Source organism: Galendromus occidentalis, unplaced genomic scaffold (genome assembly GCF_000255335.2).
Source record: "Galendromus occidentalis unplaced genomic scaffold, Mocc_1.1 scf7180000075388, whole genome shotgun sequence".
NCBI lineage: Eukaryota > Metazoa > Arthropoda > Arachnida > Mesostigmata > Phytoseiidae > Galendromus > Galendromus occidentalis.
This window is the reverse complement of record NW_003803378.1, coordinates 227,630-343,039: the sequence shown is the minus strand read 5'-3', so window position 1 is coordinate 343,039 and position 115,410 is coordinate 227,630. Positions and strand designations below refer to the sequence as shown.

General features: G+C 51.2%; 10 protein-coding genes and 1 pseudogene across 10 annotated transcripts; 8 read left to right on the top strand and 3 right to left on the bottom strand.

Moving 5' to 3' along the window:
* Nucleotides 1-7,883: 7,883 nt before the first annotated feature.
* Nucleotides 7,884-12,943, bottom strand: LOC100897276 (ribosome biogenesis protein BMS1 homolog). The gene is given in 13 exon segments (XM_029111711.1): nt 7,884-8,279; nt 8,406-9,281; nt 9,388-9,499; nt 9,598-9,842; nt 9,956-10,128; nt 10,250-10,291; nt 10,294-10,365; nt 10,471-10,639; nt 10,863-11,191; nt 11,316-11,555; nt 11,641-11,950; nt 12,061-12,400; nt 12,819-12,943. Coding segments are annotated over 12 exon segments (3,297 nt in total). The 5' UTR covers nt 12,394-12,400; nt 12,819-12,943.
* Nucleotides 12,944-13,189: 246 nt separating this feature from the next.
* Rpn9 (regulatory particle non-ATPase 9) lies at nt 13,190-14,919 on the top strand. The gene is made up of 4 exons (XM_003736961.1): nt 13,190-13,412; nt 13,631-13,807; nt 13,915-14,563; nt 14,670-14,919. The coding sequence occupies exons 1-4, from the start codon at nt 13,269-13,271 to the stop codon at nt 14,837-14,839; spliced, it is 1,140 nt and encodes a 379-aa protein (XP_003737009.1). The 5' UTR covers nt 13,190-13,268; the 3' UTR covers nt 14,840-14,919.
* Nucleotides 14,920-16,326: 1,407 nt separating this feature from the next.
* Nucleotides 16,327-17,112, top strand: LOC100897133 (elongation of very long chain fatty acids protein 5-like). The gene has a single exon (XM_003736999.1). The coding sequence runs from the start codon at nt 16,327-16,329 to the stop codon at nt 17,110-17,112; it is 786 nt and encodes a 261-aa protein (XP_003737047.1).
* Nucleotides 17,113-18,205: 1,093 nt separating this feature from the next.
* Nucleotides 18,206-19,021, top strand: LOC100909241 (elongation of very long chain fatty acids protein 2-like). Its single transcript, XM_003736998.1, has one exon. The coding sequence runs from the start codon at nt 18,206-18,208 to the stop codon at nt 19,019-19,021; it is 816 nt and encodes a 271-aa protein (XP_003737046.1).
* A 3,453-nt stretch (nt 19,022-22,474) lies between these two features.
* LOC100909098 (elongation of very long chain fatty acids protein 1) lies at nt 22,475-23,513 on the top strand. The gene has a single exon (XM_003736997.2). It carries the CDS (start codon nt 22,475-22,477, stop codon nt 23,276-23,278), a length of 804 nt encoding a protein of 267 aa, XP_003737045.1. The 3' UTR covers nt 23,279-23,513.
* Nucleotides 23,514-26,796: 3,283 nt separating this feature from the next.
* On the top strand, nt 26,797-27,743 carry LOC100903437 (elongation of very long chain fatty acids protein 5). The gene has a single exon (XM_003736960.3). The coding sequence runs from the start codon at nt 26,846-26,848 to the stop codon at nt 27,626-27,628; it is 783 nt and encodes a 260-aa protein (XP_003737008.1). The 5' UTR covers nt 26,797-26,845; the 3' UTR covers nt 27,629-27,743.
* Nucleotides 27,744-29,311: 1,568 nt separating this feature from the next.
* Nucleotides 29,312-30,648, top strand: AIMP3 (aaRS-interacting multifunctional protein 3). Its single transcript, XM_003736959.1, has 5 exons — nt 29,312-29,428; nt 29,715-29,814; nt 29,913-30,115; nt 30,222-30,281; nt 30,370-30,648. The coding sequence occupies exons 2-5, from the start codon at nt 29,715-29,717 to the stop codon at nt 30,430-30,432; spliced, it is 426 nt and encodes a 141-aa protein (XP_003737007.1). The 5' UTR covers nt 29,312-29,428; the 3' UTR covers nt 30,433-30,648.
* Nucleotides 30,649-34,323: 3,675 nt separating this feature from the next.
* Nucleotides 34,324-35,465, bottom strand: LOC100908951 (zinc finger protein 135-like). The gene has a single exon (XM_003736996.2). The coding sequence runs from the start codon at nt 35,416-35,418 to the stop codon at nt 34,522-34,524; it is 897 nt and encodes a 298-aa protein (XP_003737044.2). The 5' UTR covers nt 35,419-35,465; the 3' UTR covers nt 34,324-34,521.
* Nucleotides 35,466-45,923: 10,458 nt separating this feature from the next.
* Nucleotides 45,924-51,539, bottom strand: LOC108863759 (glucose-6-phosphate 1-dehydrogenase-like; annotated as a pseudogene).
* Nucleotides 47,545-48,979, top strand: LOC100903148 (cytochrome b5). The gene is made up of 3 exons (XM_003736958.2): nt 47,545-47,843; nt 48,334-48,486; nt 48,807-48,979. The coding sequence occupies exons 1-3, from the start codon at nt 47,724-47,726 to the stop codon at nt 48,936-48,938; spliced, it is 405 nt and encodes a 134-aa protein (XP_003737006.1). The 5' UTR covers nt 47,545-47,723; the 3' UTR covers nt 48,939-48,979.
* A 6,306-nt stretch (nt 51,540-57,845) lies between the features above and the next one.
* Nucleotides 57,846-110,861, top strand: Lgr3 (Leucine-rich repeat-containing G protein-coupled receptor 3). Its single transcript, XM_029111074.1, has 21 exons — nt 57,846-57,917; nt 82,509-82,515; nt 82,598-82,747; nt 86,085-86,182; nt 86,839-86,978; nt 88,532-88,603; nt 89,583-89,651; nt 89,798-89,872; nt 90,104-90,175; nt 90,520-90,585; nt 90,850-90,921; nt 95,173-95,244; nt 96,443-96,514; nt 97,457-97,528; nt 98,184-98,255; nt 98,809-99,038; nt 103,618-103,807; nt 105,384-105,609; nt 108,739-108,940; nt 110,106-110,279; nt 110,770-110,861. Exons 1-21 carry the CDS (start codon nt 57,846-57,848, stop codon nt 110,859-110,861), a joined length of 2,295 nt encoding a protein of 764 aa, XP_028966907.1.
* The last annotated feature ends 4,549 nt before the right edge of the window (nt 110,862-115,410 follow it).

The following is a 115,410-nucleotide window of genomic DNA, read 5'->3' as shown; positions in this document are numbered from 1 at the left end:
CGTACCCTTGGGAGGCGAAGCCCCGCAATAAGCTGTTCGAGCGCGCAGAGAATACCGATTGGACTGTAGCTCGACGGAGAGAATGAGATCCCTCATCGAAAGTAAACGTTCCGAAGAGAGCGATTCAATCTGTCGTCGGTCCGTTTTATTTTGGTTCTCCACCTGGCCATCGAGACCGGGTTCCGCATTCGCGGTACAGAAGCGTCGTTCTGGAATCTCTCCAGATGGAAATTGACCTGGGAAGTCTTTGCCCTTCCCGACCCCGGATAGTGCAACAGCCTGCGGCTGACGTTGCGGCCTTGCCGCGGCAAATCAAGTACCTTTCACGTCTTTCCCGCGTACCGCGCCTCACGCAGTGTGAGGCTGTCTTCATATTACGAAAGATCCAGGAGATCCGAAATACGCCGTGCTTTTCCTCTCATCGGGGGCCGTCAAGCCGAGAAGGAACTGCTTCGCTGGCTCGATGTTCGGTCTCCGATACCGAGCTGAAGTCTCATCATGGAGATGAATCCACAGCGGTCACCGATGGCTACACCTCTCTGCTTAGTCAGATTCGGCGATTCGAACACTTTCATGCGACATTGAAAATCGAGAGACGATGTATGCTTTCTGGTCTGACGCATTTTTCTCCATTGCATTCTGTGGACTTGCACAAACCCTGAGGTGTGATGTCGTGCGAGGTTGGGTTATGATACAAACTTCGACGACTGAATGTGCGTGAATAAAAGTACCGAATTGTAATCGAGAACTTCGAAGGTATTTCGCGAGGGGACTTTCACATTTACTTATGCACCATAGGCGCCAATGCGATAAAATCTGAGGATCCGTGTTCTCGCCGCCGAACTCCGATTGGAGAAGGACGACCCCTCTCCCAGGAGACTCTGTGAGTTCCCATCAAACGTTCATTTCGATTTCAGAGCTGGATTCACTGTTTATCAATCTCATCATTCATTGATTGATCTAGTCCCCCCCCCCACGTCGTCTCCTGCTCACAGCCTATCGACCTATCGAGCGGCGTCGGGACATGGCGGTCGCCAACACGCCAGGAACAAAAGACTACCGGTCCCTTAATGTGGTCACCGTCCAGATGGCCCAAGTTTCAGAATTCAGCGCAGGTAGAGCCCCTATCGACGGAAAGCTCAACCATTTCAGAGCCTCGCTGGCCTTAGAGTCGAGTTCAGAAACCTCTATCAATTCACTCTATCCGAGTCCAATATTCAGGAACGTCGGTGATATTGAATCGTTAGAGGCCCAAATACGAGACGGTGATTTCATCGAATTCATCGTGCAGTGTTGCTCTATCTGTGAAGCGTTCCTCGTCTTCAGGCCTCATTATCCCGCTTATCTCAAGGCGAACCTCGAAGCGACGTGGATTTTCGATAGGGCGCGGAACCTCGAAGACATAGCCGTCCTGCGGCATCGTCTGAAATTCAAGCGGAGATCTCCTCAGCTCGAGAGGGAAGTTGAAGCTTACACCATGGATGCCGTGATCCGGTGCACGATCGATTTCGAGCCGCACTGGCTGCAGGTCCTTATGTTCCTAAGAACGGCCGGCTTATTGATAACACAGCAGAGTCTGGTTCATCTGGACACGTGCTTCAATCCTCGACGGGACGAGATTCCGAAGGCGGCTCTCGGTCTAATTTTGAGCTGCGTCGCTGAACACACGGCGCAGGGATTCTGGGGATTCTCGCATCCGTCTTGTCGATCGATGATTCTGAAACTCGTGTCTCTCGGAGCGTCCCTCATGATCACGAGAGACGACCACCCCGAACTGTGCAGAAGGATCAAGGAGCGCTTGGACCTTGCACAGAAGCCCTGGTGGCTCGAAGTTGATGTTTCGAGGGACGGTCGCAAGCCGACGACTCTCTGTAGGTTGATGGAGGTCGATTGGTGTGTCCGGGACATCGAAGAGCTGCAGTCGTTCATCTGCTGCAGCCAAGACCTGAGCGGTGAGCTTTCGAGAAGGTTCGATACGAAGTGCCCGACTTTGCGGTGTCTAACGTCGCAGAAACTCCCGGCTCCCCAACTGAATTTTCTGCCTCCGGCTATCCGGCACATCGCGGCGAGGCACATTCCTGCTGATACAGAGAAAAAATTGTTGCATCCAAAAGGGTTCGTGCTCTGACTCCCCACTTCTCCGTGGAATAAATTTTCACGTGTTCTATGGGATCGGTCTGTCTTCGATTATTAGGAAGCCAACCTAACAACGGATTCGTCTGATTACTAGATCTTGACATCGCGACTTCTTATTCAAAATAATTTACTACGCTCCTTTAGGCGCCCAAGCGTTTGAAGGCGACTCCTTGCGCTTGGAGCTGCTCGAATTATTCGGTTCCGTGACGGCGAAGGGTTCTCGTCTTGCCGGGGCACTCGGTTGATCCGAATGCTCTGGATCGAGATCCATAGATCGTTCTACTCCGCAAGGTTCCTGATGGAGTCCTCGCATCTCATCACTAAGCAACTGCGCTCGAATAATTCCCATCGGCTATACGAGCCCAAACAGCCCATTCGGGATACACGGCATGGGATATTTCGATACTTATTATTTCACGTCTCTGAGGCTGCTGGAAATCGAGGTCGAATGTGCCTCATGGGCTGTCCGAGGGGAAACCGGTTATCAACTTTTTGCGACGCAGCCGATGCCCGCCCCGAATTTCCGAGAATTTCCTCGGGCGCTCATAACTCCTCGGATATGAGTCGACCCCTGCAGGAGGCCGATCACCGAGACCTTGCCCGTATCTATAAGCTGGACCTTCCGACGCCGATGCTGTAACAAGCCTGAGAGCGCAAAGGCAGGGCGAATCTGGAGTCACTCTACCTTTCGAAAAAAGCTTGACAGTTGCGAAGTTCCAACACGCAGTCCGCTCCATCTGCGGATCTGCGGGGTAGGCAGAGCTCTCCTCCGGATCGGGGACGAGGAATCGGACGAAAACTTCCCGATAAGGTGTGGGCATGTTATCGGTCGTAAGTCATATGAACGAAGTCCATTAGATTTTCTCCGATTCGGATAATCTAATTTCTGAAGTGGAGATCGGCTCATTATTCGATGAGAAAGGTTCCAAATTTCACCGAAAAGAACCCCGCCCCGCCAGAAAGCCTTGGACCTTGAGTGATATCGCAACCCCGGTACATCCGCACATCCGCGTTGACGTCCGACCTCGTTTCGCATGGTGGTGGGGAGCCATCTCTCTCTCTGCATCACTTGCTGCAGGAGTGCAGGTCGAGAACACATGCGACTTAAGAAGGCGGCATCCGAATATCCAGCTAGACTGGTTCGAATCTCGAGCTCACATCGTTTCGTGTCCGAGAACGCACATCGACACTCCCATCGTCAGCACAATGTTCGACTTTGAGACAATCGGGACCTATGCCTACAGCCATCTGGAAGTTCTCGGCTCCCAAATCGCACAGATCATGGAGTTGTGCGAGGGTCGAGCCCCGGTGAATGGCGTGCTCGAACATTTCAGGAAGTCGCTGCGCCTGATGCCGCAAACGTGCCCTTCGATCGTGCGGAGATATCCGGTGCCGATTTTCTGCGACGACAGGGAACTTGACGCGCTGGAGGCGCAAGTGCGAGACGGCGATTACGTTGAGTTCATCGTCCAATGTTGCTCAATCGCCGAGGCCTACTTGAGCTTGAAGAGCTCGTTCCCCGCCTACTTGACGGACTATGGCGGCGCATCGTGGGTCTTCCAGTACGCTCGAACACTCGGGGAAGTCGCCACTCTCCGACATCGCCTCAGCTTCAAGTCACGATCGCTGGCATTGAGCATAGTTCTGGAGAACTTCGCAATGAACGCCGTGATCCGGTGCACAAGATCCAGCGTGCCGAAATGGCAAGAAGTTCTCATGTTCTGCAGAGTGGCCGATTCCCACGAAATCCAGAGCACGCTCGTCAGACTGGGCCCCAGCGTCAAAGCGACCCAGAGCGAGATCCCAAGAGCCGCCCTCTGCCTTCTGCTCAGTAGTATCGCCGCGCATACCGACGGAGGCCACTTCGGATTCTCTTTTCCGGAGTTCCGGACGGTCATCCTGGAGCTCGTGTCCCTTGGAGGCTCGCTTTTGACCTCCAAAGACGATCATCCGATACTCTGCCGGATGCTGAAGGCGGAACTGGGGCTCGATGAAGCGCCGTGGTGGTTGACGGATCTGGAGAAGACGGATGGCTCGGAACCAACGGCTCTATCCAGGCTGATGGGAATCCGTTGGAACGCCAAGGAACGCGAGGAGCTCCGGCGCCATGTCTGCTGCAGCCTGGACGCGGGTGGCCAGAGGAAGAGGTCCCTCAATGCGGGCTGCGTCGGCTTGCAGTGTCTCGCTGCGCAGAAGCTGCGCACGTCGCAACGCGACCTTCTGCCGAAGACTCTCAAATTTAGAGCTTCGAAGCATTTCCCCCCATATGCAGGCAAGACCCACGGGATGCAGCCCCCAGGCGATGAATAGGTAGTTAGGTAGTTTGTTTGTTTGTTTGAAAAGCATCCATTTAGGAATAAATTGTTGAGAAGATTCATAGGTATTTTGATGGAATTTTTGGAAGATGTCGTGAAAATAAAAAAGTGATGATTCTGCCTAAATCATAGTCTCCAGCTGACACCGCCATTCGGGGTTCCCCCGTCTGGTTGATGTAGTTACGATGCCGCTGTACCGTCGCTCGTTCAGGAGGTGGCCAGGGTTCGATCCCTGCTGCCGGCAGAATATTCCTCACCGAGGCGCCGCTGGTCGGCCTTGATCTGCCCGGGCGCACATGCTCTCTGGATCCGCCCTAGGGAGAAATGTGAAAAACAGTGCCCGACTCGTAGGACGACGCTGCGCCGGCGCTAGCTTAGCGCTCATGGTTTGGATTTTGAGCGCTCTCATACCTCTTAATTATCTTTGAGCAAGACATGCGGCTCGGTACTCGCAAATCATTTTGGGGCGAGTTAGCTCACTGGGATCGTTTCGCAGAGAGCGCCCTGATCCGAACGAGCACAACGCCTTGATTTCTGCGCTGAGATCCTGATGATGCGACGGGTTGGGCTTGAGAATTCAGAGCACCGCTGACGATGGTGCTCACCAACAAACTTCGCGCCTTCAGAGGCACCGGTGGATCCGGTGAGTGGGAGGAAAGGGGGGTCACACGTAGCCCGCTGCCAGGATGCGAATGGACTCGGTCGTAGATCCTCGCCCCTTCGGAGCATCGACCATGGCATGCCAGTTTCCGAAAGAGCCGTGGTTCCGCTTCTTCTCAGGGTAGTGGTTCCACGTACGGCATTATGGTTCCATCGACTCGGGGGACTTCGCGGCGCATCGATCACCCTTGTTTCTCTGATGATCGAATCCGACGCCCCCGCTCGAGATATCCCGAATAGCAAAAAGGGGGCTTCCGGAGCGGTCTTCGACTCGCTCAAGATTTGGACTCTTACCCCCCATGTGAATCCTATTCCCTGCGGAGGATCATGAATACGCGTAGGTACAACCACCAATAGCCAAGCTTTGAGTAGTAGATGCGGGACGAGATTGCATCTACTAGGCATGAAGCTGACCGCTTGCTCAATATCCCGGAAAGTCTATTTGTATGCTCGAATGCCTCGACGTCACACTGATGGATAGAGTCGACTTCCTGCAGATTTTTTTTTCGCAGAAAAATGTATTGGTAGTAGCATTGATAGGTGACTTGAACTCCATGGGAACCTCGACGTGCGATTCGACCATCGAGCCGCCGGCCGATCTCGACGAGCTCCGGGTCGACCGGAAGCTCTCGGGTCGCGCCGCGAGCTGAAGTCTCTGAGGGACGCATTCTCTTCGGTTCTCTTCGACCTACTGACAACCGACATTTTTTCTGGGGGACTCGAATTTTCGAAACTGCCTCCTTGCGGCCTCTAGTGGCGTCGCATCGCAAATCGCGATAAGGCTTGAGCAGGCAGCTCCATTGTTCGCAAACGCGGTCGAATAGCACTTCCCTCGAGGGAAACGAAGAAATTCGCAACGAGGAGCCGGAGACATCGATATTCGAAGATGAAATGGAAAACATTTCCGGGATGATAAATAGATGCCATGAACTCGGGGAGAACGAATTCATGGAGCGAATGGATAGAAAGTTCGCTTGTATCGAGAATATCTCGTTATCGAAATCTGGCGAGCCAGGCGCAGCGTGTCTGTTCCTTGATGATGCAGCCGACGATTCGAGAGAGGGCACCCCTGCACCCCAAGGCTATTGAAGATCATGTTGGCTATCAATGGATGACGGAGTCAGGGTCGAGTATCTTGGATTCGGGTATCCGAGATTCGATATCGGTCGCGAGGATCGTGGCAGTGCCTACCACCACCCATCTCGGTCTTCGATTCGGCGTGCTTCCCCTCCCCCCATGTTTGAGAGATGACTTCTCGAGCGAAAACAGGACGAGAACCTCAGGCTGGTCCTCTCGTGTCACGTCATGGCGAGATCCGAATTTTCGGAAGAGTCCGAATACGGGACCTCAGGTGTCTTGCTCCAGCAACTCGAGCAGGTCTTCGAACCGAAGGCCGGACGTGTCCCCGAGCACGGTAGGATTGACTATTCGAGACTGTCACTACCGATCAGAGCACTGATATGCTCTTCGATCACGAAGCGGTCTCCGTTGCCGATTTCCACGGACGTGGGTCAGATCGAAGAGGTGGAGGCACAAATCTGATCAGGCGACTTCGAGGAGTCCATCATTCAGTCCTGCTCGATCACCGAAGCCTACCTGAACTCAGATGTCGCCTGCCCCTCTATATAGCGGGCGAAGGGCGCTCAACGTGGATTTTCAGCTTCGTTCGGACCGTGAGAGAAGTCGCGACCCCACTGCATCGCCTCGACTCCAAGTTCAAAACGAGTAAATGGGCAGCGGTCTTTTACGGCTTCACGATGGAAGCCTTGGTCAAATGCTCGTTACTTAGAGTGCCGAGTTGCAAAGTCTGCCATCTACTCAGCTATATTATTGAGCTAACGAAGAGAACACCAAACGAGTTCTCGAATTCTGTGAGTCGGGCGCTGCTTTTCAGGAGCGTCATTTTTGGAGCTTCGCTCGGAATTTCGGGAGCCGATCATCCCGAGTTTGCCGGGCACTGATGGCGGAACTGGGCATGGAAAAAGCGCCCTGTTGGCTGACGGAAGCAGTAACCAGCGGTCCCGCGCCCACGGTTCTCGCAAGGATAGCGATCCGGTGGAGCGCTGAGGACCGCTGAGAATTGCGGCGACACACTTGCTGCGCTCTCGATATGAACGGCTGGAGGGAGAGGGCGTTCCGATTCAAGAGCGTCACACTTTGCAGTGTCTGGCATCGCGACAAGTGCAAAACTCACAGCCGTGGCTGCCGCTGATTATTATCAGTACGAGACGGGGAGTCGACACCCAATCGTTCTTAGAGTCGGATCTCGGTCTTTCGCCGATCAGAGCACTGGTATGCTGTTAGAACGCGGAGCTGTATCGGCTGCCGATCTTCAACGATGTGGGTCAGTTAGAACAGCGACAGAAAGAGTCCCGGAAAAAAAGTTTTTTTTTCGTTATCCAGGCCGTGGAGAGACCGAAACGCTGTGGATGAGTTTGTCAATAATGCAGAGGGCGACTGTGCCCCGGTTTGTATTCTATACATGAATAATTCCTCTCAAGTCTATTGGGGCAGTCGCGATACGTTCCTTGACTCGATTTCATCCGGAGTACCGCATCCTCGTCGATCAGATGGGAAACGTCAGGCTTATTCGGAGCAACGGCGGTTACCGTGTCATCTTATCAGTTTTGACACCGGGATGAATGGGGAGCCTAGGGAAGCCCTCGATTCCCCCTGTTTTTGGTTCTTTCAACTGATCAGAAGAGTGTCGCGTGAGCACCGATTCTTCGCGCTGCTCGAAGAAATATTCAGATGTCGTTTCAACGCAACAGTTTATTCTAGCTTCCGTTTACCGCTAGTTCCCCTTTGCTGCATTTTCATGCGTTTAGCTTCGTTCTGTTGGAGTACTTTACATATGTGTCTTTTGACCTGTCTCTGCTTTACAAGTCGTTTGAGCTCTTGAGCTTCCATGGTCCGCTTATGCTGTCTCACCCTATCCTCCATCTCCTTCCGCAACTTCAGCTGCTTTTCCTGGTGGACAGTCTTTATCATGTTGAAAACTTTCCCGACTTGCTGTTCTTTCTCGTCCGGTATTATAGCGACTCTCTGGAGCGCGTTCCCGCCTTCCACCATCGTTTCCGTCTTCGGTTTCTCCTTGTAGGGAAGAGCGGCTTGGAGACTCTTCGGAACCCGCACAGGCTTATGGAAATATTCTCGCCGTTCAGCACCCTGAAAGGCGAAATGATATTCAATCGCGGGACCAATCAATCTCTCGCCGTATTCGTTGAATGGAGGATTCTATTTTGAGAACCTGAAAATTGAGGAATCACAAAAAAATCAATCAGATCGACTTACGGTGTAGAGCGAATCCTGATTCATCGGTGCTTTGAGGCCTCGTTCTGCTCGCAATTGACCGACGGTCTTCATTCCTTTCCACTGGTCCTTCTGATCAATTGGCAAGAGGAGTGTCGTCACATTGACGCAGAACTTCGGCACCGGTACGGTGTACCACGTTCTGAGGAACACTATGTCCGACTTAAGAATCTTATCCTCGAACGCAGCGCGGAACGCCCCCGCGGGAGTCTTGATCGGTTTCTTGATCTGCCCCCGGATCCCGGAGACCGTCCGCAGAGCTCCACCTTCGAACTTCGTAACTTCGAGGACACTGTTGAACATTCCCTCTATGAAAGCGGTTTTGTTTTTCACTTGCGTGGGCGTGCCGGTGAGTTTTAGTTTCTTCACTATCTGAGTCGTCTTATCGATCTCGATCACGACTCCAGCCGCGCATATTCTGAAATCTGATTTCTCCTGAACGGAACTCTGGATCGCGATGAAACCCGAATTCTGAGGAGTGATCGGTCCCCAGAACGCAGCATTACAGTGCATGTGCATCGGGGTATATTTGAGGAATCTCTGTCGCATATTGTGGTCGACCGTGAAGAATAACGGAGTCGTCTGGAATCTCCTCCAACCGAGCGACATGATCATCGGATCGGCGCTTTTCAGCAGTTTCTTAAACCATCGATGTTTCTTCATGCGGACCTGGACGTATCCCATCCGGTTCTCTGCGGTATTCAGACCTCCGAGTATCACAGGGTACGAGGCATCGAAATTCTGTATGAACTCGCAAGGCATTTTCCGGAGCTCCACACGGACATATAAGCCCGGTCTGAAGCCCTCGTAGAGCACTCGTCGTTCATCGTCCAAATCAGCGAACTCGCTTTTGTTGAGCTGGAAGCGAAGTTCCGTTCAGAAACCTGAATCGAACCAGGAGGCTCGGCAAAAAGCCGGAACTGGGATTCTTCGGACCCGAGAGACGAGGGATTATTCGACCCACCTGAGATTGCTGATTCATTTCCTCCTTCATCTCGTCGTATAATGTCTTCTCTTCGCCTTTTTCATCGTAGTCCTGATCGAACATCGCTTTCAAACGTTTTTTCTTCTCGATTCTATTGAAGATCGAGAACGAATAGAATTAATATCGATCTTTTGAACCTGGAGGGAGAATGCGGTTTTGAGCATTCGCGAGGATTAAGGGATGTTGAACCTTTTTTCTTCGATTTGTTTTATCCTCTCTTCTCGGGTGGTGGCTTTCTTCTGTGGTTTGTGCTCTTCTGCATCTTCTTGCTCTTTTCCGGCCTGCTCTTCTTCCTTCAGCTCTTTTTCGAGATCTTCAAAGTCCCCGAAAATTTCGTCATCGTTGTCTTCTTTGTTACGAGCCAGAAGCTGTTCTGCGTCTTCGTCCTTGCCCCACTTGCCGGTGACGAAACAATCTCGGATCGCCTCACACATCTGAAATGGAGGAAATCCCACGTTCGCTCTATTCTATCATTATGACATGAATCATGGACAGAATCACGGGATATTCTTCACAAGCGGAGCTCGCTCCGTAAGGCTGGACTAACCTCGTCGAAATCAAGCTCCTCGTTCGTGGCATGGAACCGCGTGTTCTCTGGGGCGTTCAGGTCTTTCTTCACTTGAGCCTTCCGTTCGGATTTCTTGGCTTTGATGAACAGCCCACCGAGAATCTCTTCGTTCTCATCGTGCTCCGCTTCTGGCTCGGCTTCGACCGCGTTGACTGCATATCAGCGTAATTATTATTCGTTCAAAAGCTCATGGAGCTTCTCGCCATGGCTGACATTGAATAAATCCCTCGAGAGTCATATACAGAAAGGTTTTCAGGGAAATCTCTCACTAACCATCGCCGTAGACGAGAAACTGCCAATTTCCGAGTTTTTTGTGCGCGCCGCGTAACCATCCGCAAGTCTCTTCATCATGGCATCTCTAGCGCTCAGAGGCCCTCCATCCTCGTCTTCTGGAAGTTGAGCAACAATCTTGGAAACTCGCACGCATCTTTTTTTGCATATTCCCCACGACTCACTCAGACATTATTGAGGAACTGATTCTGATCGAGACCCACCGGATTCGGAGTCGTCGTCCTCAGGTTCGGCCATCTCAATTTCTTCCGTCGGGATGACGGCTTTCCCATCGAGCAATTCGTCCTCGCTTTCTGAGCATTCATCCCCAGATTCATCATTGTCCTCATCCTCGTCTCCGTCTTCGCTGTCCACGTCATCGTCGTCATCGTCCTCCATATCGGGGATGGCGCGATCGAACGTGACCGCGGGTCTCCGCACTCGACTCGCCGTCAATCTGCGGAATGGAGCGTCGCTATACATTCCTGGGTCTCTCCGAAAAATTATTTTCTCGATCAGAAATCAAGCTGGAGGCTCAGGAGCTTCCCAGATGTACATATCTCTAGCCAACACCCACTGAGAACATTAGTTTTGTCCGATTGTCCCACTCTATCACTCACTCTTCGGTCTGATCCTCGTCGAACGGTCGAGTTCCGGAAAGCAGAGTAAAATCCGTTTTGTTGATTTTCTCGTCGAGAGGCACCTTGATCTGCAAGAGCCCTCCCAAAAGTTCGTCCTCTTCGCCAGCGTCTTCTCGCTGGTGTGAATGGCTCCCCTTGAGATCGATGTACACCGCGTCCTTGTCGAAGACAACGCCCCCAACCCCCGACATCGGCGCATAAATCAGTTTCTCTTTATCGTCCAATGATCGCTTCTTGAGTTTCTCAGGCAGAGGACAAGGGTCCGGCAAGAAAGAGACATCATGGGCTGTATAATCCCCACAACCTGAAAACAAGTCCAATTCCCTTCAGAAAGTCCCGTGAGCTCAGGTCTGGTCTGGGATTCGACTCAATTAGGGCACAGGACAAAGTGAGCCCAGTCACTCATCGTCTCTCATTTCTGAGCTCACCTGGTATATGGATCAAGTGGTTTTGTTTCAGATGAGCCCCCCGGCAATATCCATAGACGCACACCGTTCGATCGGTTTTCGGATTCTGCCGGACAAGCTCCTGATTCGTCACATCTTCGATGCGATCTACGAGCACGTACGGATGACTGGTTCTCCAGTCGAGTGGTCGGAATTTCATGGTGGAAATGAAGCGACCCAGGTTGTGCACCTCGTGCTTAAGGTAATCGCCACGAACCAAGCCTGAGGGGGGATTATGGAATCGAAATAAATATCGAATCTTTGCGATATTCTCGATTTCGAAGCGCCTACGGTTTCGACGACATACCTGAGAGGTAGAATACTTTTGCGCCCTGATAGATCTCGGTCCAGAACCTATGCTTCATTTGTTTCTTTGTGTTCCGCAGTGTTTTATGGTTTTTGAATTGGTCCAGATGCGTCAGGACTCCCATGATTCGCGGGAAACCGTGGTGTTGGCATATGTTGAGGAACTCGAAGGTTTCCATCTCGAATCCGTAAGATGCGTCGACTAGGAGAAGAACTAGGTCCGCAACCTTAGCCGTGTCTATCATCGAGTTTATATCGTTGTTGCATTCCATTAGCGTCAGACGCCGTTTCTTTCCAGACACGACGGTAACCTGAAAATCATGAGCTTTTGAGACCAGATGGGAGGAAAATGAATCCATGAATTTGATCTCATTCTTGCTTGAGTTGACGTGATTAGGAAAGAATGGGTTTCGACGCTCACGGGACCGTTGATGTTGTGGACGATCTGACGAGTGTAATTCCGTATGAGACCTTTCATCAAGGTGCTCTTGCCGACCTTAGGGGGTCCCATGATCGAAATGACGAACGGTGGAGGTTCGACCGGTGTTCTGTCGACCATGGGCACGTGATGACGTTTCTCTTGAAGATCTTTCTTCCGCCGGAACATTTTCTCCGCTTTGACGGCCGATTGGAAGGCGAAAGCCTTCGGGTTGCTCGACTTCCCATGTTTGCCTGTCTTGGCTTTTTTCTTTTCAGCTTTGCGACCGGATTGTCTCGCAACATGTTTCTTCTGTTGGGGTTCGCTGTCCGCCATGTCTCACCTTCAAAAAGCAACACATGGAATTATCGGCTTGCTGAATCACAACGTATTGACGATTCCGATTTCCCACGGGGGAACTACATGAGCGTTTTGATTGGGAGACAACGCGTGCGAGAGCTTTCACTATCGGCGTTTTAGACGTCCACCGGGAATATTGGGACAGAGATTGGAAACATTCGCGCTGAATACGGCCCGCACGTCCCGGAAATTCGAGTCTCTGTCAGAGTTGAAGAACAGGGAGCCACGGCTCAGATACGCGATTTAGGAGCTAGCCACCCTGGAAATAATCGCGGACGGGAAGCTTCCCTCCGTTTCTCCGGAGAGCCAGCACGTGTTCATCTTGTTTTGATCAGCGCGGAAAGAGGCTCCTCCGCCGGATCCGTCACAGTTTCCATACGCCACAAGGAAGTAAAGCTCACCTTCGGTGCGTTGCCGGCAGGGGCAGGAATATCTCGGAGCCCAAACACTATGCTTTCCACAGAACTTTACAGATCTACATTCGACACTGAAATTCGAACGAAAGTCCCGAACGAACACTCAGCGGGTCTTCATCATCTCCACAGTACACAGCGTGCTTCCGAGGCTTAAGCCTTGGACTTTTGTTATCTGGTTCAACGCTTCGAGCCTTTCGGAACTGATAGGTGCTACTGGTATGCCAAGCATCTCTCGGACTTGAGAAGAATTTCAAATGGAGTTCTGAGGCGGTGAACGACATTTCGTTTCTTATGAGAATCGAAGGACTAGCTTTATTTACACCGGAGTCGATTCCGCACCCTCCAAAGCGTCGGACCGGGTTAGTCTGTAGTGAGTCGGCGAAATAGACACATCAGAATCCGGGCTCGACACCAAGTCTCCGAAAGAAAGTGGAAATGTCAGAACAGGTGTGCAGTTATCTCACGAAGAAAAAAGGGAGCTGCACCCCCGAGCTCTCAGCGAAATGGGCTCTCTTAGAGGATCTCTATATCAAGAAGCTCTGGCATCAACTGACCGTCGAACTCCTGAGTTTTGTCAAAGTGAGTGGTCAATCATATCCAGCTCTCCGTCACGCCACCCAGCCTACTGTCACGAATAGGAGGTGGATCGAGCCTCGCGATCAGGAGACTTGCATAGGCTGTGGTCGAGTGTTTCAGTCGATCCTGCTCTGCTCAAGATCGCAGACGTCAGCTGCTGGACCGGCCGTTGGCCGTATTGACTTCGATGCTTCCCCATTAATCTCGATCGTTTTCTCCAGGAACCTAGTCTTCAAAGCGACGGTCAACTCATCGACCTGTACCAGAACTTCATCAGCGACTTTGAAAACAAGATGAATCTGCTTTCGCTCGTCGAAATTATCGCTCATGTCGTCGTGCAGATGACCGATCACGAGTACTGCATGTCGTGTCTGGAGAAAACGAGGGAAAAAGTCAAGGTGCGAATCCCTGCCCGGAACTCTCGGTTCTCTTCTCTGATTTCGGTTCTCTCCTCCTATTTCTCGATCGTACATTCGGCAATGTTTATCTCGTCTGATCCTTGTAGGGTAACCCAAAAGCGGTGATCCTCTGCAACATCCTCATGGGGCAGAAGCTGAGGGAGAAAAAAGACATGGACGGCGTGAAGAAGCTCATCGAAGAGACCGAACAGATGGTTGACTCTCTCGGGGCCGTAACCGAAGTTCATGCGCGGTTCTATCAGCTGACGTCAGAATTCTACAAAGTCTCGGCCGACTACGCGAACTATTATCTCCACGCCCTTCGCTACCTCGGATGCACCAATATCGAGCAGGTCCCGATTGAGGAGCGTCGAGAGAAATGTTTCACCTTGGCATTGGCTGCCCTTCTTGGGGACAACGTCTATAATTTCGGAGAACTCCTGAGCCACCCGATCGTCAGCAGTTTAGACGGCACCCCTCAGGCCTGGGTGATCGAGCTCCTCCGAGCCTTCAATCACGGTGATCTCAAGAAGTACGAGGAACTCAGGCCTCGGTGGACGGAACAGCAGGATCTGCAGGCGAACGAGCTCACCCTCAAACGTAAGATGTGTCTACTGTGCCTGATGGAGATGACGTTCAACAAAGCTACGAACCAGCGAGTTCTGTCGTTCCAAGAGGTGTCGGACAAAACCACGCTACCGATCGGTGAAGTCGAGGTATTGATGATGAAAGCTCTGTCCCTTGGACTCGTCAAAGGTATGTGTCACTTGCTCCCTTTTGACTTCCACGCGCTCGTCGGGGGGAATCCCTGCAAATTCTCCATGCAGAACCGTCTCATTCACTGATCTTTTACATTCCTCAGGCACCATCGACCAGGTCGATCAGAAGATCACCATGACCTGGGTCCAACCGAGAGTTCTCGACAAAGAGCAGATTTCTCAGATGAGAACACGTCTCGATACGTGGTGCCAAGACGTTTCGGATATGACACTCCTTCTGAGCCAGAAAGCCCATGACATTCTGACTGTGTGAAAACTGCGAGTCTTTTTCTTACATACGGAATGCTAACTGAAAACCAATAGCACATATGAATATATAAAGTCAGAAGGAATCACGTCAGAACCGAACATTCATTGGAATAATCATAACTAGAGCAATCGATCTCAGCGGAAAAAGTTCGAAATAAGTGGGGCGGAAGTCTCTCTCGAGCTTTTCATACCTAGGTTAGTAAACATCGATCGATTGGAAAATCATTGTGACGGGGAAATTCGGACGCGGCGGGCTCGGGAAAAACGAGTAAGATAGCTGGCTCACCCAAGGCTTCTCGATTTTCGGTCCGGTTTCTCTTCCCCGAAAGTTTTCGGTGAGTAGCGCCGTCCCCTCACATTTCCTACGAGTCGTCGGTGCGTAATACCCCGAAACGGCGAGTCGAGACCCCCGAAGCGAGGTTGGACTTCCATATAGGGGATCGATAAGATTCCGAGGTATCCTCCGTCGGGGAATCATGATTTTCCCGTGGGAAGAGGCCAGGGAAGCTCGCGGACCCGATTGCTCCCGAATGGTCTTTCAAGGGATATTGGAGCGTGCCAAGAGGAGCTTCAATTATCGCCCAGCAGAAAATGTGGAGAGAGATCCAAATTAGGAGCGGTCTGCTTTCATCGTTGCACAGTTCCGTCTCGGAATGACCAAGATTCTTTGACGTCATTTCTCGCATATCTGTTGAGGTGCGCGCCCGAAAAATCAACATCCCGATCGACAGGAACCTACGAATAGGCCGCGACGATTGGAATCGATGATCGAGACCCCTGCCGATTTCCTCCCGTCGGTCTCGATTAGATGCGGCAAAAAGATCAGGAACTCTGGATTTCCGTTCACATGGATTTTTCAGAATTCCCTCCATCAGGACTCGGGGAGAGCTTCCCATCTCCTCCTTGAGAGGACTGAAAAAACACTAAAACGGATAATTATACACGCTTTGTGGTGATCTTCCGAGTTCCAACAATTTCGGACCGGATTCGTGACACTGAGATATATACACATAGGAATAGGTCGACTAATCCGTGCGGAACGAAATCGACGCCAGGAAGACGGGAGAAACCATCTCCATTGGATAATTGAGGCAGCCCGACCATTGAAGCCATTTTCACGTTTTTCCTGTCAGCGACCCTAAATGATACAACCCGGAAAACCGTCTCGTTTTTGTTCCCGTGGTCAGCCGAGAAGAACAGACGACTTAGTCCCAATTTTCTTCCTCCTCGGTCATCCTATTCGACGACAATCTTCTTTCAACTTTCCCCATTCATCCCTGGGCGAATCAGTTTGTCCAAAGTCGTGGACTCTTGTGACTCTCATGAAGACTGTCTCCCCTCGGTCGGGCGCCGCGAAACTGCTCCTCACTCCTGAGTGGGTCTCAGCCGCCTGCCCTTCGAGAGGTTCTGGTATTTCAAACTGAGACGGTCGTCACAATACCTCGAATCTCTGTGGTATTCGGAGTTCCAGCTTCTCTCGATCCTCCGATCATGGATTTGATGTGGATGTTCCCTCGAGAAGAGCGGCTCGGGGGTGTGCTCTTCGATTATCCGTCGTCGATAGTCGCACTTGTGCTGCTCTATCTCTGGTTTGTTCTACTGGCCGGTCCTAGGTGGATGGCGAATCGTGAGCCCTTGCGTCTGAAGACCGCAACCCGCTGCTTTAATCTCTTCCAAGTGGTGGCCAACATCTGGTACTCCTACACCACAACATCCCTCGCCGTGCGGAACTACCACACCGGCCGTTTTTCCCTCGGATGTAACCCGCCCAGCATCGGATTGGCTCCCCTGGCCGACCCCTGGGACAACTTTCTTATTCTCATCATGTGCCATGTGTACTTCAGGGTTCGGATTCTGGATTTTCTCGACACAGTGTTCTTCGTCCTGTCGAAAAAACAATCGCACGTGTCGTTCCTTCACGTCTATCACCACGTGGTGGTGGTCGTGACAGCCTACGTGTACCTCCGATCTGGTTGGGCTCCTTGTATATACTATGCGTCGCTTTTGAACTCCATGGTCCACGTGGTGATGTACTCGTATTATTTCCTCTCGACTTTCCCCAGCATGAGACCGTACCTCTGGTGGAAGAAGTACCTCACGGTAGTGCAGATATCGCAGTTCGCGATCCTTTTGCTGCAAATTGTATATATCTCAATCTATAATTGTGGATACCCTCCGATAGTGTGCCAGTATAATATCGCGCAAGTCTGCATATTTTTGGTGCTCTTCACGAACTTTTACGCCAGAAGCTACGGTCGCCAGAAGAGGATCGACTGAGACAGCAGTTATTTACCGGGTTCTCAGAATTTTCTGTATCCTCGTCGCGTTCGCGTCGGCAACAATGGGGAATTAGGAAAAGAGTGAGGCTAAAAAGAAGCTTCACGTCATATGGTGTCAAAATCTATAGCGTCCATGAATGATTGTTCTCTTCCGTTAAGTTCGCCAATACTAGAAGGAAGACCAGCGCCGTTTCTCGTGTTTCTGTTCGAGACTAAATATTTCGGAAATAAATAAATGAATGGCTTGACGTCACAGATGAATCGACTCCGGCGAAACTCTCGCCCCGCAGGGGCTAGGAGTTGGGTCTCTAAACCAACCAGGCGTGGAATTTGAGGAAGGGACCTCATGATTAGCATGATCTCATTCATGCTTCTTGCGCAATATCCTTTCGAAATAGCGGAAAAGTGCTGTTTCCGGCGGAGGAGCTCGACATTGCCGTCCGGATCGCCTCTTGTTTCCAGTACTGCTGCGGGTCGAGGAGATATACTTCCGATGGAACCTGCAGCCATCAAAGGACAATTTATTGTCAAGAAGGCGATGATTTCTCCATGGGAGCACTCGATGTTCATCGATGCGATGGGCAGAGCTACGCATTGTGGGGGAGGATCCAACCGAGTTCATTCTCCCTTCTTAGTATCACACGGTAGTTTTTTTAATCGTCCAAGTCGGTGGAAGATTCTGTAGTCGCTGGCGAGCCATCGTTTTGAACAAGCGGAAGCTATACCGCTCCGGATGGAGCCGCGGAGGAAAAATAAAACCATTCTCTCAAGATTGGAATGACCCATTCGCCGATTCTCACATCCTGGACGCTGTGTCGTCGGCGTAGGAACGACATCAACATTACCAACAAATCGGCATCTCCGGGGCGACTTCAAGACGGGACTCTCTTTCACATTCTCGATCATACGTTCGTGGCATCGACAAGCATTAGCGGGCAGTCTCTCCTACCCTTTTCTTCTATAAGAGCTCCAATATTCTAGAAGATCGCATTTCCGAAGTGTCGATCGAACTTTCTCCTTGCATTGTGAAGTTCCCCAGGTCGAGGACACCGCGAGTTGACGAGGGGGATTGCTCGCTCCTCATCGGAACCATGGAGCTCATGGGGCTGTTCCCTCGGAGCGCGGAATTCTCTTCAGTGTTCTGGGACTATCCGTCCATTATCCTGAGTGTGATAATTCTCTATCTGTGGTTCGTTCTGAGTGCTGGACCGAAATGGATGGCGAACCGTCCACCCTATCAGCTCAGAACGGCCACACGCCTGTTCAATTTATTCCAAGTGATCGCTAACGTCTGGTTCTCGTACAACATGATCGGCCTGGTCGTCAGAAATCACCACTTGGGCTTATTCTCTTTGGGATGCAACCCTCCTCTTACCGACCGGCTCATTCTGGCCACCGAGAGCGACACGAACCTTGCTCATACGATTGGCATCGTGTACTTCAATGTGCGGGTGCTGGATTTTCTCGACACGGTGCTCTTCGTCCTGACCAAAAAAATGTCCCACGTTTCGTTCCTCCACGTATACCATCACGTAATCGTTGTGCTGACAGCCTACGTCTACCTGCGTTCGGGATGGATGCCTTCAATCTACTATTGTGTGCTCCTAAATTCCATGGTTCACATTGCGATGTACTCCTACTATTTCCTCTCGACCTTCCCGGCGATGAAACCCTATCTCTGGTGGAAACACTATCTGACAGGACTTCAGATGGCGCAATTCTCCGTACTTCTCCTCCAATTCTTGTGGAATATAGTCTATAACTGTGGCTACCCGATTCTCGTACCCCAGTTTGTCTTCTCCCAAGCGGCAATATTCTTAGTGCTTTTCGGGAGGTTCTATCGCCAGAAATACGTTGCGAAAAAGCGAAGTGAGAATGTAGAGTCGAGTTGCATGAAGGCTGATTGAGCGGTTTTTCTCATGACGTATTTTCCAAATCTCAGATGAGCAGTATACCCCGTGCGATGATGATGTACATGCTAGACAATATACATGGTAGTCGCTCGCGTATGAAAGCGGACGCCCCCCGGGGACAAAACGAGCGAGAAGGTTCGAAAAAAGCTTTCTGTATCGATAAACCTGAAGAATGCAGCGCAAGGCATTATCGAGCGAAGTCGAATCGGTCCGAGATGCTTTCCGAAGATCAAACAGTTCCTGGCTATTACACTGCACACTGGCTGGTGTCTTCAAGAAATATTTGTGCAAAAGAAATGAATAAATTGTTCCCGGATTTATGAGGTAATCATTGCTCGGAAGGGGATCGCAGTAACGATGAAAAAGAATGAATTCGTCGACCCCCTAGGAGCTCCGATCCCTCGAAAGAAATGTTCGGTACTGGAAGTACTCTTAGCGTGGAATGGCACGCTCGAGCGAGAGCCCCTCGGAGTGCAATCATCAAAGGCTGTTACATCGCGATGGTGGCTTGGCTGACTCGATGCATCATCAGGTTACACCCGATGTCCCATGGATGGCGGAAATCTTCACAGCGGCATCTGGTCACGATATCGAGCATCATGAAGTCTGTTCTTCCAAATTGCTCGTCTGCTCTCAGAAATCTCAGTTCCCTCTAACATCTACTGGAAAAAATCATGAATATCCAGGTCTTATTATCGGAACTCAGTCTCCGTCACAAAAGGTAAGCTCCGTTAGTGACTAATGTGGAGATCTCAATCCAATGGAGATCTCATCATCTAATCATCAATCCAGGGGGGCCTCGACCGTCTTCGGGGCTCTTTTCGACTTTCTACTCCTCTCCGGTTGTTTTCATTCTCTCGGTCACCCCCTCAGTCGGGTCCTGTCAGCTCTACCGTGGCCTCCTTCTCCCTTCCCCTGCATCCGATCCTTCTCCCCGTTTTGCTCTCCTTCGCCCCTTCCCCTTCACTTCTCCAGCATTCCACTCATCCCATCTCCCTGACCCTCGACTCTTCGTTCTTCCCGTTTTCCTTTCCCTTAACCGCGATAATACCTGGCGCAATCTCGATCAAGCCGAGCGTGTTCGCTAGGGAGAGCTCGTTGATGTTTCCATTCGGCTTGGTCAGATGTAAAATTCACGTCTCTCAACATAAACTCGAAACTAGCATTTCCTGGGCAGCCGCAAATATGCATGGCGAATGTGGCGCACCTGCCGGCACTGGTTAGCGCCGGCAGAAACTGCGAACCGACGTTCATTCATGAACTCATTTGCCGCCGACGTGCAAATCTCAATTCCCCAAAATTAGTAAAGAGTATTAGCCCTACTTTCTTCCAGGCCTTTTGAGAGGATGTCTCCAACCGATGCATATTGTTCGTGAGTCTTATCTCCGCAGGAGAATGGGAGCAGATTCATGGGAATTCAGAAACAGGGAAAGAATGCGCAAATTGAAATTTTTCCAAGTAGCGTTTCGGGACTCTCGTTAATTGGGGCTGGACCGAGCTTTGGACTGACCGTGGCGCCTCCATCTGACTGAGTGAGAGTCAATCTACGGATCTTCGCATCATATTCATCCTCCCGGAACATACCCAGGGATATGATTCTCCTCAATGCCTCATCTGCAGCTCATCACGATCGGAACTCGTTGATATTGTACATGAATAGAGGCTTTGATCGGTATGAGTCGCGGCTCTCCAGGAAACGATCGAGTCAATGAAGGAAAGAATGCTCGACCGGGCGGATAGCGTTTCTCTCAAGGCAGATTCTGCCATTGTGATCTCCGTCCCGTCACTGGGGGGGGAACTTTTTCCGGAACAACAATCGAGAACGATACGATTCCAATGCCGGCTTGTTCCCCCAATAAGAATAGCGAATCACGGCTATCACAGCTATTCCGATTTGGAATTGATGAAACTTTCGGAACGACGTGATCCTAATGTGAAGCTCACACCCCTCCAGTCGTGAGGAGCGGGATGCCCTGCCAGAGATTCCCGAGCATGTCTGAATATATGCTCAGGTGTCTCCGGTGGGGCTACGGAAGGATCCGAGAAGCGCTCCTGGACAGGATCTGAGGTATGACTGAGGAAGACACTTAGAAAGCTTGTCGGACATCTTACCGATGCGAAGCATCATCGGAGAGGTCGCCAAACCCTGGGCCATAATTTTCATCGATGAGAACAGCGTCCGGGAAATTGACGAGACAGTAGACGTCCCGAGCTTCGATCACGGAGACGATGTCAGCGAGATCAAGCAAAACGTTTTTCGCGGTATGAGACGTGAGTATTTCTCTGTGAGCTCGGTTTTGATATGTGCAGTGAAATTGAAGTTGGTTGTTCTACGATCAACGATGCAGCCCCTGCCGATCATCTCTTCCGTCCACGCCACCAACTTTCAGAGATCCGGCAAGCCGACTCAAGGTCCGATAGTATGAAATAGCGCCGTTCTTAACGAGGGTAGAAGAACATGACTGGGCGATGTGACAGCGGTGGGAAACGCTTTGAATTACGGTTCCGTTTCCGCTACTCCAATGCGTCAATGTACTAATCAATCCGAATTCAAATTAGGGCGCCAGGTAATACCGAGAACACCAAGTTCTGCGAGCAGGGCTGCTCTCGGGACTCACGATGCGAGCTCACCGTGGTGTGCACGTCCCAGAACTACGAGCTTCTGGGGGCGGTGAGACGCTAGGCGTCTGAACCACTGATTCTGGGATCGTGAAACCGATCACAACGCACAGGGAAAGTGAGCAGTGACCCGAACGAAGAGCTTTTTGGCAGGCAATGCAGTAGACTTCTGTAAGGAAGGAATCGAGGGAAGGACTACCGATAGCTCCCTCAAAATACTGGCGGAGCTCACGCGGCTCATCGCCCGCCAGAATTCGTGCATTCGGCTACCCTGTGCAGCCCCCACTAACGTCCACGGCGACCGGGTCCCAGATGCTGGGACAGGCCATTTTTGAATGTGTCCGAAACTTCTGCGATGTTAAGTATCCGAGGGTTCGCTCCATCAGTATCGGACCAGTTGGGGCCAGGAGATGTCCGTGACGCTCTGCAGTTTGCGAAGATGTGAGTGAGTTTTGCCACGGCTCCGGCACCTTCCCGTACGTCGTTCAAAACTTCTTTCCCGGGGTTTCGACCCTGATCCGGATGAGCGTTTATCGGAGTCTCGTCTCGTCCCTTCGTATGTGATTCCTCATTGTCAGAATAGCCCACGGCGGGATCCACGCCCACTCACTCCCCAGGACGATGCCGTGAGATGGATCCTCGACACAATTTTTTCCTCCTTCCTTTTTCCCCTACAATCTCTCCGCCCGCGCACGTCAGTTCACTCACGGATGCTCTTTCCGAAAATATTTATTAGACAAACTCTGATCAGCGAAGCTCATTCACCCAACGAAGCCGTCCGTTTCGTAGCCTCGGAGTCCCATAAGATCTCGAAATCGACTCCGAGCCATGGAGTCTTTGTTCTCACCTCCCCGCAGCGACCAATTCAAAGGTGTCCTGTGGGATAACCCATCCATCATTTTGAGCATTACTGCGCTGTATTTGTGGTTCGTTCTCAAGTTCGGTCCTCAATGGATGGAGAACCGTAAAGCTTACCGGCTGAAGCCCCTCACACGCTTGTTCAACGCGTGTCAAGTGCTCGCCAATGGATGGTTCACGTGCAACTTGACCATTATTGCTGTGAGGAACTTTCCCGAAGGTTACTTCTCTTTCGGATGCAATCCCCCAACAACTGTGAAACCCCCAGCGAGCAACGAGGAGGACATAAAGATGATCGGGAAACTCTTCACCCTCTACTTCTATGTGCGCACAGTCGATTATCTCGACACAGTGTTCTTTGTGCTGACGAAGAAACAGTCTCATGTGTCCTTCCTCCACGTTTATCATCATGTCATCGTCGTAGTTTCTTCGTACATCTACTTACGCTCAGGCTGGGTTCCTAGCATCTTCCATTTGTCGATTCTCAATGCGAGCATACACATCATCATGTATTCTTACTACTTCCTGTCAACTTTCCCGATTCTTCGGCCGTACCTCTGGTGGAAGAAGTACATGACCTGTATGCAGATACTGCAGTTCCTCTTCCTGACCATGCAGCTGTCCTGGGCTGCAATGCAAGACTGTGGGTACCCTCCGTTGGTGAATCAATATGTTGCGATGCAGACTACGATCTTTTTCGTGCTCTTCGCGAGATTCTATTTCAAAAACTATAAACCATCGAAGGGAGAAACCTGTGCTAGAATGACGGAATGATGCATTCGACGAAGATCCAAAACTTCCTCCGGTCCACGGAGCTGTCGATCTCGCGGTGGATGGTCTGCGGCATCCCAAGATCCTCGCAGAGACAAGCGTGATGTGTTCGTCCGGTAGACAGGAAATTTCGAAAAGTACGTGCATACATCGTATAATCGGGAATCGGGAGGGAAGTTTCCGAAGAGGTACCCAGTAGGTGACGGTTCACCATTCCCGGTAGAGCGGGGGCAAGACTGGGATCTAGCGTAGAAAAATTTAAATTAATGATCCGCGGAATCCTCCGCTATATACAATATTGACGAGTCGAGCCCTTGATGACGACAGAGTTCCGAAAGAAAATGACAATCGCTAAACTGAGCCCGAAATTCCGAGAAGACATTCTTCGAGCCAATCGGGGAAGCGGTTCTCGCGCAATGGAGATTACCTACTAGATGAAGTTCGCATCGCCCAAATATGTAGATAAGCCTCACCCACTGTAATAAATAATAAATAATAACTAAATGTCCAAATATCGGAGCTGGCCCGTTGATTACAAGACCATTAGAGAATAATATATAGGTAAAAAGATCCAGTGCCGATGGCGCAAGTCTTTGTTTGCCAAGGAATTACCGGTGCAACGAAGCTCGCGTCTCGCTAGAACCCGATAGGAAACATTTTGTTCGATTGTCTCAGAATGCGACCGATGATATCCCGAACTGCTGGGGGGAAAATTGTGATCTCGGAGCCGGATGGCAGGCTCGAATAGAATCGGTTCGGCGAGGGAAGTGTTCGATACGCCTAGATTGGCCCGATGCGCCATAGGATAGCAACATGATAGGTACTGTCTCGTACTCATCCGTTATGTGTCTGTCCATATCGGAACAGATCCGCGCCAAGCGATATTCGAATTTTCCAGATCGGGAGGCAAAATTAACATTCAGGGATCGTGTAGACAGAATTCTCTCGGGATCGACCACCATCCCGACTTCCCTGTGGTGAGTCGGGCAGTCCGGTACATTTTCCTCGATAATCACATTTCGCTCGCACCCTGTGCCAGACGTGACTCGTGACTCCCGGAGCCTGATAGCTTCGTATTCTATTTGTAGCCTTCTTTGCCCTGGAACTTTTCTCCGCAGGAGTCTGGGGAGACATGGGGAACGATCATGTCTAGGTCCATGCTCGATCCCTGGCGAAGTTCTGAGAGATTGGAGCAAGACTCCCGCTGGGAAAAACCGCCCCAATGAATTTTCTCACCCTCGACAATCATCCTCCACTCCCGACAGACTTCCCCGGAAACTGCCGATACCGATCTCAAAACCCAGCTTAGATATTATGAACCGAACGAACATAGAACTTTTTCACTCCATTCACTATCGGCCCGAGAAGGAACCGATGCTGCGTTTCGATAAATCGACAATCGGCTGTTACACCGTCGGGTATTTCCTCGTCCGAAGGAAAACATTCAGCCTCGCTAGAGGCTCCGCTAGACACTACTGGCGGGTCTCATCGTCGGATGATGCCGTGTCTTTTACGTTATGTTACCGACTCCTCATTTCGCATGTGATAGATCAGAGCTCGGAAAACAGCGCGCGCAGGATCCGCCGCCGACGCGGGGTCTCTCAAGCTCAAAGGTCTACGTGCGTCGAAGTCCCTATACTGCCTCCGAGCGCGCAATAAGTCAGCGACTGACCGGTACAGCACTTGAAACGACAACCTCTGCTGAGGACTGAGCTATCCGACGCAGATTTTTTTACGTCGTAGACGTCACATAGCTCTCAGCTTCAGCGAAAATCGTCACGGAGAGGGTAAGCAGTACGGAACGCAATCAGCCAACCAGAGACCGGCGAAGAGAGTGTCGCCTGGGAGAGAAGGAGCGCTGGCAGCACAGAGCAGCATAGAGCGCAGCTCCACAAAGCGCAGGCCGCGTAGGCTCTCGAACACATTAATCAGAGATGATTAGTAACACATTCGTCGCGGGCTCGGAACCGACTGCGAGAAGGACGATTCGAGAGAGGAGGTGACTGTTTTGGCTCAACAGTCAAGCCAAAGAGGAGATTGTTGTGCGGGGATACGAGGTGAGGGAAAGCCTACCCTGAAGGTACCTCGCGCCGAATTGCAATGACGGCAGATATCGGGGAGGCTTTTCCATGGTATGAAATCACGAAAAGCGATCCGACAGTTCTGCGCTTCGGGAGGCCATTGGGAATCTTGCTTGACTAGGCGACACCCGACAGAAGGATATGGTTTTGAACCATAGTTGTCATGCGTGTTCTGATCTGGTCGTCGTCCTCGCATATCAGAGGTGATTGACACCACCTGCAGGCACGCGGGAATACATTTCCAAAGCATGCTAAATTACTGAAGGAGATGTAAGAAGACTCATACATAGACGATGACATATTCACGGCAGACAGCGCCACGCTGAGCAATGAACAATCGAAGAATCAGGAGATTGTACCGCATGTGACCGAGCGCTTGTGATCTCAAGAGGAGAAAACACGACAGTCAAGCCAGAAGAGAGAAGGTGGTGGGCTAGTAGTGATACATGAGCTGATTTGCGGTCAGCTCTGTAAAAAGTCATATGATCTCTCATTGATCAGTAGCGTCACGGGTCGCACTTCAGTGGAACCCGATATAGAGTGTTTTCCATCCTAATATGGGCGGAAATATAACGATGTCACAGCGAGAGGAAGAAAAACTGGCGTCTTCGACGCAAACATAGATTTGGTCCCCGGCCGAACAGCCTTAAATTTCTTTCCTATCGTCGATATTCTCCCGGGAGTCCTTCCCCTCCTGATGGATCCCTCGCAGCGACGAAGAACGTAGGAATACGAGTGTGCGTGCTCTGCCTCGCGGAAGCGTTCCCGGGTGGATCACGAACCTCGGACGGCCTTCGCTTCCTCGCGAACTTCCGCCCGGTTCTACGATTCCACAGATTTCGAAGTCAATCTCTGCAGCTGCGGTCCACTGTAGCGCTACCCTCGACGATTCCCACGAGAGCCCCCGCCACAGGTCCTCCGACTATCCTGAGCTTAGCCCACAATCAACGTACGGGCTCTGTCAGCTGCGTATTGCCGGCACCGGAATGAAGCCGCGCATTGACGGAGTCGTAATCCGCGAGGCCGATAACTTGGCGATCGAGCCGCGTCTTGCAATACACATTTCCCTTGCGAGAAATCCGTGATATGATTCTGCTACATAGAACCATGAAAGGGAAATTAGTCGGAATCACTTCGTAGCAAATTAATCGCGCATGCTGGATTCCGTTGGAGACCAATGCTCGAGCCGAAAGAGCAATGCTTGATCCGGGTCCTAGCAGCCAACTCCTGGGCTCCAAGATCAGGAGCGAATCGGACGTGAGCCGTGGCGGAATGTAGACTTGAGTCACCGTGCATGCAGAGGCTTCACCCTCTTCAGGAATGACGTAAGGAATCCCATTGAGAGTTTCAGAAGAGAGAGAGGAAACTAAGTGACTTTTCCTGGAAGGTTTCTCTCAAGCTCGCTCGTGCTCGGCGACACTTTCTCTGTGCCACAATCCAGAAATCGGCTCGGTGAGGATTCTCGGACTCTCCGCGACCGTCGATTCTAATGGATATATTGTGGATGCTGCCGCGCGATGATCGATATGTAGGACTCGTCTGGGACAATCCTCATGTCATCCTCTGCATCCTGGTCGTGTACCTCTGGTTCGTCCTCAAAGCGGGTCCATCATGGATGTCGGACCGAAAACCGATGAACCTAAAACCCGTCGTGCGCGTTTTCAATCTGTCGCAAGTGATAGCGAACGTTTGGTTCTCGTACCGCGCCATAACCATCGCCTATCGCCACTACGACGAGGGTCATTTTTCCTTCGGATGCAATCCACCGACATCCAGAGATGATCTGAATAGTAAAGAAGACTCGGAAATGCTCGTTTTCTGTGGACTAGCTTACTTCTGGGTGCGAGTCCTCGACCTCCTGGATACAGTGTTCTTCGTTCTGGCGAAGAAACAGTCCCACGTCTCGTTCCTTCACGTGTACCATCACGTTGTCGTGGTGTTGACATTCTACATCTATTTGCGATCGGGATGGTCACCGAGCTTGTTCTACGTCGGGGTGCTCAACTCAATCATCCACATCGTCATGTACTCGTACTACTTTCTCTCAACGTTCCCCGGATTACGGTCGTACCTCTGGTGGAAGAGGTACCTGACAGCGATGCAGATCATGCAATTCTGCATCATCGCCTTGCAACTCTCATGGAACACGGTCTTCAATTGTGGATACCCGGCTGTCGTATGTCAGTACAATCTCATGCAAGCCCTCATCTTCCTTGGCCTCTTCACTAAATTTTATGTGGATAGCTATAAACATGGGAGAAAATCGCTTTAGAAACCGCCTGGATCTCGTATTGGAGCGGTAACCGAATAACTCGTTCGCCGAGCTATCGGAGACCGTCCTCGTAACGAACATGCTGGTCTTGAGAGTGAGTTCATAGCTCGGCTCATGAATGCCGCATGTTGGAGAATAAATCGAGAGCTCAAGGCTGATCATCTGCGTTTGTTCTCTCTAAAAGTGGCGTCATTGCTCTTCTTCCCCGGCTTGTCCTATAGAATAGGAGAGGACTTTCTCCTGGATCCGGCTCGCGCGGGAAATTTCTGAGTCGCATCGGGCTGCTGACGGAATAAGTGAACCGGAGATGATCGTGCTTTAGTTTGATGGTTGAAACGGAAAACAGGAAAAGAGACAATCTGATTGTGAGCAAAGTTTAGTCGAGTCGCAATGACGCTCGCCTCGCTGGCGGACGTCGGTCCCGTGCGGTTGGTCTCGATTGCGGTGTCAGCGGTTTCTGCCATCTGAATGCTTTTGAGCCATTTACCACAAATGAGATCAAGCGTCAAGCGTCATGAGAACAAAGGGCTCCGACGTGTACGGCGAAATCGGGGGACTGAAAGATGAAGCTGCTCAAAATCCGCGTGATAGGAGCCTTCGTGGTATCGGCGCCTGAGGCCCAATTCAATATCCCACGCTTCTCGGAGCAGAGCCTACAATTTCGCGAAGCACAACTTTGTCTAAACCAGCAATGCCCGCCACAATGCGAGCCGGCGACTTTGTCACAGTCGGTACAGAAATGGCGAGTCGTTCTGGTCAGCTGGTAAGCTGTATCACCGCGTAATCTGTTCTTCCCTAAGCGAGTTTGATCGTCAGGATTTCGACCTCTCATGCTCAGGCTTGTAATTTACAAACCAGGATCTCCTCGAGTCTTCAGGGATCAGTCTTGGCAATCAAACCCTCATGAAGGGCTTAGCGAGGCACTCTTGTTTCAGATGGGGCGCGAGCCATGGTCACCCCCCCCCCCTATAGAATAAAAGCGCAAGCGCTTCGTTTGTGAGCCGTTTTTCGGCTCTTTCTCCCCACCAGTTTCCGCGCTTATGTGCATCCGCGGCTGCGGAATCATGCCCCGGTGTGCAAGTTGATGTTTTCTCCCTCATCTTCCACCCCTCCGCCCAGTGATTGTCGAAAAACCCTCTTCTTGACCTCTGAACTCATATGGGACTTTGTGGTACCGAGGTACGCTGTCCTTCTATTGCGGTTCGAAAGGCACGGATTTGATTCTGTAGAGCGGATATCTTTCTATTCATGCGTGGTCGTTGATCGCGGCATCGAGGCTGGTGGTTGATAAAGCGGAAGGTGATCTTTTCATACCGGAGAGAATACTAACGAGGCTGCGCATTCTGTCAGTGCCTTGAGAAAAGCTTCCAGATATGAGTTGACTAGATGTTGTGCCTTTCGTCCGCGCGTCATCAGCCGCCTGCGGGGACGTTGTCCGAAGCTCGATGAGAGCCGTCGGCAGGGATCACGCTCATCATCGCCGGATCCTCAGGGTCAGACTCGAAGAACACACGAATAAATATAAATCAACGCTCCCGGAACTCGGTTCTCCTCACAATGAATAGGATCTCGAGATCCTTTCATCGAAGAGATAGTATTCGCTGAGGGTACTATGGAGGTCCCGCCGTTTGGTTTGCTAGTTCGTTGGACGTTGACATTCCGATAGCAGAAGTCTCGCTAGCGGCGACCGGCGACGAACGCAGGCCGCCGCCGCCGCACTACTCTTGTTCCAATCGCATGCCCGCGTTTTGCGCTTGCTGGGCACCCGATACTGGAAACTCGGAACTATCTGTCGGATAGGTGAGCAGTGAAGTTACGAACCAGGGAAGAAAGACCAATGTCTTCCGGTCTCATACGAGAGCCGCGAAGCACGTCGCCGCCGGAGCACGTGAGGCCGGGCCGTACTGCAGCGCGGCATGTGAGAACAGCTGATCGAGCATCCCATCTAGCGATCGAGCTTGTGTAAAGAGAAACAGTTCGGCCCATCGGCTGATCGGCAGTTCGCACCGCGGACACTCAGTTGATTGGCGTGTATCCCCTCACAATTCCCTAGAAATCATCCTAATCGACGGAAATTCCCTGTCAGATGACGCGGAGCCCGAAATCACGCGGCAAGAACGAACATCCGGGGAGTAAGAGCAACCCTGAGAATGGATCTCACAACGCCAGCAAGAAAGAGGATAAAAGTGAGTAAATCGGGAGCTATCTCTCCTCGTCGGAATGAATTTCCAAGAATTTTATCGGAGATCTCAATGAAAACATTGAGTGGCTTTGGAAATTGCAGGGGTAGAGGCTCTAGAAGAAGCAGAGCTCTGCCAGTGGTTGGAGTTCGCGGCGGATGTGGCGAATAGGAAAAATCTCACTGATGACCAGTTGATGATTTACCTTCGATTCCTCGATAATGCCCTGGCTACCCGAGCATTCGTCACAGGACCTCGATCGACGACCGCCGATACGACACTCTACGCTGCTCTCCGCGATGTTGTCGTGAGTTTCCCGCACACAGCCGTGAGATTGATCCGACTTTGCCTTGGGAAGCCGAGTTTCTGATTCCGAGCCCGGGATATTCGCTAAACACCTCCGTATTTTTCAGAGTAAATTGAGTTTCCCTGATAAGGAACGCGTTCCGCGTGTCGGTCGTTGGTTCAGTCACGTAAGTTCATCCTCTTCTGTCTAAACTTGCAGGCGCCCGCGGATCCGAGTCTCTTCTCCCCATCCTCAAGAAGTTTTCTCTTTTGCAGCTGCAAAGTCTGAAAGGCCCGAAAAGCGCTGGAGTGATATTCAGCCTTACCCCCCTGTACTGAGAGACATCCATTTTCAACGCGGTTCTCATTATACAACGATGGCGTCGAGATCGACCACATGGCAGCCCTGATATTTTCTCATCTCGACTCCAGGAGCCCCGCTCGAACGCTCGAGCAAGCCTGGGTTCGCTCGGATACTGTGATATGGAGGCGCGCCCAGGAAATCAAGGGAGAAGGTTCCGCCTAATATAAACGAGGAGTCCGCTTAAACATTCAGAATCCGAAACATATTCTCTTCGTTTCCTGAGCGGAAGTTCTGATCTCGAGTTTATCGGGGGATTCGCCGGCGTAGATCTGAAATCCGTAGAGACTCCGGAAAATTGCTCCGGGTATACAATACCGTGTCAGCGATCCAAGCTAGGAAGGAGGAAGCATGTCACGGTAGCATGTCATGCCGTGTGATATCGCGGCTTATGTCCTGTGTCAAACCATCAGGGAACAAAAAGATATCGACGAAAACTCGTACTTTGTCTGACACTCCATCCGGGGAGGAATTGCGCCGCGGTGTAAAGCGGTAAACCAGGTGAATCCCGTCATCCCTTTAGTCCGGACTCTCCGGACAGGGTCAGCTCGATGCCGGACGAGCTCGTTCATCCTCGACACTGAGAAGGGGCTCTCGACTGCTGCATCAGTTAAGAAAGACATTACATGATGAGAGATTCATCACAGAGAGCCTTATACAATCTTCATTAGGAATGGTCATTCCGCAATTTACAATCACTGATGCGACGTGGTCGACTTAGGAACATCGTGTATATGTAGCACGATGTGCATGCGAAAAATATCGCGAACAGAAATAGCCTGCAGCAGCGGAGCCTCCACCGAGGCTTCTCCTAGAAATGAAAGTCGAGTATAGTCCCCGATAGCTTCCGAGGTAGAGCGTAGAGGATGAACGACGAGAATATCTGGTTCAGTACCTTCATTTGGGTTTCGATCCGATGGGAGTCCGCATATCCTGCCGATGAATTGAACCCGGCTACCTCTTTTCCTCCTCTCTTCGACGTATCTAGGTTCCTGGGTGGTTGTCGGAGTGTCGATCCGGATGACTTCTTTCTGCTAGGAGTCCTCCTTCCCGGGCGACGTCTGGCCGCAAATTCTGACACAATCTCTTTCTTGGTCACGCCCGGCTGGAATTATTGATTATTATCATTGTCTTGTTCTTTAGAGTTCTTCAAGCTCGATCGATGCCCTCTTGGCAGGGTGATAGAGCCGAAAATCAGTTCCGCCATTCAATTCGATTCGTCAGAGCGCGAAATGCCGGCGAGCAAGTGACGCACCGGGCTGAGCCTTCCCGGAAATATCTTCAGACTTCAGCGTTCTTCCGAATGAGGGAATTTTCGCGCAGTAAAAATACTCACGCGAGGTCGTCTCAGGTAATGCTCAATCGCTGCAGGACAGTCTGCCAGAATGATTTGCTCCGGAACCCAGTTGGCTTGTCGAACACTGATGTTTTTCCACTGTACTAGATACTCGACTCCTCCTTTCCGCTGACGATGCGCGTGGATGATCTCGAGCTGGAATTTCGAGATCGATAACACGTGGAAGCTCTTCATTATCACGAAGGAATTCACGATAGCTGGAATATTATCGAGAGTGAACAACGAAAAACAATCACCACATAACGTTGATCCGGCTCCGCTGGGGAGAAGGGGCAATTAGGAACAGATGGCCAATTAGGAACAGACAAGGCCGAGACTACAAGAGGCTCGCTATGTATTGTGTATACGGAAGAGCCCACCTGTAGGAGCATTCCCGCGGCTGAGCATTTCCTAGATTTTCTCGCATACAATAACGGATGACGTAGAATCATGCGCATTCGAGCCAATCATAGCACAAACGCACTGGATTGGTCGGCCCAATGCTCTCCGGTTATCCAGCCGCCCACTCTCCCTAAGTCAACGTATGCGCGAGAACATTCGGTTTAGAAATCAAAACCACCCCTCGGCTGGAACGAGCAGACCAAAATATGAAGCTGTTGAGAGGGTTGGATTGCGGAAGACTCCTGAGGGGAATCTGCCGGGGGAAAATGATTATCGCTCCTCATTTTCTACAGTCGACACGTGGATTTCGGAGGAACGTCATCGCGTCCCGGGTTCCGGACAATGGACCGCTCCAGCTTCCCGCGGCAGTTTCGAAAGTTCACGAATTTCACAAAAGTGATTCACTTTAATTCACGAAACTCCCCGTCCCGCAATGCCTCGTCGAACCGATCTACTCAAGCTGTGCTCCTTGCATGGGTCGAGAATGTCGTTGTGAATGCTCTCCTCTCTTCTGTCCCACCATCAATCTTTCGTTTCCACCGATCCGATATCGTTGGCTTTTTTGCGCCCGCGCCCCTACCCGGCACCCCTTACATTGACTCTTTCTCCATGCCAACTCGCCGATTGAAGAATGACGTATTTACCGTCCGGGACCATCGAAGAGTCGGGTGAAATTCGAAACGTGCGCCTCACTCCCCTCGGTGTCCGTGTATGCTGCGTGCCAGACCCCCATCCCTTCTACCCGTAGATACGATAGAAGACAACGAGATACCGCAGGTGACGGAGGAGGAGTTCAGGTCGGCTGGACGCTGGACCTTATTATGGGCGGACTCAAAATTTCCAAGGATAGTTCGCGTCATGAGGCAATCGTCGCTAATCCTCGGCATCGGTCAAAGGATTCGGTGGGAGATGGCAGGATGCTCGGGAGGAGAAAAACAGGAGTCTGTCAGAAGTCAGAACCCCGCTGGAGGACCTCTCAAGGGCGTCGCGTCCAAGAGACTCCGGGAGAGGCTGAAGCTCTAAGTATAGACATTGAAGACATGGTCGAGCGAAGTGATCGATGCCAGCAGGCTCACTGAATGCCGGGGAAATTTGCTCTGGAGCTGCAGCCCAATAATGGAAAGTCATGGAGGTGGGTCCGGGAGGAGTCTGCCTTGACTCAAGAAGGCTTGTAGGTACTCCTTATTCGTAGAAGTCCTTTTCTGAGAGGCTAAGTTGCTGAGCACGATTCGAATCACGGCGGGTATTCCGGAAATTCGGTGGGGGAGGGAGTACATCGGCAGAGAAGATCATCACCCCTCCGAGAACGACACGGAGTGCTCCGAAGCGGCTCATCTGTGACTGGTTGTCAAGTGAACTACTGATTGATGAAAATCGAGTCTCGGGTGGACGAGTTCTCTCAGGAGGTTCCTTGAAGATCAGAGTCAACATGGAGAGAACCAATGAGAGGGATCCCGGAGAGGGCTGCAGGGAAGCCGATCCTGGCTGAATCGGACGGCCGTACGAGACTCTGACACGGAACGCAAACGAAAACTTGGAGAAAAAGCAGAATTCACTCGATTCCTCGATGGTCAAGAGTTTTCTGAGACTGTATATCGGTCTGGATTCAGCATGGCCAGAGGCAAAGAAAGAGCCGCTAGGAAGGGGAGCAGAGGGGTTCTTCTCTTCCTTCATTTTTTCCCCCGATTCTCCTGTGGTTATTCGAGGAGAGTCAGTTCGTGACGTGAGAGGTTCGCCTTGCGGATTGCTTGGAGTCCGGCTGTTCCACTGAATACCCGAATGGGGCTTTCGAAACGATAGCTCGATCTTTTTGCGGAGAGACTCATGCTGAAACCTGGTTGTACGATTTATGTTGAGTGAGAATTCCCCGATTATCCTTGTCCCCGATCCGAGTGCACCGTGTCTGAAGATGGTGGGGTCAAGCGGGCGCGGACCGGAGTTTTCCTGGCCCAACAGATCATCTGGTATCTACTTTTGTGTTATGACGTTGTGCCGGCTTGTCGGTTTTCGCAGCAGACTGCCGAGTCTCCCGCCTCCATACGTGCTTGCTCGACAATTCAGTAATGGAGACCGCTTCAACGAACATTTTTTCCGAAGCACCCTCCGCTAATTTAAGAGCGATCTTATTTTTTTTCGCTTTTATTTGGAATCGTTGCGGGTCCCGCGGCATTCACCCTGTGAACTCGTCACTGACACAGGAATTATAACAGAAAGAAAACTCTGATGTGTGGAAAAGGCAGCGTACTCCTCAATTAATTTTCGAAAGCTCTTATAGCCACATTATCTAATCGGTTCAGCTAGCGTGCGCCTCATGGGTCTTTTTCTCGGTTCATGCGTCGTTGTGCCTCTTCGCATGATTTTTGATTGAGCTCAAGTGCGAGAATCTTCTCCCGCACTCGTCACAAGCGTAGGGTTTCTCACCTGTGTGCACCCTGATGTGAGTAGTCAGAGCGCTCTTCTGTGAAAATTTCTTTCCACACTCGTCGCAAGCGTAGGGTTTCTCACCTGTGTGCACCCTTATGTGAGTAGTCAGAGCGGTCTTTTGTATAAATCTTTTTCCGCATTCCTCGCAAGCGTGGGGTTTTTTGCTCGTGTAAGTTCTCGTGTGAACCCGTGGAATACTGGACTTCAAAACTGTTCTGCCGCACTCCTCGCCTCCACTCCTGGGTTTCGTGCTGGTGCGCTTTCTTTCATTATTACTGAGAATCCTCGTCTCAGAGATCTCGTCTCTGACTCCCCCACAATTCTGAGATTCTGCGTCAGAGTGTTTTTTCGCATGAGCGACCAGAGCTCTTCTGCTGGCGAAACTCATATCGCATTCCTCGCACGCGTACGGTTTTTCAACGGTGTGTGATCTGGTGTGCTGAAGGAGCGAACTTCTCTGTCTGAATCCCTTTTGGCAATAGTCGCAAAAAAACGGTTTCTCGCCGGTGTGGCGCCTCACATGAGCATTGAGAGTGCCTTTTTGCGAGAATTTCGTGCCGCATTCCTCGCAAGCATACGGTTTCTCTCCAGTATGAGTACGCGAATGGACTGTGAGCGTAGATCTGTTTTTGAAGGCGGCAGAGCACTCCCAGCACGAGAAAGGCCTCTCTCCGGAGTGAATGCGACGATGTTTGATAAGGTACGATCTCGTGGTGAAAGAAGCAGCACAAACGGTACATTTGTGACTCCTCGCGTTGTGAATGCCTTTGTGAACCTTCATTTCTGTCGCAGTGACGAACATTTTCGAGCACTCCGGACACGAGAATCGTCTAACACCGTCGTGACGCTCCAGATGCACCCGAAGAGAATTCATGGTTGCCAAAATCTTGTCGCAGTAGGGACGCGGACAGTCGTAGGTTCCGGCGCCCATACCCATCGAAGTGTTCCTCAACGGTGAAAGCTCTCACAACAGATGGAGGGTAATTCTTCGGAATCTCGGGACGAGATCTCTATTATTATTTACTCCGGAAGACTTCTCTGGCCGCTTGGGCCACTCTCCCCGCACCGCCGAATTCAAATTTGAATCCTTCCTCCGTGGAGCGCGTCACTATGAATCCTGGAGACTGCCATTCAGAAAGCGCCGGCCAAGAGTCTACGGTGGATCCGCCATCATTCATTCAGACGAGATTCCACTCAGATAAGAGGAGACTTCGTGTCGCGAGTCAGGAGTCCGGACCTTGCTCCGATAGTCAGATGCGCTCCACGTCTAGGTGGAAAAATTCCGGTTTGATTGCCCGAAAATTGAACAATTCTGCCCCCTGTTTCTCCGGGGTAGCAGATTCTAGGAGAGCCCGGGTCGCGCAAGTCGCTGGACGGGGAGTCGCTGGGGAACCGAGACGCTGCATTTCCTTGCAGGAAGTCCCAACGGTGAGTTGCTTCCCCGGCTGCACTTCCGAATCCTCAGAAATGCATGAGAGACTCTCGCAGAGTCGTCCGTTCCTCAATTAAGCTCTGATCTCTCAAATGCCATCCGTCGGTTCCCGACCCTCCCCCTCTCAATCGCTATTGGTAGATTGGGAGAGCTCAGTGAGAAGTCATTGAAAGGTATCTCATGGGTCAGTGAGGGACAGGCGGAGCTTCAACGAACAGTCACTCATCGGTGCCACTGACGAGTACTGCTTGAGAGAGGCCCATGGCTCCTAGCGAACCGTTGACCCCCGACTTCCTCCATCTGCAGACGTCTGTTTCATCGGATTGAATACGTTCCCACGACGGGGATCGGAACACTGGACTAGATCCTATGTTCTGGAACAGCCCCAGCCACTCCACCATGAGACTATGATTGCTCTAGGTCTAGTCGAGCTCAAGGTGTCGTCACATCTCCATACTCACTGGCGGGTGAGCGGGTACATTGCTCTCGAGGCACTGTCCTGAGTACCGATTTGCCTCTAGATAATTTTTCTTTATCGAAGCGACGAGTACCCGGAAAGGATTCATGCCAGCTCACGGGAATCCGAGTAATTCTCATGGAGGAAGCTTCCATAATCCCAACGGAGGGAGGCGGTTGCTCGAGAACAGGCCTCCTCAGTTCCCAGTCGATAGTGATGCGTCTCACACGACACATCGATTTGACTCCTGGAGATCGGTCAGAAGAGATGGCACTGATTTCATAGTGAAGATATTTATTCTTGAGCGCAGAACGCGGAGAGGATTGATGCTCGTAATATTTACTGATCGAGTGGGTCCTCCCTATAGCGTATCATCTCGAGTCTCGCTTCTCTCTGCTTCGATTGGACTCTTGATTTGTTTAGCGTAATGCGTGAGAAGATAACATGAGGGGCTCACACGAAAAAGCGGGTTCGATTAAGGTGTGGTATGATTGGCAATCTGCCCCGCTCTTCGTTTGTAGTTGAAGGCGAAGGAATAATGAGCGTTAGGCGGCAGAATTTCGGCGTTGATGATCGATTGCACAATCCACTGCATAGACACCGGGGCAACGTTCTGGGCGCGGGCCAATCTCAGGAGCCTGTTCGGACACTCCGATGTCGTGACCATGAAGCGTATGGTAGCCTGCGATTTACCAACTTGTCCCGGCTCGGAATCCGTGCTTTCTGTAAGCGAAAGGCAATTCTCTCATTCCCTGCGCACAATCACCATGGGGTATTGAGGAGCTCACGTTCTCAGCCAGACGATTCTCATAGCATCTTGACGAGACGTATTCATTCTTATGTTGATATGTTGATTCATTCACCAACCAATAAGTTCGTCTTCGACTCACTTGAAGAACTACACCGATCAGGAAGCTCATTAACGACTTGCCCTCCGGCTGCCCTGATCACTTGTGACCAATCCTTAACGAACTTCTTATGCTTGGACACGACAGCAATCGTCGTGTTCTGGAAGATGAGTCTTGGAACCGCTGGCTGCTCGATCGGAAGCTGAAATGAGAACTTATTGTCCAGCTTACAACCTCGAGCCTCCCGGAGCTCGACCCAGCTCTGGAGCGATTTGTCGGATCCGATCATGAGGTTGTAATGAATTTCCAGGAAGACTCACGTACCTTCCTTAAGGAAGAGATCCCGGCAGGCCATTGGTATTTCCTGGTGTCCGGCATGCTCCCTGTGCGGAGGGCGTCGTAAACTATTTGATGGCTCAAACATCGGATACCGGCAGCGAGACATAGCATGTACTTCAGTGTCTTCATGTGACTTCGGCAAAGCAGGAAGGTGCCCTTGTTGAGACGTCTAGAGGAATGAGCTTCAACGAAAGATGTGTACACCGTGCCGCCATTACTTTCTATGAGATCCTGCAGGGTTTCCTTATCCAAATCAACCGAATCCGCTGCGGAGCCTGCTCCTGAAGCAGGGAGTGCTCCCGATGCTTTCCGGGAATCCGTCAGGAGAAAACCTATACCCGCGAACACGAGCTTGTCGATGCTTGGGCGAGACTCCGCTGTTCCAGCACCACACCCGAGCGCCCCAGCACTGCATCCGGATGTTGCTGCAGCGGAATCTGAAGCTGCATCATCGCGTCGAGATGATCCGACGATGGATTCAGATCCGCCGACGGCAGCCTCAGATACCGAAACATCGCATGCAAGTTTTCCAGCAAAAAGTTCGAGAGCTCCAGCATTGCGATCAGGCGTTCCTACGGACTTTTGGCTCGTCCCGACATCGCAAACGGCTGCCGACGCTGCGGACGCTCGGCCGATGGACTCCGGCGATATTACGATGGGATGCTCGGTCCCGGACGTCCCCGGGTCATTCGCTAGGGAGGCTTCGATCTTCGCAGGTAAGCTCGCGAAACTCGATTCAGTCTCGTGCGTCCCTCCGATGCGGAAGGCGCACGTTCGGCTGCCCGGGATGAGGGAACCTGCGGAGCGCGAGAGGAAGAAAATATCCCTCATCTATTCACGTATGAAACGAGGGGCATTTTCAAAAGCGAACGAACTCACGCACCTGTGACGTAGGGAAGCCTGTCCCAGACGGGAGCAGGTCCCGGGCGGAGCGAAGCTCCTGAGTAGCTCCCTCTCGAAGAATTCACGATTTCTTGAGTGAGAGCTATTTTATCTCTCATGACGTGAACATCTCCTTTACCGGGCAGCTCGACTACATAACCGGGCCCTCCAGCTACGGTGGCTCTGCAGATCGTAGGGGTCATGGAAACTCAGATGCGGAAAGCGGGCCGCGAGCGGGGCAACGCAGAAAGTAGGCTCCGGGAAAATAATTATTCAGGGTACCCCAGAGACGTTGGGGAATGGATACCTTTGTCTGTCGACACCATGCCCGAATGCGTTTCTCATCAAAAGATGAACCGTTTGCGCCGTCCCGAGCTCGCCTCCCGGAGGAAGCACAACATCCTTCTGATCGATCGGGTTGAGAGTACCATCCGGAAACTTCACTGCACATGATCCGTCGAGGCGGAGTTCGCTCATAGTCGCGAGGTGGTAAAGCCCATCGGCCCGCATGGCGAGGCAGGGCGAATCCACGACCAGAGAAGGATTGACCACGGAGTCTGCCGTCCCTGAACCAGTGAACCTAGAATCGAAGCACAGGGATCGAGTGATGTCCGTTGTCTGGGATTACGCTTTTCGTCTGGAGTTCGTCAGTTCTCGAATTGATCTGGGGGATAGGATGATCTTACGTATCGGCGCCAGCGATCATCATGGCGGTCGAGCTGGTGTCTGCTGACCCTAGGGTTCGGGCAGGTTCTCCTAGCTTGTGGAGATTCTCCATCGCTAGCCTGAAGGCTTCGTCCGCGGCACAGATTCTCTCACGGAGGATCTCCATACTCTGCTTGAGTGAATCGAAGCTCGCTGTGGTCTGCATGACCATTCGCTGCGTCCATAGCGGCAATCCCCACTGAAAAGAAACCCGCCGATTCGTCCGCGTCAATACGTGTGCACATACGAGCATGCTCCGAGCCAGTAAAACTAGGGGCCATGTGGAAGGCGTCCCAAGCGTAAGCCAATCGTTCGGCTTACCTTGAGTGTCGGCAACGAATCCGCAACTTTAACATCGGTCACCCCCGTCATCGCTCCGCATATTTCTGCCCGAGATTCTTGCGCTCTCGTTTGTTCTCCGGAACCTCCCGTCTGCACTCTGTACACTGCGTTAGACTGCTCGAGCATATTGATACCTCCTTCGTTCATGTCTGTCTTGATCGAGATGTCCACTTTCGGATTCTTCGGCGGGACTCCTCTTCCCGAGTTCTTCCGCTTGCGATTGCAGCTGTTGCTCGCGAGATTTTCATCCACGATTTTCGATTTTGTCACTCCCGGCTGAAATCGTCGGAAATTCAGACAGACCCATCGTTCCCGATCGGATGCGTGAATTTGTCCATACGGCGAACGCCTCATCGGATACGTGAATTTGCCGATGAATTTGCCCGCCCCCCTCCCGGGGACGATTCCGCAGCAAGAATGAACCCGGGATAGCGTGGGTCCCTGTCGCCCACTTAGAGTGATTTGGGGCGGCTCCGCGCAGAATTTTACCATTCGACGATCGATGCTCAATTGCAATGCCCGGGATGCTCATGAATTGCTTACGCGTGGATCCCTGAGGTACGTTTCGACGATTTCGGGACAATCCTCTTCAAGGGTCTCCGCGGACGTCCAAGTCGCCTCTCGTATGGAGTATCCTTTCCATTCCACCAAGTACTCTCTTCCGTGCCTCCTATCTCGATGCGCGTGTATCCTCTCGACCTTTGCAGGAATCTGGTTAATGCTCAATGGTCGCAGTCTGCTTAGCACTCTGGAAGTTGAGCCGTCCAACATTCAGCTCGGCCTTCTCGATTGCTGGAATGGAGGAGCACTCACCTCGTACTCTGGTTCGGTCGATACGTCTGTAATGTACCCTTGTCATTATCATTACGACTTGATAATGAAGCGTATGAATGAAATGAAATGGATAACGACGAGGGCTCGAGTTGCATTTATCAATGGTGTGGAGGAATAATGGTGGTCCGCCCGAAAGGGGGAAGGAATCACTCACTTGTAGAGGAATTGTTCGACATGTCGACCCGCAAGACCACAAGCGGGCCTTGACGGCGAAGTTCGGGCCGAGAAAATCTTTTGACCATTTGCTTCTCGAGAGCGGAGCGAGCTCCGGAAACAGGCAATGTCCTTTCGTCTTCCCCCAACTGTCGACTGCAGTCGAAACGAGAAAACCACTTCATCGTCTTCTCCGAGTCTGATCGTGGCGCTGGCGTCGGACGAGGCCGCGTCCGGACCGTTGGCGACACGATGAGCGCTTCGTGGAAAGGAAGTTGCGGAATGAGTTTGGATTTCTGAATCGAGTGCGAGCACTTCCACAGGATTCGAGTGTCACGTGACCGAGAAATATTTCGGAAGGAACGCTGGACGCTGTTGGATCCGGAGAGCGTGATCATCATGGTCATGCTCCAGAGCCTGCGCTGCTCTGCTCGTGCGAAATGAAAGGATGTTGAGTGCTGAGGCCCGGAAAAACGTTCGAGATCCTTCATTGATGCGATGAGCTATTCGCTATCGGCCTTGAACCAATTCGACGCACCGTGCACCGTCGATGCCGCAAGAATCCCCTCACTGAAATTTGATCGAAGAGTATCTCGAGATTTCGGAAGAACGGCGAGGCCTTCCCATTTGTCCAGGCCAATTGTCCGTAGCAAGCTGGCGAAGAACGTGCTCTACATGCCCCCAAAAGCATCGAGAGCTGAGAGGTCGACGATAATCGGGGAAGACATGAGGCTCCATTGAAGGAGGCTCCAAAAATTGTAACTTTGACGAGGTTGTCCGAATCGTTAGAGCGGAGCGTCGCGTCGGTATCGTTCGGAGCTTCTACGCTGTTCCATCAAATGTCTAGTCAGTCTCGTTTTCGGTCACCCACGAGGCCAGCTCGGTGGAATCGCGTTGGATACGAGATTTAAGAAGGAGTGACCGTAGTCGGAGTCCACTCCGAAGAGAGCTCTTTCTTTCACCGGCGAGTTTTGCCGCAGAATCGACAGGTGTTTCAAGGATCGTCATCTCAATATTCCTAAATGCATCGTGGGAACTCAGAAAATCGTAACATCGCAGACAGCTTGGCTTCTCGCGGACAGAGCTCTGAAGAAGATGATTCGGGTGGTTGAGACCCGGTCGGAACCCCAGTAGTCCATTCCTATGCTCACACTTATGGTTCCGTCGATTCAGAGGCTGCGGCGGAGGATAGCGGCTAGCTCGTACGAAATTCCAAACTGGAATCGGTAAAAGTTTTATTTCGCTGGTATTTTTCCGCGAATCCTCTGATTTCGCTGTTGCGGTCGGCGGTTTTCGGTCTACGTACATCCCGCGGACATGGGGTTGCCTGGATCAAAGCATCCGTTCATTACCTGGAGCCTCGACCTCCGATGCATTTTCACTGGCGCTGCTGGCAGCATACGAAGAAGTCGCGAATCATTAGTGAATTCGACCATCATGGATTCAGGTCAGAGTCATTCAGTCAGTCCTTTGTTTGGAGTCCCAGTATCGACCCGGTAAGTGGGATCCTAAGAGCCCGGCTCTGGGTCTCTACTCCAGCCCGGAGTGCCCGCCATTATTCGAAGGCTCCGGGAGCGATTTGAAGAGCGAGCAGGTATGCCGTCGCTACGATTCAGCATTCGTCATGTCGCACTGGTGCTATTTTTCGCCGCACCCTACGCAGTAGACGGGCTCGAAATCGCGAAGCTCGGCATACCGGGTGAGTATCTGAGGAAGTTTCTTTGGAAAGGGTACTCCGAATGCCGTCGAATTCTTTGCCGGGACCCGTAAATATCCTAATCATCCGATCCCTGGGAGGGATGGAGCTGTGACGAAGTTCTCATCCCCGGGTCATGGACTACAGGAATGTGAGCTCCGTCGTCTAAGTAAGAACAAGGCGCTTGCGGGGCTCGTTCGGCCTTCGCGCCTCTGGAAGCCGTTGAGCTACTGTCAGCCTTGCAGGGGAGGGCTCCCAGCAGAGCATCATTCTCCATTCAGCACGTGATCGACTGCTCTGGTGGGTCGATTTCATTCAAGGCCGAAGATAATTCGGGACGCGTCTTCCCGCCAAATTCGAAGAGAAGACGGGATATATGACAGTATAAACCAAGATACCGCTCTGTCGGATGACCCTTCAATACTCTTGGAGCGAATTCGGATCTCTAGGCCGGCTCGCTGAGATATAATTCATCCCGACGTGCAGAGACTCCAGTCGTCATAGTGAAACTTGCAGGATACACGACGACGAGCTCTTAAAATCTCAGATATATCCTACAAATGCAGTGGCGGAGACATATGTGATGCGGTGGACTACCTCCAAACATCGAAGTATCGTTTCGTTGCTGGAGCTTCCTACTTTCCGTATTTGAGGAAAAACAGGAATGCAGGGCGAAGGTGAGGCGGGAGAAGCATGGAGGGAATAGTTCCTCGAGCTCAGAAGGCCCGATGCTCCAGGACGTGGAATGAGTCACTGAAGGAGAAAACGTGGCGTGGTGAAAAGCCTCTGGGATATTCGCAAACATGAAACTTGACGAGCGCAGCTAACATAAGTCACTGACCATCAATCTGCGAGCGGCCTGATTTCCGCCTCGAGAATTTCCATAAATTATCGAGGTGATGCTCTCATCTGATCTCAAACATTGCTCCAGCGATTCCGGAGAGCCAAGCACGGTGTCTTTGCTCAATTTTCTTCCCGGTCCGACGCCTATTCCTCGGGACGCTGAATGGAAGGCTTGGGAGAAATCTGTTGAAAGCTGTTGAACAAGGAAAAGATGCTGCTGTCAACGTCTAGACTCTAGAGGGAAGGGACCGACTGACTTTGTTGGCTTACAGGCGACATCCACATCTGATATCAGCATCACTAGGTCTTGGTGTGAGAACTACGCCGGCAGAGAAGGTTCGGAAATACTATAAATGTATTCTTCCTCGATATTAAGCAGCTTGGAGGGAGATCCCCCCCCATCATCCGAGATATATCCCAGGAGATCTTCTCAGGCTCGTCGCGAGAGGGCCAGTCATCGCGACCGTCGACGCCAACGTTTGGCGAGATTACCGTGGAGGTATCATAAGGTGCGGATGCTTGGTGGGGCTCTGATTCAGGGAAGATTTCAGATCACTGGTAGCTTCACCGGGTTCAACCTCGGGATCATCGGTTATGTCGATTCCGGACGTATAATTTGCGGAAACTCCATGAGAAGCGACCCAATGTGTCTTGGAATAGTCGGATACATCCTCGTTCACCTCTCCCTCTGATATAACTGCGACGTGCGAAAGAAGAATCACGCAGTTGTCATCGTTGGCTACGACTTGACCAAAGAACCGCCCTTCTATATCGTCAAGAACCGTTGGGGAACTCGGTTCGGGGACGGAGGATACCTTTATGTAGCAATCGGAGCGAACGTTTTCGGTATAGCACAAAAAATCTCCAGAGTCAGTATCGATGAGCTTCAATCGATCGACCCCAATAAGATGAGCTTTGCGGAATGCAAAAAGCTGTCGTGTCTCCTTCATCGAATTCCTTGATATAAGGGGGCAGACAAGGGCAGAAGAGCCTCCACTGCGCTCCAATCCGGGGCGTCGCGTCGGCGCGGCAAATTGGAGCTCCATGTCTCGATTACCCAGGAATAAGGCAGGGGATAATTCACGGCATTTTTCCCGAAAATTCACGGCAATTTTCACCCCCATTGACTTCCTATGGAGGATCGCCTGAAAATACCGTGAAAATCCACGGCTCTTTGCGCGACCGCGCCAACTTCCCAGCCCTACCCATGGAGCATCTCGCTGGAACCAAGGGGTCAACGGATGCTCCCTTCAGAGAGCAGAAGACAAGACAAATCTGATGTTCGGGAGAAACTTGATCGAGTATCAAACATTTCGATGGAGGCGTGTTTAGCGCTCAACGGAATATGTGAGTGTATGCTGATGGGGTTGTTCCTCGATTGCAGCTGGCTGATGACGATGGGCGTTGGGTGACGATTTGACGATAGATTGGCATCAAACTGAGTAGCTACCTGCTACCTCTCACATCAGAGACTCCTCTCTTGCCCAGCTCTTGGCTCATGTAGTTATTCTTCGCTAGATTGGCGTCGCAGCAGAGCCGGATCTGCGCGCGAATCGGATGCGCGCTCCGGCCCGTCTTGCGCGCAAACTGGATCTGCGCTCTGATTAGGCCTGCGCGCGAAAATCGTCACGCAAGACTGGATGCGTCTTCTGCGGGAAGAGCTGATCTCACCTGCGATACTCGGCGTTCGCCGATTTCCAGGGCACGGATCACGAGCGCTCAGAGATACATATACGGTAAATATTCTAATTGAAGGGCAGTCATCCACAGACGGGCAGTCTCTAATAAACGGGCAGTCTCTCATAAACGGGCAGGTTTGGGAGGACCGAAGAAATAGACGGGCAGTCTCTAATACACGGGCAGTCTCCAATAAACGGGCACCTGTGGGGGCCGAAACTCAGGTGCCCAAGTCGCGGAAAAAGTGAAACTCCTCTCGAAGCTCGCGTATATGAAGATAGCATGGTTTAGGCATTTACTTGACGGTTTGAGTATTGTTATGGCTACATGAGCAACCCGGTTCTATTCTCTTGTCGGGGGACAGAAGATATAGACGGGCAGTCTCCAATAGACGGGCAGTCCCAAATGGACGGGCAGGTTCCGAAGGGGTCGAAAAATAGACGGGCGTGCCCGTCAATTAGGATATTCACGGTATGTCTTCTTCAATAGACCGAAATCATCAGGGGACTGCGTTCATCCAAGATACAGTAGTCTGCAGGGGACACTAGGCTTCTATGGGTCAGTAGTCTTTAATGGACGATAATTTTCAGGGGCCTGTAGCCATTCAAGAGATAGTAGTTTCCAGGGGACCGTGATCGTGAGGGGACAGCAGCCTTCAGGGGACCGTGGTCGTGAGGGGACAGCAGTCTTCAGGGGACCGCGGTCGTGAGGGGACAGCAGTCTTCAGGGGCCAATAGTCTTCCGGGACGCGTGATCTTCGGACTGTAGGCCTCTGGAGCAGTGGTTCCCAAACTTTTTACGGGGTTCCGTGGGGGTTCCGCAGGTAGACTTTGGGTTCCGCGCAATCCGCCACGGAAGCCCAAGGGTTCCGCGGAACCCAGTTTGGGAAACACTGCTCTGGGAACCAGTGCACCCTGAAGACTACTGTCCCCCGAAGACGACTATCTCCTCCTAGAGGACCTTTTGTTCCCTCCTCAAGGACTACTGTTCCCTCCCAGAGGACTGCAGTTCCCTCATCGAGAAGAACTGTCCCTTGGAGACTTCTGTACCCTCCTAGAGAACCACTGTCCCTTGGAGACTACTGTTCCCTCATCGAGAATCACTGTCCCTTGGAGACTATTATGCCGCATCGATCGAAGTATCCACCTCGACCTTGCGTGCCGATGTCTTCTTAGAATGTGATGATGACACTCGCGACATTGTCTCTGTCCTTAGTCCGACTAAAGATCGGCTTCGCGAATCGCAGTGTAATCAGATCTTGCACCATTCCCTTGCCGAGGTGATGGTTGATTCTTAAAATCGATCCTCTCCGAAAAGCCACGTGAGATGTTAGGACAATTCAGCTAAGGAACTCGGCTCCCCGCCTAATGGTTTCTCAATTATTATGCGAAGCCGCTTTTGCTCATACGGAATTCTTTGACCATTTTTTACACGGGCCGGAAAACCGTTAGTGGCAGTGCGAGGTAGAATAGCCAGTTTGCTACTGCGTTCCCTTCCGAGGCGGTCAGATGAGCGGGGAGACTTTCGAACACTGGAAGATCGTCGTGGCAACCAGCGATATAGCTGTTCGCAGAGAGGGATTCCACGAACCTCGTTTCGTCACTGTGATGCAACCGAACGTTTCCCGGGGCAGAGTGAAACTCCATGCGAGGTCGAATTTCTTCTTCCAATTGCGGCACTGTCAAGGACGAGCGAGCGTATCTGACGATTTGGTTCGGATTGGGGGAGATTATCTCGGAAAAGAATAGGGTTGAATAGACCTGCTTTTCCGCATGATTGCCTGGAGCTCCGGAAACGACGAATGAATGTACAGCGGAGGCTTTCTACTCTCAGAGGAATCTACACACATTGCTTCTCGGAATCGAGAAATCATTTGTGGTGACAGTGGGGCGCCCACTACAGCCTCGATTCCCGTCGGTTTTCCTGCTATTCCGTTTGCGGGCTATTTCTAATCCTCGAAATAATTATAATTATTGCGAACACTCGAAGTTGGTCACTAGGTTCAGGGTTCGACTTCGGTCAGATGCACTGACCACATCAATGGACCTTAATGACTAGATCAGAAACGGAGGGGCAGCGCTCACGAGCGAGTGCCGCAATCTTCTGTTTTCATCGAGGTCGTATGCAATGCTTATGAGTGTATTTACCTACTCGTCTGATAAAGTAATGAGATAATGATGAGCTCAAAAGCCGACAAGGCTCCTTGTGTTCTCAAAAACTAATGAATGAGCGACCTCCCGTCGACATATTATCACGGTGCGGGGTGCGATGAGCAAGCCCAGGTAATCGATGAGGGAGAGAGTCCACCATCTCGGAACGATGTCCGCCGATGGGGTTAGAGGCGTGCATCCTCAATCACTCATCGGCGATTACAGTGCGGAACCTGGTGTGGTCCTTTTGATCGGAAATGAACCCGAAAGAGCTGGTTGGGTTTGTTTGGGGTGCACTCAAAGCGACTCTGTCTAAATGATTGATTACAAGATGAATCATTGCCAGAAATGAGAAGGTCTCTGAGAAGATTCCAATACTTGATAGAGATTCCCCACAAAGGAAAATTCGAGATTCGTGAGTTGTGGAGCCGAAAGAGTTGATGGGAGCCGGGGCTAGACGGCGCTCGCCCGAACGGAGGGGTCGCCCTCCTTTCCCCCCATGCTTTCGGATTCTCAGTCCGAAGAAACAAGCTACCTGCTATGGCGTCTGATCTCTTCGAGTAGAATCATTGATCGCTGTGTGTCTTCAATAAGACCAGGACTGGAATATAGAGTAACAACTCTGCACGATTCCTTCGAGGTCACTTAGGATCCTCATCAGCGTCGTCCTTAGTTCCGAGGAGTGCTCTTGAGCTTTCGCGCGGCAGATCCCTCCGTGATTTTTTGTGTCTTCTCGCGGCCCACACGCAATGCACAACTCAAAAATGTCTACGTACTCACTCGAGGAAGTCGCCAAGCACAATAAGAGAAGTTCGTGTTGGCTCGTCATTCGTGAAGGAATATACGACGTAACGAATTTCATGAAAGAGGTGAGTGAGAGAAAACGTGCTCCCAGGTTCAAGGACGCTATGGAACCCCCCTTGTGTTGATCCCTGATTAGTTCCGATGATTGACCCCGGTAGCGTTGTGCGGATGACTGCGCGACCATTGAGAGCCCTACGAAAACGCGTAAGGGCTGTCGCACCTGAGCCGATACGGGGAGGCATTTACCCCATTCCGCAACTCTCCTACCACGGGGCTTTTCGACCGAGGGGACTTAGCAGAGTCGAATGCCTCTAGAGACTCGACTCTCAAACGGAGGCCTCCTTTGAGCGACAGAAGGTCAGGAACGAATCAGCGAATCCTACTCGATGGGATTCCAGTGAGCTCATACGCGCCGCTTCGGGTCGCGATCGAGCTCGATTGCTCATGTGTATCAGACGTAGGACTGGGAATACACTCTCAAGAGTATCAGCTGCTGGGTACGAGGAAAGACGATGGAGCATCATGACGAGGAAATGATCGGGAAAGTTTTTTCAGCATCCAGGAGGCGAAGAACTGATGTTCGAACAAGGCGGACGCGATAGCACCGAACTTTTTTACGCGATCGGTCACTCAACCGATGCAAGAATGCTTATGGCCAAACTCAAGATCGGCGAGCTGTGCGATGAGGATAAAGCGAAGATCAAGGGGGTAGGTTTCTTCCCGTGAAAATTCTCAATCATTCATTCGTCTTTTGTCGGAAGCAAACTCTATAACACGACTCCAGTCAGACCATGTTGCTTTCTGGAGAGGAGAACGCTTGAGCACACACGTCGAGCGCTCTCTGCGAGATGGTTCATCATTTTAGTCGTCTAAGGGGAACGAGAGTGGTCAGAAGCTCCACTACTTTCCCTGCGGACTCATATAATAATATTGAGGCACGACATTTTCTGTCACTTCGAAGATGAAAAAAAATTGGGCCCCCTGAAGATATTCTTTGCGTCCGTCAACGAGCCCTCTATTCTCCACAGACTGCCGGGAAATCCGACTCCCTCAACGCAACTCCATTTAAAGGCGGTGTGTCGGCGTGGATCTACCCGATTGCCATCGCGATTGGCGCGGCACTCCTCTACTTTTCACCCATGCCTCAAGGACCAAACTAGAGAGTTCATCCGTTTTTGTTGACAATAAATCAATATTTTTTCATACAGAGCTCGGTAGATCATAGTTCTTCATTTCACACCCGGAGAGCTCCCATAAGCTCGATGCCCCGCGTGGAGGGCCATCCTTCTCCGTTTCCGGAGAGGCGAGTCGATTCCAGTTGCAGTGCACGAATCTTCTTGATGTTGGAACGTCTCCACCCGGGCTTAGCTGACCTTTCCGACGAAAGGTTACTTCGTCCTCCACGTGGTCGGTACTTGTAGCTTCTTGCGGTCATATAATTCGGTCCTCTTGAGAGACGGCGACACCCAGATGTCAGCATCGGATCGAAACTTTCCGGGATTCTACTCCGGGTAAGGACTCGTTGCGAATTGCGACAAGCTTTTCCATGGAATCCCGAAACGACGCTGACTCCGGAAAATGATGACGAATCCCGGCTTCGCTCCTCTGAGTTCATTGAACTCATGAGGAGTGCCCGCCTGATTCAAAGCTAAGGCGAGAGCAGCCCGCGACATGGAATCTTGTGTACCTAATGCTCGAGAGACCCCCTCTCTTTATATCACGGGTACGGGGTCTGTAGAGCATGCTAGGGCGATCATTCGGAGAAAGTGACCACCATCTCGGGGCGACTTCCCCCGATGGGGGGGCACATCCTAGAGTCCTAGACTACTCTATGGCAGGACTATCGGAGCACGGGCGGTCGGGCCAAGCTGGCCCGCCGAGCTCTCGTCTTTCGCCCTTCAATCCGCATATCTGACGTCCAACAAACGCCTAGATTCTCGGTAGCTCGTCGGAGCGGAGACGACCCGACGCGACCCACCGTGAGAGGATGAAGAGAGGAGTCTTTAGTCTCGAGCTTTCCGGATTCGAATCGGCTTCACATGGGGCATGAGTAGATATTTTCGGATGGAGAAGGGAAGCACGACATGGCCCGCGGACGCTGTCCGCGTCCGAAAACCCCTTTTCCATCGCACACATGAGACTTTCGACTGAGAACTCTTCCCGAGACCAAAACTGCAACTTTACTTACTTAATTATATACGCCTCCGCCCTGTCCGACCTAGAGGAACTGCGATTCTTGATTCAGAAATCGAACGCCATTCGGCTCCCTTGTTGATATCGCTGTTCTCGCCCACCAAGTAACAAGAGAAACTTCTCGACGAGGCGTTCTCTCATTTAGAGGAGCGCACGCTCGTCTCACGCTTTGAACTTGCCCCACTCTGCGGACTCCTCCACAGCTGCTCAGAATTAACTGGGATTATTCTACCGATCGAGGACCGAGTATCCCGAGTCCGATCGGATGCAACGGAGGTGATGGAAACTTTCGCGCCAAAATGGGGCGGCAATCCTATGGCTCGCGCCTGTAGGCTAGTGGCTCGCATGAATTTGCTCCAAAGAATAATCACAATCGGTCAGCTGTTCGCTGTAACATGTTCCATGAGGCTCGACTCAGAGCATATCTTTGTGCATCCTCCACTTGACTCGCGATTCCCGTCTGAAGGAAAGTGGCTTTCGCATCTCGATCAATTGCTCCTCGGAGATGTTCACTGAAGAAAATCTGCGACGCGCATATCTATATTTGGGAGGACGGTTTCTAGCAGTTTCGGTCATTTCAACAAGTCGGAGACTGGAAAGCGCGCCTGCACAAATGCGTCTTGACTGGCGGAGTCGCGAAGCTGATCGGCATCCACAGCGAGCAGGGCCTTGGCGTCGATAAGGTTTCCTCTCATTCGATTGATCGTATTTCTACAGGTGAAGGCGATGCCGGGCGCATCCCGGAGTTCAGTTGACACTCGATATCTGAATGAATCGGCCTCGTCTCAAAGATCTACGTGGGCGGCACATAGACGTAGATCTACGTGGATGACTCAGCCTGTCCGTGCTCTTATTCTACTGGATCCTTGTCATTCCGGCCGAGCGGGACGGCTTTTTTTACCCGTGTGCTATGCCCTACGCCGGCCACTCGGAAAGATCCGTGACGCCTTGTTTTCATTGGATGAGATTTCTCTGGAGAAAAAGGTTAACCTGCATTTCTTGCCCGTCTCTTTCAGTCTCATTCACGGACTATTGGACGATTTTTCGGCGGCAGGTGGAAGAACTACTTCAGAGGACACATTCGTCATCGCTGTCTCCTCCACGGGAATTATCAATGCTCTCGAAGATAATCGAGAGCACGGTTCCTCTCGTCTCATGGGCTTTTCGTAGGAGCTCAAGAAAAATCCTGAAGGGCTTCCTGCCACGGACAAATCAGTCGGATCAGCTAACGCAGAGTCTTTCAGATTTCTCGGCAAGAGGGAATTTCTCTTGGCGTTTCTAGCATTAGCACAAGGAGCTCCAGGCTAGCTTATGTCACGGACGTAACCGTTAGATGCGTGAAAATTTCTTCAGGATACTGGTGCCTTATATCTCCTATATATACGATCTTCTCGTGATCGGTTCGGCATCTTCGTAATAATATCGAACTTCATTTACCGGAGTCTGGTGTAATTGTTAGAATGTTAGAACGTACACATTTTATCCTCGAATACTTGTTGCGTTTGCTGTGAGGCTCCAGTCGAACTGATGAGCGTTTTTTCAAGAGTATATAATATGATATTGTCCATCTCCGTAATATTCGGTATCTTCGTAATGCTTCACATGTAGCATCACATCTTTGTGTGCATTTAATTCTTGATTGGGGCGATTAAAATCGGAATGGTCGTGATGAAAGCGAGATTGAGAATGATGTCATCACGAATGTTAATTTGTCGGAGACGGAGGTGCGCTCTTGTTCGAAGTTGGATTTCTAAAGCGATGGAAAGTGTGCCTCATCCCTTCTGCGGTGCCGGGACAAGCGGGGCTGTGTCGTTGATGATGGAATATAACATGTTTATTGTGGTAGGTACTTATAAGTCATCCCGAGAGCGCAGTGAAAGTAATGGAGGCTTATTTGGTTAATCGCTCAATGATATGATGAATCTATGTTTGAGACTGACATAGCGAATAAGCCGATGAGTGCATGGGATGGGACAGCTCAAGGTGAAATATATGTTGTACGTGGCGGTTGAGAGAGGTCTGGATGCCTCGAGCCGATACCGATAACGTAGCTGGCAAGCATCGCGATTCTCCGCGGAAAAACATGACTCGATTCCCGCAGTCAGCCGCGTAGTCATCAGCTCTCAGTTCTCCCCTAACAAGCTCTCGGGCATTTCAGAACCTGGTTGGCACGCGAAATTCACGGCATTTTAGCTGACCAGCATCTCAGCGGAGAGGCTCGATACTGCGATGATAACGCTGAGATGTGGTCCTGCGGACGAGGAATCCAAAAAAATGACGGAAAATGCGATGACATGTGCGTTTTCCCGATGATAGGTTTGTCGGAGTATCTCCTCTTCTTGTTGAATATGTGAGGTGGGAAGGTCATAATTTTTTCGTGGCGGTCAGTCGCGAAGAACATGATGGGGGGATAGGCGGACTGTCGAAGTTTCTCCTCGAATGCCGCAGGACGAGCTCTCTGAGTGCGCTACGTATGTCGTGCCAAGAGAGCATCTCGGTGCTGATGGAATTGGAATGAAGATATCAAGGAGATTCTGAGGACTGGATGCAGTTGCTAGCCAGCCAGAGAGTTAAGAGGCAAGAGGGAAACTCCGCGTTTCGGGGCGCTCGAGACAAGGTTTCTCATTACTCATTACAACTTAGATTGATCGTGCGAGAACTGTTCCGTCGGATCCTCAGAAACTTCGGAGTATCAAAGTTAGTCATCCCCAATAATTACATTCGTAGCGGAGAGAAAGAGGGTGAAATTCATACGACAAGAGAAATCTCTGAAAAATTCCAAATCACCATGCGCTCAACCAAAACTTCCCCAGGGAACCATCGGGATGGGATACTGCGCCTTAGTCGGAGACTTCCATTCCCCCAAGGAGCGTCGGCCGAGGATACACTTTATCTCCCGGGATATGACCATAGAATAGTCTAGAGCGCGATAGAGCTCTGAACGAAGTAGCTGCGATTTACCAAAGGACAAGAAGATTCATTAGAAGGATCACCTCATCACTAGCAGTCTGAGTGGACGTTGGAAAGAGGTGGAATTTCGAATTAGGCGCCAGGGAGCGGCGGTGATTTCCCAAGAAGCCGATCACCATTACCGACCTCCTCTCCTCTAGCGCGAGGAGCTGCAGAGAGTGGCGTATTTGTGGTGAAAAATATATCCACCATTCCAAAGAGATGCATGAAAAAAGTTTCTATGTCTGATGAATAGAAAAGCGATATGAGAGGACATCTCCCCCAAAGGAGACGGACAGCGGAAGCGGACGCCTCATCCCATATTTTTGGCCCATTCCATAGAGTTTATCCAAGCCTCCCACCATCGTTTCCATGAGCGACCCTCGGCTGAACTCCTATTTTCCGGTTTCTGTCATTAATACATCGGTGCTCAGCAAGAAGAACATAGCGCGGGAATTCAATTTTCGATCGGAATCGAGCCATTGGGATATATGCCATTGCTCGTAAGTTCCGAGTAGCGAATATTCCCTGGGAAACTCCGGGAAGCGGACATGAGAGAAAAAGACGTGTCCCCTTAAATCGCAAATCTGGCGATGAAGATAAGTGATCGACTGTGGCATACCGAGGGGGCGGGTCGCCCTGGGCATCAAGTTTCTAGGGACATCGAAATGGCCCGAAGAAGGGCTAAAACTTCTGAACTGACTGCAAAATCAGACTCATATCCTCGGAGACTGACCTCGAAACTCCTCGGTATGGTACACAAGCAAAGGACGAGCCGAGAAAAGATGGAAAAAAAAGTCCGATGGGGGCATCAAATCGGCGTCTTTGGTGGAATCGTGGTCCGCCCAGGGTATCGTGGGAGCACGGAACGTGGATTTTTGGACACCGACGATGAGAGACGGGCATCAATCAGCTCAAGCCAAAAGCGCTTTCCGGAAGGCAAGCTGTGTTGATAACGAACTGCACGCCACCGGAACCCCGAATGATGCTACCCGTGATGTTCGACGCTTTTATATGAGCTCCCCATCGTCGATTTCGATTAGCTCTAGTGTTCAAGGGATTCTCGCCATTGAGACTTGCTGGAAGCTTCCTTCCTGTATCCGAGGCGGTCGACTAGTTTCGGAAGCTGTCTTCAAGTTCCCCGATCCCTATCAGGCTAAAGCCTACGACTACTTGGAGAAGTCATCGACATCGTAGTCGATCCCTACATGAGTGAGCGAGGAAATCTATTACGAGTAGGCCGAGGTTCGAGACTACAGCTTCCCTTCGACCTCTCTCGCCGTTTCTGCATCCATGGTGCTTCTCATCTGATGTAGGAAACGGACGCGATCGTAATTGTGTCGAGTTCTAATCCTCTTTTTCCGCGACAGAGATTCCCGCGATCCTTGAGGGCCTAGTCCTCGCGTCCTGTGTTTCCGGACAACACGCGGCGGCAGAATCAGAAGAGGCTTCCTTCTTCTCTAGCGGGGCTGTGGGAACTATCGCCGCACTGATCGAGGAATCAGACGAGATCTGCGTGTGTTCGCTACAGGTTCGATTCTCGACTTCTTCTGGGAACTTTGGTGAGCTATTGACATCTACCGGCTCCGGGGCGGAGTTCTCCAAGACCCGGTGAGAATCTTTCTATCGAGATCATCGACGCGAGGAGCATGAACGGGCTCCGGAGGCTCGAGAAGTAAGAGAGGCATGCCCTTCTATGAGAATATCTACGGTGGCCTTGAATTTATTTCACGTGTTGACAGAAATCCGATGCAGTTCCCCCTCTGGACCCTTGAAAACTGATCGAGCGGAATTCGGCTGCACGCAACTGTGCACAGCAGAGAACTGAGAATGGTTTACGCCAGAGCTCTCGAGACGGGTGCAATACGCGGGCTCTCGATGAAAACGCTAGGACCACGGTCATTCTACGGTACGATCAACGAAACAGCATCGGATCTAATTCGGAATCAATCCACGTCCAGACCGCTATGATCTCATTATAATACGTCGGAGTGCATGGAGCTGCGAGGTCGCGCCCGTCCGAAGTAGAATTTCACTTGCGGTTCAGCGAAGAGGTTCTTTGGGACGTGCCGATAACCTGCTCGCTCTGGAATCCCCTTGCTTCCTAACCGATCGAAATTCCTTTCACTTCCCGCGGCGTCGGGCGTCGATTCATCTTGGAATAATCTGTCAAGGGATATCTGTGATGACGTTAAGGACCAGATGGAAAGGAAGCAGAAACTCAATTCAGGCCCTTGTTGGCTTCTGACATACTTCAGAAGTCTTCTGCATCAGAAATCGATGTCTCGCGAGATATCGGACGAGGTATCAGCCGCCGGAAATTCCGCGGCGCCGTTCTCTTGTCATCGGGTGTCGGCCTGGCCCATGCTCTCCACTGCCTTTTTCGCATAATCATTCTGTCACCGAGGCTTCTCGATAATCCACGGACCCCCTTTGAAAATGAAACATGGATTTGGAACGCACGATCATGATTAATGGAACAACGTTTTATCGTTCAATCAAACGTATTGACGCGACCTTCCGATTCGGATCAGGATCAAGCGAGTATTCATATCAGGGTGTGGTCTCAATCTTTCGCAAGTTGCACGCTATGGCCGTGGGGTTGGACGAAGAACATACCGGAGGTGGAATCTACCAAACGAGATTTCGTCTATTCGTATTCTGAGGCTTGGCCCGCGATGAACTCATTCATGTTCCAGCGACCCACCCTTACACGCATTCCTGAATATCCGTGGTCGACCGTCAGCCTCGAACAGCGCTGGGGCGCACAGACTTGTTGACGCAAATATTTGTAGACGGAGATTTCGATTCAGAGCGCCTCCCTTACTCCCGCTGATCCTCTCCTCTTCCCTCCGACCATCTGTTTGCTCCCGTGTACCGTTCGATTTTTCCTTTCTCACCCGGCGAGCGTTCCGGCCGCCGATTTCCGTCTATCATTGATTTTTCTGGCGCAGGATATATTTTCCCTTTAAACCCGCGGGATTCTCGGCTTCTTTGACGATGTTCGAACACTTTGAAATCAATTACCTCGTGGGAACTCATTCAGACTCCTTTAATCTGGCAGCAAGTCGACTGTCATCCGAGACAAATCGGGACTCGGTCCCTCGAGAGCGTTGACTAAGGATTTTTCCTGGGAGCCGGCGAATACATCCAACCGAACGAGAGAACGAGAGGAGAACATGGTGGCTCCCGCTGTCTCACAGCGAATCTGGTAGAGCACAAGCGGATTTTAAGTGCGAGTCCTTCTTCAATTCGACCGCTTGAGAAGCCGACAGAGGAGTTCAAGGAACCCAGGACGCTTTTCCGTCTGTCCCTCCGTCCCTCCCTTCTTCCCGATTAAAGGAGCAAACATTACAGCTATTCGCTAATTGGCCGTTGACCGTTAGTTCGAACCAGGAGAGGATCGGGGGACTTTCATCAATTTCCTTTAGTCTCCGCGCAGGCCTTTCAAAGCAAAGCGTTCTCGAATTGAATTAGATTGCTTCACTCTTTCAGCCGACGTGTTCAGCCTTCAACCACCGAGCAAACGACGGATGGAGCGGGATGCCAGTCAACAAATTCGACGGGGAGGAAAAGCGGAGAGATCATGATGATGGTGACAAGGGCGACAACATCTCCCTCGACTTCGTCCGGGAGGCTTCGGAGTCGACCCGGCTTCTGAGAAACATCCACAGGCGCTCAGTCAGTCAGTCTCCATTGCCAGCTACAGAGCGCAATTTTTCGAGCGAGTTTCTAACTTTGAGAAGACGGTCTAAAAGTCACTCTTCGCCGCCCGACAATCTGCCCACGTCTGTTGAGCCCACCAGACGCGCGAAAAAGCTCGAGCTATTGGGGCTCGACACGGGTTCCAAAAACGGGCCTCAAACAATAAATGGGAGGAAGGATACCCAGGATTTTCGCCGATTGAGCGGATATTTTCCAAGTCGAATTTTTCCTGCTCAAGACGCTTGCCGTACCCCCCTTATGAACTCGCGGTTACCGCTCGGGAGCTCAGTACATAGCCAATGGACGAGCCAACTCGCGATCGGCGTCGGACGAATCAAACAGACGGGTTTTCGGTTTTTCGCGTGTTTCGGCCTCCGAGCCATCCATCGAAGGATTTATCATGCTTCGATCTCTCGGAAGCATGCCTCGTGGAGGCATATATACTGTGTGAGCCCTCAGAAGGATCAGCGCGTGAGCTCCATCAGCACGAAGTACGTCTCCGTCGATTCCCACCGTGCTTCTCTCTGAGAAATCCACGTTCCTGCTGTGTCGCTGGAATTCCCCCCGGAGATTCAAGCGAAAGAATCGCTGTTTTTTAAATTTCCAGGAGAGATTCCCCGTCCGACTCGTGGAGGACTCCGCTGTCTCGAGTTTGGTGTCTCTCCGCGCTCCGTCGGAAGTTCGGCATTCCTCCTGAGAGAGAAAAAGCCCCAAGCAACACCCTTATGCCGTGGAAGTCGTCGAAAATCACGGGGCATAATCCATTCGTTCATGCTCCTCGAGTTCCGCGATCCGAACAGATCTGACGCATCCTGGAGATAGTTTGCTTCATGCCATTATCGGAGGTGAAAGCTAGAGGAATTGCGCCGGGCAATGGCCTTTCGGGACGGGCGTAGCCCGGATCATATCGGCCCCAGATATCCTGATGGATGTCATCCTGTTGACAAGAAGTATGCCGCGAGAGCGTGTACCGAGACAGCGGCAGGCGCGGTTCGAGCCGAGGGAGGCGAAGCATTCGGAAGTACCTAGTCATAGAATTGTTCCCGGGCCGGTATTCGATCCGGTGCAAGACGAAGCGATGGATAAGTGGTCCGCTTATCGTTGACAGGTGATTCATAGCGTCCCGCTGGTGGTGAGGGTGCCGCCGCCGCTGCTGCTGAAAGCGAGCAGTGGGATCTGTTGTTTCTGGACGGCGAGGGAAATGAGAGCAGGCAATCAACATGCAGTGCTTCAACAGATGGCTGCAGCTGCTCGAGGATGAGGCAAAGAAAGAGGAGAAAGAAGGCTTCCGTGTGAGTTCTTAGCACGTGATCCCAACTTTCACGATGCAATTCGAGCACGCAACCCAATACCTCTCCTTAAGAAGGAATCCTTATGTGCACTACGCCCCATAGCTTTTCCCCTCGAGCCTTTATCCCAACTCTCACTTCCCCGAATCCCCCATCCCCGTGCCCAGCTTCGTCCGGACCCGACGTTCCCACATCGCAACCCAGAAGCGCTTCTTGCAGTAGATAAACCCAGACGATGGGCTACAGGGTCACAGTCTAGGTAGGTGGCTGGCGGCGGAACCGCCTCCTCGTTGTTCCTGTTGGTTCCTTCTTCTGCATCCACCTCCCGTTACCCCAGCTCGTCCCGGAGAAAGTCACAACAGACAGCCATTCTCAGTGAAGACGGGTTCGTCTACCCCTCGTTTCGTTCACTGTTCGCTTCGGGGAAATGATTAGCTCCACGTCCCACTGCTTGACTGACTGAGTGGATAATGTCAAAAAGCATCAGAGGGTGATTCGCCGTTCGTTCGAATACGAGCCGGTTCGAGTGAGCGGACGATTCTACTTTCGCTGTTTCTTGCGCTCTTTTGCGTAACTTCATCAGACTATACGTCGATGAGGTATTCCGGTGAATTTTTCTCTCGTCGGACGCCACCGCATCATTTCCGAGCCGTCTATGTACCGAGTTTTTGTCCGGAGCCCGTACCAGCGCTGGGTCGATCAGGAAAGTGCTGAGTCCTGACCGTATACCTGTGCATTCAGCCTTATTTAGACCGAATTGATGGTTTACTGTTTATCATAAAGATCCAACGAAAAAAGATTCACTCCAATGAATGGAGTGAATAGCTGGTGTAGCAACAGATGATTAACATCAAGACTATGAGGAATCTGAATTGATCTCGGTCGAGGTTTTTATGTCTGACTACGAACCACCGCTCCGCTTGTCCATGCTTTCGCGAGATGTGTGGCTCGAAGTAATCTCCAAAAAAAACAAGAAGACAGAGAAGAGACTCATGAGATCTCAAACATTCCGGGTTCTGTAGCTGAACCTTGTCGGCATGTAGATATTCGACCCGAAGGTGTTCAGATGACTCTTACAGTCTTTCGAATTCTAGAGCGATCGTGGAGTTCCTGCGAAAAAATTGCCGGCTTGTAATTTGGCGTAAGCAGCATGGATGATGCTTCGAGCGGAGTCCGGGCTTGTTTCCCCCGAGCTATTCGTTCCGATGCTTCGGAAGCTTTCGGACTGTTGATGATTTCCGCGGAGCTGAGCTACGCAGCGGATGTCTCAGGCTCAATCGGCATAGGGACCTTGCAAATGACCGTTTGAACATCACGAACAATCCTCTTCGAGAATGAATCGCATATTTATGAATGAGATCACCCGCGTTTTGTCCGATGCGAAGACATATGTGAGTACGTATACATACATATAATACATACATTTGTCTGCGCAGTCAGAGCAATGACCTCGCGTTCAGATCGATAAGCATGGGCTTCTCCGAGGCAGCTGTGAGAACTATCACAAGTGATATCTTCGATCTCCTTCCTCTTTCTTATGCAGATGACGTCTCGGGAAGCAAGACCGAGCAGCAGCGAACGAAGCCTTGGAAAGACAGATTGACAAACAACAAAAAAACGAAGGAACAGATGGACTATAAGAAAATGGGCTTCTCTTCTCGTTCGGATCTTTGCGAGCTTGGTGATAATGCGAGGCAGAATTCGCAGCGTATTCAGGTGAACCACGATTCCTGAACCACGAGACAGAAAATAACCCGAAGTGTTCAAGTATGTAGTTTAAGTTGAAGCTCATTCATCGACTCTGAATTTCGAGCTCCCCCTCAGGGTCAGGATCTATCTTAGCGACCCCGAGCGTCCACGGCAATCGGATTCTCTCGAGTTTCGAGCACAATAAGTTGTCCTCGCAGAGATATATGGGATGCGCCTCCGAAGTCTGCGTTCCGTGGTCGGTCGTCGTCGAATGACTGGGCGGGTGAATGTTTGGGTCGTTGGGTTTCCTGCAGTTGGGTCGGCGCGGGCTATCAACCGCAGCTTCCCGGGAATTAGGACCTTGCCTTCTTGCCTCTGTTGGTCGGACGTATTCGCCCTCCTCATCTGCTCCTCTCAATCCTGCTCCGTTTCTCGGAATTTCGTTGTCAAGCCTCTCCTCCGCCATCATCACGTGCGTCCCTCCGCCCTCCCCCCTTTCCCTTCTAGTGTATTCAATAGGGAGCGGACGCCGTCAGGAATGAGAATCGGTGACGATATGTGTGTCGACTTCCGACATCCCGTCGAGAGAAGACAAAGAATGCCGCGACATCGAGCTTGACCATGCAAGAGGAATCGTCGGCTTCATCCCGTTCACGCTATCAGCGAGATCTCTGATGGCGGAAGCGACTCCTTTCCCTGGAAATGCTCGAATAGACGTCATACGTTGTCAAGTGATTCAGAGAGGAAAAATCCGGAAGGGGAAAGTGAACGTCGAGGAAACTTCTCGAATTTCAGCTAGGATAATTATTATTGCGGTTTGCTCTGAAGAAGCACGATGATTGCTCTTGAAGTTCTGCGCGAGCGTCTCGGGAGGAATTCACGTGCCGTGTTCCGAGTCCGAGAATTTTATTTCCAGACCCGTCTCCTCCCATGAGCGAGGCGGTCGTCCTCTTGCCGGAAGCAGGCGCTTCCTACGCAAATGAAATGCCAGGGCGCAAATACTGCCAGAGCGCAAAGTCTGGCCTGTCTTTCCGATGAGAAAGTGTGACAGCTAGTTCACGGAGGGGACGTCATGCCTAACCTGGGACGACGGACTGTCCCGCCCTTCTCACCGTGCTTAGTAAGGGGACTCTGGTTCGCGGAAACTGTCACCTGAAGGCTTTCACACATCCGATGTCAGAAGTCTCTTAACATTTTCTTGGCCGTAAGGATCCGCGACCCGGATGTATCCTCTGACCGAATCTCAGATCGCTCGAGCCACGCTGCGCTGACCCCCCGATGTGCCCATCACCGGTTATCGGCGCAGATTCATGAAGGAAATCCCTGACATATAGGTGGATAGTCCTCACGCTTTTGGAGGAGAAAATTCATTTATTCTTTTTGAGAATAAGTCGTCCCAAGGAGAAGTTGTACCGGATAAGCGATAGACCTGAGAGCGACTGGGCGAGCGAGCTAACAGTCTTAATGGAAAGCCAGCGACAGGAAGGTTGTCGGCAGAGATACCCCTCGCGGCTGGTCTCACTCAGACAGAACTCAATCACCTGCAGCTCGATCAAGTTCCTACTCTGTTTACTCTGCCGCAAGCCTGCTCGGACGCAAACCCGTATCGAATGGCGGCAACACTTCGGATGCGTTGTGGGAGGCGGAAGACTGACGAAGGCTATTCGAGCAGAGATGTTCGAGCGAACTTCCTATCACAGTATAGATTTCACTTATGTATTCTTTATCGAGTGTTTCCTCTACTTCATATTTCTGATCGCTGGTTCCCATAATCGGGCGATTCGGGCTCTGATGATCATGATCATTGATCGGGCTCTGATGATCATTCGAGTTTCCGTAATGGAATGGAAACTGAAAAAACTCAGGGTCCCTCAAAATCCGAGTCCCTCAGTGTTCCATCGAGTGGAGAACCGTCGATTAAAGGGGACCACCTCTGTCTGAGACTTCGGTTTCCAAGCGATCAGAGCGCGTCGATATTCTATGGCAGAGGTTCCCAAACTTTTTCTTCGGCGGAACCCTTCGCGGAACCCCTAGTGTTCCGTGGAACCCGTCCTCATTTTTCAAAAAATTCAAAGTCCTGTCAATTGCTCTTTCCTTTCAGCTATTAGAGGAGAAAACACGCGTTTGTTCCGGAGCAGACCCGAATGTTTATTGCTTAAGTCAATTCTTGTGTAAATTAGGAATGCTCATCTAGTGGGAACGTGCCTTGTGCAAGGACCTTCACAACGTGCATTCGATGCCGATCGATGCGCCAATTAGAACGATCCCCTTCGTATTGAGGAAGACATTTAGGAATCAGGAAAAGAAGTTGCCCACAGGGCTACGTCACCTAGGGCCCGTATATGACCATACATATGGAAGCACAACCTCGTCGCGGAACCCCGATTTGCGCAAAGAGCAGCCCACGGAACACTGGGGTTCCGCAAAGATTTTTTCACGGAGCCCCCGGAAAAGAGCGACGGAACCCCAAGAGTTCCGCGGAACCCAGTTTGGGAACCTCTGTTCTATGGACTCTGTTGACCCAGTCGAAGAGCCATTTAAGTCTCGTCCGCGCTTGAGCTCAAAACCACCGTGCGTGAATGGCGAACGCCTTCATCTGGGAAAGGGAAATGTCCGGGGGATAGTGCAACAAATCAGGTTGAGTAATTTGTCCGAAATCACATCTGAAACACAATCAATCATGAGGATATTTTTAGGGCTCACGGGAAGGTTTTGCGGCGTCCTCAACGAACCAGCGACGGAGGACTGGCCTCCGGTCCAGGCGGGAGATTTGAGGGCGAGTTCGCTTCGAGACATTAGTCTCGTGGAAATATGCAGCAGTTCGGACAAGCGGAAGCCCCGGAAGGGCGCGTTTGATTTCTTCGATTGGAAAGTTGCTCCGGAGAAGACAAATGCTGATCGAGTCTCCTCTACTGGAGAACCTGATTTTCACCATGCGCTTGGAAGAGGCTCGACGCTATAATTCAGAGAGAGGAGCTCCCCGACCCACTCTCTCGCAGCGTCCGCGAGGAGGAATTTCGTGTCTTCCTCCAGTGGCATTTTCCGTGCAAGCCTAGGCACAGCACTTGGAATGTAGTCGCTAGTCTCGATGGATTCCGTCTCTCGTCGCTTGCGCATCACATAATACAATTTTGAGATTGATGGAGCTTCGTTCAACACGAGTCAAGTCGGCCGAAGACTTCGAGGAACGAGCAAGCCCTCCGTATATCACGGTGATCTGCCGAAAAATTTTTTCGTCATTTCCATTCCCGCTGTCAACTACCTGTGGCTCCGAGCGCCTATGTGAGCGGCTGTTGCGCACTCAATGACTTTGCGACCTTGAAGCTCGTAGGGTTCATCCTGTTGTCATTTCTTCCTCGCAGAAAATCAGCCTCCCGAATCCCCCCGGGCTCCGAATCAGCCTCCGTGATATCGTCCACGTCCAGGTTCTCTTGGGGTGGGCATCACCTCGCAAGTGGGGGACTTTCGAGAGAACCATCCGGGATAAAGACTCCCGTAGGAACACTCCTCGGGACAAATTAGGGGTTGGTAGCAAGCAGGAAGCGAGAGAAATATTCCTTTGTTCGAATGATAGCGATTTCCAATAATGACAGAATATGAATACGAAGTACGAAGTTTTCGAAAGTTCCATGCTTCAGCTTCTTCTGCTCTTCGCACGGGGGAGTCTATCCGGATGAGGGCAAGTCCTTATCTATACGTGCAGTGGGCAGGCCTTGCTTCTGCTTGCTTGGATGGTTCGCCGCTGCTTTGGGATGCAAGCTAATGTTCAACGTTATCAGCTGACGTGGGTCGAAACCGTGCACTTTCTTCTTGCTCTCATTTTCACCCCTTCGACAAAGCGCCTCGACCGTCCATCGTCTCCGTAATAGGGTGGACCACTTTAATAACTTTAATTCCGTACCCCCAAAGCCACGTCTGAGTCCGAGACCTGCAGTGAATTTATTTTTTAAAGTTTTAAACGGACACTAGTCGTGCGATTGAGTACTGGCTTAGTAATTCAGTTTGTCCCAAAATCCACGGTGTGACGAATCAGAGCGTGGCGGCCCCCAAAGGGAGAGTGGACCTGGACCCTTTCCGAGCAGACGAAAGGAGGAAGGCAGCGGCCAACCAACGAAGCAACCAGCCGGCCGGCCGGCGGACGGACCGGCTTGCTTGCCTTCCTGCCCGCCAGCTAGTTTTGCCATAGCATCCTCGCGCTGTGTCATTGTAAACATCGGAGCCGGCAGAGCATGTGCCGGCCGGCGCGCGAACCATACCGCATTGCTCCCTAAGGTTGCGGCAGAGGCTTTTCAATGTCTTTCAATTGGAGCTGTGACAGAGCTTTACACTCGATGACAGCAGTGAACTTTTAAGGGTAGACACCTGTGTCAGCGTTTGCGTGATCCCACATCGTTGCATCGGTGAGTTTCACGAAATTTTCCCCGTCCTTGAGCAAGGTCCTGGAAGGGACGATAATTCGACAGCATTGACTTTGAGAGTCATCCATACCCGGGAGAAGAATTTTCCCGGCGCACCGAATCCTGTATATATATGAACATCGGGATAATTTGCATTCCGGAAGGAATGACGGGAGGACTCTACTTGTGCCTCTGGCGAAATCTCTTTCTGCCGGAGTTCGTCGAGAAACTGAGGAAAAGAAGTCCACGACGCGACACGATGCTCGCCTGTTCCAATTCGTTCGCGATTTCTGTTTGCCTCGGAATTCATCCGAGCGAGCTCTGCGTGGAAGTGTTAGGAGGGATCGGAACCGCTTCCTCCGATTTCCGAGCCGGCACCGGATTCACGGAAATTGAGCAATCTTCCGGAAATCAGTTTTTGGAGCGAAGCTCTAGTTTCTCCGTGAAATCCGAGTTGAGAAGAGTCGGACCGCTACAGTCCAGAGTTCTTTCACGTCTCCGATTCCATCCGGTCCATATGCCCCTTCTTCTGAGTTGGAAAAGCTCGGACCGATAAGCCATGGGTTCGGCGGAGCGAGTGTTTTTTTTTCTCACATGCGATGTCTGACGAGGATGAAAATAATAAATCAAGAGCTCTGTATACGCGGGTGGTATCGGCGAGCGGGGGTTCCTGGAGAAATTCCGTCCAGACCGCGGACTTGCTCGTCTCTGGAGAGCTGATCGCGATCGGCCGTTCTTGTTTTTGGGTTGCCTCTATCTGATTCGTGTGTCGACCGAAACCTCATTCTGATGATCGGAAACTACCAGGAAATTGAGCGATTCTTCGTGCTTTTTCTCATGACTATCATTCCGGGATTCCATTTCATGACGATCGTGGTCGACGAATTTTGTCTTCGATTGCGCCCCCCTTGGGGCGGCTTCATTGTTCCGATTCCACGGTTCTGCATCCTCGGTTGGCTAAGCTTCAAGGGCGCCGCGCTCCGATTAACTCTAACCTGGGATTCTGTTCTACCTGAAAGGGACGAAAGATCTCCGATGGGTTGACTTATCGACTCGTCAATTGCAGACAGTCGTAGTGCCCCGTACTCAAGTTGCTGATCGTCAGTCGACCCAGTGTAGGAGTTTCACATCCTTGTTTCCTCCACCTGTGAAGAGAATCGGTGTTTTGCCTTCTCATCAAACAGAGAACTTCAATTCGATCGTTGATGAACAGATTATTCGTATCCTTTGTGGGAAGTCGAGAACATGTGAAGTTCTCTAGTCGGCGAATAAATTCGCGAAGCGAGCATTCATCATCGCGTTTTCTCCTGAAATATTGCGAGCGATGTCAGCAAAGAAAAAGTTTTCAAGGGAACTGTGTTGCTCCTTACAGCGACCAAGTCGCGAACAGCGAGAACAAAAAACTTCGGCATGTCGTTTCGGAGATAAGAAGTAGCGAGTGGATTCAGGGGAACCGGGTATATTTCGGACCCGGAATCTTTTGTGAGTGAGTTTCTCCGTTGCGAGACGCTCGCGCAGTGCAGCCGCAAGATTCATTCCTTCGAAGAGTTGAAAGTCGCGTCGGAACTGCCCTGTTGATTCCCCAAATCTGAAGAATCCTTATGCCCCCCATAGGGCATGAGGGCGCTGAATTACCCTGCTATGGCGACATTTCGTCAACGGATGCGTCGCAATCACGATCAAGATGTCTTCGCCGTGTCACATTCTTGCCGATCCGAGAGGCTCTTTCGCATCGATTTTGAGATCGATGATTGATCAACACGGTATGCGAAGATCAGTGATTGATTAACTCAGGCATCTAGTCCGGGAATTTGATGATGCAGGAGCGGGAATTCGGCGGAATGAGAATGTCCGGCACTGAGGCCAGCGTCTAACGTCCTTCTGTTTTCACTCGGGCTTTCCCGGATGCTCGAAGCCTCAAGAACTGAGTACTCACATTATCGGACACGGAAAGCTCCCGAAGAAACAAAGGGTCCAAAGGAACTTGGGCGCTTGAGCCGCTCACTTGCCGCTTTAGAATGTCGGTTGACCGATAAGGTAGTAAGTATTATCAGTCGATGAGTTATCTTGCTCATTTGTTCGTCACAAGTCTTGATCGACAGACAGATCGATCGATTGATTGCAAGCGCCGACAGACAGGGAGGAGCCAGCGAATAGAACTTTCGACAAGCGAAACTTCAACAAAAATTATGCTTTGTGATTCGTCGTAGAAATTCATACCGGATGACATGCACAACATCAATCGTCTCGGAAGTCTCGCGTCCTGTCACTCAACGCTCCATCGAACTCCCCGTCGAATGTCCATCGGCGACCGATCGGGGGGATTTAGACTGTGGAAATCTCTGTGACTCTCTCCGATTCACGATTCGGGAGCCGGAGGGAATAATGCGCAGACAAGGATTTCTCGTGACGAGAAAATTTCAAAAAAAAGTTGCGGTCTACGTGGAGTTTGGAAGTACCGATAGACTATTGCCCTGCTACATTCGCACCAATCATCCCATGTACTTTGCATCCGGAATCGCTCCTATGGGGGAAAGGAATTCCCTCAAACCCAGATTAGAACGTTCCGCATAGATGAAGCCGTGAACTGAGAAGCCATACACCCTTAGCCCAGGAGTACTGGCGCGAGGCTCCTGGGATTCTTCCTGCATTCCCCCTCTAATTTTTCTCCTCATGTATTCGAATGCTTGTCCGAACGTATGAAATTCCTTTGACAGCTCGAGATCTTCCGCAAGAATTCAGGGACGACGCGGACGAGTCCCAAAGACACAGACAAGAATCGCGCCTCCCGATGTCGCCATGGCATATTTGAGATTATTCCCCCGAAGTCCAAAAGCCCCAAATGGAAATCATTCTCTCCTCGAATCAGGAGTCGAATCGTTGAGAGATGCAAATTAAAGGAAAAGAGGGGTCCATACATATATATGTTTGTCGATCGGCAAAAGACTCCGCTGCCCCGTAGAGTGACGGAATGAAGCCGTTACCGATATCGCGAGCTGTTATCTGCTCCTTCGGCTTCTGTTGATTTTTCTACCGAACTCCTTTGCGCATCTGCTCACCACGAAGACGATTTACGAAATGGTCGTGAGTTTAATACACGCAGCTGAACGAGACGGAGACACGGAAATCCATGCTTTGACCCAAAGATTTCCGACGGAAAACATTTCATCAAACACGAAGAAGAAACGTTATTTTAGGAACGAAAAATCGCAGAAGATTTTGGGGACCGAGAACAGCCACCGATGATGTCAAGATGTATCCAGGTTCGATCTTGTCTCTGGCGGTTATAAATCTTCTGGAGGATTACGTGAAATTAATTCATTTCATCCCTCTCTTGTGAAAAATAATAAATGCAATTGAGACTCCTGCCATCAACCCTTCCACGAGTCACCTCTCGTTCGTGGAAGACCTACAGAGAACCCTTCCAGAATCGGAGATTCGGGGAAACGTCTACACATGAGCTTAAAAGTCTTTCGCCGTCTCTCCGATCGATCGGAGTCAGAATAGCACACTAGGTTTATTTGCCGTTTGGCACAGACACTCTGTTATTACATTTGCTGCCGTTGTTATCCCCATGGTTGTCTTCATTATTGTTATTATATTATGACCGTCGGTATCACCGGCTCCTTGCCGCGTCATAAGCGAACTGGCTCCGCATCTTTCTTGGAGCTGGCCCGCGGGAGTGAGCTGGCGAGCAGCTGGTCTGCAATTTTGGTCTGGCACCGTCGAAAGCGACCGACGATGGACTCGGAGTGGTGGGGAGAGCCTCTCAGCTACCACTGCTTTGTGTACATACATATCGCCCGTAGATGTATTTGCTCCGTTCCGCTCGCCGTCTCCCTCCTTCGTGTTCCGGACGATTGAAAACGATTTTGGATAGAGTTACAGCGATGTTCCTATTTGCTCAGGGTGGGTGGGGAGCTCTTTACGCGGGAACACTTCATGCTACAGTCTCATTGCACAATAAGTGATATCGATCACTTTGGCTTGTGAGATGCCATGTCCTTTTTTCCTCCTCCGTTTTCACTCGAGCGATGATTATCATCCCGATCCTGATTCTGCGAACAAGCCGCTCCACGCTTTCTGGAATTTTCATCTACCTCTAGCTCGTCTACCGCAATCTTTCGATCTCTCTCCGCGTAATAATCCATTATCCGATGCCGAAAAATGTCAGCAATCGGACACCAATCAATGCTTTTCTAGATCCCAATCTACAAGCATCGATTCGAGACGTCATAATTAAACAATGATCCCGTATGACGTCACCGGACCGCTCGCCGGACCGCTTCGCTACAATGAAATCTCGATCATGAGCGCAGCTGTTCCGGAAGGAACTCTCGTTCAAGAGCCCTGACGTCCATGCAAGCGCATGTTCAAAAGCTACTCAACCTTTAGAAGGACTGAACTTAGACGAACCGCTCAACGACGTCAGATGGGTAATTGTTTAAAGGATCCGTTCAAACACTGCGGATCGCGGCGGCTAAGGATCGAATCCGGAGAAAGTTTTGCTTAAATGGAAATGATCGCGGCGACAAGCTTGTGAAAACTTTTCTCTCCCTTTGACTCCCCGGAGACTCGGCTCCGAGAAATTTCGAGGGAATCGGACACTTGTTTCAATCGAGTCGGAACTTGTTCATTATCGGCGGACGGAGAAAGCGCTCCGGGAGTTCTCCTCTGGCGCTGGCGAACGCTCCCTCGACCGGCTCGGGGCTTGCTTTCTGATTTATTGAAACAAAAATCGAATACGATTCGCGTCATAGTCCGATAAACGCGCTTCCGGGAACCAGTCTGTCACTCTAGTCAGCATTTTGACACCAACGAATGCGAGTATTCGCATTCACATGCGAAAGTTACATTCTCTGTGAATAAATCCCGAGATTTCTCGCTGCACTGAATCAGGCTTCCTGAGTACCGGTCATGCCGATGGTGTTCAGGGTCGTTAAGGATGAAACCCGAAGCGATTTCCGGTAGCGACAACAGTTACCCAACCATGGGGATCATGTGTTTAGCTTGCATCTTGCAATCACTCATTCATTCATTCATTCATCTCAGTCGTCGTTCGTAGTCTGACGCGATAGCATGAATGAGTCGCCTGATACGGAATATGGCAGATTTACGCACACAGAATAATCCGGGAACTCCCTGACTTCAGCTCGTTGAGCCTTGAGGTATCGGAGCTCCAGTCAAACCGGACGCATAAATCAAAAGAATTAATCCGCCCCTGTTGAGGTTATCCGAGAATCTACTGAGAGAGAGAGACAGAGAGAGAGAATCGACGTCGTCAGGCACCGTGACGGCCGCTGCCGTAGGTCCATCTCACTCTGTGGGGGAAGAGGGCATAAAAACCGACGCTCTGAGCTCGGAGGTCGCTATCTATTTTCTGCGGCTGCTGTGATCTCAGCTGCTACGAGAGATTCGGAACTGAGATCGGTAGTCGCATGGGCATGGAGTAGTTCCCTCAGTATATTCTTACTCTCAGCTAGCGCGGGGGCTAGCCTCTAGTCTCGTCAAGTGTGCAACATCTCACCAGATGATCTTCCGAATCAAATGCTCGGAATAATTGGGTCCCTAAATCGAACACGTGACGCCAGTGAATCCATTCACAGGAATCAGTTTCGGCAGACATCTTCGGCGACCTATAAGCCCGGAATCGTGCCGACGATCCCGATGACTCTTGACGTTACGGTCTCGTCGAGACCCGTCGGCAAGCCCGTCAGTCAGTCAGTCAGTCAGTCCGTCCGTCCGTCGGTCCGTGCTTCCGTTCTTTTGTTTGTGAGCGTATGGGTCGATCAATGTCCAGAACAATGTTTTGTCTGCAAGTGTCGTCGTGAAAAAGATCTCACTATGCAGCGACAATGGAGTTTCAAGTGTTCTGGCTCTCCAAGTCCGCGAAGCTATTTTTGTTCACAGGCTAGCTGGAGAGGCTCCTAAGCACACTTCAACAAGTTGCGTCCTCCAGCTCATCAGGCCGAGTCATCCACTACCGCTGGCCATTCGTCGAGTCGAAAGTTTCTATGGCATTAGACATAAGACAGAAAGCCACCAGATTGGTTCTCGGCGGTGAAATTTCGGCTTTCTGGAACCGCGACGAGCGGGAACGTCTGACGTCGCTGTCGCCGCCGTCCCACTCCGGAGTCGTCGTGGTCGTAACCCTCAGCCATCTAAGCCGGCATCTGTGTGTAGAGCGAGTCAGACATCGAATAAGTCTTCGGGCTAAGCGGAGACGACCTGGACGCGAGGTGTTTTGGGCGAGATCCATTTGGGAAGCAGCAATTTGAATGCGACTACACGGCAGCCAGCAACAAGACTACCGGAGACGTTACATCTGTCATCGTTAATTCAACGCTACCGCTGCTACTGCCGGCTGAGCACTAGCACCGTCGCCTTGAAAGGCCACGCTCAGCTTGGTTTACATTCCCGATTTACCCTACGTGGATTTGTTGTCGGAAACGATACGTTCAGAGGAGGGAGGGAGACATTTCCCAAGCAAATTCTTTTCGGTCCACGTCTCGACAGAGGCAGCGCTGCACGTCGGCGGAAGATGACTGTTGAATAGCCACACCGACACTGTGTCTTCTCGAGCTCTTCATGATTGGATGATCTTTCCGCACTCATTTAGTACTTCATCGAGAGACTATGTGTCAATGATATTCATTCGCTTTCTTTGTTTTCTCGAATCATCATCCTCTCGCTCCCCTCCTTCTCGGATAATGGGTCATCTCTTCTCTCATTCGAGGAGGCGAGAAACATGCAGACCTTGAAAACGAATGTCAAAATAATTGCTTTTATTTCGGAGCCTTACACAATGGGAACGAGCCCAGTCTTGGGACGAAACCCGACATCCCTGGATTACCGAACGAATGCTCCATACCAGAGGGCCCGGATTGGGTGTCCTTGACTTTCAATTTGATCCTATCGAGTCGGATCTAGATTCGCTTGGGATAGCTTGTGGATGGTACCCTTCAAATGGAGTGGAAGAGCCAGAGCAGTCGACTCTCTTTGCTCAGATACTTGTCTACGTAACTCCGTGGTTCCGAAAAAGGTGATGAGTACTTAGAATTGATCCCCTGTCACCCTTCGCCGCTGTTTGAAGGATCAATGGCTGCTTTCGAAGAATCTACCGTCATACGAGGAACGCAATGATCCATTCTAATCGGATTGAATTTTCTTTCCTCAATGATTCCTCATTGCGTCATTGAGTTGTCGATATTTGGGGTCCTTATTTTACCGTTCGTAAACTCGTTTGTATTTTCGCTTCCAAGCGAAGCCTTCGTTCCGCTAGTAAACTCGCGTCCGGAACTCGTCTCCGCCGGATACAGTGGTCAGAAGACTACGTTGTCATTACAGCCCATAGGAATTGAGCTCGACTCTGACCTAGCTTCAGAACTAGTAGAAGTCTATTAGAATCCAACCATAGTACGGAAGCGTGCCGCCTGGATCCGAGCTCTAGTTTGACTTCCAAATTAGAGCATCCGCCAGGGAACTCTTCTCCGTGCGGAATCGTGTCGGGAGTAAATTGATTTTAAAACAAGTGTTCCCTGATTGTGCCTGTGAGAGACGAATCAAAGCGTCTGCCTCTATCGGGACTGCTCCGCGGAGGAAATGGATACCCCGACGATTTTCGGCTTTTCAAGGGATACGATGCCTCGGGAGAGGAATCGAGATGTGGCGCTGGAGCTTCATTGGGAATCTCATCACCAAATTCTTCAAGAGCTTACGATATTCTCATCTTCTGGCAAGACACCCAAGCTCAATAATCGCCCGAACGGTCGAACTGAGCTCAGAACGATACTTGAGCTTGGCTCTCCTGAGAGGTCAAATGACTTTATGCCACACTATCGGATGCTTCATCCGTAGCCAATTTCTAGCCCTGCCTCCTCTAAATCTAAATTCCCATGAGCTGCTTCGGGTGTGATGCACTCCATTTTCTAGTGAACGATTTTTATTCGGCTATCATCACTCTCCACCATTCAAAACGGCGATCCGATCTCATTTCAGATGTTCGAGTGTCGGGCTCCGATGTAATTCTCCGACTTGGAATGCTTTCTCCGAAAGCTCCGAGACCGAGAGTGAAATTCATCAAGCCGACGGCATCGGCTCCAGTCGTGTGTCTTCTGCTGTTGCTGCTGCTCTTGTTGTTGGCTTCGGATTTAATTCCAGCGGTCGAATCGAATCACGTGAAGCATCATCGAAAAGTTCACGATGGCCACAACCCCAACGCTATTCACGAGCTCGGCGACCCTGACTTCGGTGAGTGGCCCAGCTTACCAGATTCCCTCCCTTCCCCACATTCTTTCCAGAGTAGCTGATTTTCGGGAGATATTGACACGAAAATTCGAATTCCCTCGCACAAATCACACACCTGTTTTGTGTCGCATCATTTTCGATTGCTCTCCCGAAAGGATAGAGACAATTCTCCCGCCCCCACCGCAATGCCGTAAATTCGATCCTAGCCCTCGCGGAGTGCGTCTCATTGAGAGATTCAAGGCTCCGATTCAAGGTCGCACGTGAATAGCGTCGATGGCTTATGAACTCATGAGTCGTAAGCTCTGCATTTCTTTTCTCGACAAAGTAGAGGTTGACTTCTTCAGATGCTTGTACGCGGTGGCTTGTTTCAAAAAATCCGAAACGAACGTTTACGTTAGCTGGAATAGAGAAACGCTTAGAATAACACATTACGACTATCGAATGGTAAAGAGCGAAGCGAAACACGAGTTCGAAGCAACACCCTGGTCAAACATAAACCTCTCCCTCTCCGAGGAGGCTCAAGCCTTAGAAGTCATCAAGTTCAGGCAGACTCCTCCAGAATTAGTTTGAACGAACGCATTCCTAAGACCGTAGCTCGATTTGAAGGTGGGAACTGATTTCCTAACAGAGAGATTCCAGAACCCTACATTGCAGTGCCGAGTTTCTTTCGGATCGGGATACGTAGATCCGAGGGGAGCCTCACTCTAGGCGGGAGCACACCCCAGGAAACGTGAGCGCCTCGAGTCCTCCGCCTGCTCGGATCGATTGTATCCGATTCCAGACAACATCCGAGTGTTGCTCGCGATACGACATTACTGTCCCGCCCGAGGTGTGCGGAAAAGACCGGAAGGCTCCCATGTAATAGGTAGGGGCGCAGGTGGGCGACGAGGGGCTCGAGAAATGGAGCGTATCCGAATGCGAGCCGCTTGACCTCTACCCGCCGCGAGTTGAGTTCCGGTAACCTTTCCATGCGCCGTTACCCCGCGCCATTGGAATCTCCGGATCACCATATCCCTAACGTTCTCGGTAGTTCAGCGAATTCATGGGGACCCGACGAACAATCCCCTGAGATCAGTTTTCCGACTCGCTGGAATCAACTTTTCCCGAGTTGTTCGAGTCTCGCCGAATTCCGTTGGCTACCCGTGTTCAGTTGTTGCTCTAGTCGTTAATTATTCCATCAAGTCCTCCTAGGATTACTGCCTCAATACGGCTCTCGTGTACCGTTTTCGTGAGAAATGAGTGCCGACTCAACATACGAACCCTTCGGCAGATCGGAGCTGTGCACTTCATGAACGAGGAGAAAAACATTTTTCCCTGATCTGAGCGTCGAATGCCCGGTAACCTCGCTTGGATAAGGCTCTGATTGATGGACCGACGAAGAGCTCGCCGAACATCGGTCGGTCCGAGAAAAAGCTACGGGAAGATCAGGTTTGACCTACGGGGAAGATTACGAATCGGAAACATTGCGGATTTTTCCCTGACGAACAAAAAACCTTCCGTTCCGAACAAGCGTCATCGCCGTCTTCACGGGACCCGTCCGGCGCCCATTCGTGGTTTTCGGCGTCCAGAGCGATCTAAATGATGAAATTATGAGATTCATTATACATCTCGCGCTCGATTTCGGCCATTATCATCCCTGCACCCGCCTAATCTATCATCCGAAGATACGCCCTCACCGGCTGGTGTCTGAGGTGAACATGATCCGACGCCGCGCAAAGTGCTCGATAAATGGCGCATTATAAAGAGGCCGAGTCGATTCGCTCGCATCGTGAGATAATTCCATGACGGATTCACGGACTGAGACCTGTTCTCGCGCGCCCCTTTGATTATTCAACGCATCGCTCAACGGACATCGTACGGCAGACAATTGGCTGGCCAGGTTGCTCTCCGGTATCCTTCTAACTCCGCGAGCGCTCTGTCAGAGGAGAAGTCGGAAGGGGGAAGAAAAATTCTCGTTGCTTTCGAGTGGATGTTTGTGGATCTACGATTCTGAGTCAAGATGCATGGAAGAAAAAGCTCCATATCAGCGTTGGAAAACACTATCCGAGTAGATTGCTCGTTCGAGACTGAATGTCCGATTCTTCATTCTCCGAAATTTACAGCCGGGCAATCCTGAGAATCAGCCAGAGCTGTCTCGCCAAACAGTCACCGCTCTCGTTTATGTATCTTCGGTCCAGAATCAGAATAGGATGCAATCGAATTTGAAACACCAACCTTCGTCGGCTATACCGAAAGTCAAGCGACATCAGTCGTTCGGTCGTTTGAAGCCGCCACAAACCAGCGGCGAGCGCAGAAATTTTTTCTGTGGCGTCCCTCGCCGACCAACCATGTGTCGGCGCATGCAGTTATCTATTGAGCCGGGCGTCATTGTTTTGCATTTGGCTAATTGCGGGTCGCCTCTGGAATTATGTTTTGATGCGCAGCCTCACGCATCCCCTCTCCTCCATGGTTCTCATCAGAGCTAATGCTTGGAAAATTCGCCTGAATCAGAAGATCGCACTCCAAACGCTTCCGAAGTCGAATTCCCCGCCAAGCATTCGAGATTCTCCGCCTTAAAACAGACGGGATCAGATCTTTGAAAAATGATCATTAGTTGGAAATCACCAAATCACTATCATGTCGAGACGTACGACGCACAGTGGTCCGGCGGTGGCCAAGTGTTAGCTCCCCAGTCGTTCGGCTCGCTGTTGTTTTTTCTAGTAACTCGTCACCTGACAGCACGAAAGAAGCCATTGCCACTCGCCCCTTTTCGCAAATGAGTGATGTTTGAGCCTGTCTACCCTGGATCGACATTTAAGGGAAATAATATAGTAATATCATTTCTCGATGCTTCGTCTAAAGAAATCTGATTGAGGTATAGTTTCAATAACAATGAAACCTGGTTATGATTTTCGACTCCCTCCGCCTCGCGTTAATCCCTGTGGAATCGAATGTATGATCTCCTAGAAGAATTTCCGATTCTGTTCCTGGATAGCTTCCGAATCTGCTGGTAGCTCCCCGGAAGCGAAGAGCTTCCTCCGAGCATACCGTTTTTTCAAGGATAAATCGGCAATTTTTTGGAAAAACATCGAGAAACGAAAAGAAATTTTCTCCTATTTATCGATCCAAGGTAGACAGGCTCAGATCTGCTCCATTTGCGAAAAGTGGCAAGTGGCAATGGCATTTTTTGTGATGTCTGGCGACGAGGTACCAAAAAAACATAACAGCGGGCCGGACGACTGGGGAGCTGAAACTTGGCCATCGCCGTACCACTGTGCGTAGGAGGCAATCCTCCGATAATACTCTCTTGGATCCGATATGGCTCCCAACGTTCACATACTCATCAAGCCTCCCATCCATTATAAGCGCGATGCGAGGATTCTGTATCCCCCTTCCTCAAAGGCCCTTCAGCAGAACTCTGATAGGATCATTCGAAACACATTTGAACTACGGGACCTCGCAGCTCGATGCCTGGGCGATGCGCTGGTGTTCCTACGGAAAGACGGATGTAGCATGTCAATTCTTCGAGGATATCCTACTTAAAAGATCTCTCATCTACCGGCATCGGTGATTGAGTGTTTCGCAGAATGAGTGTTCCTTATTCGCGCTTTAAAAAAAATCCCCTTGTATTTTCCTCGCAATCGCTTTAATCGATCTTTATCAAGGAGAATCGCCATCCGGAACTTGTAGTGAGGTGTAGAGAGATCCGTGTACTGACGTGAGTTCGGGGAAAGAGAGTCATCATCGCCGAGCGGACATAAGATTGACGGAAGGATGAGGAATCCTCCTCACCGGAGAATTGGGTATTCGAGTTTTCTCTGGCCTAGATAGCAGTATTTCTCGATGACATCACTCGGGACTAATCAGATCAGGCGGGACGCTTCTGCCTGATCCATTTCTGCCCCCCCCTTCAAGGCGGGGGCGGAAGATTTCGACTACAGCCGAAAAAATTCGGTGGATTCTCGCGAGTTCCAGTGAAATAGGCTCATTCACTGTTCCTTTTCTTCACGAGGGAGAGACGATGGATCATGCGTGTGAGTGGTCGCCTGCGAAATCATTCAGGGCGACAGTTGACGATCCGATCGCACTTCGCACGTCTGGAGCCGGTAGTCCAGTGACTCGTCTAATCCTAGCACCATCTGTTCCTTCCCACAGTGCTGACCTCCCAACCTCCCTCTCCGATCAAGTACGATAGAGCTATCTTCCGTCCTAGTCGAGGTAGATGCCGCCTCCGCATGAAAATTCATTGACCATCCACTCGGTGGAAATCGACCGTGAAAGTTAACATGGGCGGTAGTCGCAGGGCGAGCTCAACGCGTGATGATAAATGCCTTCGACACGGATTCTAATGAAGACGATGGAAGGGAGGACATGAAAGGACTTCCCACAGTCCCCGAAGCGTTGACCCGGCCCGACCTGAGTCGGTGAGCGAAGCCGGAGTCGGCGAGCGCTTCTCTCGGGCTCCGGCCTTTAAGTCAATTTGTCAAGGCGAGACCGTTGCGAGACATGCAGCGCGAATTAATGGACACACGAAGGTCGGTTCTGTTCGGTTAGTCTCCCGACTATGCCGCAAAGAAAATCATGGCCGCAAAGTAGCCTACCCATCCGATGGGGTAAGACTACCGCCACAACACCTCGCTGGGATTCTCCAGGATTCGAATTCGTCGCGAGGAGAGATTGAAATATCGACTAGTGGTAGAGACGAGCCGGCTCTGTTTCGAGATTGTTGCGTGACGTTTGGGAAAGATCGACGTCCGGCGAACAGATATCAGAGATTCGGTCTCTGGCCTGTCGGGCTTTCTAGAGAAAGGCCTTCGAGCGACAAGCGACTCGTCTGACTGAGCGTCGAAAATTTGACACGCTCCGCTGTTGTCCTCTCGTCCGGAACGACACGAGAATCGTCTCCCTTGACCAAGGTCGCTCCCAGAATCACTCTCGGCGATCGCCTCGCCTACCTCTCCAATCGTTCTATTTCGCTCAAAATTCCCCCTCCCCCTGCCGGTCTCTGCTCCTATATTTTCATTCGTATACTGTGTGGCTGTAAGATGTTGGCCGATCCGCCGCTCCCCGAGAAGTGTTGAAATTTCATCTTCAGAGAGTCAGGGGCTGGCTCTCGATGACGGCTCCATTGAGCGTCAAGGTCAATGTCCTCGGCACGACGACGGCCTCACCTTCCGATGGGAGAAATGTTCTATTATGTTCTCGATACATTTCGTTTTTCGCCACGGGAATGAAGGAGGGGCGAGCGGAAGCGGAAACGAATATATTTTTTCCGCTCCGCTTCCGAGATTCAGATTCGGATCACGGTTCGCCTCCGGCGTTTATGGAGGATGCTTGTTCGATCCTCTGCGTCTGCGTTAAGGGATTGCTGTTCCTAGTCGATTACAGTCTCAGCTGGGAGGCGTTTCCGGAAGACTTCACCTACAAGGAAAAAAAATTAGGAAAATAGAGGCAGCCTGAAAATGATGAATACCTACCTCTACAATATTGAGGAATTTCGTTAGGGGATTTCTCAGCGAGGAGTCAGAAGAACGATGCGGACGGCACGGGCGCAGAATCTCGACCGCTCTTTCCGCCGTGGGCCTGCAGCGGATTCCGCTTCCGCGCCGTTCGGAGGATGCCGGTCTCGATAAGGAACTCGTGAAGGATTGAGACAGAGCGGATCGTAGTTTGCGACTTGCCGACGTCACCAAGTCGTATCTAGCCCGGAGTCGTTTCATGTAGTCGTGTCCGATTTTGTTATCCTGGTCTCAGCTCTCTATGACTGTCGACTCCTTTTCCGATCCTTTGATAAAGAATCTTGACCTGCTGTGTGACGTAATGTCTGAGAGGACTTGTTTTCGAATCTTACGATATCTGCGGTTTTGGGTCATACACGAGCATTCGTGTCCATTCAGGTTCGTCCGATTTGACGAATGACCGCGGATAATTTTCCGTAGCACGGAGCTCCTCGTCGAGTCTTCATCCTCTTTGAGAAGATCCATTAATCAGGTCTTGGGAGAGGAAAGATGAACAAAATGGCAGCTTCGTGACAGATTTCTGGTGCCATGCGGATCAGCGAGATAATTATTCATGATTCGAGCTCACGAGACCAGAGGGATCTGATGCAGGGTATCCGATGACGGTCAGGAATCCACGGATAGCTTGCTGAAACGTAGGAAATGTTGATGCTCCGCGTTTGAGTGGTCCATGGATGGAATATATCGCCGACCCGTATGATGTAGAAGTGTTTAGTGGTCCGATAGACTAAGTGATAGTCTTAGGGTGATCGCAACGAGTTAAGGTTTGTTTCCTTTGGAAGCGAGAGAGCTCTGCTCGCTCAGCTCTGCGCGTGCCGTGGCGATTCATTTATTTCGTCGAAAGTGTGTGACGAGCTCTCTCCATCTTCTCATCGACTGCGCAGCATCGAGATACAGCGCTCTCCCTTCCCCTGCCCGAGCTCGCGGTGTGGATTGTGGAGAGACTACATCCAATGTCGGAAGTCGTTGACCTTTCGAAAGAGAAACTCCGGACCGAAGGTACGGGAGCAGGGCTCTCGGAAGCGTGCGCGAATTTCCCACGCTCAGAAGCGCCAGTTAGAGCTCACCCGCATTTTCCCGGCATGCTTCCTCGATGCGTCGGATCCGGCCATCGAGTTTTCGGGAAGAAACGAAGGATGCATTCGTTCCGGTGACGCTTCCGAGGCTTTCTCGGCCTCATCCTGGCAAGTCAATATCGGTCGCGGAACAGATAGCCAGTATACGAGCCGCATCGCCGAAGCTCGTAGGTTTACGTCTGCATATTGAAAAGATTGTAAAAGTGTTTCTCGGTCGTCGCAGAAGCAACGCTGAATTCGAGCGTTCAGAGGAAGGGTGTCTACGAAGCCATTGTCCGAATCCTCGCATACATATATGTACATGCAATAACATTTTTCAAACCGATGATCGCTCCCTCTCACAAGCACTTCACAAATCGGCACCGACCGGAAAAATGATGACCCAATTAGGTGTATCGGTCTCGAGGACTGTCTTCCTCCGGCAAGGAATGGAAAGCTTGCTAATCGTCACGCGGTCGGTTTCCTCGAGTGACAGCACCCACTTGAAGCCTCTGCTTGCCAAGTCCAGAAGAGCTAACACGACTCAACAGCGCCAAATCATCGGGGAAGAGAACGCGTCCGAGTAATCGGTTGCCGATTTGTTTACCTTATTCTCGTTCTCGCCGAGTTTCACGCTAGCACTCTTCAATCGATAAGCATGCGTAATTGTGGTATCTGTTGAGATTACCCTCCGTTGTTGTCGATTGCTTCGAGAAACACAACACTCGACTTAAAGGGCCAATCGGTGACGGACGGCCGGTCGGTCGGTCGCGTGAACGATGCGACCGACGGATACATATGATACGAGCAGAGATACGGAGTCTAGCAAGTGAATTAGTCTCAAATAGGCCAGCACTTCGAATGAACTAGATTGGCCTGAGCTGGGCTAGAGTTGGGAGTGGGACGTCCCGCGGCGACTCAAGTGCGTTCTCATGCTGCGTCGGTCGACACGTCTCTCGCTCCATACATTAGATGCCGGAATACGGGCTACCGACCTAGAGCTCAAGCGGCATTTCAGTCAGACTTGCCGGTCGGTCGATTCAGAAACGAGCCACGGATGGAACTAACTATCAACAGAGAACTGTTCCCCTCTCTTCCGACGAGTCGTCTGAACTGTCGGAATCCGTGCATGGCCGAACCCTGCGGAGCTTCCGGACGAGAGCTCGCGGGAGCATTTTTCGTTCGGGGAAACGTTGGGAGAGAGACAATGCATCTCTCACAATTTTCGCAGCCTATCATGAGTACCTTCATTTACTCTTCTCGGATTCACTCTGATTATTAGGAACGTTGGGATGCGAAGCGGAATATTTACGGTTTCGCCCTGAAAAGGAAAACATATTTCTCCCCCTATAGGGAATCTCGGTTGCTCCCTCCTCGATTCCGGAGCGAAGCCCAAATCCTGAGGTCTCGACACGGCACAGGTCTTCTTTTCAATGCGGTCTCATGCCGCAGTCCATCAACGAAAATTGTAATTCCATGGAGCGTCGGTTTTATCTCAACGGGAACTAGAGAAATCGGTAGGAGAATAGCGAACTGTAGCGAGAGAAGTGCGATGGAGCGCTGCCACTCACGCAGGTCATCGATCGAGCATCCAATGCAATTCATCGTCTCCACCGATTAGTACACTGAGAATGTCTTGTCGAGTTCCGATCCGACAGTAACAGAATCCGACTGATGAGTGCATCTGATCGACATTGCGTCGCGCGACGGCGAGATGAATGTGCAAAATTATTCACGGAATCCCTAATATTAGTTCTCCGTCACGCGGACTCCCTCCAGTACGAGGCACGTCGCCTAGCGGTGCCGACGACGTTGAAGTGATTCGTCGTAAAAGGCGATTCACTTCCGTTGGGCCTTCTCCTGAGTTTCATTTCCTTCTGACGCCGGCGCCGTGGTTGGTCCGCCGTCCGGTCTCTCGTTCGATGTTCCGGACTCTCAGAAGCACAGAACGAACTCATTTCGGGCGAGGAGCTCCGGTTCAGTCATCGCTCCCTCGTTCGGTCATTCGCTTTCGACGCAATGCACAAGAAAAGCCAAACTAATTTTGAAGAAATTCCAAAAGGCGAACGAACGACCGACCTGGCCCGCTCAGGCGACCGGATACACCGCATATAAAATGAGCGTCGTTTGTTCCCCGACTCCGCCCGCAGTTCCAGCGAGTCCCTCCGAACTCACGCTTCTAGCCCAGAGCACCCTCCCACCCGGGCGAGGGGGAAGAGAGGGGGCAGGCCTCTTCCAGGGAACTGCGGCGTGCGGCATGGGGAGATACCGCCTGCCGTGCGAGGTAGCGGCGTAAAAACCGTCGTCGAGGCCTAGCCTCGAGTTTATTGTCGCTTCCGTTGCGTACCTAGTTCTTGACTTGTTCGCGGATCTGTGTGCATGGCGATTCCGCTCTCATGATCCTAATGGCTCGACGATCCATGGAGGACCCTGACGACAAGGATTCAGCACTTACCGGCGCGTAATACGAGCTCACGGGAATCCGTACCCCGTCACTATGGGGTTACGGGAACGCTCCACCATGGGATCCGGTCCTGTGACCGCTTACACGGACCGTTATTTAGAACAACGGAGAAGGTATCGGTTTCATTTTTTTCCCCTCCAAAGATTGAGACTAGCGGAAGCTTCGTTGTGTTCCTAAATCATCGTCAGCAGAGCCCTGAGAGAGGAGCGCACTAGGACGTCTCGCGATAGAAAAAAATCTTACTGAAATTGTCCTGCTCTCCCCCTCATCAAAGTGCAGTGCGGAGGCGCCTCAACCGACGCTTACGACGGCTCGACAACCGCCTCCGTATATAGTATACTTACACTAGATCGTCTAGACAAAAGAGTCCGAGGCGAGAACTCGCTGTTTGTTGAGAATTCATGGCTCTGTTTCTCGGCGTGCGGATGTTAAGGCTCGAGTGGGAGCGCAAGCGATCGGCGCCGAAGGAGCGAGCGGGTGAACGCGCGACTTGATGAGATTTCTCGTCCTCCCTAGCTCCCCGCCTGACCCACCCCCTTCCCGATAGTCCGCGACGAAGCAAAAGCCAGAGTAAATAGCGCAAGCGGAGGCGTTGTTGTTTTACGAGACAGAATCGCTTATTCCACGAAACTGATTGTTTCCCGTGTTTCCGGCAGAATCTGAGATGCACGGAAGCAGAAAGCGGACTACAGACACGGTGCATATCACGAATATTTGAAGATCCGAGAATCGCTCAATAGATCTCTCAAATAAAAATCAGATTCCTGATAAATAAATAAAAATGAATAAACGTTGGATTCGCCATTGCGATCGGGCATAATTATGCTTACTTGCACGCGGCAGCGTCGGTGCACCCTATTCTCCACGTATTCACATTGAGAAACGTGGTTCGCTGACCGACTGACTGATTGAGCGACCGACTGACTGACTGACCGCAGCTCCCTTCCTCACCCATTGAGGTACGGCGAGCAAACAGCTGTCGTTTCCTTCTTAATTAGCATATACTACCTGCCCTGTCGTCATATTGGTGGCGGGCATGCGCCACGATGGCGGTTGTATATGTTGACGTCGTCATTGTCCAGGTCGAGACCATGCTGCCCATTGTTGAGGCTATGCATATCCCTAATCTGACGTAAGCACAAAACAGCGACAGAAAAGTACTCATCGAAAAACATAGGCGATCGCGCAGCCACCACGATCGATGAGGTGGATGGCTTCACTCTCCTCCCATCTTTCCTTTCTAGGTGCTAGGTCTTCCCGTTCCCGCATCAGGAGTTTTTCCTTCGGTCTCCGTTTGGGTGAACGAGTTCTAACGTGCGTTAATCGGTTTCAGAGCACATCATAGAAGATCACATCGTCCCGACGCGGTCAAACTGCCAGGCAACTCATTTCCCTTGCGGGAACTCGACGACTTGTATTCCGAGAGAGCTCCATTGCAATGGCCAGGAAGACTGCGAGAATGGCGCGGACGAACAGGGATGCCGTGAGTATATGCACGCCATTCATTTCCCTCCGCTCCATTCTGTCACACCTAACCCTATCTTTTTTTATCCCACATTCAACTCGCCCGACGATCTCATTTGCATGGGTGGGCCGAGCGCTCGAATCCTCAATCTCGACGCGACGTTAGGCTGGCGACACAGAGACCAAGGCCCGGGTTAGAACACGTCAGACGCGCAATTGGTGGCACCGGGGGCGTGGGAGGAGGGAAGGGCGCTGGCGTGCTCTCGCGTCAATGGAAGCAGAACGAGCAAGGACCTGGGCGACGGCAGGACCGTCGACTGAAACAAAGACGGCTTCGTTCGCCTTTGCAACTGAAAGTGGTCGCTGGAAGGTTATTGTTTCCTCTTTGGCTGATTTTGACCACCTCTTGTCTCTGTGACATTCAGTCTTTCAGTCAGTCAGTGAGTCAGTCAGCTCGCACAGCCGCAGATACCACATTCGATGACCCGCGCAAGGACGAAAACAGTGACGGAAGCCATCCGTGACTGTGTCCATTGAGCGACGTGTCTGGAGTGGGCCGACATTGTCCTGGAAGTCTGGGATGGATTTTCGTCCTCGTTCCGATCGCCCGGGATCCATTAGCGCTTTTCCCGATGTCGCGTCGCATCTTCTCGAGCTCCCTCTCTCCAGGAGCGCAGCCGCAGAAGGAAGCGTCGTTCGTACGCCTCGGGGATCCCCACTGGGAGCGTCTCGACTTGACGGCCGGATAAATCGCGCCGCGATTGCGTGATTGCATCATCGTCTTGTGCGGATCCATAAATAGACAGATGGATCAGGAGCCGCTTTCTCCGTATGTGTGTGTGTGTTCTGTCAAACGACCGGTCGTCCAGCTCCGCTCATTGAAGATTGCATGCGAGCCCCACTCTGCTCTCAGATGGCCCATGTGCCGCGAGACGTTGCGTTCAATGAAGGGATGAATACTAGGCACGCCCGCGCAATCGCCTCGAAGAGTCAATGCCCGCAAATGATAATACAATTGATTGGGTAGGACGACAGTCATCGACATCAGAGGGAGAAGCGACGGGACCGACGGAATTTCTCGGCTGATTTGTGAGCATGAGCTACTCGGTTGATTTCACGCTGGAAGGCGGTGAAATTTTTCCCATGCGTGTCCTGCTGATCACCTGCCCTCTCCACCGGGCGAGCGCACCTGCGGACGGAGAGCCGTCTCGATCTCGCGACAACAAGGGAGTCACCATGAACGAGAAGATGGACCGGAAAGTTTCTCGGGGCGCTCAGGTTTCGAGCGATGTTTGTTGTCTCGGTCGCCGCAGTTTTTCTTCCCGACTTTTTTTATGGTCTACTGACCAGCCAAGCCGGTCTGAATATTTTCCAGAGACACTTATGGCTCGCGGCTATGTTCTCCTCGTCGTTTCCACCACGTTTTATGGTGGTGCCAGAGATCTCAACACCATCGACACTAGCCATCTTGGAACGTCTGGGTAGCACTCCCGAGCGCGGAGGGGAAGATCAATTACAAAAGGAAACAGGGCGAGAAGAAAAATCATTTTCGAGACCTCGCTCTTGAGGTGTTCCATGTCCGAAGAGCAGAAACTTTGACAAACTCGCTCGAATGGAGAGAAGAAACGACCACGAGTGTCAAAGGTCAATGTGAAACGAATGATTCGAACGAGGGAATCCCGCTCGACGAAAGGTTTCCCGCAGGAAGCTGAGCGAGATTGTGTTGACGCTTGGGGAAGAAGCTCTTGAGGGAATGAATCATCATAAAGCATCAGCGAATCGATTTGGGAACAACGACAATCATTTTTCATTGTTTACTCTCGAGAGTGGGCTGCGAACGCGCCGCGAATGAATGACTGGAAAGTGTTCGACGGTAGCAAGCTGACGCGGACTTCCGAACGACTTTTCCTCGTCGCCAGATGCTCACTGCTGCTACTAACTCTGCTTCGTTTTAGTCCCCGACTCTCCATTTTCCTCTTCCCACCCGTTCTCTCACACTGTTGAAACCGGTAGGCAAGACAGCGTAACACTGGCTCCCGGATCCATTCCGATCCCGAATGGACGCTCCTATTATTATCCCGAATGACGGAGGTACATACTATACTGGAAGGGCCCTCGTGCAAGAGATGAGTGATTGTGAACACCATCGTCGTTACCGGCTCTGGACCTCTGGCGACTGACGCAGCGAATTTTGACCCGCGATGAACCGTGAAAAATGCTCTGGACACCTAGAGGCTAACTCACGCTTCCCTTCTCCCTCGTCATGGGAAGTGACTCGCGGTTTGCGGTCGTTTTTCCAGCTGTTCCGTCTCGTTCTGCGGCCAGAGTTCGAGTCGCGCCCTGGCGCAACTTGCGCCACGGCGTGGCGTTCTAATGAAATTCGTCTCTGGAGAGCCGGGGGGAAGAGAGCCAAACTCGGCCCGCTCTCGTTCGGTCATTCATTTTTCCTTCCCCCGTTCGTTCATTCATCCAACATTCATTCATTCATTCATTCATGCGTCCGTTCAACGGGCGCGTACAATTCAGCCCAGAGGGCGGCAGGAGATTTTCTCTCTTTCTTCGGGACCGCTTCGCTCAGTGAGACACCGCAACTCTAAACGAATGCCGTTGATTGATGTGCGCGGAACTAGGATCTAGGGACCAGGGATGGGTTATATTAGGAAGGGCTACACTCGGCTCTGTGCCTGCTTGTATGGGTGGGTGGCCGATGGGCCTGTCAGCTGGACAGTTGGTAGACTCGCCACCAAGCGGCGGCGGGGATGCCAATTCGACACCAGGGAGTACTAGATGACAGACGAAAGTCTCATCCATGCATGGACCGTAGGGGAGAGCGGCTCGGCAAGAGACGCTGCGACGAACAAATCAACAGAAGCTTCTCCAATTATTATTGTGGAGATCGCGGCGCTTCTCCGTTCTCATTCGACGTATCGCTCTCGCGGTTGCACTAAGCTCTGCGTAGTTTCAATGTCCATCGTCGGTACTTGTTCGATTCCGTGGGAGATCTCGTTACGAGTACCATTGCGTGCAGCATCCCGTCATTCGATGAACTCCACACCGCGCCACAGAGGATGCGCTGTGATCGGAGGGTCGATGATTTCTCCCTGCGTTATGGGACCGTTTTCGTACGGACCTTTTCATCTTATCAAAGCGACCGATTTTCCACGACTCAACGAATTTTAGGGAATTCATCGTGGCTGGGGTCGAGAATCGAGGTTCGGAGATTACATTGGGAACAGCATCCTATATAGCGGGGCTACACGGCCTACGTATCGCCTCGGAAATTCCTCATCGTCTCGAGAGACATTTGTCGGGGTCACGGTCAGTTACCCAGGTTAACGGGGCGATAACAATTGCAGAGGATCTTTCGAAAGGCATCATCTCGGTGGGTGGCGTGGTCAAGTTCGATTTCACGAGTTCCACGATGAGAGAAGAGGGCGAAGACGATGAATATCAGGTGAGTTTTTTCTCGGTTCCTTTCGGAATGTTTTTAATCAGATGTCCATGGTTCGTTTCGAAAGTAAGCGGGACGAATCGGGTCCGGGCTCGTTTTCTTTTGTCCCGCATCGTGAGGAAGAATTCTCCGTTCCATGATTTACTTCTCAGCCCGAGAAAATATAGAGCATCGTCGCTCGAATAATGCTTTGCCATCATCATGCTTGAGAGAGTTCCGGGAGAATTCGCATGTGAAGGGAGTAGTAGACAATGGAGAAAGTGACGTTCGAGACGCGAGATTCGAATCGTGTTCGGAGAAAGGGAGAGTCAGATATAGTGGGGAGAGATAGTCGTGTCTACCGCTCCCCTCCTTCCATGTCTGAGCTCGCACTCATGGGTGAACGATAGTCTCTGAATATTTTCCTCTGGAGACGCTATCTGCGAGCAAGTCAAGATAAGATCGGCGACAGATTTGACGGACAGGTCAGCTGTCGAAGCAAAAGGATGAAGCTGCCTGGATATTGGCTTGAGGAATGGGAGAAGGTCCCTCTGAAAAGCTGAGCGATGATCGATGTAGGGATTCTCTAAATCGCTTTCGGAAGTCTTAATCCCTCTGAGGGGGGAATGCAGAGGGATGAGGGCTCATTCCAGTACTCTAGAATTCTATTTTCTTTCCAGCCACCCTTGTGCACGCCGAGTCTGGGACTGCCCAAAGGATGCGTTTGCCATATTGGCAGAGATGGCAAACAATACGTTAATTGCGCAAACGTTGAAGTGAACAGCCGATTCAACGGAAGCTATCCGCTCGTTCAGAGACTGTGAGTACCTCGAGTCATCGAGTTTGGGGATCTCATCCGGGTTCCGGGTCTATCCAAACGAATGGTTTGAGGAGGCATTCGATCGGGTGCTTCCGAGGGGATCAACACATTCCATCGACTGCGAAATAGGACTTTCTCCACCATAGGAATAGCAGAAAACGGTCCTGAACGAAATCTCGAACGGTAGCGAAACAAGGTTTATGGATGCTATAGGTCGTTGATCGAGGTCGCTGGATGCTGTTCAGAGTCTGCTTCAATTCCCACATTCCCCTCCCCCTCCCATCGTCATTTCCGCGGGAGTTGCCCATCCCTGCCATGAAGTTGAGCTGAAACCTGAGTGCGAACATTTCGTCAGTGAAATGACCACTCTCATTTTCGTGGACGAGATGCAGCCACCGTGCCGCGGTACCACGGCTCTTTGATTTGAAACTGAAAGCGATGACAATCAAGACGAGCCGGTCCGGGGAACATCGCTGGGTTTCTAAGCGCTCCCGCCATTCCGTGTCTGCTGTGTCCACGAGAGTCTCCTATTTCCTTTGCTCTCGCTTCCTCCCGGCGAGGAAACGACTTAAGAGTGGAGAATATGGGGAATGTATTATCGTTACGCCGAGCGTGACTCGAATTCTAGATATAAGTTTGCAGGCACGGCGATGCAGTAAAGAGAAGAAACAACAACCGTTGTTCTCTCGCCAGTCCTTGCTTCCCCGCGTGACCTCTCCCGGTGCGGGTACGGGAGGCGGCGGTTCATCGTTCGAGCATTCTGTAAGAGCCCAGAACTGCCCTCTCAGAGTGCGTCGCGAGACCTCTGAATCTTGGAATAGGAACGAGAGCCCTCAGATCATTCTCATTCATCGATAGAATATTCGAATTATACACGGCATATCTTTGCACAATGTGTTTTTGGTCACGCGTGTAATGTCAGTCGGGTCACATGAAGCGCTTCGGGAAATGCAATCTGAAGTCGACTATTAGCCGGAACGAATTCTAACTGAAGAGCTGCTCGTGTTTCCAACAACAGTTGTCAATAGTCGACCACATCCTGTTCGAGCCGACGATGACACCAACCGTTGTTTTCGGCGTTTAAAATTGAGCGACCACATGAGCAGCACCAGGAGCGTTGCCGAGGGTTGGACAGACATCAACATCCACTTACAAGCAGCGGACGAGTCTCCTCGACTTCGAGACAGCAATATCGCCAGAAAGTAACTTTCCTCGATGCATATCATCGTCATCTCACTCATTCATGAATCATAGGTTCACCACCTCCGAAAAATTTCTTCATGACCTCAGCAATTCAACAGCTCCAAGCTAGAGCTCTGGCCTTGAAGCTGCTCAAGTCAGGTCAAAGTTTGAAAAGCTGAGTCTCTCATCGTACGGGGATCTGGTCCGACTGTGATTCCATTGGCGTCGTCGCAAGACCCACAGAGCCGGTGCCTATAGTAGAGGACAGAGTTTTGAGCTCTCTATGATACGGTCTTTCACTTGCGGGCCCGGTATCATGGAGAAGAAAAAACGGCACGCAGACGGGTCATAATTTCTTCTATACTTTTCAGCGTCGTCCAGGACAGCTATCTCGGCGTCATAACACCCGACACTTTGGCTGGTTTCACGAATTTGAAAATCTTGTGAGTATCGAAGAGTCTCTGAATCGATCAGGAAAGTCGAAACGAAAGCAACCGCCCGCGACGGGAATATATCGAGTATCGGTATGCTTAGATGCGGTCAGCCAGAGGTTTCCACGGGTTCCGATTCGAATATTCAAAGCGTAGCGTTTTCACGCTCGTCAGCCCTTGGATGAGCGATAAATATCTCCAATCAACACATGAATAGACTGATCTTGGTCGATGACGAATGATAAACCGTTACGACTGATCAAGTCGTGAGCAAGACAAGGCCTTGTTCGTTGCGCGTCATCGCGGAGCAAGGGATCCGGAGCAACGCTCCGGTGTCAGTGTGCTCACTGATTGGGTATGCCTCGGTAGTTCTCAGGTTGTCGAGCGAAGGTTGTCGGCGCCACTGAGCAGGCAGGGCATCCGGACGATATCCGTACGATTGACATGTGCTAGACATCGCAGTGATCTCAGCGACGATACGATGATAAGCATTGTTTGCCAAGAGCCTCATAGGGTGTAACGGGACCGCCCTTCGTAGTATTGGCAAGCTGTTTGTAAGATCTCCGCTTTGCCAGTCCGAGACGGAGGATTGCTTACGTCCTTGGGCGTCTGTCCAGAAAATTCCTACGCAGATGACTCTGTTAGCAGCTCAGGGCTCGACAAGCTTCATCGCCTCCGATTCTCTAGACCAGTAGCGGGATTTCCCTCCCCCACGCGCGAAAAAAAAAACGGAATGGACGTCCGGACGACAGCGCGTGAGATGAGCGACTCCGTCGTCTGTGGAAGTTTCGGAGATAAGTCAATGGAGATTGATGGCCTTGACGAAAAACGGATAGATTCAGCTCGGACCCTAGCTCAGAATTCGGTGATTGAACGGGAGCTCAGTGTCCGAACTTCGACTTCAACTATCCCTGGCCCAAGGTCTTCTAATCGAGACTCGAGACTTCGATTCGGATCGGTCCTAACGCCGGATTCCTTTACATTTGAACAGGTTCCTCAACAACTCCATCTCAGGTATTACGCCGGATGCATTTGAAAAGCAGGAGCGACTCCGGCAACTGTGAGTGGAGGAGATGAACTGGTCTCCTTGATTTCCTAGGGATTCATTAGGTATATCCGTCGGTTGAATGGCGTCTCCGAACCGGGAGCAACGTCTCGGTCATGGACGGGAACTCGCTAGGAATAATTTCCTCCTCATACTTGCAGGTATATCTCCAACAACGAATATCTCGGTAACATTCAGCTTGGTGTATTCAGCGGATTGAATGAACTCAATGTATTGTGAGTGTCGATGCGTCGGATTCTCTAGAAGAGTTCTCCTGACAGTGCTCCCTTAGTATTTCTCGGTGTTAGTTCCGCTGCCCGGATATATGTACGTGTACACTGCTACACGATGAATGCTGTCCTTTCAGTAGGTCATGATTCTGATCCCGCCCAAATAAGTCTCTTTCAGTCGGGTCGCGGTCAGGGACCCTGTCAGTCAATCTAATGTGAGTTTTTCCTTTGCTGCAGAAAAATCACTGGAAATCGTCTGGAGTCGTTCGATCTGAGTCATTTAACTTATATGTCGAAACTCGGAGTCCTGTGAGTATGGAGCGTGGAAATTCTAGAGATTTTCTAGGTCTTCCGCTCGACGGGCTTGGCTGAGAGCGGTGCGTCTGGTTTCACCCTTTCGAACATCCATGGAAACCAGTCTGCAGTTCCTTGGAAATCTCTATAGAGACGTGCCAAAGCGCGTCTTCGGCTCTCATTCAAAAAAGTTCGAGCCGCCGCCTAGAAACTCGTGCTGAGCTCCAATAGAATTATGAGTTCGAAGGCAGTCAAGATCGCTTTTTCTCTCATCTCAAATAGTCCCGTCGAACGCTCGCGTTTTGTATCACAAAAGAGGTGCCTCGGTGGAACGATGATCCATAACTTTCTGTTTGCAGCTTCCTCGTCAATAACCAGCTCAGGACGTTGTCCTCCTCGGCGCCTCTACACACCCTCCGTAATCTGTACGTAATCATTATACGTCATTCCTCTGCCGACTACGCAGTCCACCATAGATCAAGCGGGCTTCCGCTCGGAGCGGGCATTCCGACGATCTCTTCAGGTTTACTGAGGAAAATGCTTGCTTGCTTGTGATCATCGCCGATTGCCAGAGAGACGGGAGACGCCGAGCGGTTCGGATCCTACGAGGTCCCGGCTAGACCACTCGGAGAGGGGAAGGGAGAAACTAGCGTTCAACCCCGAATAATGACCGTCGATTCGTATTTCAGAGATCTGAAGGACAATTTGCTGGAGGACGTGGACCAAACGATGCTGGCCCGTTTGGTCAATCTAGAAATTTTGTGAGTGCCCCTCTCGATTTAGCCTCTCATCAATTTCGGTTGGATGAGCTTCCTATAGAGCCTGCTACTGTTTATGCCCCCCGCTGTAAACTGGATAGATTACGCCGTTCAGAGGTGGGAGTTCTCCAGACTCGAGCTCCGCTCAGAGTCGTACATGAGCGTCGACATGTTCGGAAGAACGAACAGAAAAACTTTTTCCCCGTCTCCTCCTCCCTCGAGCCGCCTCGTTCGCTCACGGCCTCTCGAGGTTCGAAAATTCCTAAGGTGTCTGGGGCGTGCGATGAGGTTTCATTGTTGTTCTCCGTCGACGACCTCGCTGTCAGTCGTCTGTGCGTTGAGTTTCCTATTTTCCGCGTACCGCGCCGACACGTTCCGCAATCGGACGAAACAGGAAAGGAGCCAACTCCGGCCACTCATATAAATCTCAATCCGAAGAAAAACTCCTCGTAAACACTCGTCACAACTGTCGGTCGCACGAGATTGAGCGTTTTCTCGAATTTTGACGCTCGCCAACTCCATTGAGATTCCCGACGTATTCGATGCTCATCCAGAAATCCCTCGCATGCAGAAAAGATCTGCGACATATCATAACGGAACGTCGCTATTTCCAACCGTGGAGTCGGACGATTGACCGAACGTGGCCGCGATTTCCCCGAGGAACGGGAGATAATGTGCGCTAGCCCATTGAACGTTATGGGCACTGCGTGACATACGTCAATACGACGAATGGGCTGCCAACTTGCGCTAGGTTCAAGTTGCTGTCGACGACCGGTGGCAAGAAAGGCGAACGTCCTTGTGAGAGGCTTTATGGCGAAATATGGCAAGAGATGCAACTTGCTGATTAAGAGCTCTCTGGGGATGATCGAGCGGAATAGAAAAGCTTTGCGCATAAGAATCTTCAGTCGGCTATTTTTCCCTTCGGAACTCTCTCTACCAGCAGTGGCCGCAAGAGCATCAAAAAGCGTAGCTCTATAAACTCGTGCCGGTGCTTCTTTTCTTCGTTCTCCGATTCTCCTCCCTCGTGTCTAAGTTCATAGCGATTGCAATAAAACGAGACAAAGAATAAACTCCCTGATAGATGCCGGATGCACGTTCGGTCCCGTCCCCAGAGCTCTCGAGTAGGTTCCTGAACCCTAATGACTTACGGAGAGCGACCGAGTGTCTAGGGAACTCAGGGAAATATCGGAATGCCGAAATACCGTAGAGGACTTTATTTTGTTATCCGTCTTCCAGCTACTGGCTGCACTCAATGGAGCCGTTTTCAGCAAGGCTTTTTTTATCTCGTAACGAGCAATCTGAGCTCCTTCTCTCTCGCGATTGCTTCCTCTCATTTCTCTTCGCTGTTTTTTTTGCCCTTGTTGTTGTTTTCCCTCTTCTATTCGGCTCCGGGCGAGAGTGACTCGGAGACATCTCGACTTATCTGCCGGTCTTATCAGACCCTTTCGAATCTCCATCAGTCTCTGCCAGTCGAGCGGGAAGGACCTTCAGACAGGACAACCCGGTCCGGCCCTTTTGCGGATTCTTTTGATGTTTCGCGGAGGCGGACGAGTTTGCTTTTCACTCAATTGTGAGCGTCGAATCCCCATCCAGTAATTCGGGCATCGGATGCTTTTTCCCAATTGAAAGCTTTTCCCGGTGTCTGTCAAGTCATGGAGACGATGTTCAGCCGTGTCAGTTTCCGTCGGACAGAGTCGTGAAGGCAATTCGCACTTCGAACCCGTTGGGATTTCTGGGACGGTCGTATCTATTCCCTCTGATTCGGAGTCCTGATCCGATGTATGTATCCGAACAGTCCGAGTCTCATGAGGCGAGGGGACGGCTAAGGAGGAACCGCCCGTCAGTGGGTCGGCTTGTCGAGTAAGGTGGGACGGAGTGAGCCGCTTCTGCTTATACACCCCACCAATATATAGTGATCATGCGATCTCCAAGAAGCACTCATCGTCTGACGCTCCAATATTAACGAGGCTACTATGTACTCTGATGCTTACCATCCAAATCGCCGGCTACTTGGCTTCGCCACTCGGCCAATCTGTATTCATTACGACGATTGATCTTCGCGATCGCCGTTAACGCTGGCGAATTCCAATGAAGAAAACGCCGCTACGACAAACTGTCCGACGAGCGCATATCGTCCGAGTAGATACATCGACGGAAACATCCACGGCGTCGTGTTGCTCTCTCCGCAGTATCCCTTGTGATCTGGTTCCTGCTCCCAAAGTAGTGCACTGTTTCGGCGATACTCGTTCTGGCGCGTCGAAATTAATGCAGAGCGATTTTCTCTCCTTCCTGCGCATATAGGAACCCGCTTATATTCATCGATTCGGGCGAACGGATGGCTCATCCGGAACGACCCCGAAAACAGGTCTGGCACGAAGCGAAATGGAGAGTCAACTTCGAAAACCGCTCTGAGCTCCTCGGTCGAGCGTTTGAGATAAGATTCACGCGAGTAAAACATCGCCGTATTGCATCGATGATCCTCGACTTACACGAAAGATTTCCCTGTTTTCCCGCTTCCCGTTTCCGAGTCGCCGAGTAAAATTCAAGCATAATATGTACATCTTTACTTAAATATCGCATTCCACAGACTAGATGTCTCTGGACAGAGGAGACAGCTTCGCATATCGACTCAATAATTCCGTCGACCAATCGAACGATTTCCCCATCGCTCAAAGGTTGACAGCGTTGCTCCCTTCCGAGCACACTGGAAAAGAACGCTTTCCGAGTCTTTTCTCTAGTCTAGTCGAGCGTGGCTCGACAGCCTTCTCCATGAGCTTTCGAGCTGGAATGGGCCTAGAAAATGCAGTGCTCGTCGTCGTTCTCGTAAGACTGACATCTTTCTTCCCGGTTCAAGCATTGGAATTACTCCGGGGTGAATGCTGTCAGATAGATGCCCCAAAAAGCAATCCAGCTGCTTTTGGAGATACCCTGCAATTTAGCAACGCCATAGACCTACATATCTCGACTAGAAAGACACTTTTGAGCGGAGGTGCCGACAACGTGCTGAAAGAATCACTGACGGCGGGCGAGAGGAACTTTGAGGAAGAATTTCGAGGGGTAGGATAGCGCTCGACCATTGTGAGGCGAAAGGAAAGACTCGGAGCTGTTTTCGATGGACATTAGAGCAAAGATGATGCAGCATAAGCCCAGGAAACCGACCAAAATATTAGAGAAACATCGTTCGGCAGTTCTAATGCAGCTCATTTCGAGGAGCTCTAAGTGTACTATGGAGCGACAATGACGGAGGGAAACCTCCAGCGAGCAGACTTGTTCTGTGGTCGCTCGTGAGGCGAATAGTCGCTTCTGCCATCAGATCATAGACCGGAGGATCGTCATTCCCCCTCCGTAGGGATACTCGAAGTCTGATTACGTAATTACTGTGGGTGACGAGAAATTTCGAGAGAACTGGAGGAAGAGAGTCTCTCCCACGCAAACCGAATAAGCGCGCGACTGGGCTGGCGACCGTTTCGGAAAGTTTCACTTCTCGCTTGCTCTCTGTCCGCTAACGTTAAATTAGATTCACTTGTGGCGGAAAAAACTTCCAAACCTGCTTGTCACGCCTCGTGAAAAGCGGTGGCCGCGACCCATCTTGGACGGCTTCCTCTCTGAGCACGGGATGGGGGTTTCCCGGAGCAATTCCGGATGCGAGGTTCCGTGGTCTCATTCCGTGGTCGAGTCCAGAATGGGAATGAGCTTTTTCACACGCTGAAATGGAACGCCCAGGACGACAGAGCGGAATCAATTATACGCCTCCGTTTGTCGAGAGCTCCTGGGCGGCTGTCTTCCGATCGCCTAGTCCCCAACTGGCCTCGGAAGCGTAGGTGCACTCGAAACAATCGCTCCTCCGTGTCCCCTTCCGTCTCCTGCCTGAATTCTGACGGCCCCGACCGATTGCGTACAGCGTTCGCATTCGTACTTGTCTTCCTCCTGAACGGGTTTCTCAAACCGCAGATTCGGATGCTTTTAGAACGCTGCTCGATCATCCCGAGAATCTCGCGTCGTATATATTGAAATCCTTGTCATTCGGGCGCTGAGATATCCTGCCAGCGCAGGCTTCATTGACGAGAACGAAGAGGCATGCCACAAGTGGGCACGCTCAGAAACGCTTCTTTGTCTTTGGGAGTGAAGCGTCACGGACCTCTATTACATTTCCCCCTCACCCAGTACCCTGTCCTTCAGGATGGGGATTAGTTGTGAATGAAAAAGATCTGTGCATCCAAGGGGAAAATTCGATCACGCAATTTTCCATTACAGATACTTGAGGAATAATCGTATCAAGAAGCTGCATCCGGACGTGTTCCAGCACAATCCGAGGCTCATCGAGCTGTGAGTATTGGACATTTATTCTGAATGATGAAATGAAATCATTGGAGCCCCCGTTCTCCGATCGATTTCGCTTCCATTTCCCGCCTCCACGCATCACGATCAGTCATCGATCGCAAGAGATTGCTGATACGCGGTGGCACAACAATTCGGCCCTGCTCGAGCGAGTCTCGAACCCGACCCCTCCGCCTATGTCTAGCGCTTCCAATAGCGCGCTGATCTGCCGCTCTTGCGTGGTGACGTGGGGAGGAATTTCGCGGGTTTCTACCTCCCGCTCATAATATCGACTCGCCCCTTGTGTCTTGCCGCAGCCCGGGTCAAGCCACCCATCCATCCACCCGAACAAGCAGGCAACAAACCCGAAGCATGCCACCATCGGAACCTCCCTCAGTGTGCATGCAAGACTTGCCATAAAAGCAGAACCGGGAGAAGTAGTCGGAGGGGAATTTCGGCAAGAGTAGGAGTGAGGAAAAATGAGCGCGAGGAGAGGCCTACAAACTTTTCGTTGTTGTGCGAGTGTTATTAGATCTTGGCTCGTCGTCCATCGACTGGCTGCATGAATTTCGTGGGACAACTATGGACAACCAGGAGCAACGAGGAACGCCATGGAGAGACCGGGGGCTATTTCGCCTCTTGGCATGAAAATTGTTCCTTGGTCAGGAACCTGGATGCCTCGTCACCCGCCATCTAGCCAGCCTACCCGCCCGATCCGCCGACCGCCCAGGATTACCTACTCGTTGTTCGAAAAGCATCTACCGCCCCCGTCGAGTCATGGGGTGTACAAGTACTTAAACTTTGGCGAAACCGAATTTTAGCTTCGAAAATGTTTTTTAACGCGTGTGCACCTCCATGCTGGAGGCTAGAGGAAATCGTAGAAACTGAGATTGATAGAAGATCTGTTTCAAAAGTAAATTTCTCTCAAAGCTTACTTCGACGAAGACTAATGCGAAGGACAATATTCGGGGTGAAAAATCTCAGATCCTTTGTTCGTCGTCGCACTAAGGCGACATCTGAGGGCTAGGTATAATCTTCTCGCTTCCAAGCATCGAGTGATAATGATGGAAGGATTGAATTCGCCTTTCTGAGGATTCGATTGCTCGGATCAGCAGTGTACCCGATAGCGCCTGCACCGGGCAAGTTGGAACAGCAGGAGACGTCATTGTTAGGAATCATTGCCATTGTTCTTTCGATCTGATTTCAGAGATCTCAGCGGCAACGAAATCACATATCTAGCGCCCGAAATCTTCCGAAAACTGAGGGGGCTCGCCACTTTGTAAGTATTCTCCTGAGTGTGAGACTTGTTTGTATAGTTGCATGAATAGTTTGAGCAGTTTGTGCCACTAGGATGGCGTCAAATTCTGATCGTGCGAAACGCACAGTGACCAATATAGGTGGTTGCCCTCGCGAAAAACGGGAGTTTGATGCCGTTAGTTTTGCTCACTTATTCCTCTATACCCTCATTTACCCTCTACCCCCCTTATATGATGGACTACCGACTTGAGTTGGTCCCGCGCTTCCGACCCGGCTCATCTGGTCTCGCTATGGGGAGGGGGGACTGTTAATGATCATCACCTATGAGCAGATGTTGTCATGATTAGGGCTCCTTCGATCCTCTTGAAGGTATAACGGTTCTCCATAGACCTCAGGCGGTATTGCCGGATTAGGCTGCTTCTACCCGATTGCCTGAGACTTTTCTATATGCTACCTGCCCAGCGGAGCGTTGCAAGGCTGTTCCAGGGCGCGTTCGCAGCGCATTCCTAGGGGAAGCGTCACACTGAAGGATCTCTGCAAAAAATAAAAATGAGATGCAGATCCAGCGAATGCTCTCTCTCGCCTAACCTGGATCGCATGAAAGACCCTCTCCCGCGCTTTCTCGTGTGGGAAGGAATCACCTAGACATTCATGCTCTTATCATGATACATTCGAATAGTGATCGAACCTTGGACAGCGTCCAAAACCAGCCACTTCGAAAAAAAAGAGAATATTCCATGCGTCAAACCTCGCTTCGGGGCTGCATCAACGCAGCTTCCTGATTATGGATCTTAGCCAACAGATGCTTCACTGAGCAAGCTTAAGCGCATCTGCTTTTCGTCTTGAAAAATGGACCATGATATTCTCTCGGAGTCGATGTGCAGCCGGGAAGAGCGTACATTCTTCAACATATGTTTTCCCTTGTGAAATAAGCTCCTTAAATGTTTCTGTGCTCGACTTTCAGGAATCTGGCGAACAATCCTTTGACAACCCTCGACGTGAATATATTTGTACACAGCCGGAACCTTACTTCTTTGTAAGTGCAGAAGTGAATTCATGATATTTCCCATTCTGACGAGTTTTCCGAACTAGGTAGACACGGACGACTGCTGTACGGAGGGGGGAACGGATCGTCGGGCGCCCCCATGAAAATAGGTAGACGTTTTAATCTCGATTTTTGACGGGAGCCCTACCGTGAGAGTAACAGCTTCCGCTTTGCGTCAATCCGCGACGGACACGTTTTTGGAAAGGTTTTAGAACGTTTCCGGCCTCGGGACTCGCGCTTCGTCAGTCTGGCCGAACTCAGGATCCAATGTCTCTGCTGTGTCCAGCGATCGTCCGAGATTTTTTCCACGGGGTGGCTTCAGCTCGGAGGGAAGCGAAAGCAGCTTCCTCGGGAACCGTGGATCCCCACGATCGGAGCCGCCATCCTTCCGCACGAAACTCCACGATTCCGGACGAGAATTCTGAGCATCCACGAAGATTTCTATTCATATTAACATACTTAGATATGAATAAATGTCCACGATCTTCGTGCCTGGCGCTTGCAAACGGATGGACATACAATATTATTTTGCTCTTCTGATTTTTCTTCGACCGTAGCTTCCTCATTCGAGGGGTAATCAGAAAATCGACTCGTTAGAAATGCCATTCGCTCCCGAAACAAGTTATCAATCGTGATTTTCTTGCAGAAATTTGTCGAACTTGGAGCTGGAAAATATCGACGTCGCCCATTTTCATCGTTTGCGGAGCTTGAAGTTCATGTGAGTGGCTAATGACTCTGGCGTTGGAGGATACGAAGCATCCGCTCCCTCAAGCACTCGTTCTCTCTGTTTCTGGCCTCGTTCGACAGTTCTACCGATCCCAGTTCCATTTCTCTTCTGATTGCGATGCTTGAGCGACAATTTGCCTCGATGTGTACGAGGACAGCAATGGCCCATATCTCATTGTGACTTCCTGATGTCAAGACACGTCATGACAGACACGCAGAGACTTTGATAGACAGTGATTTCTTGTGCTTCGCCGAGAGATCCATTTCGTACACTCACAATCGACAGAAGACTCAGATGCCAACGGCATCTCTCTTCCACATGCGTAACGGCTCGCAGATTCCAACTGCGCGGCCGGACGAGCTTACCGGTGGAAAGAGTGGAATCCCAGGACATCTATTTGTGCGCGAGCAGATCCCTCCAGAGACGGATGCGGTTGACGAGGGGAAGGGGTAGTCAGGACGAGAGACCGGGGGGAATAGACAGCGGGAAAGAGCATCGATCCAGTCGACGTCGAGTGAAAGTTGTTTGCTCTTCTCTCTTCCAGATATTTCAAAAAGTTTCAATACTGTAGCTACGCCCCGTACGTTCGCATTTGTTACCCAAAAACCGATGGCGTTTCCTCTACGGAGCATTTGCTTGAATGGCCGATCCTACGACTGTCCGTATGGATCGTTGCGATTTCGACGTGTGCAGCCAACAGCGTCGTGTTCACCTGGAGAGTCATCAGCAAGAAGGAAGACCGAGTGCTTTCCTTGTTCATCAAGAATCTGTCAAGTAAGTGTCATCCTTCTGGGAAATGGGGGATTCGTATTCTGGTGGGGAATATACGATATGACGACGTCCGGAAAAAACGAGCTCGATCTCCTCCAGGCCAGACTGAGATTCGGGTACGTAGTACGATGACGGGAAGAGGCAGCCTGTCAGCCATTCCAGTGCCAAAACTTGACGGTCCCCCATCCATGGGAAATTCAGAACTCCAGTTCGTCGACTGACTGCCTGACTGAGTGACTGATTCATTCACTCCTCCGTTCGTTCAGCCAGGGATTTCCGGCGAACGAGCCGACCAGAAAAAGCCTGTCATAAAAGGGTGACACTTGTACGCTCAGAGTGCGACTGGAGGCGAACCCAGCACCCTGAATAGCAAATAAACCAGAGACGCCAGACGGAGCGAAGAGAGCAAGCAAGAGAGAGCAAAAAGATGTACATAGGAAAAGGCGCTGGAAACAAGCGGAGACTACGACAAGGGGCTTGCTCGAACGAATCGTATCGAGGAGCGGAACCAAACGGTCCGTGCTTGTGTTGTGCGGAACACATCAGAGTTTGCGTAAAGATGCGTACGCGGATTGAATCGCCGACAAAAAGCGACCGGGGAATCTGATCGCTCGACTTTCCAACAACAGCCGAAAACGTGTCCCCGCTGCCAAGAAGTCGGGAAGCGGGAAATTTCGGAAGGAAATGTGCGTAGCGGACAAGGGAACTTGGAGGAGAAGAAACAGAGAAGAAGTAGCCTCTGTGCCGGAACGTCATACCAAACGAGGAGAGGGCGTCGAACCCTCGACTGTTGTCTGAGCCCGTCGTTCCCAAGCATGCCCTGTGTCAGTCGCTTTGACCAGCTGACCGGCACGCTAGCTCTCGCACTACGCAGTCGGGAATTCCGGCCCCACAGCGCGACCATTAGCGGACACTGATAGAACACGGACACGTTTTCGGAGCAACGCACGACTCTCCCAGTGCGAGCCTGCGCCGGATTATCTCTGTCCGTATTTTGTCGATAATGTTCCCCGAGTTCCTCACTTGACTCGGCCGATTCTATTTTTTAAGAGTCGTTGTCTGTAACTGTCCTCGACCTGGTCTTCTCCCCCCATCGATACCCCGACGGCTCGGAGAGCGGAACGCATCTAAATCAGAAGCGGAATTTTATTCCGGATCTGCAGTTTTCCCGCTCCTTCTCACATCAGGTGTGGAACTCCGTCCCCTATTCTCTGCCGGAATTTTTCTTCTCATCGAGTCCCGCTCTTCTTGACTGTCGGGATAAGCCACAGGCCGACTAGTTGCACTACCCCTTAGGCTCCGTCGCCGACTAACTCGTTACGGCAACAAGTCCTGCTGGGTTGAAAAAGTCACTGAACCCACCTCCGGGACAACGGGTGTTTCCGTTACCGAACTTGTCGCTTTCTCCCTTCCTCCCGCTGCCTTCCCTCCCCTATTTCTTCTTCCGCAGCTATAATGACAGTTCTAGGAGGTGTAGCTTTCGGCATAGGCGCGGAAGAACGCCGCCGTTCCTTTCATGTATTCCATTAGACGCCTCTCGCACAGACACACATACTCGTAGTCATACACATACGAAAGCTCTCTGTACATACGTGCTGTTTGCTGAACAAACTTCCGGGAAATCCGACAGTTTCCGTTAAGCGGTCGATCCGATGGTCACCGCCGCGCCGCCAGTCAACCAAGAGCTCTAGCAGGGGAGAGTGACAACAAGGGATTCTTCGTCTCTTCCCCAACAGCCCCATCCTCGCCTTAATTGTCAACACTTTGTCATGGCTAGTCATAGCGGACGTTTGGGCTCCGGACTTCCGCGATCGTGTAGACTGGTGCATTTTCCCACGCGCGGCTCTACTTACTTCGTTTGCCCGTCCATTCCTCCGTTGGCATATCCTCCGCGCGAACTGCGAGACCAATTATCGGGGCGATGTGTGTACGCAACGGTATGAGTTACGACGAGCTTATTGTGTTCACTTGTTCGCGCTTTGCCCGACGAGACTGTCGAACGTACTCGTTCGGCGCTTCCTCGTACTTCCCACCGAAGGGGTGGACAAGAAGCTGCTAAGGAACGACTCGCTAGCTAGTGTACGCGCTAGTCGCCTGAGTCTTCTGTCCCGTTGCCGAGATACTGCGCGTTCGGGCGGGAGAGAATGTCGAACGACGAAGTCGAAGGAAAAAACCCGACGTCGTTCCTTAGGCGCACGAATCGATCGAGCTCGGGGCCGGAATTCGTTTTGACGGCAGCGAACGAACTTTCCTCGAACGAACTCCTATCGTCCACGGCTTGTTTTATGGGCTTTGTCTCATGCGGCGACATCCTCATGAAGCGCTCGCTCATGCGGTGCGCCAGCTAGCGAACTACGGGGTCAAACGAGATACCTTAACTCTTGTTTACTCGGCATGTAAAACACGAAGAAAACTTGTTGCAACGAAGTTCCTTCCGGGTTAGATCGACGCTCCATGGGAGGAGGAATCCTCCGATCCGCCTGAAATGAGGCGGGAGGAGCTCACCGCTGGTTGTCAAAGACTGAGAAGGAAAAACAGTTCGATTCGTCGCGGAGAACGGAGAGTGGCATTTCGGCAGGTCCACTTGTTGTCTCCGGTCTCGAAAATGTGGACCACGGCCGAGGCTCAGCAAAAGCTGAAATTATGCTCGTACTGCAACGCTGTTCTTGTTGTTCCCCGCGAGAGAAGCCGTCGCGGTTGGCACAACAAGGGATCGGTGTCAAGAGCAACAGTTCTCATAAAGTCTACGCCGAGAATAAATTGCCCGCAAGATCAAAAGCTGTTGGGCCGCCGTCGCCGCTGCTCCCGCATGAGCTCTTGCATCAACGCCCACGAGAACATAATGCGTCGAGTAGCCGCGGATTCCGGGGGATGTGGATCTTGAGGAAGGCACCAGCAGCTAGAAAAATTAGCCCGTCTAAAACAGAATGGGAAGTCCGAGAGACTCAAAACTGGGCTTGTCGAGCGTAGAGAACCGCATGATCCGGGACTGACTTCCGGGTTCGGACCCCATGAGGTACATGTTGAGAGCGCTGAGATTCCATGAACAGCTCTAAATATTCTGCATGAGACTTAGTCTCGAAACCAGCTGAGATTCCTCGACCGTTCAACCGTAGGAGAAAAATCGGAGGGCTCCGGAAAGCTCGAAGAACGGAGGGAACCCTGACAGTGTATTAATATTCCCGCCATTAATTTTCGGCAAGCTGATAGCCGTCCGCTGTGCGGCAGTTCCTGCTTGCGCGGTTCACGTGAGATTCTTTTCCAGAAATTTTCTTTTGTCGACGAGCTTTCGTCCTCCTGACCCGACCGGAAAATCTTTCGAAAATCAGCAGCTTCAATTCCAATGGATTAATCAACTACGTTGAAGACATGTCGAGATATTCACGAGGAATGAATTGTTTTTCGTCTCTCGTTTTCCCGGCGACTTTTGCTATCAGTGCCGAGTTCCCGTCCGTTTCTGTCTCTCGAGACGATTTCGAATCGCCTCATTCCAATGCGACTGCGGATATTTCTGCCGGTCCCCGCGGACAGTGTCGAAATGAGACATTGACCGCCACCGAACCTATGTGGTTGTCTTGTGTCCTCTCCGGTGATTAGAATCCACGGCTTCTGCGAGATTGCGACAACCACAAACAGCCCACTAACAGTAAGATAGAGTTATAGCCGAGCGAACACTCGAGCAAATTTGATCAATGTAACCCCATTTACTCAAAGACGAGATAGGGGTCAGGAGGAGCTCTCCCGCGAGAATTACTTTTCGTCTTCTGCTTCACTCCATGCGGCGAGTGCCTGCCGGCTCACTCTCTTGGCGCGCGAGATCCATGCTCGCGAGCTCGGATCGGGCTCCAAGGCATGAGTCCTGTCAGCTCCAAAGACCGACGAGCGGAGAACTTGTTCATTTTACCCCATTTACTTCTCTATCGTTCCCTAGACACCCGGAGGCGGGATCGCATTCCTGTGGCTCTGGGGTCTGTTCATGACTTTCTCCGGAGCGGTTTCGAAACCTGGCTGATCCACTATTTATTTTTCTCCTTCTCTGCCCCTCAACCCGAGAAAGGGAGCTCGAATTTATCTCGAATGATCTGAACAACCCGTCGATACACGGTTCTAAGATACCGTCTCCCTTTCAATCATGGAAGGGAATCCTCTCATAGGGGGGCAGGCATCTGAGGGCACCTTTCGGGGACAGCCAAATGTTGAGGGGCATTCTCCACTTTAGGGGCGCCGCGCGGTCCGGATCGGGAATCGCGGATAGAGGATACGACTTGTGGTGTACCTACATGACTAAATATGTAGATAGTGGATAAACAGGGGATTAAAGTTCATCGTCCTCAATCCGTTGAAAGGAGCCTTTTTCCTCGATGGTTCGTCTGGGCTCGGACGAAATCTGCTCTTCTCGAATGTGATTGAACCAAATTGAAGGGCTAGCTCTTATCTCTGATGAACGGTAGCCCATGCGAGGGATTGAGAATCGTGGGGCATACCCCGAAATGGGAGCGAGGGCGGGATTCAATGGACCAGGTTGCGAAATCATGATCAACAGTAATCTAAAATAATGATAATTATTGCTTTCTGGTTCCAGTCGCCGATTTCCTCATGGGAGTGTACCTCCTGATCGTCGGCATCCTGGATGTGGCTTTCCGAGACGAGTACAATCGCCATGCGAGACAGTGGATGACGAGCTGGCGTTGCACTGCCGTAGGATTGTTAGCTATGATAAGCTGCGAGGTCTCCGTTCTCATCCTTTCCCTCATCACTATCGAACGATACCGGTGAGTATTATGCACGAGGGAACACGTTTTTGAATGTCAAGGCCGAAACATGTCTCGCTATGTCTGGGATCACTTGTCGCCGTTGCTCCAGTCAGTCTGTCTGTGGGTCGATTGCTCACTCGCTCGCTCGTTTCATCCGTTCGCCCGTCGTCGGGCTGTCGCGTGCTGGTGGAGACGTGTTGGCGAAATCGTTGCGGTATGGTAACAACTGATGCCATGCTTAGCAGATGCCAAAGTAAGCACCGAGAAGACGTAAAGGGAAGAGGTCCGGAGCGAAAGCTCTCATGAGTTTACACCTCGAGATCAACTAATCTCGCGCGCAGGCCCGGCGCGGAGCCGAGACGACACTCGACCCAATTCATTATGTTCCGTCTCTGTTTTCGATACCGAAATTCGAGCAGTTCCCAGAAATACGAAGCACGAACAGTGCCGTTATGAGTTATGAATCATAATTTGATAATCCAATCCTGGAGCCTCTTCGCGAATGATCTGTTCGGGGATGGGGATCGCTCGTTTTATTCGCCGGAGATGAAGCGGAGGGCCAGGGGAGAAAACGCTCAAAACTCGCAGCCTTCGGAAAACTCCACTAGTCGAGGGCGAAAGCGATTCTCTAACAGTCCAGAGTCCCGCTCATCCGAAGAGGGACTTTCGACCAATGTTCGACTCTTTTCGGGAGACTCGGATGTAAAATTCCCTCGGAGAATTCGAATGGGGAACTCCGCAATAGCGAGCGCTGCCGCAAATAATTCAACTTCTGGAAGAGCACATTCCGGAAGAGAAGCGGTCCCTGTTGACAAAAGATCTCGGAAGACTTGATCCTTTGACATTCAGATCCTACCGAAAATACATTTGTTCCCTCTCGGACCTCATCCGACGAGGAGTCATACGGCCCCCGAGATGTATGGACTAATGTGTTTATACATTTGTTCTTGTTGCGGTGTGGCACTGGAGCGTAGTATATGACAAGGAAGTGTTTCGCCCGTCTTGCCCCCACGCGCTCGTTTCGTATCAGGGAGTCGTTAGCGACCATTAGAGCGAATTTAGCTCTTTTTGCTGCGATGCGATTTTGGCTCCACGAGCGGGAAGGCAGGCCGGCCGCCCGACCGCTTCGCTCGTTCGCTCACTCGTTCGACCGGGCAGGCGGTCGGTCGTCCTCTCGTCCACTCACTCGCGCGGCTCCAAGACGGTCCATCAAGCGATTCCTTGCGGTCGTTCGTGTCCTCACTGTGAAAGACGTTGACGTCCTCGTCGCGTAGTGGACGTCGAACCCGAGTCCACGACACTGTTCTGACGCAGTACACAGAATTCCAGGCCATCGTCCTATCGACAGGACAAGCATGATGGCGAATTCTTGTTCTTCTGGTCCATGCAGGCAAAGAGACTGACAACAGTCTGATCGTGACTTGAGACTATGAGAATGGGCCGGAAGATGGGCTGGAAGGACAGATGGGTTGGAAGAGAGGAAAAACAAAAGAGTTCACTTCTAGCGTGAAAGAGGATCGGGGAAAATCTGGGAAATTCGAAGAACACGAAAAAATCTCTCTCGGTCGAGATTAATTTGTTTCTTGTTTTGCAGCTGTATCAAGACCAATGTACGGGTCGTGACTGTGACAGCAGCCCGCTGGTGCGTAGTGGGAGTATGGTGTACTGGGTTCCTTCTGGCGCTTTACCCGGTTTTCCATTGGCCTCAGCCCTCATTCTACTCTTCGAATGGACTCTGTTTCCCGCTTCACATCGATGATCCATTCACTCTGGGCTGGCAATACTCTGCCCTTGTTTTCCTCGGGATCAACCTCGCCGCGGTGAGTCCAACTCGATGATTGAATGAACAAAGTACCATAAGGGAGGAGATTTGAGGAGATTTCGAGCTTCGATTGCGGGTCGCTCGGAGCCACCGAAAAGGGTGCAGAGTAGCGGATCTGATCCGAGCTGTGCACTCGTCTTTGTCTGTGAATGGTCTCCTCGAGGCTCCCGATTCATCACCGCGCGGCATTGGGCTGCATTCTCACAGATCAGACCGCGATCGATACCCTTGCATTTCTTATCGGACCCTTTCGGAGACAGACAAGGACACCAGTGCCGAGGGTCACTGCACTAGAAGCAGCTGTATCCCGATACTAGGATACCGATACGACTGCGCCTTATCCGGGAATTTTTCTGTCCCATCGCACCTTCGGCCTCTCTGTGGGAATCGCTCAGATTACATTGACACCATTGCTTGGATGAGCTCCTGTCAGAAGGGTCGAAAGGGCCTTCATTAGCATGACGTTGTTCTCCGCTCTTCACGTCGTCGCGTCGACCCGCCGGGCGCCCATATCTGGCTTCCGAGTTTGTTTGGCCCGTTGAATTTCGGCTCCCGCCTCGGCGCTTCCTTTCACACCCTCCAAAATAAATTCGGAGCGAATAGCGATCGCTCCGATTTTTTTTCGGATGATGATGTTCCGAGCTGCCTTCATGATCCAGAGCTCCCCGGAGCTTCTCGTGCACTGTTCTAATCGAGTTATCACCGCGTACACAATCCATGCCGGATAATTGTGGAGGACGGAGACGAAGAGGAATTCCAGTCCAGCCGCAGAGAGTCAGCTGGTGGTGCAGTTTTCCAGATCGGAAATTCCCCAAAAACAAACTTATTTCCGTCTCTGTCGCGACGTCAGATATTATTGAGTCAGCTGTGTGGCGAGTGGGCTGGAAAACTTTTTCCAATGTTTTCTGACTCGGATAGTTCTTGATGAAGAGCGGATCAATGACCTCGACGCGAGATCTGAGAGAATCGCGATCGGTCAGAGAGGAAAGTCTCGGTGGAGAGAATCAAGCTTCATCTGGATGGGGGAAAAACCCGAGTTGTCGATTTGAAGTCCTTCATTCTGATATGAGATTCGTCATCCCGGAGGCTAGCGGCCAGAATGGCGTGGACTTGCGCCTGGCTGCTTTCTCTCCTGACGTCCGTCCGCCGGGCCGGACTCGGCTCCGGTTGCACTTTCTCTGCCGAACACATATTAAAACGTTGACCCGCACTCCTGTCTGCCTGTCCGTCCACTCTTCGTTCAATGTTACTGTCATACTGTGCTAGTTGTCCAGGATCTCGAAGGCGATGACCTTTCTGCTCTCACGGCAGTCGCATGAAACTCTCGTCGACAGCGATAGCCGTATCGCAAAGACGAGAGCGTAGATGCGTAAAAAAACTGGGGTCCCAGAGGGGAAAGCAGTTTTTCGTTTATAGGCCAACCCATTGTCAGAATGCTGGGCAGCGGTGGCGACCCGTTTTGAGCGACATGCCATCGATCTCGAGGAACGGAAAGGGGACAAGAAACGTCAGAAGAGGACGACTGAATCCTCGACGTTGCGCCGCGGCGGATTCCTGCGATACTCCCACGGGGTTCCGCCCCCGACTCCGCAGCTTCCGTGGATTCGACGCGGAGTCGAGCGTACAACGGAATCATTTCGCGGTCTTCGAGTGGTGAGCTCAATCGCAGATCTCAGATCCGAGGTCGAGGGGTTGAAACATCGGTCGTTCAGGGTTCCCAGGGATCCTGGGGATCCGGGAATCATTTTCCTTTGGCTTGCTCGGGAGTACGACTCCCTAGTCTTCTCTGTCTAACTGTTCTGAGCGTGGAATCTGAGATTTACCAGAGCTCAAAAATTGCGATTCGCTCCGTTGGATCACTATACCCTTGGGATGGTTCTCTCCGGCCAAGCGGCCGAGGATGCAGGACTATTTTCGAAACGACGCTCAGAAGCGGGCCAGGGAGCTTCTGGTATTGATTCCATTGGGCCTGTAAAGCGGGAAGATTTAGCAGAGCAGGTCAACGGGCGTGTCGAAGGTCCTGTGTCAGCCGTGCCTCGGCGCTCCGCCAGAGGCAGAGGCGAACAAACACATAATGAAACATCATGGAAATCCATCACAATGCTAGCTGGCTCTCGTTCGGTCAGGATGAGGGTAGCGACCGGGACAGGCAGGAGCGATGTCATCTCAAAAGAACTACTAGGTGCTTTCTGTGAGCATATTGTGCAGTGGAGCGGTGACTGGTTTCCAACTTCTAACGGTCCCTCCAGACTTAGGAATCAGAAAAATGGTGGCGGCGAGCGTTACTTCCCCCATTCATCAGCCTCGAAATGACGGGCATCTGACGATTCCTCGTAAGAAACGCCAGGGACCGAAACTGATACTCTGTGGAAACTGGCTCGTCGTTGAGCAGCTGTCTATAAGAGGTCGCCCGGTCGAACTTAACTGAACGCAACGCACGCAATTTCTCAAGCAGACCGGGAACTTATCAGATCTCCGATGAAGCCCGTGACAGCAGACAATTATATCAGAGCGGATACGGATTCCGGGAGTTCCGCAAAGAGTGCTTTCCGACGCGCAGTGCAGTGGACGTTTTTGCAGCAAGCAGAGGCTACCGGTTAGACTTCCCTCCGATTCGATCGATGGCAGACGCGACTGACCGATTCCGTCATCCTGACGTTCGACTAGAGTGGCCGGCGAATTGGAAGCGACGCATTTCGCGTCTAACGACACTGTTGCCGAGGATTGGACCGGTAGAAATTTGAGACATACCGCGATTCAGGTCGATCCCGGCGGCGCTAGTCGACAAGGACATTGGCGGCTGGAGCTCGTCGCCGCTCCCAGCGAGAAGGAAGGGATCAACGCCAGGAGATGAAGCATTTTTTCCGGCTTGGAAACCTTTACGACATCCTGTTCTCTACGTGGTCTTATAGTTTTTCTTCCTCCCAAAAGCGTCAAACATCCGAGTCGACGCCCTCCGGCATCGGAGCATCTCGAAACCGATGTGATTCTCGATTTTTCCTCTGGTACCTGGGCAGTCGCTTTCCCCAAAGCGAACGGTCGGATTCACTCAGGGACTGAGTTTGAGATATCGAAGGCCCGATTCCGGGTCCGAAATCGGAGTTTAAGCCTCACTACTTACTTCCAGATGCTGTTGATTAGCATGCTTTACGCATGGATGTTCGTTATAATACGCAACGACCGGCAACATGCTCGTCCGGTGACCTTGAAGAGACGCGAAGATTCAGTACTAGCGTTCCGATTCTTCCTCATCGTTCTCACGGACTGCCTCTGTTGGATTCCGATAATCGTCATCAAACTGGCTGCTCTGTGCAACGTGAAAATTTCTCGTAAGTCGGCATCCCATTAATGCAGAGTCCCAGTTTTGATTCCCAAAAAAACCCAGCGATCGAACGAGCAAATAATAATGGACCGTATGGTACAGTATAGTGATCGATAATGAATTATGAGACCGCGTGGTCCATGAAGGAAGAAGATTTCTGCCAAGCCAAGCGACAGGAATGCTCGATCCCTGATCGATCCATCATGAGAACGGGTAGAGTGCAAGCCGATGCGAATCTTCCCGCAGAATGGATACTCTGTCCATCTGCTTCCTTCTCGCAAGCGGGGACTGATAGACAGTGATTAAGGAACCTCGCCCAGAAGCGAAATGTCGAACTCCCGTCTATTGAATGACATAATTGTCGAGTGAGCCCGACGATAGGAGAAATGACTCGCTCGAGCAGGAGAAATTTGTTTCTACACATCATGCTGGATCGTCTCCATGACCTTAACGCTCCGCGAGCTGAATCTCAGTCATTACCCTGACGAATTTATGTCGTGTTCCTTTGCCTGACGCCGTGAAAGATTCCGATCCGTTATAAAATCGTTCGTCGATCAGGGATCCGGATCAGAGGAGCTCTCTCTGAATTAGATCTTCCCCGCAATTATCGTGGCATTCTACCGCACGCTCCAAACGGTCTTGAGCCAATCGGCGACGGGAAATCGAGACAAACCTCTTGCCCCTGTGGCCTGGAAGGTTTTTATTAAGGAACACTTGAACAGTTTCGCCAGAGGCTCCAGAGGTGTAGCGGGAGGTCGAGGAAGGGCACACAGAAAGTCTTTGTCGTTGTTCTTCTCGCTTGATTTCAGTGCAGACTGATATCATTCGTTGGAGACGAAGGGCGCTCGAGATTAGCTCAATGAGATGGAACTCTAGGGAGAGCATCGGCTCGACCTGGGAACCGTGGCAAGACATCTGAACACGTACTTTTCCAACGGGTTATTTTTCGTTGTGCCTCTACCTCCAGCCACGAGGATTCGTTTCCCTCTGATAAGGAAACAGCTGGGCGAACCGTCAGGATTCAATGTTATAGCTTGTTTTCGACCGAGCTCGTATCAGGTGTCCCGGGAAACGTCATCGTCCGGCCAAACTCCATGATTTCCTAGCTCCACCTTTACCCCAAGGTTATTAATAATGGTATCTTTGGAAATCATATATATATCCTTTTTCAGCTGACGTATACGCTTGGGTGGTGGTTTTTGTACTTCCAATCAACTCAGCCCTCAACCCAGTGATATACACCTTGGCAGCGCCTACAGAACTTCGAAGAAGGATCGAACGCTTCTTGAGTCATTGTATCTACTGTCCCACCGCGTTAAGGCGTCTTCTACCACATTCCGACAAACGTAGGTTCTCATCAGCATGCTTCTCTACTGCGATATAGACTGCTGTTTTATTTTGTCCGCGGGGGTAGCCGAACCCCGCATGCAAGCGGGGGCGGTCATGCTATCGAGGGGTCACGTCGAAGAGAATCTGTTCGTCGTAGGAAATACCATAAGGTTCTGTTCGTCAACCACAAAGTATGCCTCCGTGGCTTGTGGTTACGAGACTCGTAAACAACGGATTATTATGGAGCCTTTTACTTACTATTCGCCTCTGTATCCGGAAGCTGTTACTACTCTGGATAAGCTGACTCACACAGAGATTGCCTCGCGAGGCCAAAGCTGAAGGGATATTCATGTGTGTCTACAGATTGCCAAAATGAGAATTATGTCACAGCGTGCTGCTGGTCATTCCATGACACTAGAGTTTCACCAACGCTGAGCTTGTTAGGAATCAGAGATCCCTATCCGGAATCTCGGAAAAAAAAATCGATAATTTTTTTCTCCCCCACAGTTACTACGCCGCGATCTTCCCTGGCTACGGGTACCGATGTACCGTCGATGCCGACGGAATACACTCTGTGCAACGAAACTGCCAAGCTGTAACTGTCTTCGAAGTCAACTCTTGCAAGTCTGTCTAAGGATTCATCTCGCTTATGAAAGAAAGGTCACCAAAATCTCGCGCATCGTTGGCGGCCGCAGACTATGCCCCCGACGAAGCTGAAGCCTCCCGTATGGTCCTCCTCCTCCGACTCGTCTCTTGCCAATATACATATGTATTCGTGAACCTGAACGTACGAGCTGGATACCAGGGGAATTATCGAGACCGTGAAACAGGCACCGCAGGAGTCGTCTCGAGAGGCGCCCGGGCTCGCTTATGTGGATCTACCAGAGAGGAAGACAAGAGTCGCCATGGTACAACAATAATCATTTCCCGGAGCTTCTCTTGTCTTGGAGTCAAATATTCGTTTCTCGGTTCTGGGAAATACTTCCCGCAACATATGACTCCATGCGGCAGACGGGCTCGGTATTCAGCGACGGCGACCATCAGTCATCACGCGCAGGGAGGAAGCTGTGGTCAAAACCGGAGGTCAGTTTCCGAGTTACTGAAGAGAGGAACACTATTCGGTATTATTTATATTTGAAGCTGATCGAGAGCCCATACGAAGGAACCGAATCAGATGGGGCACCACAATTCCACAAGCAGAGGGCCCCACCGACTCCGAGCTTCGCCTCAGTCCTCGAAGGAGACATCCATCCGGTGATACTCGAATCGGGGAATGGGATCATTGCGAGTTGGGCTGACTTCATAAGTACCAAAGTCGACAAAACTTCAACATCGATTTCGTCGCTCTTGGACCGCGCTGAATTGAGCGGTAGGGAGTCGAGAAGGAGAAACTCCTATTTCAACCTTTCCCGTGCGAAGGGAACCAGCAGGGGCTCTTCGGATGCTTCGAGGAAGTCAAGTGATGTAGAAAATATACCGAGCTAGTTATTCGCAGAACTCGCTCTATCTATCTATCTACCCATCCATCCATGCATCCATCCATTAATTCATGTGATCATCCGTCAGTCGATGCATAGTCCATAATTATTCATCAGAGCAGTGGGTGGGGAATGCGCCCGAAGTTTCATCAGTCGTAGCATTCAAATGTGCAATCATCATTTTTCCGATCACCCATCGGTTCGTCGAGGCTGAGTATCTCATTGTCTTGCGGAAAAAAGCTCAGAGGATCTGAGCGAGACAATTAATTCATTAGATCTGACGGTGCAACATGAAAAAAATCCGACGATTCTCCTCGTCGTCACATCATGTCGGAATCGGAGTTCTATGTTGTTCCCTATTGGTTAAATTCGCGGAACTCGTTCCCAAAATCAGTGTCTGTCAGGGCTGGCTTCTTATTCCCGGTCTCATCTCATTCGCATCTGATGGAGTTATACCAGGGGAAACGGCGTCCCGACTCATGGGAATTCATTGCCGCTCGAGAATGGAAATTCTTCACCAAATGAACGAACGCTGAAATTACTGGCGGACTGATAGATATCGCGAGACAATGGAGGACGCGAGAGTACCGATGGAGAGTTGTGTATTTTACGATAGATATGTAGATCGTACGCTGGTATCTGCTGCCAACTGTATGTTTCATACATCGAATACAAAGCGAAGAAGATCAAAGAGATCCACAAGATAACAGTGTAGGAACCTTCGAATCGTCGGAGTTTGACTGTGAGATAATACTGATCCATGGTATCGGGAGAATCAAATTGAGCGAGCAGACTACAAACGGGAAGCGAAAGGAATAGCACGATGAACAAAAGTGAAACCCGATTCCATCAATAAAGACAGCTGTGTACATGACGACAGAGGATAGATTGGCGTCTTTCTCTCGGCCCGCGACTCGATCTATTTCGGACTGATCTTCCGAACAGCGGAAGCAGAGACATCTTGGAGGTTTAGCCCAAGCGGGGTTAGCTTGAGAGGAAAAACTCCGGTCCACAGATTATGACATAGTCGAGTTCCGATTGCGACTTCAAGGTCGCATGTCGCCGCGGTCTTAAGCTCCAATCTCCTCCTGAGTCCGCAATTATTTCTAAGAATGTGTTTTTTGGAGATTGTTTCGCTTGGGAGCTCAATTATCTACTACATTTGGTCAATACCAGGATTTTAACGAGGATGTGAATTCCTAAAAGACACAGAAACCAGTCAGAGATCGATAGCGCGGCATAAGCTCTCTCGTCTGCCATGCGTCTTACCTCGATGCAAGATGATCTGAGCATCGCGGGGATCGACTATTTTTCCCAACAGACTTCAGAAGGAGCTGTTGCTCCGAGTGAATGTCACCCTGCAGCCGCTAAGCCCTCTCATTCCGACAATTCGACTCGGCCTGATTTCTATTCCGCGGACGACTTCGGATGTTTTCAATGTCTCAGATGACCTTGACGAGCGCCGATGACGTCGCCCTCGCTATGAGTATTTCGAGAACCTTCCTGCTCGAACATTTGAAAATTATTGTGGGAAAGGCGCATAGAGCCGTCTGGGGACTTTCAAGTCAGGAGTGATCAAATCTAGGAGCATATGGGAGCTCCTTTCACGGAAGTAAGAGAAGCTGTCCGAATGGACCTTCCGTCGAAGGATATGAATCACCAGAGATAGTGCACCCACGTCTGAGGGCAGTGAATCGACTCATTTTTTTATCACACGACCCGATGAATCGGACTAACAATTTCGTTTCTTGAGCCGAGAGTCATCAAGCAATGGAGAGGTTCCGATGTCTAAGTTCGTGGGCGATTTATCTTCCACGGGGTCTGAGTTCGGAATCCTCTCAGATCTCTGGCTTCGAGATCCAGTGTTCGAATCACAGTTTTCGCGGTTTGGGGCTCCTAAGCATTCCGTCGCATCGCCATCTATAGTAGAATCGGCTTGTTTGCTGCCTCATTCCGCTTTTCTCTTGCTGTGTATTTCTTCTTTTAGAACTTGATTATATGCATGGGGGACTCTTCATAGATCGAACCCCGCGACGCATTTCCTGGGAAGGCTTGTCTGTCAGCAGAGATGAACGAGAGAATTCCCGAGCGTAGTGATCGTGCAGTGAGTCTTGAGTCTCGACCCCGATAGGAGATTTTGCGGAGAAGAACCTGTTGCGCAACCCCGGGAAAGCATGGAGGATCTCACTCATCACAGGAGAAACTCCCGGAATCACGTCCCTTAGCCCAGCGGTCAAAGGGGAGCGCTCTAGATTTGTCGGCATACTAGACATCGTTTGATGCAATATGATTGAGAGGCTTTGATACTAGGAAGAAAACGCGACGACAATATTTTCAAGCGGGAGTTCATTAGTGATAGATGATGAGATGTCGTCCACTGAAAATCGAGTGACCCGTCCCCAGCGGGTTTTCCCGATGTGCTCGATGATGGACTATCAAAGGTCGTCTTGCTCAGGCTCATCCTGGTTTATCTCCAGGCAGCAAAGCCCGTGGACCATGAAGGTTCGACAACAGCCGTTCAAGAAAATTGTTCCTTTCTCTCATGGAGGGATAATTCATGTTTGCCGGTGGATCAATTAGACAATCTCTACCTTGCCTACGCCTGTGCAAGTAGTTGGATAGCTGAGAGACGAACGTTCATAGAATTGACACCCTTCAAGTCCCATGTCCATACCCCCCGACGCTTTCCAACCTGATGGAAACGGCATCAAATAATTCAGCAAGATGAGCAAAGAATCATCACGTCCTTAATCGAGGTCCTAGAGCACGACAATGGTGCCGTTCGTCGGCTCGGAAGTTTCCGTCCAGGAACGGCATGCGTGCCCATACGCCACTCCTCGGGAAGCGTCCCAAACTACGGTAGTCCTTAAGCAATCGCTCCCGCGGTCGGCTGTATTGTGGTCGCCGAAGTATCGATGAACTCGAGGTATCGGGATTCGTATCCGCTGAAGATATGTGGAAGCGAGAAAGCCTCGGATATCTCAAGGCGTCACACAACCATCCTAGGGCCTGCCATATTAGTGATTGACGTAAATCGTGGTACGCTGAGGTCTCCCGAATGAGGCTCCAGCCGTGTTGCTCTCTCCTGTCTGACACGATGAGGATCGCGTCAAGTTTTTATCGCTCCTGTAGGAGTGTGTTAGTTCGCCCGTCTATTGTCTTTGCCTCCGATGTGCATCCACGGGTGAGGCGCTCCCACCCATTCACGCTTCGCCCGTGCATTGATTGCGCGCCCTTCCCCCGATTCCCGCCATGAATGTTTATGAAGTCCTACAGAGCTCTCCTTGATTTGGATTAGGACTCATGTTCGAGTTAAGAGTTCTTACATCCGATTGTCAACCGATGGGTGGGGAGGTGAGTTTTTCGCAGCGGTGAGGTATATGATCATCTGCATGATGCGCCATGAGCTCGCTTCCCGCAGAGGCGGCTCTGATTCCGATCATGGGATGGGATAGCGATCGCGCAAAAGGTAATCCTTTGCCTGGGGAAAAGGCTCCTTTGATATTCCCGAGGGTCTTCAGCGATTCCCGCGTTTGTCACTCCCAAACTCGATAATTGGTTGACCTTCGAACAACTCGAACGAATCTCCTCCCGAATCGTGGGATCAGGCTCCGAGAATTCGCGGCCTTCTGAGTCTCAAGAGGGCCCGGGGGACCCGGCCTTTGGCCAC

Coding starts and splice junctions, on each gene's coding strand:
- Rpn9 (XM_003736961.1), top strand. CDS start 13,269: ATGTCAGAACAGGTGTGCAGTTATCTCACGAAGAAAAAAGGGAGCTGC. Junction 13,413..13,630: donor AACTCCTGAGTTTTGTCAAA/GTGAGTGGTCAA, acceptor CGTTTTCTCCAG/GAACCTAGTCTTCAAAGCGA. Junction 14,564..14,669: donor GTCCCTTGGACTCGTCAAAG/GTATGTGTCACT, acceptor TACATTCCTCAG/GCACCATCGACCAGGTCGAT.
- LOC100897133 (XM_003736999.1), top strand. CDS start 16,327: ATGGATTTGATGTGGATGTTCCCTCGAGAAGAGCGGCTCGGGGGTGTG.
- LOC100909241 (XM_003736998.1), top strand. CDS start 18,206: ATGGAGCTCATGGGGCTGTTCCCTCGGAGCGCGGAATTCTCTTCAGTG.
- LOC100909098 (XM_003736997.2), top strand. CDS start 22,475: ATGGAGTCTTTGTTCTCACCTCCCCGCAGCGACCAATTCAAAGGTGTC.
- LOC100903437 (XM_003736960.3), top strand. CDS start 26,846: ATGGATATATTGTGGATGCTGCCGCGCGATGATCGATATGTAGGACTC.
- AIMP3 (XM_003736959.1), top strand. CDS start 29,715: ATGACGCGGAGCCCGAAATCACGCGGCAAGAACGAACATCCGGGGAGT. Junction 29,815..29,912: donor CAGCAAGAAAGAGGATAAAA/GTGAGTAAATCG, acceptor TGGAAATTGCAG/GGGTAGAGGCTCTAGAAGAA. Junction 30,116..30,221: donor CTGCTCTCCGCGATGTTGTC/GTGAGTTTCCCG, acceptor CGTATTTTTCAG/AGTAAATTGAGTTTCCCTGA.
- LOC100908951 (XM_003736996.2), bottom strand. CDS start 35,418: ATGTTCGTCACTGCGACAGAAATGAAGGTTCACAAAGGCATTCACAAC.
- LOC100903148 (XM_003736958.2), top strand. CDS start 47,724: ATGCACAACTCAAAAATGTCTACGTACTCACTCGAGGAAGTCGCCAAG. Junction 47,844..48,333: donor TAACGAATTTCATGAAAGAG/GTGAGTGAGAGA, acceptor AAGTTTTTTCAG/CATCCAGGAGGCGAAGAACT. Junction 48,487..48,806: donor ATAAAGCGAAGATCAAGGGG/GTAGGTTTCTTC, acceptor TATTCTCCACAG/ACTGCCGGGAAATCCGACTC.
- Lgr3 (XM_029111074.1), top strand. CDS start 57,846: ATGCAGTGCTTCAACAGATGGCTGCAGCTGCTCGAGGATGAGGCAAAG. Junction 86,183..86,838: donor GCGAAGACGATGAATATCAG/GTGAGTTTTTTC, acceptor TTTTCTTTCCAG/CCACCCTTGTGCACGCCGAG. Junction 103,808..105,383: donor ATCACTATCGAACGATACCG/GTGAGTATTATG, acceptor CTTGTTTTGCAG/CTGTATCAAGACCAATGTAC.